Source organism: Argiope bruennichi, chromosome 2 (genome assembly GCF_947563725.1).
Source record: "Argiope bruennichi chromosome 2, qqArgBrue1.1, whole genome shotgun sequence".
Taxonomy (NCBI): Eukaryota; Metazoa; Arthropoda; class Arachnida; order Araneae; family Araneidae; genus Argiope; species Argiope bruennichi.
The window spans coordinates 132,026,790-132,143,636 of record NC_079152.1 but is presented as its reverse complement, the minus strand read 5'-3'; the positions used below and the strand labels follow the sequence as shown (position 1 = coordinate 132,143,636).

At 31.2% G+C, this 116,847-nt stretch overlaps 3 protein-coding genes across 8 annotated transcripts in view; all 3 read left to right on the top strand.

Annotated features, from left to right (window-relative positions):
• Positions 1-3,719: 3,719 nt before the first annotated feature.
• On the top strand, positions 3,720-55,910 carry LOC129961912 (elongation of very long chain fatty acids protein 4-like). 6 transcript variants are annotated; one of them, XM_056075542.1, is made up of 8 exons: positions 3,720-3,815; positions 15,359-15,415; positions 32,774-32,955; positions 34,852-34,926; positions 40,985-41,044; positions 44,931-45,039; positions 49,499-49,635; positions 55,709-55,910. In XM_056075542.1, exons 2-8 carry the CDS (start codon positions 15,376-15,378, stop codon positions 55,868-55,870), a joined length of 765 nt encoding a protein of 254 aa, XP_055931517.1. In that variant the 5' UTR covers positions 3,720-3,815; positions 15,359-15,375; the 3' UTR covers positions 55,871-55,910. The 6 variants fall into 6 exon arrangements, with proteins under 6 accessions (XP_055931517.1, XP_055931520.1, XP_055931521.1 ...); XM_056075543.1 differs by lacking the exon at positions 3,720-3,815 and adding an exon at positions 11,566-11,598; XM_056075544.1 differs by lacking the exon at positions 3,720-3,815 and adding an exon at positions 14,599-14,718.
• A 4,564-nt stretch (positions 55,911-60,474) lies between these two features.
• Positions 60,475-83,052, top strand: LOC129961764 (uncharacterized). The gene is made up of 6 exons (XM_056075325.1): positions 60,475-60,603; positions 70,714-70,776; positions 72,524-72,671; positions 76,959-77,119; positions 80,335-80,482; positions 82,560-83,052. The coding sequence occupies exons 1-6, from the start codon at positions 60,546-60,548 to the stop codon at positions 82,849-82,851; spliced, it is 870 nt and encodes a 289-aa protein (XP_055931300.1). The 5' UTR covers positions 60,475-60,545; the 3' UTR covers positions 82,852-83,052.
• A 10,330-nt stretch (positions 83,053-93,382) lies between these two features.
• The window catches only part of LOC129956472 (uncharacterized protein DDB_G0284459-like), a 212,518-nt gene continuing 189,053 nt past the window's right edge, over positions 93,383-116,847 (top strand). The window contains exon 1 of the mRNA XM_056068377.1: positions 93,383-93,413. Within this exon, the coding sequence (XP_055924352.1) occupies positions 93,393-93,413 (21 nt within the window). The 5' untranslated portion in view covers positions 93,383-93,392. The remainder of the gene's footprint in view (positions 93,414-116,847) is intronic.

Below are 116,847 nucleotides of genomic sequence, written 5' to 3'. Positions count from 1 at the left end.
AAAAAATATATTGAAATATATTTTAACCAAAACGTATTCGTGATGAAAAAATTAAGACATGCCTTTAGACTTTTATCTTCAACAATGGAAGAAGAATCTAAGATTAAATGTTTGTAGCAAAAATAAAAACGAGATGAAATTCTTCGCCTCAGAGAAACGATTGTTTTTTAAATGCGGTTTAATTTTTACTTTACCGTATGCGTAGTATAGAGAAAGTATAGTAATCCTCAAAAAATTCGAAGTTGGTGAATCTTCGCGTCTTAAACCTCCCTGAGTTCGAAAAACACATATTTGAAAATGTCCGTCTTTGACAACGATAGCTATAAAACGCCTTCAGCTAGACGGTTGGTAATTTGGCATACGGCCTTATTACCAAATTTCAAGACTTCTATCAAATTTTGAGTAAATTCTGTTCAGAGGAAGACCGTTTATCTGGTTGTTCAAATATAAGTTAAGACAATAACTACAAACCGAAGAGATTAGATTAGGTTCATAAATAAACAGCTTTTAATGTAGTCACCTGTCAAATTTTGAGCCAAAACAAACAAAGTGTTGACTGTCTGTCGGTCTGTACTTTCAGAAACTTGTCATTCGAAAATGCAAATACTTAAATATATCAAATTAGATATGGGATTCTATGTCTACAAGTGCAGCATTGTGTCAAATCTGTCTTTCAATCGATTGAGAAAAACGTATCTAAAGCACACATTCGAGTTTCGGATGTTATTAATCGAATGCTAGGGATTCATCGCCAAAGAACTCGCTAAGGATAATACGACAGATTAACTAAAAGTGCTAAATCCATGCCTAAAGTTAATATTTCGTAACCCCTACGTCAGTACCATGCAAGGCCTTCTGTGACAATGCACAAGTTTGTTAGGTAGTATGTGGGAAAGGTTTTGGGAGACCAATCCGGCTGGTTTAATAATTAATTAGAAATATATCAAAAAATTTGAACTGCAATTAAATGAGATGATTGAAAAAATAGTATTTTTAATTTTAAATGGATGTAAGAATCATTTTTTTCTCTAGTGATTTTGCAAGTTATGGCAAAAAAAGTCAAAATTTAGTTTATTTGTTAATTAATAATTTTAATTAAAATTGTTAAAATCTCACATATGCACATTTTTTCATCTTCAATCTGTGCCAAATGTGAAATCGTTGTTTCTAACGGTCAATTGCGTACAGTGCCAATGCCCACATACTCACGACATAAAAAAATAGATTTTGAACTAAGTATATTTTAAAAAGTATTTTGCTACTCAAAAAAAAATGTAGTCATATTCTTTAGAAGACAGCAAGGAGGGCAAGTCAGGAGAATCATTGCAGTGATGACGGCAGCAATATAGATCCTTGTTGGATTGGTATTATTAATTAAACTCTTTCCTGCCTCTTATTAAATGACCACCTTGGAACGAAATACACATTTTCGGCCTTTTTTGTCAAATTTCATGCTAAATCTAAGAATATACATTTCCAATAATACTTTAAAAATACATCGCCATGCATTCATAGTAGATATAAATGAAATTGATATAACACATAAAATATAATATATGTATAAGAATAAGTAAATTTCTCATAAAAGTACCCTATTTCTTCTACAAATTCAATTTTCTGTCACAACTTCTAAATTCTAAACCAGCAGAAAATTATTTCTATTAAATAGAGTTCATTGGAAATAAATTTAAAATCTTAAAAGAACATCATTTTCCTATCAGTAGTTTGTAATTTTCAGAGGTATAAAATTTTGATTTACAGCAATTAAAGACAGAACAGAATAATTATTTGATTATGAAATGAATGAAAAAAACGGTATGAAATTAGAAAGAATATAAAATTTTATTAAATGTTTTTTTTTCCGTTAAATAAATAGCTATACTTTCCAAAATTAAAAAAAAAATCTGTCTCTAAATCTCTGAAACTTTTTGCAATCGCCAAATCTAAATACGAAATTTATAAAATTTCATTTGAATCTGCGTGATACTTCAAATATACGGCTTTGAAAAAAAAAACATTTGGCACATTTAGACTTTAGATTAAATTTTTCTATTCATTTTCATAATAACAGGGAGATAAACAATAAACATACAGATAAACAACGATTATAAATGCTTACTTGTATAGAAAATCAACTATTACCGTTATTATCTATTTTCTTGGAATTTAATGCAATAGAATCATCATGAAAAGTATTAAAATGTTGAACTATTATATAACAACTTCATTCTATATATTATTGAGATGGCTATAAAAAAACGCCTGTGATATGTTACAGAACAAATACAGATTTTCAAATTGACGTGTTACCTAATAAGAGTTGGAGGAAGAGGGCTCAAATGGTATCATAATGGTCAATTTTCAATGAAAAGAAGAGGCAGTGGAAATTAAATTCGAAATTAACATTTTATCTAAATTTTTAAGTCTGAATTCATTTTTCGAATGCCGTCATGTATAATTTTATGCAAGCATGCTAAAATATGTATATAAACAAATAAAGGAATAAATTGTGTACTGTCTTCATCAAATTTCTATAGTTTCAAAATTTAAAATTTTTGTTCCATTAGAAGATAGTACATCGTAATCTATCTATTCGTAGGTATTGTAACGAAATCACTCTTAAATGCAAAAGTGAAATATAATTTCTGGTTTCGACTCCTAACGTGTCATCTATCGAATTTTCTATCCAATCAGTCGAAAAGATGAGACTTAAAAAATATAGTGGATTCAACGTTCTAAACGAAGAGATTTAATAGAAGTATATTTTGGTCGAATACTGAAAAATCGTGGATTTTCGAAAGTGGTTTTTAAACTGGTGTGCTATCTATAAATTACGATATGAGAGGTGCAAAAAACCACATATTGAAACAAAAGAATTAATATTATTATACTGTGTGTACTGATGATCACTTTTTTACTGTAAAAAAGACAGAGTATGGACAAAAAAACAGACAAACATTCTGAAAAACAAAAATTGCAAATCTAGCATGCTCTAAAATTTATCAGTTTCCATGCACATGATGTTATATGAAAAACAATTTTCATGAGAGGTAATTTTTCTTCCAGTGCATTCCTAAAACTCTTCTAGTAATAATAATTTCAATAATTGTGCTTCTTTGAAATAGTTCCAAATATGCCTAGAATGATTAAAATAAGGTAAATCTTAAATAAGCATATAAATGTCATCCAGGTTATGTGCGCACACATATATTTGTGTTTTCCATATCTGCTCTTAAGCGAGCAAGTCGATTTCAATTAAATATTGTACATTTATTCTTTAGTACAAGAAAAAATACTATCAACTTTCCAAAGTGCAAAAGTTAATTACGTATTCAATTAATTTTGAATTAACTGAAATTTTTCCTTTACTTATAGGAACTTAGAAACAAATTATTTTACAAGAAATATTTTAATATCCTTTTAAAAGTTTCACTCATACATAATGTATACATTTATTAAAATTAGGTAAAGAGTATTTAATCGAACAAACATTGAAATGAGAGCAAATTTTTAAAGCAAGAATATCTAATATGCTTTTTAGAGAAGGTAATACTTGACGAACATTTCTAAATCCTTTTTTGCATTACATCCTACAAACATGTTTTCGACATGAATTGTTAAAGTGCTTGGTATTTTAGATCTGAAATTTATTCCAAGTAAGTAAACCTGTTCAAACATGTCACTGCATATTGAATCACGCTCCCAATCATTTACTGATCGATTATCATTATATTTCCTCATGAACTGTAGACCAGCATCTTAAAGTAACGTTTGATTTTTAGTTACTACCTCTGCAGTTAATATTTTAATCACAGGTAAGATATTATTACCTATTTTCTTAAAGGAGTTGCCAATGTATGCATGTTTATTATTGATGTATACAAACTAAGAAATTTTATAGTTATTTTGTACTTTCATCTACTCTACATCTTTTATGTACTGTAACTACTGCTATTTTTTGAAATTTTTGTTTCATTTTTTTTGGGAATTGTATATTTGTTTAAAGAAATTGTTTAACGGTGCTGTAAAGAACGGAAAGCTTGGTTTGGTTTGGTTTCATGGTACAAGTATCAGATTTGGCCATTTTGCACCAAACATTTATTAGACATGGTTTTCATGTTGAAAATTACAGCATTAGAAACAGTATAATCAAATCTGATGTAAAATGTGTATATCTTACAAAAAGGAAAAAAAAAACATTTCATTGAGGGCTATCACTTAAAATATCATTTAAATTAACAACAATCGCGTCAAAATGAACTTGCTGTTGTGTACAGAAATCTTGGCATTCATACAAAATATGTTGAACCGTTAAAATACAGTTACATTTATTACAAAATGATGCACGATCAGAACGTAAAAGTTCTTTTGGGTAAATAAGTGTAGCCTATTTTTCTCGTGATAATGACATCTTTCTTGTTAATTAGAATTTTACTTTTGAAATCTCTGACAGATGGCTGTAGTTGAAATAGTTTATTCGAAATTTCTAAATTTTCCAAATTTCTTTTGAATTACTTTTTCTTTTGAATTGAAAAAGCACCATTGTATTTAGAGAGCGCAAATGCAGTTGCTACTGAAACACAGATGAATCAAGATAAGAGTAATAAAAACCAAGTAAATAGGAGAAAAAAAAGTATCAAAATTTGACCAAATCAAATAAGAAACCGGCCTGAAGACTTTCTCAAGGGTCACCCTCAGGAAGGGATTTAAAAAAAAAGGATTTTTTTCTGTGAGGGATTCCAATTAAAATGTTCAACAGTATTGATTCCTCGTGACTCGAAAATCCCCTGAAATTAGGCCTAAGAGACACGACATTTTTACAGAAAAGAAAAGAAAACCATAAATTAGAAGAATACGACCACTAATAAGCAAAAATACAATAACATAAAATAACCATATAATAACACTCAAACCAATTATGCGAACAAAAAGGAAGGAACATACCAACAGCAGGCAAAAAAAAAAAAAAAAAAATGTTAACATAAGCTTGTGTTTTCCGCGACCTAAATTGTTTTAGCTAACGCAATTCAAGGTAAAAAATAATTGGAGGGTCTGAGCGCCATTTATTGAGTTATTTAATATGGAACGGAAGGTCTATTTTTATTTTAGATAAAGGATTAATCCCAAATCATCAGTTTTTTAATTAAAAGTAGTAGTTTATGAGAAATTCATTATTAGTTAAATTTTTAATGAGATTCTTTGTTGCTTCAATATAGGAAATTTTGTTATTACAAACACTTTTAATCCTGTTAAATTGTTAGAAAATTAGATTTTTGAAAATTTTAGAGTTTAGATTAGAATGATAATTACAAAACTTCGTTATTTTAAAGTTGAACTCATCCCTTTTATCGTAGATACTAACTATTGTTTTATCATTAGCAATTTCGATTTTTAAATCCAGAAAGGTGGCCTCAAGTTGATTTTTATTTGTTCTGTTAGAATTAAATCTTTTGGATAGCAATTAGTAACAATATTAGTATTGTCGAAGTTAATCCAAAGCAGGTCATCAATATACCTCCACCCGTTTATTAAATTATATTTAATTATTTTTTTCTCATCGCAATGTAGCAAATATTAGCCAAAGCACTTGAGAAAGCTGTTCCCATTGGAATGCCCTTTACTTGTTTATAAAAATTAATTCCATTAAAAACGTAATTTTCAGTAATATTAAGATTACATAATTCTAGCCAGTTATTTAGGAATAAGATCTTCATTTAAATATTCGTCATATATAAAAGTACAGACATTTATTAATTTTTTATGAGGTAGATTGGTGTATAAATTTTCGAAATCAAAAGTATTAAGTTTATTAATGTTGTCATGTTTAAGAAAATCCAGTTCTTCTTTATTATTATTAATTATGAAGTTATATTCATCTTTGATTTTGTCTAGGACAATTTTTAAGTATTTAAAAAATTGTTTTTCCGTATAGTAATTATAACTGCCAGTGCTACAAGTCGCGAATCTAAAGAACGGATCTAAAGAACGCAGGATTTATTTGAGCAAAACATTAAAATAAGAAATAAAAAATTAAAAGAAAAATTTGTTATTACAATAACAGTAAATTAGCAAATAATTTCTGTTTAATTTGTAAATATTATTATAAAAAACTATTAATTAATGAATATAACTCTAATGAAACTTATATTTTAAAGAACACGGGAAAAAAGGAATTAGATAAAAGAATGCTAGCTTTCACAAAAAAAAAACCTGCTCTTTAAACTATTCTCATTTATTCCCAACAGTTAAATTTCATAAAAATCCAATAAAACAGATTCGGGATTTGTAGCACTGGCAGTTGTAATTACTATACGGGAAGACATTTCTTTAAATATTTAAAAACTTTCCTGGACAAGATAACATTATAATTAGATGAAGATAACTTTATAATTAATAGTAACAAAGAAATACTGGATTTTCTTAAAGATAACAACATTAATTAACTTAATACTGTAGATTTCGAAAATTTATGCAGTAATTTACCTCATGAAAAATTAATAATTGTCTGTACTTTTATATATGACGAATATTTAAATGAACATGTTATTCCTAAAAATAACTGGCTAGAATTATGTCATTTTAATATTACTGAAAATTACATTTTTAGTGGAATTAATTTTTATAAACAAGTAAAGGTCATTCCAATGGGAACAGCTTTCTCAAGTGCTTTGCCTAATACCGGGTGCGGCATAAATTCGTGCAAACTTTAAAAAATCATAATAAAAAAGTAATGGTCGAAAAAAAATTACGGTTTCCGAGAATATGTTCAGAGAGCCTTTGGATTTTGTAATTTCCATTAAAAAAGTGTATTTAGAAAATGACCGATGGATGGCGCTCACACGTCATACCGAGACGGTTAATGCAAATCAGGAAAACAAAGCACAGTAATTTTATAGTACATTTTATTTTAAAGCAAAAGACGCTAAACATGACCGCCAACACAAGATATTGAGCAAGCGAGGCTTGTAAGATCTCGGCATCGATGCCACCAACGACCAATTGAATGGCATCTTTCAGTTTCATCAAAGTGGCAGGAGAGCTCCGGTAGAAACGAGACTTTAGGTATCCCCACAACTAAAAGTCCGCTGGAGTAAGATCTGGAGATCGTGAGGGCCACTCATTTTTACATCCTCGGCTTATCACTCTGTTCTTAGTGAATGTGTCCAGCGGAGAATTTCATTAGTGAATGTGTCCAGCGGAGAATTACTCCAGCGGACTTTTAGTTGTGGGGATACCTAAAGTCTCGTTTCTACCGGAGCTCTCCTGCCACTTTGATGAAACTGAAAGATGCCATTCAATTGGTCGTTGGTGGCATCGATGCCGAGATCTTACAAGCCTCGCTTGCTTAATAGGAGGAACTTCTTAACGGAACTAGCGACGTGGGGCGTGGCACCATCCTGCATGAAGGTGACGGAAGATAATGCACGTCTTTGCTGCAAAGCAGGCATAACGTGGTCACGTAAAAGCCTAAGATAGCGTTCTGCCGTGACGGAACAGGTTTTCCAACCGGATACCGGACAACGCTCTTCAAAAAAGAAAGGGCCTAAACTGAAGGACGCAGTCAAACCGCACGAAACAGTCACATGCTGAGAATGTACTGGTTTGGTCGTGTACGCACGAGGGTTTGATGTCGCCCAGATACGATTGTTTTGCGTATTGACGTCACCATGCAATGAAAAGTGGGATTCATCTGTCCAATGATGTTCAGGAACCACTGAGGGTCACGTTCCATTTGTGCAAGCACCCATGTTGCAAAGGCTTGTCTTTGCTCGCAATCTGCTGGCAATAACTGCTGAAATGCCTCTATCTTGTGCGGATGCAGTTTCAAGATTTCATGCAGAATGCGTCTAATCTACATCGACCTTTCCGGAATTCCTGTTATTTTACCTTCTCCCCGTGCACTGCAACTCCCCGTTGAAGTCTCGGCTGCCGCATTTCTCATGACCCTTTGGATAACAGGGACGCGGTCAGCGCTAACGGGTGGTCTGCCACTTCGTGGACGATCCTCTAGTCTTCCCGTTTCCTCAAAATGGCCAACTGAATTCAATATCCCATTCAATGTAATTGGGTTTTTCTTCGCCTTAATTCCTTTCACCGCCCGTAACTGTCGCAATGCTTTAGTGGCGGATTCACCGTTCTTATAGAACAGATTAACCACTAATGCTCGATCCGGTAGTGATAGCAAGCTACTGGCGTCGAATGATAGATCCATTTCCAGCCTTGTGTTTTATAGCTATGCTGATTTGTATAAACCGTCTCGGTATGACGTGTGAGCGCCATCTATCGGTCATTTTCAAAATACACTTTTTTTAATGGAAATAACAAAATACAAAGGCTCTCTGAACATATTCCCGCAAACCACAATATTTTCCGAGCATTACTTTTTTTATTATGATTTTTTGAAGTCTGCACGAATTGGTATTTTCCTACATTATTATGAGAACAAAATAATTTAATATAATTTAATAAATGGGTGGAGGTATATTGAGGAATTACTTTTGATAAACTTAGATAATGCTAATATTGTGACTAATTGCTATCCAAAAGATTTAATTCTAACAGAAACAAATAAAAATAAACTTGAGGCTACCTTTCTGGATTTAAAAATCGAAATAGCTAATGATAAAAAATAGTTGGTATCTACGATACAAGAGATGAATTCAACTTTAAAATAATGAAACTTTGTAATTATCATTCTAATCTAAACTCTAAAATTTTCAAAAATCTAATTTTCTCATAATTTAACAGGGTTAAAAGTGTTTGTAATAACAAAATTTCCTATAATGAAGTAACAAATAACCTTATTAAAAATTTAACTAATAATGAATTTCCCAGAAACTACTGCAACATTAATTTTTTAATTAAAAAAGGGATGATTTGGGATTAATTCTTTATCTAAAATAAAAATAGACCTTCCGTTGCATATTAAATAACTCAATAGATGGCGCTGAGACCCTCCAATTATCTTTTACCTTAAATGGCGTTAGCTAAATCAATTTAGGGCGCGGAAAACACAAACTTATGTTAACAAATCGTTTTGTCTGCTGTTGGTATGTTCCTTCCTTTTTGTTTGCATAATTTATTTGAGTGTCATTATATGGTTATTTTATGTTATTGTATTTTTTGTAAATAGTGGTCGTATTCTTCTAATTTATTGGGTTTTTTTCTTTTCTTTAAAAATGGCGTATTTCTTGGGCCCTATTTCAAGGGATTTTCGGGTCACGAGGAATGAATACTGTTGGACATTTTAGTCTGTATTCCTCACAGAAAAATCCCTCTTTTTTTAATCCCTGCCTGAGGGTGACCCTTGAGAAATTATATATTTATATGTATACACACACTAGAAATTATGTTCGTTCATAAGCGATTTACAAGAGCAGAAGTCAGCAAAAAGGCGGGAAATATTTAATTGCAGTGTTTATACGCTGTGAGATTCTGATAGTCATTTCTTTACATGTGTCAATTTAGGAAAGGGGAATTTAGGTATCTTTTTAAAAAGAATTTGCTTAATTAGACAGTTTTTTTATCTCTCCTTTATGAGTGAATGAAAGTGCAGATTTAAGCATTTTTAAGCAGCTTCTCCAGCATTAATTAAATAAAAAAAGGTGGAATCGGATGAGGAAATAAGAGAACATTTTAGAATTAAGTTAATATGGAGTTAAATTAAGATAAAAAATTTAGGAAATTAATTAGAATTTAATTTAGGTTTAGCGATATCACTACATATATGTATTTTATATTTAAATATAGAACGATTAATTTAACTAAAATTGAAATGAGATCAAATCTTTAAATCAAAATTATCTCGTCTGTTTGTAATATACCGTATGCTTGTAATATATTATTAAAAAAATATTTTATTCAAACAAAAGAACATTTTAAATTTGAAGTGATTAATCAAATTTTTCTGTAAAATATTAAGTAGTCTGGCAAAAATTAATATGATATAATTCATATTAATTATTCGAAAAATAAAGTCTGGTTAATTTGCCGAAATAGAGACATATGTTTAACATGAAAATATTGAAACGTTTATAATAATTCAGATCTGTAATTAATTTTAAGCAAGAAACCTGTTAAATCATATTAGTGCACATTTAATCCCGTTCTTATCAATTTTCCGACTGAATTTCCATACATTACTCGATGAACGTGAAATCAACATGTTAAAGTATAATCAATACATTTAAGAAATGCAGAATTTTCAAAGGCATTCTTTCAAGGAAAGAAATATATCGAATGATAAATGATATATAAGATAATTAGAGATTTTTTTAAAAATTAGAATTTTTAATAATAAAGAGTAAAATTAGATCCTAAAACCTTTTTCCATTTAAATGATTACATCAAAGTAATATAATATAGCGTTTTCTCCTCTAAGATTGTAATGATTTTTTTAGAAATTGGTTGCATACTTAAGCTATCAAAATGAACATGTTGTAAATGAATGGGATAACAAGAGAAGTCTGCTAATTTAATTTATAGATAAAAATAGAAAAAAAATTAGAAAAAGTAATACAAATGACTTATGTCTGAAATATAATTCTGAATATTAGTAAGAAAAATTTTATTTTATAGGTAAACATTACATGTATGCAATTATTGTTAGTAATTACTATTCCAGCATCATATCTTTCTTATAAATAATGTCAAAGTTTTCATTTAAAATATACAACTTCATTTTAATAATATATTCTTGAAATAAATCCGTATTTCTATACCTAACAGATGCATGTAAAAGAATTTTAATAATAAAGTGCAGGAATCTTACAATGGGAATACGCTGACTAAAAAATTCCATTTTCTCACTGCCTTTGAGAAATATTTTAATTCTGATATTACAATCTTGTGGACGAAAGCAAATCTATAAATTAAATTGCAAAATGACTTTTAGCATTTTTAATGAATAATTATCACTTTTACAGAGGGTGGGAAGTGATTATCTCACGATAAAGAGTCGCTAACCATTAACCATTCCCTTATCAGAATGATAGAGAATAGTTGAAGGTTATGTTGATTAAACATTCGGAACAACTCGGCTCAATATTCGAAATATTTTCATCCTGGAAGTGCCTAAGCTGCTTTCAATCTAAAGTATGAGCGCAAATAAGGCTGAACACACCTGCCATACAATTTGAGATTCCTATTTGATAATCCCACCATATATGTTAAGTCTGAAATTCCCTGCTCTCTTCCACAAAATCTGTATATCACGAATAGGAATTGCAATACCGGAACAAAATTTCAATACCGGTATTCGGTATTTTTAATACCTTAATACTGGGATACCGGTTATAATACCGGTATTAGAAATTTTGGAAAAAGAAAGAAAACACAGATGTTTCTTTTTTTTATTTGCCAGTTTTGTTAGAGAGTGTAAATATCACAAAAAATAATTTGTAACTTATAAATTGGTAATTTTGTGTAAAAATGACCAGCTGCCGAAAACGCTCTTTCGGCATTTACGCTAGTTGGTGGTACTGTTAGCAATGCGCAATATACTTTTTCCAAGTATTTACCTCTAAATCCCTCATCTCCAAATAAATCGATTTCTCGTCGGATGGTTTTGGATATAGCTATTTTCTGTATTGTATTTTGGTTCGTTGAAATTTTTTTATTTATCGCTAATTCTTTGTTCAAGAGACAATTCCTTTTCACTATTGACATTAGTGTCATCATAATCTTCGATAACTGTACCGAATTCTGAATGTGGATAGGTTTGTGGGAAAAATTTTTTAAGAAACTTTACTCTAACTTAATCAGAATTGAATTGATTATTTTCTTTTCTTCTTTTCATTTTTAAAATCATTAGAATTATGTAAATACCATAAGACATTTTCTATTTCCGTATGCCTTTCTTTTGTGCGATTTTTCAATGTAATATATAATTCTTCAGATACTAATCTGTGCTGTTCTTTCAGTAACTGCAACATGAAATTTCTTGTTGCATTAGCTGTTAATAAATTAGAATCTCGCGGACATAATGCCTCAATAGTCAATTTTATTGGTAGTAGAGCTGATATAGTTCTGGATATTAAGTCGAATTCACTATCTGAAAAATTAATTTACAGGTTTAAGTCGATTATTGCTTTTTGGATTGGGTTTCTCAGTTTCAAAAATCGTTCCATCATTAGGAGTAAACTGTTCCAACGCGTTTTAGAATCTAATATTAACATATATTCTGTTTTATTTTCAGTTAGTATATATTTTAGTAATATATCCTTGTTATAGGGGAACGTTTAAATATTTTAACAATTTTTCGAACTTTATAAATTATAGGAAGCAATTCTTGATAGGTTAATATTTCATCCTCATTAGCAATATCTTCTTCAACAATTACATTGTTACTTACTTCATTGTCAATATCACTCTCACTCTTACTCTCTTCAAAGTTGGAATCCGAAATTTTTATATCCACAGTATTTGGATTCTTCTGTTCTTTATTTTTTTGGTATAATACATTTATTACTCGTAATTGAATTACATGCGCATAGCACAACTGCTGATTTGCACCAATCTTCCAACTTTTTTCATAATTGTTGCTCAATCAGTCGTTATGGATACAATATTTTCTTTCAGGGATAATCCGTGTTTCGCTAATTTAGATTTAAGCAATTAATTAAGCCATTAATTAGCTAATTAATTTCGCCCGTTAGGGAGACATAAAAACAAATCGTATACTATATTGCTATGTTCGCGAACCTGAACATATAGTGGAGACCATTTTGAAAAATTTCTAGTAAATACCGGAAAATCGGTATTTAAACTTGTGAATACCGGTATTACAAAATTGTACCAATGGCTCAAAATACCGGTATTCGGTATCCCGGTATACTGGTATTGCAATTCCTAATCACGAATCTCCATCTCGTTTCCCACAGAAAGGTGCTCATGCTGTATTGATTAAAAAACTTTTTGAAATTTTAGAATAAATACCGATATTCCATAATTCATATCTCGGATTTTTAAGCTGTATAGATAATCGCATAACGAAACCTTGAATTGTAAATTAGCTAAACATTCTTGAATTTCCTCCGCATCTGCTTTTTTTTAATAAAACCCACTGAAGTTTAACATAAATTTAAAATTTATAGCCAGTTATGACGATCAACGTGTTCGTCCAGATTATTGATTATTTTTAGGCAATGAAATATTAATATGGAAACACTCGCCTGCTATTTGATGAAACTGAAAAATCAAATCTGACTTTGATTTGGAATTATTGGCCAATTATTACAAATTATTATTATTTAAAAAGTTTATATATATATATATATATATATAAATATGTCGATATAAAAGCGGAATTGAAAATCGTACTTTTCAGTCAATGTTCAAGGAAAGCAACTATCTCATCTTTATTTAATAAAGATTGCATGTACTGGCAAAAAATGTAACTAAGATTCAAGTCGCACGTCCAAAGTACTATGATGGTTTGGTTTAATTTATTGAACTTTATATTTTTAAAATAAAAATATACGATTCTTATTTATGCTTTATGCCGCGATTATAAGATTCACATAAAAATTATATTGAATTCTGTCGCAACAGAATTGAATATCAATGCAATAAATCAAATTTTTAAGAATATTATATTTTTAAAAACATGTGTTGAAAATTATGATATTGAAATAAAATTGATTCCGCTAAAAAACATATTTTCTTTATTTTAAAGTAGTAAAAATTGCTCTCGAAACTTATTAAAAAAGAACTTACAAATTTGGTGGTCTTAGATAATGATGAAAGATGTAATCAAAATTTCAAAAAGCCCATTCATAGCGTGCCTCTAATACTACTCATAGTACAACAATGTTCCAAACTGTAAGTCCTGTGATCGGCCCATTACAGCGTTTCAATCCCCGTTGAGCAATGCAGGCTGTATCACGTTATATACAAATACTGTATCAGCAAAAAATGTTTAAATCTCTAATATAGACGAAATAGTTCAATCAGTTTCTTTTACAAAGTTTAATACATATCCATAATACTCTTGTCAGACCAAAAATTTACATTGAACTGCAATTACAGCTACATGAATGCTAAATTTCATGACTGTAAAGGCGATAGGTTTTGTGCGGACATAAAAGACACACACTCACTCAATTACTGCTTGTCATAAGTATAGATATAAACTTATTACTGGGGTTTTCAGAATAAAATATTCTTAAAATGAGTCTTAAATTAGCAGTCTCAGGAAAGTATCAAGGGAAAAAAAGGATAAAAAGATATCAATAAAAAAAAAACTAAATTAAGGTTTATTTTTAAGGTTTATTATTCATGTCCTACGCTTAGGCTTTTCTTGTAAATATTGTTCATTTCAGTATTCTGAGACGATCAGTTTAGAAACACAAGTGCAGATCACGAGTCAAGATGAGTAGCATCAAAAATTTGATGACCGCACAGAGGACATAAAGGAGAGTCACAAAGGGCAAGCCAATTCAAGTATGCGGGCAAACAGTCATGGCCTGTAGAAGGTGGAAAAGTGCCACAGCTGCACTTCTAGGAGAATCTGAAACCAACTGTGTATCCTCAAGAAGTGAGGCCCATGGCTTACCGGCAGAGTCACACAGTGCTCTCTGCTTTAACCTGGAGGCATATCTTCTTTTTATCAGGAGTTTGACTGAATGAAATGAGAGGCTTTTCAAAGGTTTCTGGAGGACTCTTGCAACCCTTTCGGCCAAAACAAAAATCGGCAGCCTTGTACCTAGGAATTCCGCAGTGAGCTTTATTTATATACCATAATGCCCTTCTTCTCTTCTCACAAGGATTTCTTTGAAAGGAAAACAAAATGACAACTCGGGAAAATACTCTGCTAATTGTTACATACATCATTCTCAAACATTAGAAGAAAACGTCAAACGACTTTCAAACAATCTTGATGCCATTTAATATAGGTTATAATTTACTAATTTTCCTTATATATATATATATATATATATATATATATATATATATATATATATATATATATATATATATATATATATATATATATATATATATATATATATATATATATATATATATATATGCCAAATGTTGCAAGTCATTTTTAAGATAATTCTTCGCTCGTCTTTGGTAAATGCACAAGTTTCTCAGAGTTATTCTGTTATACTTATTTGCTACTTTTCTTTAAATCAATTTTTTTTCATTAAAAACAATTTTAAAGGAGAGAATCAACATCCAAGTTAAATGTATTTCTTGAATCAAATTACAAGGAAATGCTTTCTTCTTATGATGATAACTTTTATGTATTTCCATGTTATTTCATACTTGAAAAATGTTAATAATTCAGTGTGAAGTATTTCATGTAGTTTACTTTTGTTTAGTTTTGAGTTATTATTTTTCTTTTTTGCAGAATTCCTTTTGAGCATCATGTTTATTGGCATCATTCGCGACTTAATCTTATTTAACCGTAAGTTTCAATAATATTTTCAATTTTTTTCATGATTTTCACGTTTTTTTAAACTGTTCTAATACAATATTTTTTTATAAACGTCAAATAATTTATTTTATTTGACAGTTATTTGTTTAGCCATAATTCAAGAAACAAATAAATTATATATTTATATTTTACGTGTTACGTGTTATTTATATTTTACGTGTTCCGTGTTATTTATATTTTACGTGCTATGTGTTAAATATTTAAAATGACATTTCAAGATCTATCTAGAAATTGTTTGACATATCATGATGCATTTTGTAATGAAAATTTTGTTCAAAATTCTTTACAAGATAGACGGTTGGACACACAGCTAACAAATTTGTACGAAATTATTTCTAGAGTAGTAAGTGTTCACTAAAATGATAAATGGAAAAGAATTTAAATTAGAATTTTTTTTATATCAATAACTTCGAAACATTTTATTACAAATAATTCACTTTTGCTAATGTTTACAGTTTAAAAAAATTATCTTTTTCATTCTAACTTCAATTCCGTTAAATTATTTCTACAATTTTAATAAATATTTCAAAATATTTTAGACTTATTTTGCGGTTAATTTATATTTTTTATTGGTATTTAACATACTAATAACGACAAATCGTGAACAACCTACCAGTTGGAGACACTCGATCCGAATCTGCAGTCAATTACAATCTTGCCTCCATCAAATTCGCATAGATCAGCAGCTTTTCCCATCACTCACACTTGCAAGGAAGCTTCCTTGCCTACTTCAGCAGCAGTAAAAGGACATTTTCTCTTAATCACATCTCCTCTAAATCATCCAGACGAATTCAGCAAAGAATTGTGGAGATAATTATAATGTTTTGACTCTTCAGTGTATATTATCACACTGATATTTAATACATTTCTTTTGCACATGTCAACTTTACCATGATTAAGAGCTATGTTTTATTAAAAGTAATCGGACAAACAATAAGGAAAACAAACCGAGGATAATACATTGTCACACTACACTATTTTGAGAAAGAGGTTCGAATCTTCTTTAAATAATTTAAAATCAGAAATGTCAGTAAAGATTGATTTTTAATTCAATATCATTAAGACATCGAACAAAGCGTAAATCATTTTTGATAGTCAGCGATCATTTCTATTTAATTCCTGCATAAAATTAGAATACAATTAAACAGATCAGATTTTCATATTTTAGATTCGAAAACTACCTAATCCAGACATCTTCCTTTTGTTTTCATTAGAAACAAAAAGAATGTAAACATGGTTTCGTGAGTAAAAAGCAATTTAATTACAATACTTCCAGACACACAGAACAAACTACTTAGGGTTTGATGGTTTTCCAAACGCGGTTTTTTTTTATTTTTAAAAAAAGGTTTTTTTTAAAACTAAATTTGTCACATTTAAAAACCGGTTTTTAAATTAAGAAAACCGATGTTCGGGAACGCCTGGCAATTTCTCTTCTTCAAAACAAACAAACAAATGTTTTGAATGTTATCGGTTGGGACCGATTCGTCTAGCAATTGAAAGTTTAGGGCGACGAAATCCATTTTATGAACAAGTAAAGGTATATTTGAATTTCTGTTAAATGGACTAAAAAATTTAAATACTGAAATAAGCTGGAAATTATTATATGCTTTAGAAGAAAGAATTCAAGAAAGAAAAGAAGTATAATTAGCAATTCTTTTACTGTATTTGCAAAATCCACAAAACTGTTCTAGTTCAGCGAGGAAATCTAGTGTACTTTCTTTAGCTTCAAAAACCGAAATTATTAATTTATCTGGAAATATATTGTCTAGAATATTTCCAAATTCTTATTTGGAAACCGATTCTGATGACGAGCAAATCGAAGAAACTACTCATCAGAGTAATGCTTTTTTAAAAGAAACCATGGAAAAATCAATTCATAAGTTTCTTGAAGGCCCTGAAGAAAAACTTACAAATCCAAAGACACTGAAAGCTGGATTTTCATTATTTGAGGCAACGTGTAAAAGAACAAAATCTTAGATTTGTTATTTGATGCCATGAAAATTATAAAACCGAACTCAGTAGTTAGTGGATGAGTATTTTCAATTTCTGGCAATATTGTGTCCAAAATAAAAACAAGATTTAGCCACCGTTCAGTGGATATTTTATGTTTTTTAAAATCTTATTTTCTTAGGAGAAATTAAAAATTAGTGAAAATACTATAAATGTTATTTGAAATTTTTGTTTGAGTTTTCGTTATTTTGTGTAAATAATATGCGTAGAGCTGGTTGTGTGTATTTAAGCCAAGGAAAGATGCTTTCTTGTCTCTTTTCTTATTTATTTTGCACACACACACATATAACAACACATGGACGATGACTTCACATATATAAGGTAACACATAATACTATATAAGATTAAAGTAGAAATTGCCGCTAACAAAGAGCGAACGAATACTTCTTTTTGCCGCTAACAAAAGAGCGAGCGGTGCCTACTTGCACCAGTTTATCACCAACTCTCAGGGAGAAGTGTTTACAAAAACAGCTTAAGTGCGCTTCCCCCACATTCCAAACATACACATGGGTTAGCGCATACTGCGCCATCTATGTTCAGTATTAATCTTTACTGTATGAATACATATACAAAGAAACAAAAATACAAATAAAGTAATTAAATAAAAACAAAATATTATAAATAATAAAATCACATAAACATACTCCCACCCATCAAGAAGTCATTCTTGATGCACAGGTAAAATACACAGTTTAACTATAGGCCTTTTAAAAAGCCCTTTCAAAGTTTTTAATGTTACTACTCTTATGGCCCCATCCTTACCAGGATGTATAGCTACAACCTTACCAAGAGGCCATGTTGCTGGGGGAATATTGTCTTCTTTAATAATTGCAATATCACCGATTTTAATGTTTGGATAACAATTTTTCCATTTTGTCCTATTTTGTAATGAGCTCAAATAATCGATATGCCATCTTTTCCAAAAATTTAATTTCATTTTTTGGACAATATCCCAGCGCTTCCTCAATGAAAGTGTAGACACTTCCAGTGTCTCAGGTGGACTATTAATTACATCTCCAATTATAAAATGAGATGGTGTTAGAACATTTAAGTTATCTACATCATCATTATCTGCACTAACTAGGGGTCTTGAGTTTAATATCGCCTCTATTTGAGTTAATAAAGTATAAAGTTCTTCAAAAGTTAAGTTTGAATTTCCTAAAACTCGCTTTAAGTGAAATTTTACCGATTTTACACCAGCTTCCCAGAGTCCACCAAAATGCGGACTCAAAGGAGGGATAGTGTGCCATTCAATTTCCTGTTGAGAAAGAAAATACGAAACATTTTGATCTAGATTAATTTTAGATAAATGGTTGTATAAATCTTTGAACTTCCCTTTAGCTCCTAAAAAATTAGTCCCATTGTCCGAATGAATATGTTTAGGTGTGCTCCTTCTTGAGCAAAAACGTTTCAATGCAGCAATAAAGGAATCGGACGTGTAATCCGTAACCAATTCTAAATGTAAAGCCTTCGTAGCAAAGCATACAAATACAACCATATAACCTTTCGTTGTTTTGGCTCCTCTGCCTCGGTGTTTCAATATAGAAATTGGACCTGCATAATCAATACCACAGACAAAAAATGGTCTGTTGAGAGTCACTCGTCCCTCAGGAAGATCTCCCATTTTTTGTTTTGACATATTACTTCTAAATCTACAACATACAACACAATTTAATACACATTTTCTAACTATTCTTTTAACATTTAATATCCAAAATGTTTGGCGTAAAATACCCATTAACAAATTACCACATGCATGCAAATTTAAAATATGAAAATATTGTACAATCAGAATACTTAATTTATGCTGGTTAGGTAATATGATAGGATGTTTTGCATTATACTGCAAAGATGCATTTTGAAGACGCCCTCCCACTCTGAGCAACCCGTCCTTATCAATGAATGGACAAAGTGCTGATAGTGGGCTTTTCTTTGGCATTGGTTGGTTTGACCTTATACAATTGATTTCAGCATCAAAAAATACAGTTTGAACATATTTTACAATAATATTACGAGCAAAAATTCTTTCCTTTGAAGTTATAGGTTCAACTATACCTGTAGAATTATTAACTTTACCAGTTTTACAATTATTTATAAATCTAATACAAAAACATAATACATTAATTAACTTAGTATATGACGAGTATTTTTCAATTAATGAATCTATTAAGTCATTTTTCAAAATTGCAGCAAATACACATGCAGTTTTTTTTCTTTTCCTTAAGGACAGAGTCATTGTTTTTGAATACTGGTTGCTTTGGCCAGTCAGCCTCTGATGATGTTAGGAAAGTAGGGCCCTCCCACCATAGACGACAGTCTGGCAGATCCTTAGGAGACAAACCTCTGGATCCTATATCTGCTGGATTTTCCTTTGACGGCACATACCTCCATCTATTTTGAGGGATGAGGTCCAAGATCTCTGAAGTCCTGTTGGCAACAAAGGGCTTCCAATTTCGAGGAGGTGAAGACAACCAGGAAAGAACAACTTGAGAATCTGTCCAAGCATATATATTAATAACATGATCATTAAAAGTTTTAATTAGAACAGATAATAATCGGGCTAACAGGAGAGCTCCATTTAACTCCAGCCGTGGAATGGATACAGGCTTTAGCGGAGCTACCTTGCTTTTAGCTGCTAAAATAGTGACTTTCGTAACACCATTATCAGTTCTTTGAACCGCATAAATTACACAGGCATATGCTGATTCCGATGCATCCGAAAATCCATGAAGAGTAATTTCCTTTTCTGTAGTTAGAAGCCATCTCGGAATAGAAATGTGACATATTTGCTGAAATTCCTTTTTGAATTTACGCCACTTAACTGCAAAATGTTCCGGTAAGGCACTGTCCCAATCAAGTTTCAGCAACCATAACTGCTGATAAAAGATTTTTATTAATATTGTGCAGGGTGAAAGAAAACCCAAAGGATCAAATAGCCTTGCTGATTGTGACAGAAAAGATCTTTTGGTGATTTCATTCTCAAAATTAAAGTCAATTTTAAAAACAAAGCAATCAGTAGAAGAGTTCCAAATAAGTCCCAGAGTTTTAGAACAGTTTTCGGGATGAATTTCCACATTAGATTCATTAGCACTCAGGCATTCAGCTAAATTATTTAAGACATGTGGAGAATTAGAACGCCACTTTCTTAAGTGAAATCCTCGGACATCTAGAATTTCTGACAATTTTTGAATTAACGCGATTGCTTCTTCATTAGATTTTGCTCCAGCTATCAAGTCATCCATATAAAAAGAATTTTGAATTATTTTAGATATTTCAGGATTTATAATTTGAGAATCCAAGCCTATTTGATGTAAACATCTAGTAGCTAAAAATGGAGCGGATGAAGTTCCATAAGTTACAGTAGAAAGTTTGTATTCCTTAATTGTGGAATCAGGTGAATTTCTCCACACTATTTTTTGCAAATTTTGATCTTCTGAATCAATTAAAATTTGTCTATACATTTGCTTTATATCTGAAGTGAAAGCAATTTTATTTAGTCTGAATCTGACAAGAATAGCAAATATATCTGGTTGCAATATTTTTCCTACCCCCAAAACTGAATTCAACGAATTAAAGTTAGGCGGTTTGCAGGATCCATCAAACACAACTCGAAGCTTGGTTGTAATACTGTCTTTCTTTTGCACAGCATGATGAGGAAGAAAGTAATCCGGTTTAGAAGAATCAAAATCTTTATTAGGGGACATATGCCCCAATTCTTCATATTCACTCATAAAACTCTTGTATTCCATTTCAAATTCTGAGTCAAATTTAAATTTCTTTTCCATTGTTAGAAGCCTAGAAATAGCCATTCCCTTTGTATCTCCTAACTGATTAATGTCCTTATAAACAGGTAATCTTACAACAAATCGACCCTTATCGTTTATTCTGTAAGTCGATTTAAAATGATTTTCACAAAATTCTTCTTCATCTGACATAAGAAACTTTTTATCCGGCAACTCTTCCATTTGCCAAAATTTTTGCAAAACAGAATCAATGTTACAATCACTTTCAACGGAAATCAGATGCGATTGTGTGTACGATGATGAAATAGAATCTCTTCGAATCTGACCTGCGACAACCCATCCAAATATTGTGCTTTGCGCAATTGGTTGTACTTCAGACCCACTAATTTTTCCATTACGAAGGATTGAGAAAAAGCAATCAGAACCTAAAATTATATCACATACTGATGGCCTTGAAAAATCTTCATCTGACAGAGTGATGCCCTTCAAATAATCTAATTCTTTAATGTTAATATTCTCAACTGGGATTTGAGAAGTAACCTTATTTAAAATAAAAGCATTAACTGTCACACATTCTTCACTAAATCTTGACCCAATTTTTAAATTAACTGAGCCACGTGTGGTTCCTGCTTGAACCCCACTTATCCCACTTAGAGACACTCTAGCATTCTTTCTTTTTAGTCCTAAAATATTTATTACATTTTCACTGACAAAACTGGACTCCGAACCACTATCTAGTAAAGCTCTGAATAAGAAAGAATCACCCCCACTATTATACAGTAAAACCTTTGCCGTGGGGAGGAAGGTTATAAATTTGGAGTTGTTTAGACATGTGCTAGAACTAACAGGCCTTTGAGGTTCCACTGATTTATTGCGTTGCGTTTCTCCCCCTGGGCGGATGTCGTCTTCGGAGGGGTGTTTTGGGGTTTGATCGTTAGGTTCGGGTTCGGATTCTGAAACACGTGCACTATTTACTACCCTTTTAACATCTTCATGCAAGAGTGAATTATGGTTTCCTTTACATACGATACACTTTAAATGGCAATTAGTGCAATCCTTAATTTTATGAGAATTCAAACATAAAAAGCAAAGATAGTTTCGCTTTACAAAATTCTTCCGAGCATTCAAATCCATATTTCTAAATTTAATACACTTAAACAATTTATGCATTCCCGAACATTTCAAACAATTTTTATCACTTTTATTTCTTTGAATATTTTCACATGCAACAAAATTAGACTTAGTAGGAATTTTAGCATCAGATTCATTATAAACCATTAATTCAAGAGATGAACATCTGGTATTTAAAAATTCCAAGAATTCTTCCCACGTAGGAAATTCTATTTCTGAAGTTTTCACGGACCAAAGTCTTCTTGTTTCAGGATCTAATTTTTGCAATAACAAATTAATCAGCCATGGATCTCTGCTAGATGCCTCTTCTCCTAAAGATTTTAACCCTCTCAAAACCTCATCACTCGTGTCAACTATATTTCTTAAATTCGTTGAATTGGCTTGAGAGATGCCTTTTTGTTCCAAAAATGTTTTGATTAATGCATTAATAATTTTCTTCTTCTTATCATACCTGTCCATTAATTTTCCCCGTGCTTCTTCATAGGAATCATTGGACAACGGTATGTGCTTAATTAAAGAAGCGGGTTCATCAGACAACAAACCCTTTAAATATTGAAATTTTTGGCTATTGCTTAGTGAAAGCTGCGAATGAACTGTGGATACAAATAAATCCTTAAAGTTCATCCAATCTTCAAATTTACCAGAAAACACTGGAATAGTAAGTTTCGGTAAACGAAAATTCGAAATAGATTGCACTGAAGAATTTTGTGTTTGAGCAGAAGTAAATTGAGATCTATTAAAGCCATCAATTTTATTTTGAAACTTTAATTTCAAGGAAAAATATCTATTTTCGAATTCCTCTATTTCAGAATCCTCAATAGTTAATTCTGAATCTAATTTTTCGAATTCTTTCAAAAGTTCTTCTAACCTCTGCAAACGAATCACTACTTCATTTTTTGATTCTAATTCATCTGCAGAATGTTCTAATCTAGTTAAGGAGGCCTTAACCTTGCCTCTTGCGACTTTAATTTGCGTTATGTGTTCCTTATATCTTTTCGGATTGTCCATGTTGAAAAGAAATTATATAACAAATCGTTTGCGAAACGGAACCGAAACTAAAGCAAATTATGTTCGCTCGCAATTCGAGAACTTCTTATTAACTCTTCAGATGTTCTTCTCTTTAAAAACATCAAATTAATAATCAATAATAATAAGAAACAAATGAAAGAAACTTATCTGTTTCTCATGCTGACATCTCGTCGGTGCCTCCAGTTTTATATGTAGAGCTGGTTGTGTGTATTTAAGCCAAGGAAAGATGCTTTCTTGTCTCTTTTCTTATTTATTTTGCACACACACACATATAACAACACATGGACGATGACTTCACATATATAAGGTAACACATAATACTATATAAGATTAAAGTAGAAATTGCCGCTAACAAAGAGCGAACGAATACTTCTTTTTGCCGCTAACAAAAGAGCGAGCGGTGCCTACTTGCACCAGTTTATCACCAACTCTCAGGGAGAAGTGTTTACAAAAACAGCTTAAGTGCGCTTCCCCCACATTCCAAACATACACATGGGTTAGCGCATACTGCGCCATCTATGTTCAGTATTAATCTTTACTGTATGAATACATATACAAAGAAACAAAAATACAAATAAAGTAATTAAATAAAAACAAAATATTATAAATAATAAAATCACATAAACAATATGTGCATGTAATCCTTAATATTTTTTATATATATATTTTGACTTTGACTTTGATATTGATTTCGTTTTTTGTTATTTTATTTAAATTAAATTAAATACTTTTCCCTGTTTTATTTTTTGACAAAAATTTGAAAACCGGCTAAAACCGTGTTTTTTTTTGGAAATATTGAATTTGAAAACCGGTTTCTAAAAAAGTCGGTTTTTGTATAAATTCTAAAACTACTTCAAGTACAGAAAAGACAGTACAGAGGAGGTAAACAAATTATTCAAGTTAAAGAAAATAACTGCAAAAGAACCGAATGCATCAGTTTAAACAGGTATTATAATCATACAAGAAAGTGCACAATCAAAAGAAATAATGTTTGGAAACAAGATAATCAGCGCATTTATAGATAACGATGCCTTTAATATACAGTATACTCCCGAGTATCGAACCTAATTTGGCGGAAGGGCAGACCGGATTTAAAAAGATAGGTCAGAGTTCTATTAACTCATTTCTTTGCCCACCAATATCAGAAGACAAAGTCTTTATATACACGTATTACATAATAAGTATTTTCTCTCTTCTTATTGAGTACTAAGCCCTTCATTTATCTTAAGCCATATAGAACATGAACGCTGCCACGTCCCGGTGAATCATAGAAGCAGTTGTCGACTCAGTACTGGTAGTTTATATATGTTTATATAATGCACGGCGCGTTTCAAGAATTTATTAGAGAAAAAAGTAAGTTAAAGGATATAAACTGTTCACATTTTAACATGAATTCTGTAATGCCCAACTTAAATGCAGGAAACATAAACAAAATGGTAAAGTAAATCGTAGGCCTACTTCTTAAGAAAATTGATTCAAACCGATTTTATTTTTCACTGATAAATTATTTCACAAATATGAAAAGGTAAAAAAGATAAGAATCAAAACTTACAATTTTTAGTTTAAAAAAAAAATCCTTAATAGATGACTTAGTATATGCCTTATCTTCTTCATTTAATTACGAAAAAAGGAAACCAGGCCGGATAATCGTGAACCGGATACTCGGAAGTGTATTTTATTAATAGAAAATGCAAGTAAAATAATGACTGATGCAATATAACTGTTGAATAACGAAATATTGATATATGGAATAGATGAAGATCAGATTCCAACGATGGTATCTTTTCAAAACGAATTCCACGTGGATGAGGAAAAGTATGCATTAAAATGTAATACAGTTCCCACAACAAAACATCAACATTGTCTGATGTTCTCATCAACTCTGATATTTTGGAGCATGCATCAGTTATATTTATGAAGAATGGAGTGGAATTTAAAAAATAAGAAAGCAAGGATTTCTTAACTATATGAAACCATTTAGTATGAGGATTCCGGTACTTCAATACCGGAGGGTAACTTTTAACACACAAATAACTGAGTGGAATAAACCTTCCATATGATTGGCTGGTTGTCAATTACTTTTCACCTCAAGATTTCAGCTAGGCTAAGCAAAATTTCAAGTCAGGGCCTTGTCGATTGAGACGATTTGCGGCGTGTTCGGCCTTATAGGATTAATGCAAATTTCTGATTAAAACATCGAAGGAAAAGTAGATTTGAATGACGTAGAATGAAAGAAATAAAAAGGAATTCAAGAAAATGATTGAAAATTACAATCTTGAGAAAACTGCTAACACCGACTTAACGAAGAGAATTATTTTGAGAAATGAAGTTCTAATTTAGAATCCATTGAAAAGTAAGCAGTAAACAGGAGGGAAATAGGACGTAAAATACGTCTAAGGATACAAGGAGGTAAAATACACTAAAAAAAGGTAAAATACGTCCACACTGCTCAGAGTGTTATTCCATTAGTAAAGAGGAAGAATGGTACTTCTAGAAGGTGTATGGATAGTAGAAAATTAAATCAGAAGCGTGTAAAAGATAAAGTTTCTTTGCTCCAACTTAAAGATGTTTCAGTTGCATTGCAATAAAATAAAGCCTATACTACATTAGATCTTCGAAACTGATTCTTTCATGTTGAAGTAAAAGGTAATTGTAAAAAGCACATTTTTTTTGGTTATTTCCGATTAAAAAAATGGATTAAGCACTAGTCTTGGTGTGTTTCATCAACATTTAACAAATACTTTTAGAAGATTTACACACGAAGGATATTCGATACTATGCGTTGATGATCTGATTATGCTAGCAAATATTAAACCATAATCCACGAGGACATTACCTAGAAAATTTCCTGAATCAGCGACAGAAAAGTAATTCCAGAATGTTGTAGACATGACCGGATATTTCCGTAAGCTCATTCAAAATTATTTCAAACTTGCTAAACCATTAAGCGACTTAACAAGAAAAGGAGATTAATTCGTTTTTGTAATTCAAAAAGTGAAGCATTCAAAGAACTTAAATCAATAATCTCTGAAAGTTCAGCTTTAAGTCATTTTAAACACGGAAGAAAAAGAGAATTGCATACTGATGCAAGTCAGAACGGATGTGCAAGTCAGAACGGGTGAACTAATGCATTTTTACAAGAAGCTGAAGACGAAACGTTGCATCAAGTATAACAAATGCAGATTAAAAAAAACTGGCTCCACCTTAGATAATTTTAAAACTCTGAAGGACATAATGTTAAAAATTGTCAGTTTTTTACCAACTGTTTGAAAGTATTTGGATTTCTATTGTGCTGAAACGAGAATTTCAAGGAAATTTTCTTTAAGTAATGGCTTGTTTCATGTTTAATTGGAAGACAAGTAAACGAGAAGATGAGATGAAAGGTCATTGATTGTGACTAAGGTCCAAATGCCTCGAAGAGGATGTCAGTTTGGTGAATCAGTCAGTGTTATGGACGGACTTAGCTAAAGATAGCAGTCGGCTACAACAAATCCTGTCAATACTGCTTCGTTCGGTGGTGGTGGGGTGGTCGGCTGTACACAAGAAGAAGAAGAAGGCCCCACCGTAGAGAAATTTGATAGTTATGAATTGGAAATATTCGTCATTATTCCAGCATTGAAAAATGTGTAGTTAGAAAAACATTTCAATATAGTTACAGATAATTTGCGCTGCAACTAATTGATAATTTATAGTTCGTAATCTAATTGGAAGAATTCGATTGCGAAACTGAACAACAACTTCATAATTACACACGACATGTAAATGCCCTGAATCGACAAACTGCGATGATAATTAACAACGATATTCTTTAACCCTCGGGGGGGGGCACCTCGAAATGAGGATGAGATGCTTCCGGCATGGTGGTTGGATCTCTCCACCCTGGAGGGTACACTAATAGGTGGGGGATCTGGCTCCTCCCATCGATGACGGGACGTACTTCCTTCGAGGAGGGTTGTACCGTGGCCGGTGACGGCCCTTAGGATTCAACCACAGTTCCCGCCAATTGCTGTTGCGGCGGTCCGGTCATTCAGTTTTATGGTTTAAATCCGTGTGCCTTAGGGCGGGTCGGAGAGTTAGAAGGTTGACTTACCGCAAGATTAAGGAGAGTACAAAGTGAAGATACAAGAAAATTAATTTCGAAACGATAACAATGCAATACATTAATTAAAAGTAATGGATATTTAATAATTGTTAATAATGTAAATTAAAATAATTAAAACTAAATTTTTATTATAAATAATTTAGTTATTAATTACTAAAACTGTTTTTTGTTTTAAAGAGATTTGATTAATTTCGACATAAATTATCAAAACAATAATGCAATTTATACTTTAATTGAGAAACCTATTTTTATTTTAACAATTTCAATTTAACGAAACATATCAATCAAAAAAAATTAAACGACGAAAAAAAGTAATTATTTAAAGTCATTAATTTTTAGAATTACTTTTCTATTTTTTTTTTTTTTTATTTCCTAAAATTGGCTTATCAATTTGTAGTTCCAGAATAAAAAGATCTAATCTGATTAATAATATACTTAAATTAGATTTTTTTCTTTATATTATTAATCCATTGTTTTTAAATGGATTTGTAATGTATTTTTAAAAATTAATCAATTCATTCGTGTTCTAGCAAACATATAACATTTTGATTACGTGAAAATCAAATCCTTATAAACTGAACTAACGTGACTGTTATATGGTGCTATGGTTGTAAGTGAATGAATCATCTCTAAATCACAGTAGACTAAATTTAAGCATTAAATTGCTTAGTTAACATTTTTGTTTTCCTACTCATCTTTGTTTTTAAAAAATAAAACAGTGATGTTAGTTAACACTGAACAGGCATAACACTAAAAACAATTTAGATGTCGAATGATTACGCAATATTCATAACGTTTACCCACGTCATTAGGAGTTCATTTTAGCAGGGAGAAGGCTGAGACAGTCACTAAATGATTCAGCAAATGTTCAATAGTTTTTTAAACACTTGCATACGAGATGTAGAAAGAGAACGAGTTGGAATTAATAAAAAAATGAACAATAATATATTTAAAAAAATCACCACAATTTAAACTTCCCCGACTAAAAAATAAATAAAATAAAGAGGTTGGGAAGGTAGAATATCAGGCCACACTGTTTACTTATGAACTTCGTAACTAAAAAAAGCACGGCGAGCAAACCGAATAATTCTGATATACGATCTTCAATTCAGTATAATACTTTTGTATCAAATTATGGCCAAATTCGTTGAATGGAAATTTCTCTATTCTTTCAAGGGAATATGAATCTGATAACTAAAAAAACTAACTAAACATATGGATTTTGTCCCATGTTTTAATCACAAGAATAGATCTATAACGAACAAGAATTTGACTCTATTGATCTAAAGCCTGTTGTTCCTTTCGCACTTACTATGCTAATGAAACATTCGCATCAATGGGATCCAAACATTAAATACTTAATTCATACGTCTAAAATTATCTTTTCCTCATGAACTCATTGTGTTTAGAGAAAGATAAGAATTGTTTTATTAAAAAAAATTTTGATCTAAATGTAAAATAATGCATTTAATATATAAATATAATGCTTATTTATCAGAAATAAAAAATAAACCAGAATTTAAAAAAACAAATAATTTCCTTTACAATTTTTTGTTTGGACTTTATAATCTTTGAAAATATTCTACATGAAGTTCGTAGATATGTTTTTTAAATGTATAATTCTTGTTTAATATATTTATTATCATTGTTTGAAGGACATAACCTGAAATTTTGTTCCATCCTGTAATATTTTGAATATATTACTCGACTCTTCATTGCTATGGTGATGCTAATTGTTTGATTATTTTTATTTGCCTAATTCTTCTAAAAACATCCTTCCTCTAATCAATTTGTTTTCAGCTCATTTAGTATTAATTATTTGATGTCCAGAGAATAAATGTGCTTCAAGAAAAACTATCACTAAAATATAATATTTGGAAGTGTTTTGTTTTTATTTTACATGTGTACGTAATCCAAAGCTGAAAGTATTCACAACAGTTTAATTGGTATTGTAATCATTTGATTTTGGGATTTGAATGGACTGTTGTTAATTGATTTATCATAATAAATAATATATCGGAAAGCAGTGTAGAAATGAATCTTCGTAATTATTTAGAAAAACATTCATTGATCCAAATCTAAAATATAATTATCTCTAATGGTATTTTTCCAAATGAGAGTAACTATTTCTCGGCAACCAATGGACCATTATAAAAATACCCACTCAGAATATCAACTTGATATAAACGTCATTTAGTAACTGTTCACGCTACACTACTTAGTTCACTTTCGCTTAATATGTAGGGTCGCCATAAAATAACTTTCCTTGTTTGGTGGCATCTGCAGCTAAAACAAATGAACGAAATGAAACCACATTTCATATACAGATTGTGGAAGGCTTGGGAACATGAATTCTGCAAAAAGGAAATTGGCATCGAAAATTGCCGGTAGGGGAAATACTGGCGAAGTGGGAGAGCAGTTATGAATGAATTCATGAAACTCATTGAAAATCATCGTTTATTCATCAAAATCAGTGTCCCCTGGACACCGTGCAACATTTTCAATATTCTGACCTTCCCTGTGTACAGCCTATTGCATACGGTGTATGACATTCTCCACTTCTGCGTGTAAACTGTCGGTTTCGATGCTCATAACGGCCCGTCTTATGATTCTGCACATAAGACATGCAGATTTAATTAAAAGCAGCCATGGCATTACACTGTCTGGTGTAGAACAGTTTTACCAGTAAAGCTTGCTGAAGCAAGGTAGGGCCTATATAAAGAGAACATCAAGAGTCAATCACGAAAAACAGTCAAGAACACTGTTAAGAATTCAGTTAACCACGTGATCTTCCTGGGCGGAACTAGCTGTAATCATGTATCACGTGGTCTCCCTGTTGTTGTTTAGTATATTTTTTCCCAGTAGATGCGAACTGGACTCCTGTACAAGGGGGAGTGTTAACTCGGCTCTCTCTCCCGAGAAATTTTTGTGTAGTTCTCTAGGCCTTCTACACTTTGGCGTAATCATGTGCCTTTTGTTGTTGATGTTATCACTAAACCCCATAAAAGACAACCTGCGTCTTCAAGTCATTTTACCACAGACCACAATCTTGACTATCAAATGAATTATTGTGTAATCAAGAAACGAAACGATAATTTATTTTATATGGTGCCGAAACCCGTGAATTATTATACTGGGTGAAGATTGTGTTTATGCTCTTGAATTTGTGAATAATCATGGTGCTCTTGAAATTCTGCATATATCAAGGATTATAACTCATCGTTGGACATTTAAAAAGGTACTGTAAACCTTATTTTATGCATGAAAATGGAAACTCTTGATAAGTTAAAGGCGAAACGCAAGATATTTCGCACTGCTTGTACAAAATTGATTAACAAGGTTTATTTGTTATTAGAAAGTTGTGATATTAAAAAGAAAAGTGATCAAGAACAACTTTCGGAACATTTATTAAGTTTAGAAGCAAAACAATCAGACCTCAAAAGCCTTAACAGTGAAATTGAGGATTTAATTTCTGATAGTGCATTGTTTGAAATAGAAATTCAAAGCTCTCTTGAATATGAAGAGCAAATAAATGAAGCTAAGTTCAAAATCAAAATTAAGATCAATAAGTTTAAAATTTATCAACAACCTATCGCACCACTTGCTGCTAATGGTTCTAATGTAAGAATTAACTATCCTGCAACAAGCATTAATTTGCCAAAGTTAAGAGTTCCCACATTCAGTGGAGATGCTAGTACTTTTCTAGAATTCATCAATAGCTTCAATAATGCTATTGACTCTAATGATTCATTAAGTAATGTTGATAAATTCATATATTTAAAGTCCTTTTTATCCGGCGAAGCTTCAAAATTGTTTCTGGTTTTTCTCTTACTGAAGAAAATTACAAATCGTGTTTATCTCTGTTAAAGGACAGATATGGGAGGCAAGACCATTTGATTAGTCATTTCATGAATCGTCTATTAGAAACAGAAACCCATGGACAGGAAGTCGTAATTTCTTCCGTTTTAAAAGCAGAAGAGAACCCTGGCAGTTACGCGACTTTACTTCAAACGGCTAAAGTCCAGGCTGAAAATGGTGCCAACAAGATCATGGCTAGACTTTTATTCGATTCAGGATCACAAAAGTCCTTCTTGCGCAGTGATCTGAAACAAGCTTTGAATTTAAAACCAATACGCCAAGAGAAACTTTTAATTTATACTTTCTCGAAACGAGAACCCATCGAGAAAATATTCGAAGTTGTACGTTTAAGAATAAGGAGCAGTTTTACCCCTTATCAATTCCTAAACATTGAGGCTTTGGCTTCAGACGAAATAACTGGCGCGGACATATATTCGAATGTTGACCTCAAACATGTAAACAGAGTAATTCCAGCCACCTGCATCTTCTCTGACTCCCTCGAAAATTCCACCCCTATCCAGATCCTGCTGGGCGCTGACTATCTGTCCAATGTTCTAAGAAGAGAAGCAAGAAAAAAAAAAAAACTTGTTCTTGCAGCCGACATTTTTTGGTGACACGTTCAAGCGTTGTTTGAGAGGTATAATGCTGTTATGCAATAGCAAGTTAACGAAGGTATAATTGTTGATTCTACCAATAAACCCCATAAAAGACAACATGTGTCTTCAAGTCATTTCACCCCAGACCACAAACTTCACTATCAAATGAATTATTGTGTAATCAAGAATCGCAACAGTAATTTATTTACAAACACATCAATAGTTAAGAGCAAACTGCTAACTGGTCTTTTGCTCTTCCCTTTTTACAAGGAATGCATGGCACTGCTGTCACGCACGCACTTGGAATTTTACATAACCCATCTCGATATGCAAATTGCTTCGTATGTGACAGCAGTGCCTATATTTCTCCTATCGGTAACTTTTAGTGCTAACTTTTATTCAGCGGAATTCATCTTCCCATGCCTTCCACAATCTGTATATCAAATGTAGTTTCCTTTCGTTCATTCGTTTCAGCTATAGCGGCAGCTAAACAGGAAATGTTATGTTATGGCAACCCTGTACATGGATTTAAATACATTTGGGTTTTTTTGTAGTGGCGTTTATATTCGATATAAGAGCTGTAGAACAAAACCTTTCTGTATAAAATTGACGCTCTTTGGAGGAAAGAAGTTTCTTTTCCTAGATAAATCAAAGATATTTTTTATTTGGTCTGACTATATGATTAATCCCTTTGAGTTCACGAAAGGAAAAATAAATTTAATGATATTAAAATCATTCGCCAATCGTTGAGGAGAAACATCAAAGAATAGTTTTTGAAAAACCGATAATCTTTTTTATATTAAATTTTACACAATATACAAACAAATTTCTGGTTGGTAACGTGTGAATTCTTTTTCAGCTGTCGGAAAGTTTCTGTACGAAAATGTGTACCATTGTTATTTTATATTGGCTGCATACGTCCTTTTCGTGATGTGGCTCGGCCCTTTCTGGATGAGGACCCGGAAGCCGTTCGACTTAAAAATATCGATGATCGCGTACAATTTTTTCATGTCAGCCTTCAATTTACTTTTGGCGTGTCAAGTGAGTATGAATGCAATGATTCTATTTGATTACAAGTGCGTATGCGGTCAATGTTAATAGGATATATTCATGTTCATGTTAATGCTAATAACGTAATTTAGAATTAAAATTAATGGGATATGTTGGTATTAATGTGACTATTGCTTATTGGATCTGTTCATATTAATGTTAATTGTATTGTATTTAAAATTCATAGCGTATATACAGGTTAATTATTGTAGGATATTTTCATGTTCATGATCATAGTACAGGTTCACAAGACAATGGATTTACCAGTTCCCCTTTATTCTATTTTACATTTCTTTTTTTATATAAGAATGGTTCTGAAATAAAGAATTTAATTACATTCCGTTTCCGATTCAAGCAAGATGTATTGTCAATGCGTCAAAGACTAAAAATGGCATTCGCAATCATTTTACATATGCCTGAAATGTGGATCCAGACCATTTTTTATACCGGTCGTTTAGACTACTAACTCACAAACCCCTCAATAAACTCTTGGAGTATCTTAAGGCCGCCATCCCCTCCTTCATACACACAACATATCTGCATTCGCAGAACGCCCATTACAAATGTATATGATGTAACGGAAACACAGATGTGTTGGATGTGCCATCAACCTCTCAATATAATTCAAGTTTTTATCGATTTCTCTTTTTGGCATTCGATTTTGTGGTGATTGTAAGTCACTGACTTCAAAAGAACTGCATTTCATATTTAGAGTGTGTATTATAATATCTTGATCCAGACGATCAAATAAGAAAAATGGCGTAACAAAACAATTTATTTTATTTATAGTCATACATAACACAACTTGTTCTCATCTAGATTAATATTATTTACAAGAATCACATAACAGTTGAAAGTTTAATCAGGAAATAGTTCCTGGATCAAGTTGAAGAAAAAGTCTCCAAAAAGAACCGCTAACAGACTGTTAGTTCTAAACGGCTACTCCAGGGCAGCTCCAGAAATCCACTGTTCTTTATCGGATGGAACCTAACACAGAAACCCGAATCACGTGGAGCTTCTCAAAAAAAATCAAAAACTTCTTCGGAACCGACGCTTCTCCAAATTCTAATTCGAAGTCTCTCACTGCTGTCCACTCTAACTGAAAACAAATAAAAATACCACATTTTATTTCCGATACATATCCGCCTCCTATTTTCTCATTGGTGAACTTGAATTCCCTATCTCCAATAGCTGCTCAGCAATGCTTCCTCAATGGTCTCCACTCGATCGTGGAAGTGTCTGTTAAGGATCCACCTTTGTAGCTGACCCCTCTCGAACACATTCTAACTATAATTAATTCACAGCTAACACCGGCTGAAGTCCACCTATGTTCGACACTTAATGACAACGGTTGTTGGTCATTGATCCTTTCTTGATGATTTGAGGAATCTCTTCATAAGGCAAAAAAAGTTTAGCATCTGGATGTCTTGACTTTCTTCTCCCTTGAAGACATGATGGGTCTATTTGAAACGACGAAACACTCATTTGTGTCCTCTCGCCTCTATATAATAAATGACCAGACATGATGGCTCTACTAGTGAAAAGGATCCACATCTGGCGGTTCGTATGCACTTAACTATATATGAGGGTGACGTTACATCTGTCGGAATGCCAATTATCACGAGAGGAAAAGAAGACAGTATTTAAGCATACAGGGATTCCGAATAAGCATAAACTATTAGAATAGATTTTAACTACTTTACATTTCTCCGCTGCAGAAATACACGTTTGATTTTGTAAGATAAAAAAGGACAAAGCATTACAGCAATATGCTTGGTGATGTGCAGGTAGATGCTAGAAGATATGAATAGTTGCTCTTGCCATAGGATTGTAACCTATTTAATCGTTTTTAAAACTTCTATGTGTTTTAAATTTCTTTCATTTCAGCTGTACACAAGGATGACAGATAATTGGCATTTGAAATGTCTCAGAGGTACTCCAGAATATTATCAAAAGTTTCAGGTAAGAGTGAGAATATTTATAAAAAAATTTTATTGTCTTTCTTTAAAGCTACAGTATTTTTTTATATTTAATTTTACGTCACTATTTTGGAAGTGTAATAATTTATTTCAGGGAACAGAAATACTTCAGAGGGAAATTATTACTTAAGTCAAAATGCCGAATTTTTTAATCACTTTTAGTGACATGTAAGGAAGATAATTGACTTGATGTTTTAGTTTCATGACAAACGTAATAGGGAGTGTCTTGACATGTAAGGAAGATAATTGACTTGATGTTTTAGTTTCATGACAAACGTAATAGTGAGTGTCTTGACATGTAAAGAAGATAATTGACTTGATGTTTTAGTTTCATGACAAACGTAATAGTGAGTGTCTTGACATGTAAAGAAGATAATTGACTTGATGTTTTAGTTTCATGACAAACGTAATAGTGAGTGTCTTGACATGTAAGGAAGATAATTGACTTGATGTTTTAGTTTCATGACAAACGTAATAGGGAGTGTCTTGACATGTAAGGAAGATAATTGACTTGATGTTTTAGTTTCATGACAAACGTAATAGGGAGTGTTTTGACATGTAAGGAAGATAATTGACTTGATGTTTTAGTTTCATGACAAACGTAATAGTGAGTGTCTTGACATGTAAAGAAGATAATTGACTTGATGTTTTAGTTTCATGACAAACGTAATAGTGAGTGTCTTGACATGTAAAGAAGATAATTGACTTGATGTTTTAGTTTCATGACAAACGTAATAGTGAGTGTCTTGACATGTAAGGAAGATAATTGACTTGATGTTTTAGTTTCATGACAAACGTAATAGGGAGTGTCTTGACATGTAAGGAAGATAATTGACTTGATGTTTTAGTTTCATGACAAACGTAATAGTGAGTGTCTTGACATGTAAGGAAGATAATTGACTTGATGTTTTAGTTTCATGACAAACGTAATAGTGAGTGTCTTGACATGTAAAGAAGATAATTGACTTGATGTTTTAGTTTCATGACAAACGTAATAGTGAGTGTCTTGACATGTAAGGAAGATAATTGACTTGATGTTTTAGTTTCATGACAAACGTAATAGTGAGTGTCTTGACATGTAAGGAAGATAATTGACTTGATGTTTTAGTTTCATGGCAAACGTAATAGTGAGTGTCTTGACATGTAAGGAAGATAATTGACTTGATGTTTTAGTTTCATGACAAACGTAATAGTGAGTGTCTTGACATGTAAAGAGGATAATTGACTTGATGTTTTAGTTTCATGACAAACGTAATAGTGAGTGTCTTGACATGTAAGGAAGATAATTGACTTGATGTTTTAGTTTCATGACAAACGTAATAGGGAGTGTCTTGACATGTAAGGAAGATAATTGACTTGATGTTTTAGTTTCATGACAAACGTAATAGTGAGTGTCTTGACATGTAAAGAAGATAATTGACTTGATGTTTTAGTTTCATGACAAACGTAATAGTGAGTGTCTTGACATGTAAGGAAGATAATTGACTTGATGTTTCAGCTTCATGACAAACGCAACAGTGAGTGCCATTTAATATTTATGTCTTTTTTCTCTTCCTACTTCAGAGATCGCAATATTTGAAGGGAAGAATCCTTGGCTTCTTGTCGGAGCAATACTTAAGATCAGCCATAGCCTTGTTGCTGGCCAATTTTTTTTATATTTATATTGAGTAAAAATTACGAAAAGTGGAATAGTTGTTGACGTATAATATCAGTCATCCAATCACGTTTCAAACTTCGTTTCATTTAACTTGAATAAATTATGAATTTATTTAATTAGTTATTTATCTAACGCCCCTAGAATGCTGTACGTTATCGAGTATTTAAAAGATTTGAAAGGACTTCAATCGATTAAAAATGCATTTAAGAACTGATCCAAAGAATTAATTGAGAATGGAAATCAAGGAATGACGAATGAAGAATTGATTTTGTAATATCAAACAAATTTCTGCGGTAGTGATGTTGTAGAATTTCCTTTTTGCTTACGGCGATACAATGGTTTTACAAGAAGTTTTGCCAGATTTACTGGAAATGTAAAACTGATGTACCAGCAACAAGTTGGAATTTTATTCCTCCTTGAAAACTCTGCAACAGTACTCTGACTACCTTATAAAGTCTTTCAAAAAACATTTCATATTTCTTTAAAAACTTTCATTCTCCAAAGTCAGCAAATGTCAGCCAGTAGATTTTACAATCAACGCTGGCGCTAATGACTTTTGGTGATTTTTATTCAAAAAAAAAAAAAGTCGTAGTATATATCAAACGAGTAAGCTCAGTTTCATCCGTGAATTATAATTAATCGATATGAATATCTTTTTCTATTCATTCTTTAATTTTATATCAGTTTTTCAGCATCAAAATTACTAATCCTTAATGACAAAAGCTGACTTATATCTAGAATTTTAATCAGAGAAAAACTATATGATGGAAAAAATATCTGATAATTATCATTATCATCAGAAATACAGCAAATTGCTTTTAAGCGTAATATGATCGCAACTATAATATCATTCTGCAAGTAATTGTTATAATCAATTTATTGATTATCCCACTTTATAAAGATGAATAAACGAATAAGCGATTATCAATACATGCATACCAAATTCTATGTACATGAAAAATACATCAAATTGTATTTTTTTAAATTACAATTTTTGAGATATAAAAATTATTATCAGGTAAATCTGATAATATTGCTGATAATTATTTAAATCTGATATTTTTTTATTAACCAATTATTTATGAAACTCTTGGATTTTTTTTTAAATGAAACACATGTAATAGTTAGTTGAATATCTCAGTAAATTAATTAACTTCAAAAAATGTGTTCTCATCAATAATAATATAGCGAAAAAGTACTATTATTTATTTATATTACAAAATTTTCGAACTAAGTTAACTATAAAAATATAATCGATTTTATACAGAGCATATTAAGATAAAAACATTCATTCGTTCTTTGTTTTTTTATGGAATAGCAGAATAGTGTAAACTTAGTGTTATGCATGGAAAGAAGTAAATATTTTTAAATAGAAAATATAAGCAACTAGAATATTAAAATACTGAACAGAAATCGGTAATTTGTTATTAAAAAATTTATTTACTAGAAATATATTTAAAAACAAAGTTCACATTGTCATTATATAATCTTTAAAAGAACGAAATTTAGAATACCAACAATAGTGGAAAAATTTATTAAATTTCAGTTAAGTTTGACATTTCAAAATACTTGCAATGTTGGGTTTAATCGTCTTATCTATATAAATAATTACGAAATTTGTAAAGTGTATTAATGCGCCAAATAACTATGAAACAGAAAATTTCATACAATTTATTCAGCATCGTAATATTTATTTTACTATTCTTTCGTAAAATTAGTGAATTACTTTTTAAAGAGAAAAAATGAATTAAAACTGTAACACAAAACCATTTCTAGGATTCAAACAAGATCAAAAATCACAAAAAAGCAACTCATTTACTACTGACGGGCAACGACCCATTAATATCACAAGCTATCGGAATCGATGATGTTGTTTCCAACTAAAATGACTAAAAGAAGATGAAAACACGTTCAAATTTTCAGATTGAGGACCTATCTGCATTTTGAAAAAAATTTCGGAGCTTACTTCACGAAACCTAAAGATAAAGCACCTTTAACTTACAAGAATTTAAACGATTTCTAAAAAGCAATATAGAAATGATCTTATTTTGCAATGCAGTTTTATTCAAAGGAAAGGAAAAGAGGATATATTATGAGTGGCATTAAATGAAACACATTTGAAGAATTAAAGTGCATTACTCAGCAGCTATTTAAAAAAAAAGAAAAAGATTATTGAGTCCCCGATCAACTGAATCATAAGTAATCAAAAATTGCCTGCATTAAGTCTTAATTGATTCATTTCTTTTAATTATAGCAATATTTTGATTTGTTCGAATGATCGGCTCTTCAACTATAACACTTATTTCTATCGAAAAACTTGGCTTATTGCGATAATTTTGCCATGTGCGTAATCGACAAAGATGTAAGCTTCGCGAAGGGCATAGTAGAGTCAATCGAAACCAAGAATGCATTACATTGGATATAAAGGATTGGAAATATTTTTATTGGCGCAGTATACACTATCGTGGTTTTTATACCAGTAAACATCACAAACCAAGTAATCTTTGCTATAAAGTGATATACTCTTAATGAGTGACTTCAAATATATGTAATCTAATACACAAAAAGAATGTTAGTTTGTTCGTATTTTATGCACCACCGTACCGTTCATCCAATAATGATAAAATTTTGGCAACTTATTGCTTGCACTTGCTCGAAAGTCATATGCATAGTACAAATATTATATCTAATATGTGAGAATAAATTTTTGTTTGTTCCTATTTTGTGAGCTTCTGTACCTCTCATCGGATGGCGATAAAATTCGCCAACTTATTGCTTTCAACCTAGAAAATGTATGCTTGGTTATATGGTCGGTTGTATGTTGAATGCTCACAAATCGGGCAATCAAGAGACTTTTGCTGAAGACGGAAAAACAGAAAATATTGTCTATTACTAAAGTATACTTGAATAATAAAGTCAGAAAGAGATTAAATACCATTTATACCTCTCCTATATATACACTGATGGGAAAAAATACCGGTATTACAAAATTGTACAAATGGCTCAAAATACCGGTATTCGGTATCCCGGTATACCGGTATTGCAATCCCTACATACAACAGCGGTATGAGGACGAGCGTTATCCTGTTGGAAAACTCCCTCTTGAATGCTCTTCATAAATGGCAGCCCTACAGGTTGAATTAACAGACTGACGTACAAATTTGCAGTATGTGTTTGGGATAACCACGAGAATGCTCCTGCTGTCGTAGGAAATTGCTCCCCAGAACATGAATCCAGGTGTAGGTCCAATGTGTCTAGGACGCAGACAGTTTGGTTGCAGGCGATCCCCTGGCTTCCTTCTGACCAATACACACCCATCATTGGCACCAAGGTAGAACCTGCTTTCCACAGAGAACACAACAGATCTCCATCTCCACTCCATCCTCCAATGAGCTCTGGCTTAACACCACCGGCGTCGCAAACGGCAATGGCTTGCAATCATTGGAATGCACGCTACAGGACACCTTGCTCTGAGCTGTCCATGAAGTAACTGATTTCTAACAATTCGTTGAGTCACAGTAGTACCAACTGCAGCTCGAATTTCTGCCACAGTCGTAGTAGGATGCGCCACAGCTATATGCCGAATACGGCGGTCTTCCCACTCAGCAGTGCCACATGGCCGCCCAGACCCTGGTCGCCTTGAAGCAGTACCATCCCTAGATCACTGCTCCCAACAACCCTGAACAGTGGATATATTCCGGCCAAGTCTTTCTGCAATATGGCGGAAAGAAAATCCACCTTCTCGTAGCCCTATTACACGTTCAAACTCAGTAAGCTGTTGATAATAGCCTCTTCGTCTTCTTAAAGGCATTTTTGGTTAAGATCAACTCAGCACTTCAAATTTCACAGATAAATAACGCTCAGGAACTTTACAGTACATATTTAAAGCAAACTTGATTTGCAAGTTCTGAGTGGCGCTACTAGCGCCACACTTATGCGCGAAGCCCGAAATTTGAATCGACGTCATCTTTCAAATGTATAAACACGCCTACCAAATTTTGTTTATCTAACACAAGTCTTTCTTGGTGTTGGGATTTTTTTCCCGTCAGTATATCATTCAATTTCAATGAATGCATTCATTGATGATAAGAAAATAAAATTATTCTTTCTATCATTCCTAATTAAACAAGATAGCTATTTCAAATTTCAAAGGATATTTCCAAAATTATTTCTTCTTCGTCAGCAACACGCCGAGTATGTTTTAAATAAAATTTAGTGTTTTATGTATTGTTAAGCATTTCCAACTAATGCAATTAAATTCGTTTATATTATAATAGATGAAATACTACTTTTGTGATCGAGCCCAAGTGAACAGAAGAACGCATTATTTTTATTGAGCAGTTTCTTAAATCAAAACTATTTACAGAAGAATTTTTATTTCCAGGTAAACATGTCATTGATATGGAATCTATTTTTTGAAAAATATATCTCATTGATAGATACGGTAAGTAATAACATGTTTAGAATTAAATTATCAGTATTATAAAATTTTCTTTACGTAGAAATGCCGATTAAAAGAAACTTGGTGATAAGCTTTCAAAGTGAAAGGTGCTTATGCAGGCCGAACATTTTGGAAACAATTCATTTAAGCTATTTTCACGATGAACCAATGACAAACAATAAAGAAGAAAAACTATTGTGAATATCAATCATTATTTGCGTCGGCACTTATACTTACAATTGCGATTTTTGCCGAAGAATATTATTCGATTATTCAGCGTTATCTGTGATACTCTTCTAAAACATAAATGCACAAAGTAATTTATAATCATTTTAAAATTCAAAAGTATATTTTCAGTGATGCCAATTTAATTATGGTATACATTTTTTTCCACTTTCAACAACATTTTTATAAAATGCTTACAAGATTTGTAACATTATATTTTATTGTTGTATTGAACTGTCAAAATAATTTCATTGTTTTATCAAAATTTAATAATGTTAATTTTTTGTTTAAAGCCTGGTTATTTAAGTTTAATGTAACTTATGTGTCAAAGAAATCAATCTTCAAGCCAAGATTTCCGTTACCAGCTGTTTGATATTATATGCTTTTTAAAATATGTTTCTCCACTGAAACTTTTTTAAAGAGCTTCAAATTATTTCTTTTTACAATATAATAAGGAGAGAGAGCTATATATTTTTTATGCTATTATTTTCTTAATTACAAAGTTTAAGCTTCATTCAATTTCACAATCATTATTATTCGAGATTTTAAGTCGGGATAGAATGGTTGATAGGGCATTGGATTCGCATCCCTTGGCTTGTGAGTTCGATTCCCACCGCCCTCAAACCCTCCGTGTACATGTTGGCACACATAAATCTGTCGCAGACATAAAGTCTAGACAATACCACTGAGGGTACTGTATCAGAGGTGATCGTTCTCTGATTCAGGTCTAAATGACGATCTGTAGATGAGTGAATGAAATGTATAAATGAAGTCCGCCTTGTGAAAAAGACAGTGACGCATGAGTAGCTAAGACGTAGTCTTGGCCCTAGATGGCGCTATTGAAACAAGAGATGCTGAAGCTCAGTTTAAAATCGCTGCCTTTACCAGCGGGCTTGTCTATGTCAGACGCCACAAGCAACAACAACAGCATTTGAGATTCTTATTTCAAAAGCATTTTTACTACAAAAAATATCAAATTTCGATCATTTTCTTATATTTATTTCAAGATATTTAAAACAGAAATGCCTTGTTTCAATTGCCAGAATAGAAAAAAATAATTCATTTTGGCATAAATTTCAAATATCATAATTTTTCATTAATCTTATCATTCCACAAATGTGAAATTTAAAATAATTATGCACGCTGAAACGATTACTTAGTATTCTTAGACCAGAATGAACAAGCTATCCAAAGAAGCGACTAGTTGTATGTATAAAATTAAGTTGAAAATCTACAAATTATTTGAAAAAAACTATTATGTTGCATAAAATTCTTATTATCAATAAAATACTAAACCTAGATTAAAATGCGCTGAGTAATGTAAATATATATATATGGGTTTATATGTCGTTTAGTGAATTTATTTTTTCCAGGCCTTTTATATAGCTTGCAAACGGAACGTTTTCTAACTTTAATGGCTGATATGTTCATCTAAGCATTTCCTATAATGTATTTTTTAATTATTTTATTTTTGTAATGCTTCTTAGTTTTAGGATCTCAGAAAAAAGATTTCGTTTTAAAGTGCGTCCCAAAATTAACGAAAGATTTAAATTTAACACCATTCGTGCAGTAAAGTATTGGCAACCCTATTAAAATGGCCTTTTGACAACTGATAGTTTAGTGTTAGTAAAAATGGTGCGTTACACGACAAAACAACGTGTTAACGCAAGATTTGAATTAAATAAACAAAAACAGTTTTTTCCTTTAAATTATTATATTTTTATTAAATCGTAAAGTACAGAGGATATGTTTATGTATAGAATAATACATAGGCCAAATGACTTCCACAGCTCTGCTGGCACATACGCACTCTTTTGTCGAAATTTTCCATGACCAGTTGTCATAAATGTGGCTGAATTTCGTTGATTTCTCCTTCCATGCACGCGTGCTTGTGGGAGACCTTTGACTTAAAATAACCCCATAGAAAAAAATGGTGTTAAATCACACGATCTTGGTCGCCAATTCCCAAATTTTTATTACTATTGAAATATTTTTCATCAATGAATTCAAATTGTTCTATTGTGTAATATTCCATTTTTACTAACCCTTAACTATCAGCTGTCAAATGGTTTTTTTTAATAGGGCTGCCAACACTTTGCTGGACGAATGGTGTCAAATTCAAATCTTGCGTTCATTTTGAGACGCCCTTTATAAATTTCACCCAGTTTGAGTCAATTTTCCTCTGATTACACAATAACTAGAATAAAAATGGCGAAGGAAAGTCAATAAGCATAAACAAAAAAAAAAAAAGCTTCTTGGTTTGCAAAACTTGAATATTACAAGAAAAACGCGGACATTCACGAGTATTTCCGGCGCTAGACAGTGTAATGCCGTGGCTGCTTTTAATTAAATCTGCATGTCTTATGTGCAGAATGATAAGAGGAGCTGTTATGAACATCGAAACTGACAGTTTACACGCAGCAGTGGAAAGCGTCATACACCTTATGCATTAGGTTGTACACATTGAAGTTCAGCATAAGGAAAGGATTCCACGGCGTCCAGGGGACCCTAATATGGAATGAAAAAAGATTATTTTCTGTGAGTTTCGTGAATTTATTCATAACTGTACTCCCATAGCGCCGGTATTTCCTTTATCGGCAACTTTTAGTGCTAATTTTTTTTCTGCAGAATTCATCTTTTCATGCCTTCCACAGTCTGTATATGAAATGTGGTTTCATTTCATTCGTTCGTTTAAGCTTCAGATGCCGCCAAACAGGGAAAGTTATTTTATGGCCATCCTGTATAAAAGGAAAGAACAACTGCATTTAAAAATATACTTACTCTAATCAAATTTTACATTTTACTATTGACTGATTCTGAAATTAAACCTTAATTGTGAGTACGACAAAATTTCAGAAAACGCTCAACTACTGAGGCTGGAAAGTTTAGAGATGGTAATTTGGCCCCTTGTCCGTTTTCCTTTTTTGATGAGGATTCAAATTCTGGAGATACACTACAAATTAATCTTCCTGATACTTCAAAACTGGTGGGGTACATAAATAAGCTAAATTAAAAGTCTTTTATTGCATTAGGAAAGTTCAGTTTTGGTCAGCAGTTACTATTTATCATCCTGAAATTCTTAAAACTGAATCATTAATTGTTCGCAGATTTTTTTTTTTTTTTTTTTGCTCAATTTAGAGCTACTGACGTTTAAATCATATAAAGCCAAAAGTATGATTGGAAATGGATATTATCAAAAATAGACGGATATTTTTGCCCTAAGCCCTCACATTGCAAATTGAAATTAATTAAGTAATCAGATTTCTGATTATTGGTCAAATAGAATGAATAAATTCATTTTTTCATGTTTAATAATTGTACAGTATAAAATATGTAAAGAAGCTATTCAGAACACTCTCTTTAAAAAAAAATGAGATCTCTAGACTTTTCCTAAAAGCATTTTTAATTTTATTATAATTTTAAATATAGTTACGTTCCATCCGAAACGCTTTTTTTATTTCTTCTTTTTTATATTAACAATGCGTTTTGCAACAAATGAATTTTAAAAATTCAATTATTACGAGGCCAGTATTTTTCTCACGAAATTGACTCGGTGCTGAAAATAAATATGGCTGTTCTAGTTACGCTTGCCTTTATTTTTTTCACTAGCTGAAGAAATTCATTGAAGCTATTCATGAAATAATTTAAATTTTCTATTTTTCAGATATTCTTCGTACTACGCAAGAAGCAACATCAGATATCATTTCTTCATGTTTTCCATCATACCTCTATGTGTTTATTCAGTATCTCGTTTATGACAATTCCTGATCCAGGTACATTTTAATGCATATATATATGTGGCCAAAATTGTGGATACTTTTGAAATTTTTAATGTTTTCTAATTTTGTATGCTTATAGAAAATGTAATGTTTCACAAAATGGAAACACTTTATCATTTTAAAGGGAATTTAATGCTGATTTCAATACCAAAAGCAAAATTCAAATATTTGCAATACAAAAAAAGTTTAGAGGCAATAATTATCGAGAATACATTAGATGCTGATGACTCCAGTGAGTTATCAGTGCTTAGTAAGGTAGCCTTTATTTTTTATTACAGCTTCACAATGATGTTTCATTGAGTTGACGACAGTTTTAAGCTCTTCCTTCGTTATTGCTTGATGCCAGGAAACAATTATAGACTCAATGAATCCTCTTTTATTTGATGAACGCTTCTTATATATCAGAGTTTTCAAACGGTCCCATAAATTCTCAATGATTTTGAGTTTAGGACTGTTTCCTGGCCATGATAACAATTCAGTTCTCTTTGTACTAAACCACGCTTTCGATATTTTTGCTGTGTGGCAAGTAGCTGAATCCTGCTGAAAAATAAATAATGCATTGTTGGGAAAGAGATCACTGAAGAAAGGCGAAAGTTTTGTCTCTAGAATAGTGTCAATATATTTTCTTGCATTTAATGTCCCATCAATAACATGAACAATTTTCCCCTTGCCTAAATCGACATGTAAAGAAATCCCTGTCAGAATCTCATATTATATAACTACTAGAGAAAATCATTTCGCCCTCTTTCGCAGTTCTGCCCTTGTATCGCTTGTGAACGCAAATTTTAGTCTGGATTCCTCATAGAAAAAATCCTTTATTTTGAATCCCTGCCTGAGGGTGACCCTTGAGAAAATCTTCAGGCCAGTTTCTTATTTTATTTGGTTTAATTTTTGTACTTTTTTCTAAATTTGCTGTATCGACTAAAAGCCGACACGTTCTCACACTCCAAGTGAAGGGATAAAAAATTTCTCATATAAACAAATTCCATGCCTATGTTTCCTTTACTTGTGATAAACACGTGTTATAAATCCCTATTAAAATCTCTCAGTATATATTCACAGGTATAAAATTTTCATTAGCTTTTCGTTTTGTGCCGTTGTGTGTTGTGCTGGTAGCTTCTGCTTGTGCAAAAAATCATGGCTCCCGGGACGAAAATAAAACAAAATTTAAAAAATCGAAAGTCTCTTCACTGTCTTCGAAACTGCCATCTGCTTTCAAAAATAATGTTTACATATTTAATTAGTCGATAGGATAGTGCAAAAGTTTCAAATTAATTAAAAGAATTAAATTCCCGGAAAGAGAGGACTTGACTCGCCGTTGTTCTGATGATGTTCTGTGCTGTCTCGGCCACGCTGTCTCCTGTTGCGTAGATTCTTCGGATTCGAGCACGCCGTTTCACGTCACTGAAGTTCCACGATTGCCGATTCTTCCATTTTCTATTACCTCATCGCCGATGGTACCATCCGTAACCTTATACCTCATCCGACACTCCGGCTCTGCTGCTCAGTACCCATGTGTTTGTGCTCCTTATCACTTCTTCAAGAAGTTCCTGCTCCTATTCTGTGCCAAATTGAATCACTCAGATCCCTTTCGTGTTATATTATCACCACAATATAATAATCGCCTGATTTACTCTCCAAAGTCAGTCCAGTGCTCAATATTGCCTTTCAGTGAATCATCAAAATGTGATTAGTGTTTGTAAAAAAAATGTTCCTGATCCAACGGATGAAAATCCAGATTTATAATTTGTACTTATGATTTTTTTATTTGCATTTTTCAATTTCGATAAATTGCAAATAATCTTTTTATATTAATATTTAAAATATTATGAAGTTTTTGATTTTTTTTTTTCAAATCTATTATTTAAAATTTAGGCACAATATTAAAATGTGTTGTATTTGAAATTTATTTATATGCTAATAAAGTCAAGAAAGATGATTTCTTCAAATAAATTAAATTTATTTTTAAATTAAAAAATAACAAAATAAATAAAAGCTATGACATATGATATCAGAGAAAATTAGTGAATTCCTCAGATGAAATTTGTTACACCTCTGGTAGTAAATAAACTGTACTCTGTTATTTATTGTGTCAAAATGCTTTTATGTTTTAATATGTATACAAACTTTGTGAAAGAAAAAATAGCCGACCAAGCTTCTTATATACTTCATAATTAATAGCATGTGATGGTTAGAATAATGTAGCAAATACCCCAGGAGAAATTTTTACACCTCTGACAGTCATTAAACTACCCTCTATTATCACTTGTGCCAAAATACTTGTTTGTTACAAAATACAAATATTTTTTTTCAATTACCCAAATATTTTTTTATACTATATATTTTATTTTCCACATATTTCTCATAAGAGTATTACATTCATTTACAAGTGTTTTGTATGAAATCTTTGAATCTTGTAATTATTTTTAGTTCCATGTATTTCATATGAAACCAATTATTTTTATCTTTAAATTTTGCATTTGATATTTATGAAATCCTGCATTTATTATTTTCAGCTTCAAGTGTTTAATATGAAATATTTCAATCTTACATTTATTTTCATTTCCAAACTTTTCATTTGAGATTTTTAAAATTCTGTTTATTATTTTCAGTTCCAAATACTTTATTACAAATCATAATTATATTGATATTTCATTTGGGTGAAATCATAACAATATTGATATTTTATTGAACAACTTAATATTTTAATTTCTTACTACTAATTTTTTACTTACTTTAATCTTACTTTACTTACTACTATTATTATTTACTTACTACTATATATCTTTTCTTACTACTATTTTTTTAAAAACTTACTTTAATTTTTTACTACTACTTCCACTTTTAACTTCTACTTCTTTAATATTTTTACTTCTAATTTAATAATCTTGTTGACTCAGACTTCCTAGCATTTAAGAATAATATAGGCAAACATATCATAGACTGTCCTTATAAAATTAAATTCATCAATTGAGTTTTTACAGAAAAATAACTTTGAACATAATATTATTTAAATTTTTAATATTTTGTTGTTGATGATTATTTAGGTTTACATGGGATTGTCACAAATATAATTCTCAGTTTTTTTGTTTTTTTTTTATATATATTTTTAAAATAAAATGATGAATGGGATTTCTGTATTAATGTAAAAGTAAGGGAAACTTTAGAATCTCTAATATTAACTTCTTACTCAGACACTGTAGGGTATGGTTGTGTGTCAAAGGGTCTTGACGCACTTCCACGTATTGCGGTGGGGAGAGGGGGAAATTGTAATGATATTTTAAAATCTAATTTAAACTTAATTAACTTACTAATTTTTTAGCTTACTTTAGCCCATATTAACTTCATTCTAAAATATTCTCTTATTTCCTGATTCCATTCCACTTTTTTTATTTAATTAATTCAACATGAGTTCTAAAACTGCTGAATCGGCTAAAAGCCGACACGTTTCCACACTCCTAGTGAAGAGATAAAATATTGCTGATATAAATAAATTCCACTTAAAGATCACTGTGTTTCTCTTACTTGTGATTGACACGTGTTATAAATCCCTATTAAAATCTCACAATATATATTCACAGGTATAAAATTTTCATTAGCTTTTCTTCATTTCGTTTTGTGTCGTTGAGTCCCGTGCTGGTCGCTTCTGCTTGTGCAAAAAATCCTGGTTCCCGGGACGAAAATAATACAAAATTAAAAAATCGAAAGTTTCTTTACTGTCTGCGAAACTGTCATCGTAATATATATATATATATATATATATATATATATATGCTAATGTTAATATTTAAAAATAAAAATAAAAAATAATGTATAAAATAATGTTGTAAAAATAATGTATGTGCAATAATTTGCTTCGAAATCATTTTGTAAAAAATATTAAAATTTTGATTACATTTTAAATCACTTAATTATAGTTAAAATAAGTCTTATAAAAAACTATAAAAAATTCTTTCACAATAAAGAAACTGCTATCCACGAAGTGATTATGTATCAAATTTGATAACTGTAAATCAAAAGATATGCTCTGTAAAGCACGTTGTGAATCGCACAATTCGTATGTTTCAATTTACAACTTATACATCCAAATATAAACCTTATGTTAAAAATAGCTCCTCCTTGATATGTGCATAATAATCATTAAATTTGCAGTAATATATTGAGAAACCTTATGTTGGTATGGAATAGGAGTATTGTTAATATCAATTTTAGGACCCTATTTTGAGACTTTTGAATTATAAGTTTAATATATTCAATGCGTTTGTTATCGTTTACACATGTCTGGATTGCCAATACGGTCTCTGAAGTAAATGGTTCTTGACCAACGATTGGGCTAATATTCAAAAAACAGAAATGAGAATAAGAAAAATATAAAATGAAAAATACATAAAGAAAAAAATACATAAAATAAAAATTTTGCAAGATGGAGTGACTTTTTTTTTTGTCATTTCAGCTTTTTTTCTTGTCTTCGCTATGTGCCTGAATACCTTTGTGCACTTCGTCATGTACTTTTATTATGGCTTATCAGCTTTCGGGAAGTCAATACAGAAATATTTGTGGTGGAAACATTATCTCACACTTTTGCAAATTGTAAGTATATACCCCAAAGCTCAGTTTTGCTACATTCATAAATATTGTTACGAATTTCCTGCGACGTGCTTAGAGTAAATTCAATAAGCAGAATCCTTTTAAAAAAATAAATAAAGCTATTTATTTAACGAAGACTACAAGAATAACACTGCTCATTCAATAGCTCAGTCACCAGCCTACAGCTTGCTTGCTGTCTAAGGCTCCAATACAACTCCTAGCTTGATGGTTGGGTTGACGGGGCGCCTAGCCCCGGCAGGGGCTTATCCCCGGTAAGGAGAGACTTCACAGTGCTTTGCTGTCTATACTTTGCCGTGGCCGTCTTCGACGAAATTTGGAGATGACGAGTGTCAGGACTCATTGTGATTGTCTGATATTAGGGTGAAGGGGGGGGGGGATACGCTGCCGTTGGGCTTAGTAAGTTTTTACTGCTCGTGAGCTAGAATTGGCTATTGAGATACAGTATAATTTGAGTTTGAAAAAATAAAAGTTAGGAAGAAAAACTAAGGGGCTGAGATAAATTAAAGTAGTATATTACGGGGTCTTCTAGAGTTTGTAGATGGTTTATATTTAGGGATTTTAGCTATTGCTTCATTTTCATTCTTATCCATGTTTTTAAAGAAGTTAGTGGCTAGATTTTTAATGAATTTTTTAAGAGGGGGATAGTCTAGGCATAAGTACATATTTGTATTGGGCATGTAGTATTTCATATTGCAGAAATTTCTAATTAAGTTATTTTGCTGGCGTTCAATAAGTCTAAGATTAGTCTTGGCAGCATATCCCCACACAGGGCAGGCATAAGTTAATACTGGACGCAAGTAGGCAGAGTAAATAAGCATTTTATTTTGTCTACTCATTTTGGAGTTTCGAGAAATTAAGGGATAAAATTTACGAGTTAGGTCTCGAAACTTTTTAGCTGTGTAAATAAAGTGGGGTTTCCAAGTTAATTTACTATCTAGAATAACACCTAAATATTTGCATTCCTTAGACCACGGGACAGTTTGATTTTTAATTTTAACTGGGGAGAAATTCTTTTTACAGTTATTTTTATTAAAAACTATAGCTTCAGTTTTACTAGCATTTATTTCAATTTTCCATTCGACGAACCAGTCCTCAAGAGATTTAATATGTCGGTTCAAAGCTATGGTAATGAAATTTTGATTTTTGTTTCTAGCTAGTATTGCAGTGTCATCAGCGTACATGCACAACATAGTGTTAAATTGCTTGGGGATATCATTAATAAACAAGGAAAATAAAATTGGCCCTAGTTTAGATCCTTGAGGTACACCTGCAAGAATAGGTTTTACTTCCGAAAATTCATTGTTTATCTTGATTTTAAAGGATCTGTAACTGAGGTAAGAAATTATAATTTTGATAAGGTGTGGGGGTATGTTGTAATTAATTAGCTTGTATATAAGACCATCTTGCCAAACTCTGTCAAAAGCTTTCTGAATGTCAAGGAAAACCGCTGCAGTTTTTTGTTTATTTTCAAAACCTTCTTCAATGAATTCTACTGCTCTAATTAATTGGTGGGTTGTAGATAGGTTACGGCGAAATCCAAATTGTTCAGGTGTTAGTATATTATGTTCTTCTAGGTAATTATTTAATCTATTGAGAATTATCTGTTCAGCAATTTTGCTGACAGAAGAGAGTAGGGATATGGGTCTATAACTGCAGGGATCAGTTGGGTCTTTTCCTGGTTTTAATATGGGGATAACTGCAGCTGTTTTCCATGACATGGGAAAATATCCTAATTTGAGAATGCTATGAATTATATTAATTAAAAATTTTAGGTAATTGTCCGGAAGTGTTTTTAACATTTTGTTGTTAATACTGTCAAGGCCAGGGGCTTTTTTGATATTAAGTTTTTTAATATGATCCTTTAATTCATCAGTTGAGGGAGGGGGAATATCAATAAATTTTTGTGGCAATGAGTCGAGAAAGCCTTTGACTGTATTATTTACATTATGTTCTGTGGTGAAATTGCTCAATTCATTAAGTTGAAATTGTTTCTCAAGGCTAGCCGCCAGGCAGTTTGCTTTTTCTTTATCAGTTATTGCAATACTAGCAGGGCCTTTAAGGACCGGAATTTTTTGTTTTTTACTTTTAAAAGTTTTGACAAGTTTCCAGATTGATCCGTCTTCTGTGTTAACACTAATTAATTTGTGTATAAATTCATTGCTTTGAATTTTATTGTTAAGTTTTTCAATTTCCTTATTAATTTGGTTCATTAGTCTCTTGAAGACTGGGTCTCTGGTTTTTTGAAAATTTTTCCTGGCAAAGTTCCTGTCCCTGATTAGGTCTCTAATTTTAGGGTCAATAAAATTTTGACTATTTATAATGGGGGTGGAGGCTAGATTTTTTGCATTAATAATTTGCGATTCGAAGATGTTTACAAAATGGTCAAGTTTATCTGGGTTTGTAAATTCATCAATGTTTGGGGTTTCTGATTGACTGAGGGTTAATTTAAAATTATTCCAGTTTGTTTTAAATTTATTAAGATTATTGGGCAGGGAATATTTAAAGAAAAAATTTAATAAGATGGGATTATGGTCAGAGCTAAGTTCAGGTAAGGAGTGAATTTCATATGGGTACAGGAAGTCTTTAATTAAGGTGAGGTCTATTGTATTGGCTGACTGAGGCCCAAATCTAGTGGGGGTGGACGGTGCTATAATGTCTAATCCGGCCTGAAGGGCGAATGATTTTAGGGAATTACCTTTTGGGCAGTTACGCTTACAATCCCAGCTAACGTGGTGAGCGTTAAAGTCTCCGCAAATTATTTGATTAGGTCCTGTTTGCATCAGGTTTTCGATGTCGAAAATAAAATTGGAATTATCTGCACTAGGGGGGATATAAATAGAGATTAAGGTTATTGGATCTTGATTTTTAAAATTTAATTTTACTACATTAGCTTCTACATGTTGTAGTAAAGGTGGGGGGACCTCACTGTGAGGTAAACCATTTTTAATTAAAATTGCAGTACCGCCGCCAGCCTGGTTAACTCTGTAACTGTAATATGAGAAATAGTTTGCCAGGAAAATTTTTCTTTGTGGTCTAAGGTGGGTTTCTTGCAGTAGGATTACATCGGGGTTATACTTATTTACAAAATTACGAAGGTCAATTATTTTATTGTTAATGCCATTTGCGTTCCAATAGACTATGCGAAGGCTATTGCAGGAGAAAACTAGTTAGTGACAGGTAGACTTGGGTTATCGAATGCCTTCATGAGTATATCCAGTTTTTCCATAACAGTGTTTGCGGTTTTTAGTTTTTTAAGCTGTGAAAAGAGTAAAGGGTACTCGGTCGTTAGCTTTTTCAGTTCTTTCATTGCTTCTATAATGTCAGCGAAATCATTGCCTTCTAAAACGGTGTTGTTGGCTTGTTTGTGACCATAGGTTTGTGGCGCCAGCTCTGGTGGGCTTGTGTGGTAAGAGTGTAATGGAGGCGCCATCTCATGATGGCTTGTGTTTTTAAAAAGACCTGCAAAACTGACATTTGGCCTGATCAGAGCTTGGTTTTTGTGAAAATAGTTGTCCCTATTTTTTCTCGCAGACTGAATTTTTGGGAAGGCCTCGCAGCCGCGGTAAGATGCTATGTGCCCTTGTTTGCCGCAATTGATGCAAGTTGGCGTTTCAATTTTTTCTTTTATCACGCAAGCATTTGTTTCGTGGCTTTCGCCACACTTCAGACATCTGGGCTTTATGTTGCAGTTATTCGCTGCATGGTGAAAAAAGTTGCAACGATAACATTGCGAGACTAGGTTGCGACCTCTGTAGGGCTCTACTGTGATACTAAGGTAATCCAGATGTTCTATTTTAAAGATTTCCTCGGCTTTTTCAGTTTTATTAAGTTCAACCATATAAAATGGAAGAGGTCTCTTAGTTCTTAGCTGGGTAAGTTGAACAACCCTAGTCACTGGGAAACCACTATCAACTAGGTTTTGAGCTATTATTTTTGTGTCGTATTCATGGGGGAGCCCTTTGATGACTGCTTTTAATGGTCTTTTGTTTTGGGGGGTTATGATATAATAATCATAACCCTGCTGCCTGCAGAAATTTTGAATGGCTTTGTGTTGATCAGCCGATTCTGGGAATATTTTAATGAACCCTTTATTCAGTTTGTTGACAGTTTTGCCGCAGGTTTTGGCAATTTGGGATAAAATTTCATTAAAGTTATCTGCATATTTCAACATTATTGGTGGTATTTTATGTTCTGCAGTGTTGGGAGTTTCATTTTCAACTGGAATATTATTGAGGACTTGAAATTTATTGCTTAAGTTAATTACATTTTTAGGGGGTTCCGGTTTATTTCTGGCAAGTTTCCTCTTTGTTGGAGAGACGAAATTATCATTATTCAGGTTCAGGGAGGGTTCCTTAGAGTGTTCACATTTCGAGTCCTGACAAGAACTAACAAGGTTCATCTTACCCAGAAGGGTCTCCATCTCCTGAATCGCTTGTTTTCTTCTAGACTCCATGGCTGCAAGATGCGGGTGAGCATAATCAATCTGCTCCCTCTTGGCATGCCTTGTGGCTTGGTTGATACCTTCAATTTCAAGTCTTAGGACTTTTACCGCATCTCGGATCATCAATCTTTCCTTGCAATGGATGCAAGTGTATTTCTCTTTAGTTTGAGGCAGATCACTATGATTGCCATCAATGATCATTTCTTCATTCGTCTCCGCGCATCTGCGCTTTCCACCTTCTTCGCAAACGCTACCGTTCATGACGGAAGCTAACACGAACGAACAACAACAACGAACAACCAACAACCCCAATACAACTCCTAATCTTTCGCGCTTGTTTTTATATGCTCTCTGCCGGAAGTGACGTCACTAACAGGAAGTTATGTCATATTAGAAAAATCCAGAACCTTGGAGAGAATTCAAGAAATCAGGATCCCTCTAGAAAATCCTCTCTGTCGCCAAGGTTTCCAACTTCCGTCGCCAATCTTGGCGAAATGTCGCCAAATTTGGCGACAAAAATTAGTTGCCTAAAACATCGCCAATGAGCCAATATCTCGCCAATTTGGCGACTTGCTATTGAAATACAATGGGATACATATAACATTCATTATCATAAGACAAATTACACCAATTTACAGAATTCGTAACAATATATTTAATCATTCACGAAAAAATTTGAACTTGATTATTGAAAAAGTATTCACCATTAATGTTACTTTATCCATTAATATTGAGATTTATTGAACTCTTTTTATTATTTTTTTTATTATACAGGATGGTTATAATTAAAGTTCCACTTTGAAATGGCCATAAAAGGAAAATTACAGGACCAAATGTTATCAAACTTGGTAATAATTTAAAGGAGGTTCATCAAAATTTTTTTCTGCCAAAAAAGTTCAAACACTTACCACCAGGAGTGAAATGTCGCTATATGTAAAATAGGACATGAAGACACCGCTTTCAAATGAGTTTAACCGTTTCTAAAACGTTTTACAAAGCATGTTCAATGTGTATTATCTCAAAAGCACTGGTTATGGTGAAAATCAAACAAATTGGCGGAACTGAAAGATGCGATGCACCGACATGTGTGTAACATTCTTCCTGCTATGCTAAGAGCTACTTTTGACAATGCAGCAATGCGATTTTAGAAAATGATGGATGCCACATTGGACATGCTTTGTAACACGTTTCAGAAACGATTAAAGGAATTTTAAATCATTGTCTTCACGTTCTGTTTTGCTTAACATTATTTCAGACAGCGCCAATTCTTCCTTGGTGTTATGATTTTTTTTTTTTTTTTTTTTTTGTGGAAAAGAAATTTCCATGATCCTCTTTAAATTATTACCATCTCTCCAAACCGAAAGAGAACTTTTTGGCCGTAGATGCGGAGATGGTGGTGTAGTGTATTGAAAGAACAAACGTAACAACAAAACTAGCTCAAAAAGATATAAACTTATCAAAAAATAAAATACTTTTGCATGTTTGAATTATAGATTGCAATTAAACTTGAAAGATAAATAATTTGTTTCTGTATTACAGTTATTTGATATTATAAATGAATAAAAAGCAAAAAAGATATTTGATGCTATTTAAATAGTATCAATTTTTTTACAGGCTCAATTTCTGCTAATATTGTTATTTATGGTTATATCGTTTGGAAGCGGCTGCGAGAAGATGGAGCCTCTACAAGCTCTTGTTGCAGTTTTTATCGTCAGCATGATTGTGCTATTCCTCAAGTTTTATCAAAAATCAATCAAGAAATCTAAGATGCAATGAAGCCAATAACGCGTTGATGTTAAAATCAAGTACTAATAAAACCTTATCAACATATTTAAATAAATTTCTTATAAATATGTTCATGTGTTTTATTACGAGTTTTATGCTATTCACAAACACTCTGGGCCGCGGTGGCCTGGTGGTAAGGTCTCCGTTTCGGAACCGGAGAGTTTGAAGTTCGAGACCCGATACGAACGAAGAACCATCGTGTAAGCGGATCTGGTGCACGTTAAATCCATCAGAGCCAAACGTCCTCCCACTGGTGTGGTGTGGAAGTTTAGAGAGGGGTGTTCCAGCTCAGGTGTTCTTCTCGTCATTTGACCGCGATTCAAAATTACGAGGTCCGTCCTAAAATAGCCCTAGTGTTGCTTTATAGCAGGATGTTAATATAACTAGATTAAATTCAACAAGCATTTATAATTCGCTTAGAATTCTTCGGTAAGAGTATTGATGTATACACTTTTCAATATATAAACTTTTCTTAGGTATGCAATTGCATACTTATAACAACGTTAACAATCAGTAGGCTGGATCTCTTGACCATAACTGCATACTTCATGCATACATATTTAGGAGGGTGGAAATATGCATCTAGACACTACTTTTGGGGGTTTTTTAATTCTAGTTTAAATTAATTAAAAATTTTCCAGATTTCGACGTTCTCTCCTATAATTTCCTAAAATATTTCTGCATAAAAATTACTTTTACGCTAATTTAAAATGAAATAATTATCTTTCCAATGATGTCACTTTAATTGCTGTAAAATTCTTCAGACTATAATTCTTTTAATTTTAACCTTAATTCTAACTTGTGACAAGTAATATTTTCATTGTCGTGAATAAAACAGAAATCTCCTTACTTTTTTCAAATATTTGATTCCAGGATTTTCTTCTATTGTTGAAAATTAAAGAAGGAGCCTTTTAATATCTATGTAGGTTACAGGTCAAACAAAAAATTGAAGGTAAAATACCACTAAATTTTTTTTAAAAATGTATCGAGCATAAAAGAGCTATGATGTCAGGAAAATGGTCTCCATTAGAAATGCTCATATGTAAATGAATAGAACATAGAAAAAAACTATTAAAACTTTTAAATCAATTAAATCATCAATTAAAACTATTAAAATAGCATGGCTTTAAAGCACAACAATTTGAGAGAATCATGGACAAAGTTTTAGCTAAACGGTTTAATTGATGTCAAATATAATTAATATCTCCAGTGAATCAGCTTGTCTCCAAGGCGAATAATAAGCAGAATAAAATTTTAGTTTTAATAAAAATGAGCGCTAAAAAATGAAACAAATTGTCATGAATTAAACGGGTTTCAATGCAAATTTTTAAATAATAGCATAAGCTTATTTAAGTAATATTCTGAAGAGAATATACACTATGCCTCATTTACTCAAAAATCACACCAAATGATACTTAACTGATCTCAACTCTGTTATTTGCAAATTATCTTTTATTTTCATACGTCTAAATGGAATTTCTAATCGCTTTGTAGTTTTCCGAAGATAACAAATTCAACACATACCAATAAAATACAATTATTTCTAGTGCAAGATTCTACTTCACAATCCATTTTCATGCTAAGGTTTATTAAAATTTGATTTAATTAGAAGTTCCGCTGCCTGTCAGTTTGGTTTAGAGTGATTATGAACTGGATAAAAATATAAAGAACGAATGTAGAATATGTAGATAATATTCTTATAAAGCATAAAAACATAAATTTTGCATCCTTACTTCGTACATGCGGGAACATCATGGTTTCCGTACAAATACGCTCCTTTCACATCAGTTTGAACATGCTCCACCTTAAAGTCCATGCTAGCAAAGCAAATAGAAATTTTATTTTCTCAACATTTTCAAGTTTTGGAAAGAGGTATGTAAATTCAACACCAAATCTTTGTCTAAACCCTTGGTGCTATTCATCTAGTAAACTTAAAATTTTCATATGGAAACTAGAATTTAAAATTTTCATATTCGAATTTTGTTTGACCAGATTCCATATCTTTCTATTATGCATTCATTTAATTTTCTCTGACATAGTTTTATACCATTTCTAAATAGAGAAATTTTCTTTAAACTTTCTTGGTATTTTAGTAATATACAAGGTGGTCGAAATTAAAACACCTCTACTCTGAAGTCTCTATACAGCAAACTACTCAGTGTAAAGGCTCCAAAATTGTTGAACGTACTATTCAAGACACGGGGAAACGGATTACACGAAAAAAGAATTAGTTCCAGAAACACCGAGAGATAGCGATATTCATATAGATAAGGGATAGGAAACCCTTTCAATTGTTTTATAGGAATCGTTGCCAATTTCTGTATATGTTCTTAATTACCCAGAGGTGGTTTTAAGTATTTTGCGTAGATAAACAAAGTGCATTATGAGGCCCTTTTAATCAGCTGAACATTTTAGTTAAAACCAACAAACTAAATGTAATTTATTTTTATATTTCAACACTTTATTTTAACTTAATTAATTTATTAATAATTTAGATAAGATAATTTTTTTATTCTTTTAATAATTTAGTGAAAATCTGTTTCTATTTATTCATTTATGAAATGAATCATAACTACACGACATATATGTTAGTGCATAATGAATCAAACGTTTTTGATGATAAATTTTTATAAGTAATAGTATGACTAACTATCTGTAATAATTAGGTTCACGTTATGATGTTTTTGTTGTTTCTGATTCCGCCTCCATGAAGTCAAAGATCTCTAAAAAGTCTAAAAACAAAAGCGGATCCCTTAAAATCTCAAAAATAGTAAAATTTAAACATTTAAGAATATGATTGGGAGAGGCTTAATCTGCCTTGCACCAAAGACATTCAGTAAAGATCTTCCGGTCATGTTAGATGGAACAAACCTTTGAACCTTTTTTTAACGTAGTGAAATAAATAAGAATTATCTAATCATATTTAGCATTAAATATTATTCTAATATTTTATCTTTCAAAGAATTTATATGTTTTTATAATTTAATTTATATGGCATTCAGGTGAATAACATTGTCTTAATAGCTAAGTGAATAAAATTTAACAACCAGGCGAATCACATTTTTCTTCGTCCTGCCTGCAGGTCCCTGTAAGTTCAGCGGCCAGAGGAGTTGCCTAGTTGGAGATCCGCCAATAGTACTGTTCCAAAAAACAATTTTGTAATTTAATCTCACGATAGTTCCATTAATGGGATTTCTTCAACTGTCGGCATTTCCACTTTCTTAATATATTCTTCAAAGGAATCTCTGATTCCATTGGATTTCGTCTTCATTTTTAGAACAGCGGCGAGTGAAAACAAATGTAAACAGAGAAAGTGGTATCCCCCAAACATTCTCGCGTAGCTTCTAATATAGATGAAGTTGTGTTTTGTTCCGACCACCGATTGACAATATTTGACGCAGAACTACGACTGCAGTGACAAAATAATATACCAAATTTGATATATTTATGTCCTGCGTTTTTAAGTTATCGTGTTATCATGCTTTTGAAAGTACAGACCGACAGACTTTCAGCCGCTTATCGGATTCGGCTCAAAATTTGATAGGCGTCTGTCTACACTATAGATGTTCAGTCCGTGTATTCAGTTTTATCCATTTAGATCTCTCCGTTTTATAGCTATCGTATTAAATTATATTCAGACAGCCGGAAAGACAGATTTCCTCCGAACGGATTGTGCCGAAAATTAGGCAGAACTCCACAAATTTAGTGTAAACACCACACACAAAATTTCGCTCACCTCTTTCAAAGCATTTTTAAATCATCATCGTCACAAACAAATACACTCAGACGGACAGGCAGACACTTTCCAAAAATATGTTCTTCGAACTCAGGGACATCAAAAACGTAGATTCGTCAAAATATCGACTTCGAATTTTTTGACGATTACAGAATTTTTTCTAAACACTATGTACTAGAAAGTGAAAAGGCCGCTCCGTTGTTCCCCACTGAGAGAGATAACCGCTGAACGAGACGATAGAATATGCACCGTCATTTGATTTTCAACATTAATAATGCTCCAAGGTTAAGAGTCATCGATTTCACGCATTTCGTTTAAATCACGTCACTGAGCTATTCATAATATGCACATGTTCTTAACTTCATCAAATATTATTTATGAAGTGATAAAAGAAATTATCACTGTCGTAAATTCTATTGGCCTAATATCTTAAATAACATCACTAATTATGATGGGTAATCTGCTTTTATTACCGACAGTAGACGCAACAAATCTGAAAAATAATTTCCAAACCAGAATCAGATGATGACTGAAGAGATTTATTTGGCATATAAAAAAAGAAAGCATTTTGCTAATTAATTAAATGCTATGATTACGCCTGAGTCACCCATATTCTAAAAACAGAAGACATAATCGGTATTTTATCTTCATCAGTCAAGAAAAAAATTAGCAGAATATCTCATCAACCACCGATTCGTTGAGATATAAAAATATTTACTAGAAATTATGAATCACTTTGATGAGCCGCTGCATTTCTCTAGCTCGTTATTATTGTGCAGACGATTCCGAGTATAAATAATGACGTCATTGGAAGAGAAAGCATACCATTGGATACGAGCGCGCATTTTCGAACGTGGGACGTAGTCTCGTATTGTCTCATTTTCGGAGTGAAAAGTAGTGGATTTGTGTTGTTTTCCATGTTTCGTTACAATGGGATGCACGACAGGCAAAATATATGTCGGATATTTATCTTTAATAACGTGTTTCGGTAAGTCAATCTTTCCACGCTTTTATATTAAGATTTATTATCGGAGGATACTGGAAAAAAGAAAAGTAGTTTCATTTGGTAAAACCTCACTAACTAAATTAGAACATAACTAGTATTAGTTCAAAATTATTGAAACTTGCATTTTTTTTTCTGTTTGTTTTTAGTACCTTTTTTTCGATTGTACTCTGCACTTCGATTGTACTAATGAATATTTTCAAACTTTTAGCATACATAATATGCCCTTTTAGTGAAAAAAGAAAAAATAATAATATCATTACAAAAGAGAATACCTTTCAGTAATAAATCATAAACCAACGGTTGTAGTCCTCCCAAAATTTTCCCGCATTATTACTTAATTTTTCGTACCTTCCTTGGCGATTCATCCCCGGCATGCAGTTAATAGTATCTGAAAGTCGAATTTGTGTTTCAGACGCGTTTTACCAACAGAATGAAACAAAAATTTAACACAAAACTGCACTTGTAATCATAAACTCCCAAAGTAATGATGTTTTTAGTCACTGCGTTTTTGAGTTACCACGTTTACATGTTACTGGAAGTACACATTGTTGTTGATTATGTGCATTATGTGATTATGAGCATTATGATAAAACCTTGTTGGTTTTAGCTGAAAATATGTTAAGCATCTACACTGTAGATGTTAAATTTGTGTACCGAATTTATTTTATTGATTTTGATCAATGTGAATCCATCTAGCTCTCTTCGTTTAGTAGTTATCGCGTCAATTTATATTCGAACAGCTGGACAGACCGAAATTTACTCAAAAGTTGATAAAAATCTACAAATTTAATGTCAATATTGACTACCAAATTTCATCCTTCTAGCTTAAAATTTTTCTGACTTATCTTTGCCACAGACAAGCAGATGGACATTTTCCAAAAATGTGTTGTTGTTTTTTTTATCTCAGAGAAATCTAAAACATGGGGATTCCTCAAATCTCAAGTTCGAATTTTTTGACGATTACAATGCTTTCTTTATATCACGTATAGGAGAAAGTGAAAAAAAAATGATGAAAATCAAATTCAAATGCATAATAAACATGTTTATTAATTTAAAAGCGTGTACTTTGTAAAATTAAAATAGTCAAGAAAAAAACCTACCAAGTAAGGGTCGCACAATGCCTGAATCTTCTTATGTGTGTATCATAGTGAATCAATGCGTTCGAAATCTCGTGATTTTAATTAAAAAAATAAAGCATTTTAACTATGATAAAATTTAAATATTCTGTTTATCGTAATAAATACTGGGCAATAATGTATCATTGCAGATATTAATATTATTAATGATGATGATGAATGATACGAAAGAGCTTTTGTCATTGTAGTCAGTTTCGATACGACCGGCTTTATTTTCATTTATTTCAAGCGAAAATCAGGCTCAAATCGCAACTATATCTGAACCTAGTCATTTTTAATTTACACAGGTTGAAAATCAGGTTTGTAAAGATATAGTGAGTTGAAATATATTAAAAAGTTAATCCTTTTTCTTGTGAATATACTTGTATCATTTCTTTTGCAAATGTTATCTGTATTTGGACATATTTATAATGTATATATTATATGAAAGGTACAGTTCTAGAGACGGGTACCATTTGGCAATTTCCCGCCAAATTTTTCTCGCCAAACCCAGCGGACGCAGCAATCTTCAAAATTGTATTTCTCAATATTATGACTATTTTGAAGAGATTTTTTTCTGAAGATTACAGCGTCCATGGTGCTATGGCAGGAGAAAAATTTGGCATGAAGTATACAAAAAGAAGAAAATCAAGAATTAAAAATAGCACAATTTGAACAATGTTAAATTTAAAAAAAATGCACAAAAATAACAATACAATTTTTTTTTTAACTCACCCGATTTAACGATGTGAATTTCGTCGGTATGGCAGCTATTACTCTTTTTCGATTCCTTTGTCAGGCTGGTACACTTTTATTATGGATTCAAAACACTGCCGGGTGATCGATTTATCCCCGGAGCGGTGACACCGCCTCCAAATATATTCTGCTAAATAGCCGTCCATACCGTCTTTCACTTTTCTCGTTCCTTTTAGAGATCGCTTGCATGCTCCCCAAGTCCCCTCGATTGAATTCGTGTGGGCACTTGTATCCGGGTCCTTGAATGTAAGACTATGATTAACTGTCAGGTGCACAAATGCCTCGGATGAAAGACAATCGCACGTCTTCCAGCAGTCAGACATTACTGTGGAACCCGGAAGAACCCATTCTTTCAGTACCGAAATCAAAGTTTCACTTGTTCGATCCGGTACCACAGCCATAAAACATTTGTTCCAATCCCTTTCAACACCCCCAAAAACCCATGCACCCTCAACCCTCTTTCCCTTATTATATTACAAAAAGTGGATCTCTTTCATAAACTAAAATATTATCTAGCAGAGTAACTAACAACAGCGGAAGTGTCTTTCCTAGACTTTCTGACATACTTTCTGCAACTTTTTTGAATTACAGAGTTTACATGATTCTGAAAGTACAAACCGACAGATATTCAACTTTTATTGGATTTGACTCAAAATTTGATAGGTGTTTTCTGTATAGAGTTAAATCTGCATATTAAATTTTATCCATTTAGTATTTTCTCTTTGTAATTATGGTGCTAATTTACATTCGAATATCAGACAGACAGACTTCCACTGACTGAATTTCGTCCATAATTTCATAGATATCTACAAATTTATAGACCGTATACCAAATTTTATCTGTCGAGCTGAAAGTACTTGTGAGTTATCTTTGCCACAGACAGACAATCGGACAGATAGAGAGTTATAATACCGAAAATGTGTTTTATGGAACACAGAGAGGTCTGAAACATGGATATTTATCAAAATTTCGAATTCGAATTTTTTGACAATTACAATACTATTTCTGTATTTCGTATACGAGAAAATAAAAATGACTAATATTCTTAGTCATTTTCTTTGTGGATTCGGATAAATTTTTTCCTCAACATTCTAAGTTTAGTGAAATGCTTCAGAAAATTGAAATCTTTCTAACTGTTATTTATTGTCAAGAAGTGAATTTGAATAGATTTATTACATTAATCACATAAAATATGTTTTTTAAATCAAGATACCAACCGGAGAAATTTACATTATTTTAGCTTCCGTCATTGAATTAAGAAATATTAAAATTATTTTCACCTACCTATCCAAAATGAAATTCTGAAAAAAAAAACCAAACAAAAAACAAAAGAAAATTTTCGAACATTATTGAGTTGCATTCTTTACAACATACATAAAACATCTTTTCAACAGAAAACAATGAAATAATGCTATATAAAACTCATGTAATTGCGTTTCCCTTAAGATTTTTGCGTAAGTTGTTTTTAAATTTTCTGCAGTAGCAAGCAGAACTTTTTAAAATTACAGAATTTCTTTTCAGAACAAAGGCTTTTGTTTTAATCGTAAATGTTTTATCATTATTATATTTCTATCTTTAAATTTTAATATATATCTGCAAAAAAGTGCGTTTTGTGTTAATATTGCGGTATATTGACAAGAAATTGGAATGAATATCGGAACTTCTTGCTGAATTAATTGGTCCAAATGAACAATTTTTATGCCATTCGTTATCTTTTTCGTTACGTTTTCGAGTCATCGTATTCACATATATGCAAGCAGACAGTCTATCCTTTAACGTATTTTGTCTAAGACTTGACACAGATCAACAATCTGGTATGCAGATACCATATATTGAAATCTGTAACTGTAGTTCCCTGTTTTATGAGTCAATGTATTCATAGACATAACATAACGCCATCCTGTGCCTCCGGTTCCTATAACACTGTGTTATTTAACCAATTGGATGATAACAAGATGGAAGGGGGAGGAGGATAAAAAACAGAAAGAGACGACAAACCATCCAAGGACCTCCAGAAAGAATCCTATCGGTTTCAAATTCCATACGACTGTACTAAAAAAAGTTTTGGCGAAGTAATAACTAAATGGAGGGAACAAGAATACCTAAAAACAAATTTTGACAATGGGTTGAACTTACAGAGAAATGAGATTACTAACTGAAAAGGAGATAAATTACATTGTAAACATCTATATGACATGTATAAACATGTAAACAAACGTTAAATCAAAAATCTGTAGCGTCCGTCTGGGTCCTGTAGTTTTGATTTCCTTCGTGAGAACGTGGTTCGTTGGTTCTGTAGGGTATTGCATTTATGAGGGAATAATTTCGGCTGATTTTGACGAATGACATTTTGATCAAACAAAGTAGACTTTTTTTTTTAATTTGGCCTCAGAGAGGTAGGTCTGGTAAAAGAAATTTCGAGATCAAATTTTTTGTCAGCTTGTTTAAGACGCAGTCCACAACAAAAACAGCGTCAATATCAAATGAATATAAAGTATGATATGGATGAAAATAAGGAAAATCATTTTTGAGTTAATTTATTGAAAAATTCCACCAAAAGATATATAGAGAGATATTTAATATATATAAAAATATACTCCTCCAATATATATATATATATATATATATATAATGTATATTTCTATACAAATATATCCTGTATAGGGTGTCGATAATTAAACATTGATTTGATAGGTATACATTATAAACCTGAACAATAATTGCATATTTCTATTGTTTTTTACTTTCTTGCATGCGAAATATACAAAGAGAAAATACTGTAATCATAAAAAAAAAAGAATTTGATGACCGGATTTTGACAAACTCCACTTTTCAGACTGATAAACACATTTTTGGAATTTTATTTCTTTCTGAACTCAATAAATCAAAAATACTTCGAGCTGGATAGATATAGAAATTTAGTACACTGTCTTTACAGAAAAGTTGTACATATCTATTACATTTAGAGCGAAATACATTCTGAGGAAGTCTGCATATCAAATAAACACGATAATTACGATGAATAAAGAGCTAGATAAATATCCTTTAGGAAACATATTTAGCATTTTAATTGCAGATCTATATCAAATTTGGAACCGCATCTGTCAAGAGATTGGCCGTGTATCTGTCTGTGTGTACTTTCTCGGTTATAATACAAAAACGTGAGAACTAAAGTAAAATGTAATTTGGTAAGCAATTTTGAACTTCAGTTGTAGTTCTGCATATCAATTTTGGTTTCAGTCGGTCAAAAAAAAAAAAAAAAAAAAAAGATTTCCAAATTATATCTTCGATTTTCTAGCACTTGTGTATTAACCGCATGTCTTAGATTAATCTCTCACCTAAAAAATCCTCAAAGGATGCATGTTATATTCAACAGAAGCGATATTAGTATTCATCAGTGGCTTGCAGATAATACACAAGTGCCAGTTTTCTTTACTATGTTATTCAGCACAAAACTGTCATGTAGGAAACTAAAAATCTGAGCACTCGTGAGTTTACGCTTTACCCCAATTTTATGCTGAAGAAGGGGGATAACACATTTACTACATAATATGTGCGAAAGTTTCGAGGAGACTACTCTCGTTGGTTGACTAAAAAAGATGAGACTAAAAAATCTTTCTTTACATACATGCGTGAGGTACATTATAAAACACATAAATAATTTACACATTCCTTTTAGTTTTTATCTTTAATGTTTACTGTTGGAATTAACATTTTCATACAGAATTTAAATTAATTTTTAGATAGATATTTAAATTTAGGATAATTAAAGAATAAATTTGAATACAAAGTGAATTGGCTTTTAACGAAAATAAAAGGAAACAATATTGAAATATTTGCTAAAAGTATCTCTACAACTTACAAATGAAGAATAATTTGTGTCAAGTGTTTAGCGTCGCTTTCTGTTTTCAAAATCACATTCAAAAGATTTGGCAATGAAAGAGAAGAAATCGAAATTTCTCATTTTCTGTATTCTTTAAAGTCCATTTCGAATTTAATAAAGAAAAGTAAATCATTACAATTTTGACAGTTTCATGCATTCCCTCCCCACTTCATTCTCCCAAGTATGTCAAGGTGATAAAATTATCGGCACCTTCTTTGTTTGGAAGACTGCAAACACCTCATAAAGTCTCTGATTTACATATATTTCTGCAAATTGAATCTGGATTTATACGTTTCGGATTGGCTGGCATTGTATGTTGATTTCTGCAGACTTATTGCACTTATGGATCATTGCGCTTGCTAGAAGAAAGAGATCGTGGTTTAAAGCGTAGTTATATACATTCTGTGAATATGTATCTGTGCAACTTTTCCTAAACATCTTCTCAAAATTCGAGGAGAAACCTAATTCCTTTGTAAGCGTTGAATCTTGATTTAAAGAACAGGAAACAGAATCCTACCCCCTTTTTCGGAAATTTATTTAGTCACTCATTATTTCACCTCTAGATATTTCGAAATTTATTCAGTCTGTAATGCATTTCAGTATATAGTATCCATAGATAATTTTGAAAAAAGTAAACAGACGTCCAGGAAAACTATTTATTTATTTTGCCGGATTCAAAAATTATTCGAATATCCATGATATTTAAATGAGAAAAAAATTACTTTCTCAAGGTTTCCATTTTTCATTATATACGAAATATGGGTATCTGTTTTTCTTTTTTTTTAATGATGATAGTTTGGTATCTTTAATTTATTGAATAAAAAATAATAGACGTTCCCGGAGTAATCAAAACGTGCAATCCAGATTCTTCTAACTTGACACATCTTTCGCCACTTTAACTAGAGCTTCCTCATGAAACCGAATCACTATTTCAAACAAGGCAACTAAGCATGAAAAGCAAGGAATAGAATGAGTCTAATCAAACTGAAAGCAAATTTTAAGAACTTTCATTGGAAGCAGCAATGTTATAGCAAATCAGTTTTAAAAATGAGTTTTCTTACGGCTCAGTTGCTAAAATTTACATATAAATTATAATTCTATTTTTTTAAACTAATAACTGCCTTTTGAGTAGTCCTTAATGTTTGTATTCACATCATTACAAATGGCGGCATCTTCGCATCTACTGGAATGCATATTGCATTGGATTCTTAGGATAAAATCTTGAAAAGAGGTGAAAGATAATATGACAAAGCCATTGATAATGAAAAGGTGAATTACTTACAACTGTATCACTGCGCCTAATTGCGATTACTAATGGAATTGTATTGAGAATGTGTGAAATTCTGTTTTAAAGTTATTGTGAAGATTGGGCATACAACGAAATTCAGTTGAACTAATCAAAAGGTTTACTGTAGGATTGAAGGAAACAAATTTATTAATTAAATAGTCGAAACAAATATAAAATATTTATGTATAAACATCGCAAAATGTAAGGCACTCAGTTTGCAATATTTAAAATCAGTATATCATTGATCCCGGATATGCACATACCGGAAATACATGAGAAATACATTCGCAACAATTGCTGTATAAATTTAGTATTTACTAATTGCCTTCGGCTGTTTCCTGTTGCTGTTAAAATTTATGTATTTAAAACAAATGATAAAATTAAAAAGCCAATTATTCAGCCTAATCCACTTTGGTGATTTTACTTTTTTTCTTTTGAAAGTTAATGACCACTAGATATATCTTCACTAGTTCCCTACTAGACATCATCATCCATTTTCGAGAAAACTTTTTGCTTTTGGAAGTAGTTGTGGCTGCCCGAAAAGAACTTACTATTTCACTGTGCATTATATTAAGGAAAAAAAGTTGACAGACAGCCACAACCATTGAAAAAAATATCTAATTCACCAATTTCATCATTTTTTAAATTTCATATGAAAAGTTATAATTCCCCCTATACGTCATCAACGGGCATCTGCTCTCTCTACCTCCATTTTAGAGAGACACTGCAAAATAGATATAGACCCTAACCTCAGCAACTGGATCGGTTTCGCCCATTTTCTACAACGATTGGCAAGTATAATTAATCTATCAGAATGCTCTATCATCATATGAAATCATAATTTAAAATCACCCATTCTTTTGATTTGATAAGATGTATTTCATCAAAATGGGTCGACACGACTATATTAACAACATTAATATGGTAACCTAAGGGGGCTGGTATTAATAAGATAAAGATCAGCAAAATTTGATAAACTATATCTAATCATAACAGGAATGCAATGAAAATTTAATTACATTAATTTAAACAAAAAGTAGACAAAAGTATTATTTTTAATTTATTATTAAAATTATTTAATTTGTTATTTAATTTATTTTTATTATTAAAAGTATTGTTTTTAATTTTTCTGGCTGGTTAATTATATTTCAAAATGGCGACGAAAATTATCGAAATCCACCCAGATGCTGAATTTGAGGGATCTGTTGAAATTTTATTTAGCAGTGTCTCTTGCAATGTAAAAGTAGGGTGCAGACGGTCATTGGATCTAAGATTCATGAGCATCCGTATGAAAAAATATAAATTTCGGAATCGGTCTTATCGTTGTGGCTGAGGAACTTTGTCGAGGTTTTTCTCCACAGAAAATAGGCTGTGTAATACAATGTTTTTCAATTTTCTCTCGAAAATGTAAAGTTTGTAGGAGGGCAGAAAACCTTTCATGAAAATATTTAGAGATCATGAATTTTCATTTAAAATAGTTGAAAGTTGGCGAAATCATGCAGAGATATTGGTTTATTGATTCATTGGTGTTTTTTTTCTTATTATTTTAAATTTATAGATGGAACATCTGACTACTGTCTCATTAGAGGTATTATTTACATACCGGAAAAATTAAGGCATTGTAAGCTGAAGTAATTAGCTGATATATAAATCTGGAAATGAAAAATAATTTTCAAATTTTACACATTTTTTCATATATCAAAGGTTGATAGCTCGTTTATTTTAAAATAATTTATCTAATACTCCAGTAAAATCTAAATATTTCGGAATTCAATTATAGTTTCAATAAATATAGTTTTTTTAAATACTAGTTTCACGCCTGAACAATTTCTGTATAGAAATGTATAAATTTTTACGGTTTCATAAAAATTTATCTGAAATGTTTTTCTCTTTTACTTATACGGAGATATAGAGTGAAATTCAAAATAACTCCCAATCACAACTACGTAATATTATAATGAAATGAAATGTGATATTGAATGAAATGGAATTATAATGAAATGGATTGGGATATTGAATGAAATGGAATTATAATGAAATGAAATAGAATTATAATGAAATGAATGGAATTATTCTTCCTTCATTCATTTATTTTTTATGTTTCACTTTAAACAAATTAGGAAACTCTAGACTCAATACATCTTTGTCCTTCGAGTATTTTTGTCGCAGTAGCTCACTATAGCGATAAAATGCGCTATGCGAAACAAAATGCGCTCACTATTGCGAACTATGTCTAGAATTTGATTATATCATCAAATTGCGTCACTCTTCATATATTTTGTTATTTAATGAATTCCACGTGAGAAGTATTGTATTCTTCAGCAATTACTACAAGATTTTGATAAATGTCCATGTTTCAGTATTGTCTGGGGGCGTGGGGGGGAGACATAAGTGGAAATATTGTTTGTCTGAGAATTTATGAATGAAATAAGCACAGCAAATGAAATTGGGTATGCGATGTTTACAGAAGTCAATCAGTCTATCTATTCATAAACATTTAAACGTAATAATTCAACCATAGGAATTGGCCTTCTAAAATCTTTCTCGTACATTCTCTAATAAAGGTTTATTCATTATCCTCAGATAAAATTATGAAGCTTTTGTAAGATCGTGACTGCATTACATGACATTGGCGAATACTGATTATGAAATGTAGATCTTTGGCTTGAGTCAAAAAATGGATCGATTAATCGATCGCTGCAAAAGATGCCTCGTTTTTACATTCTCTTATGCAAATACAGAAAAGGCTTTGTAATAGTCGAAAAAAATCGAACTTGAGACTTTGACGAATCTGCACATTTTAAAAACATACGTTTGGCATTACGTTTGTCTGACTGTTCGTCCTTCTGTTTCTATGCCTATCTGTGACAAAGATAATTCTAAAACCCTTTGAGCTTAACTGATGAAATTTGGTATACCGTTTCTGTATTAAGTTTCTTAAATACCTTATATTATAATCGAAATAATCAATGCATCTAAAAATTGTACTCACTGTTTATATATATATATATATATATATATATATATATATATATAATATTTCATTCTAGGATTGTTTCCTCTTTGCATGGCAATCGCACACGTTGTTCCACAATTCATCGCTCTTGCACCAGGTAAGTTTTTTTTTCCAGCATGCTATTTTTTTCGTTGCGAGTCCATGGCTAGAGCTGTTGTTAACTCTTACTAAAGTTGGGTAAAATTACGAACAAATTTTAATGGGTGAATATTTGTAGAAATATCTGATTATTAATCTTTTAAAATGGTATTGAATAAAATTTATATCTTCGAATTTTTAAAAAGTTTCCTTTTAATATCACGAATACTAAAAGCATGTCAAGATAGCTGTTCAACTATAAAAAATTCTCTTAAGAAAATTCGTATTTGATTTCAATAGAAGTACATTTTTTTTAACTAATCGAGGATACAAAAAAATGAAGAGTTTTTCCGAGAAAATGGACGGTATGACTGGCGGTCAAACATGAACTTTAGGTTTTCAATTCGTGTCTTCGATTTTGTTCTCTTTTGAAAAAAAAATGAAAGATAGGAATAAATGCTTTGTTGTTGTTTCAGATTTATTTTATTTCAACTTGAGCAAAGTAATTTATAGAAAGTTCTTCGAACACATATTATATTTTGCGTATTGGTGAAATTTCATTTGGATCAATTAAGAATTTTGAGGTGGAAAACAGTATTTACTGAATCCTTCAAGGTTAGGTTTGAATATATTGTGAGTATGTGAAAAATTGTTAAGGATAAGAAGCAAAAATAAGAGTGAAATAAGAGTGAAAATAAGAGACACTTTCTTGTGATATGAAATGGATTGGTGCTTAATAAATTATTCTTAAAGTCAAATCATTAAACAGCTCTTAGATGGATGGTATACATTCTGTCTTGATATGACCCATATAAGAAAGTTATGGAAATTATAAATGAGCGCATGTTCTCGATACTAAATATTTTAATCGGACTATTAAAATTCTGCCTTAAATCCAAATCATAATTATCACTTGAAGTATACGCATACATTTTTTTAATCATCGTTTTTCTTGTTAATAAAATAGCATATTATAACAATACAGTTGCAGTATATTATATATTATAATGTAGTTGCCAGAGACAACTAGTAGTCTTTGGCAACCGTGTGTTTTACAGGGAATATTGGTTATATTTAATTCCAGGTAAATCGGTTAGATATAAATTAATGATTCCTCAAAACTGACAGATATTAAACCCTTTTATTTAAATTATGTATATTGCGGAGACTAATCTCATAACATCATAGCGCTATTAAAAGCAAAGCCACTCGATTCATCTGTTTCTTAAATTCAGCCGAACGTAACTTCAATTTGTAATTTGTCTTGTTAACTGCACATATTTTATAACAAAATCCTTCTTTAATAACTTTCAGCAGTGAAAAGAAAATCATGCAATCAACTATTTAGTGAAAAAATGAAAACGGTTTGAATTTTAAGAAAACAAAGTAATCTGTTGTTGGAATTAAGCAAAAAATAATTTTTCAAATATTTCCCTAGTTCAGAAAAAAAAAATTGCACGATTATATTATTGTTATCGTTAAAAAGATTTTTTTTTTCATTTTGAAATGATATGAAATATTTTTTGTTCTCATCGTAATATCTTCGAAAGTTATCAAGGAAAAAAAATCCAAAATTGATCTTAATTTTTAATTAATTAAATTTAAAAAATCACTCCGAGGTGCACATTTCTACTCTTCTACGTGCCAAATTTGGTAGATGTTTATATCAAGAGCGCCAAAGTACATATACACATTCAACTTTATTATTAGTAAAGATAACATTGTTATATCAGAGATTTCCAATAAATTCTCCGACTGTCTTCCAGGTCCCGTGATAGTGGGTTCACCACAACCCCCAACTGAGGATTGCAGCAAGATATCTGCAGATGACTGCCTGGATGACCTGCAGACCTTCATGAGACTCACAGCTCTTCCCTTCACTGATGACGCGAATGTACTGAACGGACTTTGCAAGTGAGTTGTAACATATCTTGGATTATGGGCATAGTTGTGTTGATTATCTACAGCTCAGTGGTTCAGCGCTCGTGCCAACACATAGCCGAAAGGATGAAAATTTCATTAGCATAGAAACTGTATTGTAAATAAGAAATAAAACAGCTTGATCTCTAATTTATTATGCAACTCGTCATTTTCTAATAGTCACAATGTCAGAAAAAAAACGTACGATCAAGATTTAAATTTTTTTAAAAAGTCTCAATGGAATTTTTGATTTTGTATGTCTGCTCGAGATAGTCAATATCTGCATTAAACCTTGATAGTTTTGATTTCAAGTCATTTTATACATTCATTTTATTTCTGTATTTAGGCTTCAGTGTAAATTTTATAATTTCTGAATATATAACTCTCTAATATAAATATTCAAGTCTTTTGAATAAACATCGAGCAGATTATCACTTGAATTATGAGAATAGAGTCCAAATTGTCATCATCAATAGAAGATACAAGGAGTTATCAAAACAATGGAAACATCTGTGAATAAAAGTTACAGTTAAGAATGCGCTTCGTAAGCATTGAAATATAATCCTAGCTACCAGTTATTTAATATAAGAAGTATTATCATGGTAGTATGAGATAGCTATAATAAAGTTGTATACGTTTTGAAATTTTGCCATAAGCTTAAAATATTAGACCCCACATACTTTCAAAGAGGCGAAAGAGCACGACTAGCTGGAGTAACTATGACCATAACATCCCAACATTCAGGCGTTTCTAGAGGAATGGTGTTTAAAGTCTTGACAGCGTACACATTAACGTGACTAAACTAGCTCGACAAAGCAATATAGTGGACGAAAGGAAAACCTGAAACCGGCGGATATTGAAGCGCGTTGCAATCTTTAAAAAGAAGACAATGGCAGTCAAATTTACCGCAGAACTCTATCAACATCTGTATTCTCCAATATCAATAATTACAGATGGAAGGCGTTTTCATAAACAAAACCTTTATGGCAGAGCAGAAATTCCCAAATTACTCATCATAGATGTTAATATCAAACGTCGACAACATACGTTGATGACGTTTGATGACAACACAGATGTTATTGTCAAACATCGTGACATAACCACGAAACCTGGTCGATTGATAAGTAGAAGACATTTATATAGTCAGATGAATCAACTTTCGCTCTTTTATCCACAACAGAATGGATACACGTTTGGAAAACACATGCAAAGCATATAATCGTGATTGTCTGCTTCCGACTATCAGGCATAGGGGTGGACCTATGATGGTATAGGCAGCCTTGTAGTTTTCTATTTTCTCAATCGTAACCAGGAAAAGAAGGATTGCTAGAGAGAAGTACAGAGAAGTTTCAGCTGACCAGGAATGTCCTTTGATGCAAATTTTGTTTCCTGCGGGAGGTGAAATTTTCCAAGATATTAATGCTCTTATTCATGCAACAGAACTTGTCCAATCATGGTTTGATGAACACCAGGATCAAGTGAATCATCTACCTTGGTCCACACACTTCCCCGGCCTTAGTATAATCAAATCATTATGGTCTAGTTTAGAGCATTCATTCCGGAATCGATATCCTCCACTGACATCTCTCCCGCAACATTCACAATATCCTCTGAAGATAATGAAGAATGGTACAATATCCCTCTAAACACTATTCAGCAATTGTATGATTCTATTCCCATGCTAATCTAAGTTGTATTGCATGCCAAAAGTGGCCCTACGCTTTATTTATAAAGATTCTTGCATTCATTTGTGATGGTACCATTATTTTGACGACCACCTGTATTCCCAAGTATTAATTGACAACTGTGGATTCCATTTCTTAAATCTTTCTTTCAGAGTGGTCCTTCGAATATTAAATCATAATCATACTTTTTATTGAAGTCATGAAACTATTTGCTTTGTACCTACTTTAAATTCGTTATTTTTCCATTTTTGGTTTTTCAGTAGTATTTTCTTATCAGAGGCATCTGAAAAGTTAATTAAAATGATATTTGAGATGAATAAATTTATTCAGTTGTGTTTCTACTTCGGTTGTATGACCCCAATTACAATGACGCTAATTGTCGATTGAACAATATGACGAAATTCTTGATTCACAACTAGTAAAGACGCTCATTAATAAAAATTATTATAAAAATATAAATGAATAATAGTAGAATGTCTGGCACTTACCAATTATGGCTGTAAATTAAAATCAAAAGACATTTATCTCAATTAATGAAATAATGCATTATCCAGAAATTATAAGGAAACAATAATAAACAGTATTTTCCGCTATAACGAACACACTTCTCTAAAGGATGATATGAGACTATTTCTCCAATTGCTCGTTAAATTGCAAACCGTCTAGAATCTCTCTACCTGTTAATTAACCGCGCACATATTCTGGCGGCAATATCCCGGATGGCACCGTCCCTCTCACACACACATCTACTCTGCGTTCACTTTCTTCATGTAGTCTTCTTCAAAAGAATCTCTGATTTGCTTCTTTTCGTCTTCAATTTTAAGAAGCGACTTTTAAAAACAAATGTGTTAAGCCCATAGGATGGAAACTACTGATTTATAGGAAACGTGGTTAGATTATCCTCATTTATTTAATTTCCAGGGTTTCCAATTTATGTTTGACATTTTTTGGGCAGAATAGAATCGAACAGAAATTTAATCTCATTTCTAGCGAGTACTGTTCTTTCTAATGTGATATAAGGAGAGCTAATTTGTGAAAAATGTACAGAGTTAATATTTTTTTATAATTGAATTATTGTAATTACAAGAGACTTTACATTAATAAATAAAAATAATTTTTAATCACTTATTGATCCGTCAGAATTTCCATAAATATAAAATTTTCGAAAATAAATTTTAAAGATACTTTGCCTTCAAAGTGCGTTTAGTTCGATTTTCAAAATTAAATTTGTTGTAGATGTATAGCATGGGGGGGGGGTCAGTTAAATTCTTAAATGTTTGCAAGAAGCTTTGAAAAATTTAAATGAAATTATAAAGGTGGAGATAAAACTTCAGAATACTAATGATCTTATTCCAAGTTTCCATTCAAAAATTGAATTTCATAAAATTATTAATAAAAGAAAGTGATCCTAGAATATTTTATGTTTCAGAACTAAAAATTCATTAAGGGCAAAAAATTATTCTAAGGTTAAATAAAGAATGGCAAAAGCGCCCCGCCAATTTAATTTTGGGATTCATTGCACATTTTTTAAGAGGAAAGAGATGTGACATAATATTACAACATAAAACAACGAATGTTTAAATGACATTCACAATTATGCTTGCCACATTCATTGTTTACGCAGAAAACAAAAGATGCAAGTAAAAGTTTGAAATGTTGCCGATATACCGCGATAAAATAGAAAAGAAATAATAAAGAATAATAATAATAAATAAAGATAAAATAGAGAATTTTAACGATAAAATTGCATACAAATAAGGAAGATTTCCTATTAATAATAAGTAATTCGGTTATGGGTATGTATATGAATACTCTAATCTTCTATTAAAACATCAAATACCGTGTAGTACAAATCATTGGGTGTTCATTAATTATCGCGATCGATCAACCAAGACATTTTGGGGTGACCGCCTTTAGTAAGAAGGGCATTCTAAAAGAAATACATTTATGGAACATTATCTTCTCTTTATATCTTGAAGAAAACGAAGTTTTTCTCTTTCAAAATGACAATTTTAAAAGACTTAGTTCAGAACCGAAAAATAACTCTTGGAATCTAATGTCGAAGTAAAGTTTCTTCATCTAAAAAAAAAATTCATATCATTTAGTACCGTGCTTTGGCTCTACCCAAATGTGTGAATTTGCATTTTCAACGGTGAATATAGTTAAGACAACATATCATTCCCGTCTCACAGACGACCACTTAGAATTTAGTGCAAGATTAGCAGTTAGTAATTATATGCTGAGATATTCAAGATTGGCGGACAGTGTGTAGCTTAAATCTTCTACTAACTATAACTGCAAGAACTAACTTTAGATGAAAATAATTTATATTTTAAAAATATTTTGAATTGTTCAATATTAAATGCATTATTTGATATTATACCTGTGGCTATTATTATTTTGATTGCAATTATGTAGGTAAGTACATATTCCATATTTATTATTAAGTTATAATAAATATTGCAGACCTTTTTTTAGCTCACCACACCCATTCCATTGGGTGGACTGCAACACCTTGAAAAAATTAGAAGTAGATCGTACGCTGGAAAAATCTGCCCAACTCTGTTTTTAACCATTTTTCCTATTTCTATCCTAGACAAGCCCTGCACGGCTACAACTGCTCGTCGCACCTGTACCGGGGCAACTGCCTGCCGGCCCGTCAGTTGGAAATGATGCCCATCTTTATCTCCGAAGCCGAAATCATGTTCTTCACGATTTGCGGAGACGGCCGCGACACGCCAGGATATATGAGTGACGGTAATCATTGGAAATGATGAAGTTTCTCAGTGAAAGTGTGCTGTTGAATCATCCTTATCCTCTTCATAATGCTTGAAGCTACTTTCTTTCTTTCTGTTTTTATCTGTGAAATAATTTGTCTTCCAATTCATTCTGTATTACTACTTCAGTATATAATTTCGTTATAATAGTCTCGTATAGTCTGGGACAAAATCTATGTATATACTAGCCGCCTTTGGCGACCAGCCGGTTCGCCAATCTTAATGTTCGTTAAAATTTTAATAATTAAATATTTTATGCAATTTCTACTTTAATAGCTTCTTCATCAAAATATTTTAAAACTTCAAATTTTGATTATCATATAATTCATTCATAATATTATAAAGACCTTCAGTCATAACGTCATATGTATCTCTCTCATTTTCTGTTAGCACCCGTAGAATTTATGCTTTAAATTAAAGTGGAAAGAATTTATCTTCAATTAATATAATAATATTTTTTACTGAAACAAAGCATTTTTTTATAATCTGATTACTGAAAATAGATTCACTCAGCGTTTAAACTTTATGGGCACTAAAGAATATCTTTTTAAATTTATGTAATATCTCAAGAGTTGGTCAACAAAATTTTCTTAGATTCATTATGAGCAGATCGATTAATTAACAATGTTTAAATTTAAATGCATCAAACACTAAGAAAATAAAACGAATCGTTTAAAATAAACGGTTGAAAACAGGTTTTAAAAAAGCTACTTAAAAAACGATGTACTTAAAACTATAAGCATATGCAAAAAATATATAACTAACATAAATACAATTTACTTACAAAAGCATGCAACTAACCCAAAAATAATTTAAATCATCCATTGATAACGTTGTCATGGCAACAATCAGAACAGAATGCGCATGCGTGAATTTTTTTCGCCGGTTAAGTAACGCAAATACGTGATTTTTTCTACGCCAGTTGGGGTAACGCTATGCGGATTAGAAATTTTTAATTTCCTTTATTCTGTTTTATTTTAATTCAAAAGTACTTCAGAATGAATCTGAAAGATTGATTCATTAACAATGTTTAATTTTAAATGCACCAAACATTAAGAAAATAAACAGAACCGATTGAAATAATCCGCCGAAAAATTTTAACCCTAGCCTCATTACTGTTGGGAGAAAAAAAAACTGAAGCCTTTCTCGTTTGGCGCTGGGGATAATGGAAGATTTTTTTGGCGGAAAAGTTGGCGGTGGGGAAAATGGAAGATTTTTTTGGCGGGAAAGTTAGTTTTTAATTAATAATTAAAATTCTAATTAAAAATTCGAAAAAAGAAACCCCAGGTGCACATTCCCAACCACCAAGGTATACATGTACCAAATTTGGTAGCTGTATGTCAAACGGTCTGGCCTGTAGAGCGCCAAGACACATACACACACATTGAGCTTTATTATAAGTATAGATATACGCAAAAAAAGCTTTAGAGAATATTTTCAAAATGAATTAGAATTTTTAATTGATTTAAATGAATATATATTTTATTTACTGATGAATTATTTTTTGAGATATTATATCGGTTAGATGAGTATCAGAAACAATCAGACATTTACGATTTTTTGCTTCTATTTTTTTTCTCCTGCATATTATTAATAGATGTTTTCGTTAAAGAGAAAAAGAAAAACATTCAGTTCTAGTCATGAAGAGTATTTTTAAAATTCAAGATGAAGGATATATGTAATGAATTAGTTTTTAGCATAGTTTTGAAACTAATTATTTAAATGCTCCTTCATTCTTATCTTTTGCGTTATATAAACGATGGTAATTCATTTTTATGCGACACTACAATAACATATACTCAAGTTAAAAGAAAGGTTAACAGCCTTTTCTTATAGACTTAATATATTTTATATAAAGATTTTAAGCACATTTCTGGTATATGAATGTTTTGAATGATCAATTAATGCATTTTCATGCGGAGCAAGCGCTGTTGCGCTATTCAAAGAATCCCCATTCTGTTATTTTATCCCTAATTTCCTATCAAAGAGGAAATTGTTGCACGATTCTTAGCGGTCAAGAAGAACTTCGTTGTGTATCGTGTGTGTGTTATTCTTTCGAAGTATTGTGTTGTTTTAGAAAAGTAATCCCCGAGCTTACTAATAGTAAAGATACATTTTCGACGTAACGCTTAGTTAAATACAATTTTGTGTTGCAAATATGTGAGTTAAAAGAAAATGCTGTTAAGAGAATAAATAAATAAATTCCATCCTTAGGGAGTCATCCCGTTTATGTGTTTTTAATGAAACATGCGGCTTTTGATCAGCAAATTATAATTAATTTTTTGCTTAATGCATTTCATATATATTTATGAATAAATTACAATTTTCATCTATTATGAGGTGGATTTAATCTTCTTAGATTTTAAATCTAAATTATTTCTTAATGAGGATAAAAATAAAATGAGGAAACTCTTTTGTGATTTTGTATTAAGCTTATTCATAATGTAAGTTTCTGCATTAATGTACAGATTAAATATGTTTTTCACTTTATCTCAAAAAGTAATACTGTCAACGTATTTTATTAAAAATTAAATTAAAATATTGCTATACATTGCTTAATTCAAGACAATTTTCGGAATTCAGATGTATTAATCTAATATAATTTTTATTTTAACTTATTTATTTTTACATTGCGTGTATATATATTATAGTATTAGTTATATTAAAGGCCTCGATGTTAAGTTACATAAGATTTAATTCTCAACAATTCACTAAAATTATAGGTTTCTTAAATTACTTCTTTGGGACGCTTTGTATTTGTCCGAGAGTGGGCATGAAAAAAAAAATTGAGATTCAGTAAGTTAACAAACAAATAAACGAAAATGCTGCACTTCTACGCTATGCAAATTAGTTTTTTTTTAATTTTTGTCATATTGCATTCTTTCTTATTGCGCTTTTATTCTCCGCTATTCTTACGTTATTCTTTTATGTCTTTTATTTCTTATTGTTTTCCCTATTCTTTTGTGCAATAAAAATTGCGAGACAGATAGAATGTTTAATCTTCAAAAACTCGAAGTTAGAAATGAATTTTGGCAAATATTTGTTTAAATCTTTGTTAATGTACATCTGTTCGAATGCGATTTATATGTTAGAGTTTTGAGTGAGGAAAAACAAAGTGTTGAAGAAATTATTATTATCTTACATCTGCGGCAATTAAAATAACTAATTAATGTGTTTTTATTCTTCATGTTTTAGCTTTTCTTAGTATATCAACTTGCATAATGGAAAACAAGGCGAAGATGGATTGTTGTGCTGAGGAGTCTGGAGTGTCCTTGATGCCAGTTTTGCATATTTTGGAAAAATCGAGCAAAAGTTTGACGGAAAGAGAGATAATTACTTGTTGGTAAGTCTCGAAACAACGCTTCGTGCAACTGGCTGGAATTAAAAGTACTTCTTGTGTTGGCTTTGATTTCTCCGATTTCCTAATGTATATGTCCAAATGATTTCTCTTTCTTACGGCTGTGAAAGAGACTGAGAATGCAGAATTATTCTTGTTTTCCCGATCTATAAATATGTTTTATCGCTTATATGTTATGTGTTTTATCATTTAACCACAAGGATATATCAGGAACCAATAAGCAATATCCTATCAGTGACGTGAGACATAGCATAATATATCATGACTGAATGAATATTTGGCATCAGAAGAAATAGAGTTGTGGATCTTTTTGTTGTTTTTGTTTCCCTCTTGACCAAAATTATTATACATTTTTGCTCAAAACAACAAACAATTTAAAACCCGAGGCAGGAATTTATATAGGAAATAACTATATTAGAATTCATTAAGTTTTTTTTTTTTAAAAAATTCGAACCGCATTGCTGAGTTTACAAATTGGATGGTATCACAAAAAAGAAATAATAGTTATCATTTTCTCTTAATAAATTATTTTATCATATTAAGATCAGCTTGTAGGATTCTTATGTAGACAAAGAATAGAATGCCCTAATCTTTCAAAAATAAAAAGGCATTTTCCATTCAACAATTTGTTTGTGTATGGTAGAAATTTGGTTATGTTCCTTTGCTTTAAGTTTCAAATAAAACTTTTTATAATATATCATTTATTAATATGTCGCGGAAGTTTTGAGATGTATACTGCCTACTTAAAATATAATAATTATTATCTGATTGCGATTAAAATTTATAATGTTTGTTTCGGTTTCGAGGCCATAAAACTCACGGCTCGAGACCCGATTCCACCAAAGATCCGTCGTGTATGAAGGTCTGGTGCATATTAAATCGAGATCAATTAGTTCAATTCAAATGATTGGTGATGTATAAATTGGCCTAGGTGTCATCGCCAACATCCGATCAAGAATCGAAATTACGAGTTTAAATTAGCTCCAAGCGGATACAACTTCAATATTAGTTTTCCTTATTTGAATCAGTAGAATTGTTCTTCCCTCAACTTTTTCATACGCCTGTTATCCTTGTAAACATATGTGTTGTCCTTACACCCTGACTATCTCGTATTATTGTTATCTTTGTAACAACTTACTTGGTGTCCCTTTATTCCGACTTTCTCCTACACTTGCCCTTGTACCTTGAAATTCTTGTTGTCCTTACATCCTGACTATCTCGAATGATTGTTGTCTCTGTAACAATTTACTTGTTGTCCCTTTATTCCGACTTTCTCCTACACTTGCCCTTGTACCTTGAAATTCTTGTTGTCCTTACACCCTGACTATCTCGAATGATTGTTGTCTCTGTAACAACTTACTTGTTGTCTCTTTATTCCGACTTTCTCCTACACTTGCCCTTGTACCTAGAAATTCTTGTTGTCCTTATACCCTGATTATCTCGCATACATGTTCTTATACCCCGACTTTCTCGTATACGTGTTGTCTTTGTGCCTTGTACCTTGACTTTCTCTTATACTTGTTGTCCTTTTACCTCGATTGTCTTATGTACTGGTGGTTTTTATAAGCATACTTGTAGTCCTTATACATGGTATACTTGTTATCTTTGTATACTGACTTCCTCATATAATACTTGTTGTCCTTATAAACATATCTTTACTTATACCCCGATTTTCCCGTATACTTGTGCAGTATGGCAGGTTTTTATTTGATAGAAAGCAGAATTTTAAATATGATCTTAAATTATCCAAAAATAATCGATATATATATATATATATATATATATATATATATATATATATATGTGCAGAATTTAATTTTAAACGTCCATGATGGGTGTTCTGCGCTCATAAAATAATGCAGTTAAAACAAAAATTCAATTTTAAGAAACATTCTATAACTCTAAATATTGAAGGAATATCTATCATATGATTCATAGCTTTCACATTCTTTATTTACTTTCAGCATAAATTACGATTCACTCGGGAAAATTTTTAACAGTTTCATTTAAAATTTTCTCAACCAAATGTGACTAACATCGTTTTTTTTTTTTTTTCTTACAGTCCTTTATCACGCTATCTGCAATGCACATCAAATGTGATATCGGCGAGTTGCGGAGAATTTGCCGCCAACGTCACATATGCTTATATTTGGCGAGCAGCTGGCGACCAGGTACAAGCTGTTTGCGAAAAAATGCCCAACTACCCGGACCCAGACGCTACAACATGCTCTAGTCCTGTGCCCCAGTGTTCTGGGAGCCAGGAGATGAAACCGTCTAATAATTTATTTATTATTATAGCGCTGTTCTTATTTTTGAAGATGGTTTTCAACACTGAAGGTCTTAGAACAAGTTAAACTGTGAAATTTTATTCCACAATGACATTGTTAATCTTTGGAATTAAATGTTATTATATTGCAGTACGTCTCATTTAATCTGCAAAAAATAAATTATTTCAAATATTTGTTATATTGAAAATAATGGCTTTTAATTTTAAAAGAAAGTTTTGGATATTATGCAATGCATTTTTAAAATCTACCTGGATTCGTTCTCAGCTGTACTGTTTGTAGTAAAATGAAAAATATAAAGATGTTTATGTAGTATTATATAAGAAGCTTATCTATTGAAAAGTTAAAGTATAGAATTGATAACGTTTGCATTATTACAAACTCCACTATTTCTCAAAAATAATTTGAGCGCTGGTCTTTAAATTTATTTATTGTCTGGCAAGTTGTTGTAGCAATTTATAAAGCTTTATGATACTATATGATTGATATCTTTGTTACCTGATAGCATAGGTATCTTTATCGTAAAAGCATTTTGTTATTTAATTTTTAATTTCGATAACAAGCCTAATTTGATTTTTTAAAGTTTTTAAAAAGATTTTTAAACTTATGCTCAAAAGGAAGTTTATCATTTTACCTTTGGGTTCTTTATTTTAATTTTTAATTTTATTATTATTATTATTATTTTGGTTGTGAGGGAGAGGAGGAAATCCAGAATATACATTTTAATAGCACTCAATGCGCGAACACAAGACCAATCAAAAGTTGGGTCACTCGTGATTACACAGTTTTAAGCGTTTTGCTACTGCCATCTGGACGAGGCATCAAATATTCAAATGGTACTCGTTGAAATTTTGAATATCCGTCGCAGAAAAGGTGTCGAAACGCTCTTGTGTTGCGTACAAGAAGAGCCCTAGTTATTAGTTCCGATATCTTTTTTTTTTTTTTTTTTTTTTTTTTTTTTTACAAATGTTAAATTTTAATCCTTAGAAACACCCTTCTAATATGTGAACTCGTTTTTCTTAATTATCAATCCACGTTAAATCCAAAGCATACTATTTGGTGCATGTATACGTGAAAAAAGAAGGGAGAACTCGGCCTTTGACTAAAAATTGATATATGTGCCATCGAATACCTATGCTATGGAAATATGTGTCAATGTGCGCGTCGTAGAAAACGAAGCTAACAAACAAAAGCCGTCATTATTCAGTTGCCATGGCAATGCACCATTCAGGGTATCTTTCAATGATCGTGATGAAGTTTTCTGTGTGAAATCGAATTTACAGATGAAAGGATTTTCATCTTAAAATGTGATCGCTGTTTCTATTGAATATGAAAGTCTTCTGACACGTTTGTAAAATAATAAAGATTACCTTTGTGTGTGAAAATAAATCGCCTATTTCTTCTAAAGCAATGCGTAGATATCGGGTATCGTGCATCAGATTTTCATATAATGAGGAGGAAAAGAAAGCCGTTTACAGATAGACTTTTCGTTTTATCATACATTTTTTAAATGCATTTTTTAACATTAGCATGATCTACTAAAAAAATGGTTGATCGCCATGGTTGAGTTTTATTTATTGTGTACATAAATCTTTTTTATTGAAATAATACCATATCATCTTAACGCTGTTAAAAATGTAAATATTTGGTTCATCCATCATCCAAATTTAAAGATATTATAACTTCACTTTCTTATTTGGTTTATAAACTACACAGATATTAAAAAGAATCCTTTTTCTTTAGCTTTTAATAACGAAAAAAGAAATAACACAATTAATATTGAATGAAACAAAGAAAACGAGTTCAAGAACATAATCTGTTGTTAGAAATTAAGAAAAAAAATTAAATAAGTGCCAAAAGGCAGGAACTATTGACATGACTATTAAATTGACTTTAATAAAAAGACATTTTTTTATATATTGAAATGATATAAAATTCACGATTGTACAGTTATTAAAATTCATTACCTAAAAAGAAATAATTGAATATGGTAAAATAATATATTAGCTTTTTAATGATTGGCGTGTTCCTGATTGATTACCAGTGGAATTAAAAATTAATAAGTTATGAATTTTTCTTTATAAAACTTGTAGTGCATCATTAGAATTAGAACTTGAAAGACGTAGAATATTGGGATTTATAGCAACAATGGCTGTTATCCCCTAATTAGAACTTATTGGCAAATAATTATAATACTGAATGTTGCCAACAAAAGAATTTTAAAAAATGATGTGTCGATATTTAATTGTCTCCAGCCGCACGACAAACCATGATATCTAGATGACTAATGTTTAGATTCTTGCAATTTTCTTGTAGTATATCAGTTTACTTATTTTCACCTTTACAAATAACTAATAATATGAATTATAACTTTTGCGTTATTTTGAACTTATAATTTTGTATATAAAGAATGAAACTAAAGAATTTTCAAATTTTACATGTTTAAATTTAAAATATTACAGAGTATTGACATCAAAACTAAAGTAAAAAATTTGAATCATGTCATAAAATTTATTAATTTTGTAAATAGATGGCAGCACGATAACCAAGTTCATGGAGGGATTTTAATTTCTACATATTAATAATTTGAAAACTGTTTTAAATTTTTAAAAAAATTCATAATTCCTGCATTATTTCGATAAATACATTCAATAAACAATTGCACATAATTATATGTTTTCATTTTCATACTGTATCAAATTAATTTTTAAATTAACATTTGTCGTTCTGCTTCTTTTCTGTCTCGGAAAATATGCGCTTCCAATTACTATGCAAAGAATTTATGCAATCTGCACAGACTTGAATTAAAAAATGCGCATACATGTAAAATATGCTTAAACATAGTTTTAAACCATTAAATTATATAATTAAAAAATAGAAATATGAAAATTTCTTTCATTGAATTTACAAATGTTTTTAAATAAACTTCGGTTTCTCGTAGATCTTTCTGTTGGAAAAACAGAAATTCGTTATTGAAAAAAAAAGAAAAGAAAAAGATCACAAAATCTCAATCATATTGCAAAAAATGCTTGAACTAGCTTTTTACTATTATTATCCATTTTATCCGTCACACATTTGTTCTAAAATGCCTGAAATGAACGAGTAATACATTAATTAAAACTGTTTGTAATGTGTAATTTGAACAAAATAATTTTGAAAAAAAAATGAAATTAAAAATATCTGTGCTTATAATTTTTTCTTTGTTTAAAAGTTAAATGATAATTCACTTATTAGGGGAATAAAAAATGAGAACCATTTTAATAAAACTAATTGTAAATTGTTAATTTAATTTAAATATTTTTAGAAAAAAAAATTAAAAGGACGCATTGACAGTCCATCATTGGAACCAAATACATTTACGATCATGAAGTTCACCCGTTCAACGATGGTCAAAGGTTTGAAGATTATTGCACTTTAATATTTTTTTTTATTAATGAAAATCTTAAAAGCATTCTACAATTAAACTAAATCTCATCCTGAACTTGAATTTCTAGCCTGTGCCCTCAACCTGTATGATGGTAAGCGCGATCACTCAAAAACGCACTGACTCAAATATATGAAATTTTGTATACGGATTTATGACTACATTAATAGTTTCTTCCTCGAATGTTAGTTTTAATCGGTTGGAAAAAAAGATATACAAAATACATACTCTGTTTTTAAGTACTTTTGTACAAATAGGATTCCAATGATTAATTGGGGGAAAAAAAGGGAAAAAAAACCGGCAAAAACATCGCTAATGGGCTTTTTCTCGATTACTGTTGCCGATAGCATGCTGTTAATTAGGGTTTGACGGTTTTCAAACCCGGTTTTAAAAAACAGGTTTTTTAAAGTAAATTTGTCACATTTGAAAACCGTTTTTTAAATTAAAAAACCGGTTTTAAGAATTCCTATTATTATGTAAAAATTAATTTTGATCTTATTTGATTTCCTATTCCTTCTATGCAACAGACACATTTTTTCAACGTTGCAAGTTGCGTTGGCCAGTGCTTGTGCACTGCGCAGTTGCGCCTCGAATTAGTCAATTTATGTTTTTCATGAACATCCCTTTTCACTTTTTTTGCTAGGTGAAACAAAAGTTTGATAAAGTTCATCTCTTGCTTCTCGTCGGATGTTTTGTCTATCGGTATGAAGTCGGTGCTAATAGAAATGTCAGCAATTTGACTGGCTCGTTTCGAAGAACGTGTGAAAGGAATAAATAATTCTTCGTTTTCTGCTTCTTGATCACAGTATTTAATGATATCATATAAAATTTTCTTCCTACCACTCCTGAAAGCTTTTTTACAGCACTTGAACCAGCCATATCTATATGAAATATTCAGTTAAAATAAAATGCTGTCAGAAATGACATAACACTTTCATACACTTGGGGGGAAAAAATAGAACTAAAAAAATATCTAATGCGAGAAATCCAAGGTCAAATGTGCTCATCGTTCCGCGTCTCACTTTAAAATTTAAATTTTATTATATAAATTTCTTCTATCAAAAATTAGTGTAAAATAAGAAGTTCTGGCTTCTGTTTAATGGAATTTTAACTAAAACACAGGGTGTTAAAATATTCCATATTTTCTTTCGCAACGCTTTAACATAAATTATGTCTTTAGAAAGCATCGGAATTAGATTAAGAAGTGTTTTTTTTTTTTTTCAAAATTCCTAGAAAATGTGTAGATTAGGTTATTTTAAATTGCACTAATATTAATAGTTAAAATAATAAAATTGTAAAATAAACGTCCAAAATATTTATTCAATAACTTTAATTTGATTTTTAGATAAAAATGAATAAGTCGGAAGTTTGAGATAGTTTCAAAAAGTTCGGGATAGACAAGGCAATCTGAAATCATTGTAATAAAATGTTGAGCTGCAAAGGATCATCTACGAGCAATCTACATAATCATTTGAAAGCAGTTCATAAAATAACTGTCGAAAATAATATAATTGTTTAGTTTCTTGAAGACCCTGAAGAAAAACTTACAAATCCAAAGACACTGAAAGCTGAATTTTCATTATTTGAACAAACGAATAAAAGAACAAAAAACTTAGATTTGTAATTTGATGCCAAACTCAGTAACTAGTGAAAGAGTATTTTCAATTTCAGGCAATATTGTATCCAAAATAAGAACGAGACTTAGCCACCATTCAGTGGGTATTTTATGTTTTTTAAAATCCTATTTTCTTAGGAGAAATTAAAATTAGTGAAAATAATATAAATATATTATTTGAAATTTTTGTTTGAGTTTTCGTTATTTTGTGTAAGTAATATGTATATGTAATCTTTAATTTAGTTTCTTATATTTTGACTTTGATATTGATTTCTTCTTTTGTTATTTTATATAAATTAAAATTAAGAAAAATAGAATAGGGAGAAATAAAATACTTTTCCCCATTCAATTTTTTTTTTCACAAAAATTCGAAAACTGGCTAAATTTTTTTTTTTTTTTTTTTTTTTTGGAAATATCGAATTCGAAAATCGGTTTTTCAAAAAGTCGACTTTTGTATAAACCCTACTGTTAATAATACACAAATATATTTATTAGTGAACTGCGAAAAAGTTTCAAGGAGATCACTTCCTCGGTTTTAGTGAGCAGAACTTTAAAATGTCTTTTTTAATAATAATTATCTTAGTTTAGATTCATTGAATAAAAATTTATTTCATTCATTAAGTAAGTGAGTTTTATTATCGCACCGGCTTCAAAGTAAAGTTTTTAAACTCCATCAATGATTAATTTCTTTCTTATTTGACAAAATAAAGGCTTGCCACTTCATAATCTGGAAGTATCTAGAGTTCGGGCTGTCCATTACTGGCCTTCTTTATTGTCCATTACTGGCCTATCATTAAGGCTAAAAATTCAAACAATAGATCAAGTCTTTCAAATTCGTATTCGCGGAAGTGGGGACTGCAAATTCTATACGAAACCTAATTTATTAATATTATTAATTTATTTTAATATATATATATATATATATATATATATATATATATATATATATATATAATCGTAAATTATTGAAAACGAAAAAGTAGTTTAGAATCCTTATCTGCAAATATATTAAAACTTTAAGAAAAATAAAAGCTTGCAAATATAAGGAATTTTATACTCTTTAATTTGATATAAGTCTGTAGTGCAAAAACTGAGGAGGTTTTAAGATATTCAAGAAAAACTAAAATTTTTGCCAGGAAACATCGCTGCAACATCGGTACCGATGTTTACAAAGGGTGTTGCCAAATTCGAAAGGTAAATTTAGAGAAGTGATAGTAGGCATTAAGGAGATGAAAAATTTTCATAAAACATAGGGTCGCAGGAGACGTTTATTCTATGAAAATCGCAAAAACAGACATCGAAGAGACAATTAGCCTGGAGAAGAAAATGGCCCTAAGAATGTAAGGATTTGGAACAAGGTAGTCTAGAAGAAGAAGCTTTCTCGTACCTGAATTTTCCATGCTTTCGAGGAATATAAAAGCAGCGAGCATTGCAGAATTGATGGTTCGAGGAATATAAAAGCAGCTTATATTCATTAAAGAGCAGTGCAGAATTGATTGTCGATAAGTTTCATTCGCAAACAACATGTCAGATTTCACGAATGACGAATATGCGGATATGCATTTAATTTACGACCGAGCGGATGATAATGGACGGCTAGCACACAGAATATACCAATAGCAATATCCAAGTAGGCGTTGTCCACACCACAGCACCTTTCCAAATATTAATAGATGGTTGCTGGAGACAGGATCCTTCAAAATAACAAGGCCAAGTGCAGGGCCCGAACGCCTCTGGGGCGCAAAGTACCTTGTTTTCTTGCTGCACGTCCTTCCGAATTTACTGCAGGAAATAACGGCCATTTCACGCCAGAACATGTGGTTAATGCATGTTGGTGCACCGGCGCATTTTTTGAATTCTGTGCATAACTACCTAGATGATACATATCCTGGGACGTTGATAGAACGTGGCGGACCTGTTGATTGGCCTCCACGTTCCCCGGACCGCAATCCTTTGGATTTCTTCTTCTGTGGTCATATGAAATCTCTTGTTTATCAGACACCTTTGGATACATTGAAAGATCTCGTAGCACGGATCGTCGAAGCTGCTGGAGAATTCGCAAGCACATATGGTATGTTTGAGCGGGTCCTGTGGTCCTTTAAACGTAGGTGACGGTTGTGTAATGACCTTCGCGGCCGCAACACTGAGTAATTTTTATAAAAGTTTCCCATCGTCTCCTTTCTTATGTTAAAATGCCTGTGCTGTAAATGTATGCTGTATTTGTATTCCAGCAAATAAATTTAGCCGTCGTTTGCGACTTTATATTTTTTTGAAAATTCTTCTTATCTCCTTGATGCCTACTATTACTCCTCAGAATTTTTCGATAGAATTTTGCAATATCTTCTGTAAACATTGGTGCCGATGTTGCAGCGATGTTTTCAGGCAAACATTTTAGTTTTTCTTGGATATCTTAAAAACCTCCTCAGTTTTCAAAATTCCTTATATTTTCCAAGCTTTTATTTTTCTTAAAATTTTAATATTTTTGCAGATAAGGATTCTAAACTACTTTTTCGTTTTCAATAATTTACGATCCCCTGGTTCACCAAATCAGCATTTACTTACATGAAAAATTGCCTTTAAGAATGTGCTTTCACTTAAAAAAAATTCATAGTTAAAACACCTTTTGTTATTTTTTTATTAATTTGTTACAGTTTCCAAAAGTTTGCCGACTCCCTATATTTTTGCGATTTTCACCCCCTAAACGACGTTTGGGACCCCATGTTGTATGGTAATTCTTTATCCTCTTGATGCCTCCTATCACCCCTCTGAATTTGTCGGTCGAATTCGGCAATACCCTGTATATTAAAATATGGTTATTTTCATTTCATTGACATTGTTTTAAATATGGAGTCTTTTTTCCATAAATTTATTTGACAATTATCTGAATTTTAATAGCATTAATATTAAGATTGTATGTGTTATTATCATTACATAAAGTATTGAAATAAGAAAGTAAAACTTATCATAGACCAAAGGATCTCAAAGACATCTTTTCTTAAAATTGTTAAGTTTAAATTTAAGATCTTAAAGTTTCTACTATCAATCTAAATATTTCATGTACCTTCCACAACTAAATATATGATACTAAGTTTTTTAGGTGGAATTCTATGCACTTTTGCAAATATGTTTTAAGCGTGAGACTAAGACCAATGCCTATCTCAGAATCATAACCAACCCTCTTCAGGTAAAATGACGAGAATAGCTCTTCATTGGTTTTTCATGCCATTCAACAGAATGACGAGCTATACTTGTCATTCGATTGAAGTTACTGTAGAATATGATAATAAGTTTGGTATAAAATTTCTAGTGCACTGAATCCGACAGTTCTAAACAGGATGGTTCAGAACTTATCTTTAAAATTTCATGGGGTGGAAGGGATTACGTCAGGAAACCGATTTCACATGGGGAAGTATGTCCGCAAACGTCATCAGCATGGACAAAGTGGACAAGTCAGGTGAACACAAGTAAACAGTAAAGTTAAGTGGTGATGAATGACCTTTATTCCAAGAAGGTCAAGTGCATTTGTTACCAGTAGGTGCTAAAAATTTTGACCATTTACACGAATACGGGATTCAGAGCACCGTTGCATTGACGGCCGAACATTTTCAAAAACGCCGGACAATGCTTGCGGCGGCCACTATTCGTGCATCAAGGTCCATTTTATTGTCGATAAGAGTCTTGTACGCATGGTGTTTCATAGCGCAGCACAAAAAGAAATCCATGGGAGATAAATCAGATGACCTGGGTGGCAAAGCGATAGGTCCACCTCTGCCGATCCATTGACCTCCGGATGTTCGGTTCAGGTAATCATGCGCAACAATTGGGGTATGGTCTGAAGCTCCGTCATGTTGATACCACGTATCTCGGCGTTATGCCGCAGGCATTGTCCGTAATATGCCAGGAGTTTCTCGAAATGTTCGTGGTCGATGCAATGGCGTTGTGAATCCTGTGTTCGTGTAAATGGTCGCAATTTTGAGCATCCATTGTTAACGAATGTACTTTACTTTGTTGGAATAAAGGTCACATTCGTTACCACTTAACTTTACTGTTTCCTTGTGTTCATCTCACTTGTCCATTTAGTCCATACAGATGAAGTCCTTTTGTCCATGCAGATCCTATGTGAAATCGATTTCCTGAGATATTCCTTACCTCCCCACGGAATTTGAACCATAAGTTTTGAACCATTCTTTATATGTTGATATAATATATCACTATCACATATTGTTAATCGTCCGAATATCATGGTACAAGTCACAGCCAAATTTTTGTTAGTCAATGGGATTTAATTCTTATAAACATTTAGTGTGAACATCGGTGGAATCAATATAAAGTTTTACTAAAAATATATTATAAGGAAAAACTTGTGAAATAAAGACCGTAATGAATAAAAGCAGTGCAAACTATGAAGATCAAAGTGATTAGAGGGATTCTAAAGAATCAGAAGAAATAACGATACTCTTGATTGATACATTTATTGATACTGATTAGAAATTACTGGTAATGAATCTGATACTGATTTACATTTTCCTGATACAAATAATGAAATTAACGAAAGTGAAATATTACCAAAAAGACGAAAACGAGCTAGAGCGACTAATAAATGATTCTAGTGAATGCTCTGGAGTCGTAGACACATCATCAGGAGAATAGATTTGAAAGGAAACAGATAATGAGCTTGAAATAAAGTAATAAATAAAGTAAGTGAATGACGTAAACGCTTTCATTTTGCGAAAACTATGTGCTAATCTGTAGTCATCAGAGGGTTTTGAAAAATATGAATTAATGTGTTGAATATGAACTTACGACTGTATCGAAATCAATAATATAATTTTAATTAACAATATATAAAAATTATAAATTGAAATATGTTTTTTAAATAAAAATTAAGTGATTATTCATGCAGAATTTTTCACTATTAAATCTTACCAAAAGTGGTTAAGAAATGATTATAAATATGTTTGAGGACTTCAAAACCTCTTAAATGGCTGAATATAAAAAAATCGGAAACTGTTCGACGTAAAAGTATATGTATTTTCCCTTTTTTCATTCATGTATATAGAACAAAAAAATACAGGTGTAGCAGCGATTAAAGTGATTCGTAATTACAATATATATATATATATTGAAGGATTGATTCATTAAAAAGCTATAAAAATTTGAGACAGAATCATCATCTGTATCAAACCACTAAAGGGTTTTTCTTCAAAACCAGTTACTTTGCACACTTAAATAACATTAAAAAAGAAACGACATACCGCGACTGCAAATATTCCCAACATATCTATTAAGATCAGCATCGATCAGCAGCTTGCAGCAAAAACATGAAGAAAAAAAAAGATAAAATAAATATGCCGTAGTGACATCACGACTCAATAGCAAGGCCTTACCCAAGGAGGAAGAAGCAAAACAACGTCCAGGAGAAAGTTCGAAATAAACAAGCAACAAATCACCGTTAAAGTTTGCAGATAACCGGGAGGGGTCTGGCAGCAAGGTTAGTAACCTCGTCGGCTGGTACTTCTGAACTGCCCCTGGTATGGTACGCAGCAGACATTCGAATAAATCCAGACTGTCATGTGGTGCTTTGGAACCAAGGTTAATGTCGAGATCTTCATAGGGAACATTCGTTTACTTTCCTGTTTTGAGTGATTTTTTTATAACTATAAAGTTGATTTGTGCAAGATAAACATATCATGAATGTGTTAAAATTATCAGGAAGTAAACTAAATTTGATCTTTCAAATACAAGCTGATTTTTTTTAATAACAAAATCATTGTATTAAATTGGATCGAAAAAGCTATATTTATAAGAACGAACTGACAGTTGTTGACTTTTAAAAGCTCAAATATTTAATTTTAAGTTACACTAAGAAATCTTATGTAAACTGCAATTTAAAACAGACTACTGCCTTTAAAATTATACATTTAATACTGTATATTCATATGATTTAATTTTGATAAAAAGTATGTTTTTTATTTCTTCAGCTGATTCAAATATTTCCGTTAAATCTATCTCAAATCAGTCTTCCTTCTGCAATTGTGGTATGAAAGTTTGGAGAATGGATGTCAGGCACAGATTCCATCCTTGCATCTGACCACAATTCAGAATTACAGTGTTCGAATATAATCATCGCCTAGCTCCAAATCAGTAGCTTTAAAAAGGGTAACTTAACTAAGTTATCCTAGTTCAAATAAATTCTCAGATAAAAATGTGACTTTCATGTAAAGCGGGGCGGGGTTAAGAGGGGGATACATCTCTAATTATTTTAGTGTATTACCGTAATATTTAACTTATTTAATTAAATCTATTAACTATCTAGAGTGAATTTTCTTTTAAATGTTTCCAATCTGCTTGGGAAAGTTAAAGGGGAAAATGATTTATTTTTATTTATTTATATATTTTGCTTCATGAACGAAAAGGAAGGGGGGAAGAATCACTTCCGTCAAGGACTGAACTTTTTTTCAGTCTTGACGTCTTTCTACTGCGCATGAGAAGCATTAAGACATAGTTTCGTTTTGATACATAATTTAATGGGAACAGATAATACAAGAAAATTGCATAGCCAAAGATATTAGAAAATGAATTTAAATATTTAAACCGAAAAATTTTTGGAAACACAAAAGTTTTCGAATGAAAAATGAAGATAAATAATTAAAATTTAAAAAAAAAGGAAAAACATTTAAAAAATAATTTAAAACATAAAAATTCAACGTTAAAAATGTAAACATTTATAAAATCAAATTAATTATAAAATAGATGCTTCATTTTCTTCGTTAGAAACCTAATAATATCAAATCAATTTTTTTATTTCTTTATAAACATTTTAATCAATTGTACTGTGGGATTGTTAAGGAGTTCAGTAAAAAGTCCGAGTTATTAGTGTAACAGTTATTTATTTAACAGGTTACGTTACATACAGACAATTTGCATACAAAATTTTAGAATAATTTTAAGATATACAAACAAGAGCAGGGATCAAAGCATGCAGCACATACCATCACCTGACCTGAACTGAGTCATAGCTCCACAAAATATCAGAGGGCCCTGTCTCTGACTTCATCAGTCAGTTATGGTTAGTATTACAAGAGCGGTTACAATAACAAATTAATTGAAAGATGTAAAATTTATGTTTAGCAAGTATACGTAGCTGCGCATCTTAGTATCATTGGCTACTGCACTCAACAACAGCACTGCACAAGATTCCAGTGATGATAAATAATGGCTGCAATTTTTACTTGGTAATATATGTTTTATATTCGAACATCACATTTATTATTAGTATTATTATTATTGCATAAATAATTGCACATGAAAGAGTTTTAAAAATTATGGAGTAGTACATAAAAATGTTTACGAAAGCCATTTTTATGTAGAGTTGTTTTAGCATTTTGAAAGCAATCAATGGCAATCATCTCTTCAAAATTCCGTAATACACTCCTCTTCCCAATAAATATAGAAATAGTAAATGGTGAGCAAATCTGTGAATCGAATGAGTGCTCAGATTTTTATTTTCAGAATCCATTCATAAACATTTTGTACTTCGTAGTGCAATGAAAAAAAAAAAAAAAAAAGAAAGAAAGAAACGAGCATGCATTTGGACGTTCTTTTATCTACTCGCTGAAACCAAAGCATTTGTCACAGGACTAAATGACAATTATTGCATAGATAATTGCACATGAAAGAGTTTTAAAAATTATGGAGTAGTACATAAAAATGTTTACGAGAGCCATTTTTATGTACAGTTGTTTTAGCATTTTGAAAGCAATCAATGGCAATCATCTCTTCAAAATTCCGTAATACATTCCTCTTCCCAATATAGAAATAGTAAATGGTGAGCAAATCTGTGAATCCCATGAGTGCTCAGATTTTTATTTTCAGAATCCCATTCATAAACATTTTGTACTTCGTAGTGCAATGAAAAAAAAAAAAAGAAAGAAAGAAAGAAAGAAACGAGCATGCATTTGGACGTTCTTTTATCTACTCGCTGAAACCAAAGCATTTGTCACGGGACTAAAGGACAATTATTGCATAGATAATTGCACATGAAAGAGTTTTTAAAATTATGGAGTAGTACATAAAAATGTTTACGAGAGCCATTTTTATGTAGAGTTGTTTTAGCATTTTGAAAGCAATCAATGGCAATCATCTCTTCAAAATTCCGTAATACATTCCTCTTCCCAATATAGAAATAGTAAATGGTGAGCAAATCTGTGAATCCCATGAGTGCTCAGATTTTTATTTTCAGAATCCCATTCATAAACATTTTGTACTTCGTAGTAAAATAAATAATAATAATAATAATAAAAACAAGCATGCATTTGGACGTTCTTTAATCTAAATCGCTGAAACCGAAACATTTGTCACAGGTCTAAAGTTTTAGTAATTGGGTTCTACACCAAATTTCTTCTATTTATGTATTTCATTTATAAATTATCGCGCATTTATAAATTGCATGCACCCTGATTTACAGTCTGAAAAAAAGGTCAACACGTTGTACAACACTTTTTGTTCGAAACCTGATATGAAACTAGAATTAAAATTTGAAAACCAAATTTTACCCATATAATATTTTCTAGCTTTTCCTCAAGTTTTTGTAGTTTTTTTTCCACATTTTTTCTCAGACAGACAGACAAAATTTCTGTGAAAGGATTTCGCCTAAAATTTTACATAAATTTACATATTTGGTGATGGCCATATACCAATTTTTATCTGTCTTGCTCAAAGAAAGGAATTATGTCTCTCTCTAAAGAAAGAGACATAATTCTAAGAATGCATTAATTACTCCAATTCAAGGAAATCTAAAGAGCCGAAATTTGTCAAGATTTTGTGATTGAATTTTTCTGAAATGACCGAATTTTCACTTTGAATTCTCTCTTTATGAGAGTGTAAAAAAAAAAAAGAGGTGAAAAATGTCTTAGTCTAAGTAGTTTTATTAAAAACTAGCCGCCTTTGGCGACCAGCCGGTTCGCCAATCTTAATGTTCGTTAAAATTTTAATAATTAAATATTTTATGCAATTCCAACTTTAATAGATTCTTCAGCAAAATATTTTAAAACTTCAAATTTTGATAGTCATATAATTCACTCATAATATTATAAAGGCCTTCAGTCATAACGTCATATGTATCTCTCTAATTTTCTGTTACCCCTCGTAGAATTTATGCTTTAAATTAAAGTGTAAAGGATTAATCTGCAATTAATATAATAATATTTTTTACTGAAACAAAGCATTTTTTTTAATAATATGATTACTGATAAGAGTCACTGAGCGTTTAAACTTTATGGGCACTAAAGAATATCTTTCTTAATTTATGTAATATCTCAAGAATTTGTCAACAAAATTTTCTCAGATTCATCATGAACGGATCGATTCATTAACAATGTTTCATTTTAAATGCATCAAACACTAAGAAAATAAAATGAATCGTTTAAAATAATCGGTCGAAAACAGGTTTAAAAAAACTACTTAAAAAACGATGTACTTAAAACTATAAGCATATATAAAAAAATATATAACTAACATAAATACAATTTAATTACAAAAGCATGCAACTAACCTAAAAATAATTTAAATCATTGAAAACAGGTTAAAAAAAACTATTTAAAAAACGATGTACTTAAAAGTATAAGCATATACAAAAAATATATAACTAACATAAATACAATTTACTTACAAAAGCATACAACTAACCTAAAAGTAATTTAAATCGTCCGTTGATAATGGTTGCCATGCCAAGAATCAGAACACAGTGCGCATGCGTGAATTTTTCTACGCCAGTTGGGGTAACGCTATGCGGATTATACATTTTTAATTTCCTTTATTCTGTGTTATTTTAATTCAAAAGTACTTCAGAATGAATCTGAAACATGGATTAATTAACAATGTTTAATTTTAAATGCATAAAACATTAAGAAAATAAACAGAATCGTTTGAAATAATCCGCCGAAAAATCTTAACCCTAGCCTCATTACTGTTGGGAGAAAAAAAGAACTAAAGCCTAAATCATTTGGCGTTGGGGAAAATGGAAGATTATTTTGGCGGAAAAGTTGGCGGTGGGGAAAATGGAAGATTTTTTTTGGCGGGAAAGTTAGTTTTTAATTAATAATTAAAATTCTAATTAAAATTTCAAAAAAAGGGACCCCAGGTGCACATTCCCGACCTCTAAGGTATACATGTACCAAATTTGGTAGCTGTATGTCAAATGACCTGGCCTGTAGAGCGCCAACACACACACACACACACATTGAGCTTTATTATAAGTATAGATTTCAAAAATATCTACTTTTACTCTCATTTAATTTCATTCATCATTAAATACAATTAATTAATTCTTCATTCTATTTGTTATCAAGCACTGCAATCGCGGCAAGACTTTTGACTGAAGCGAGGTCACATTTTTATTTCTCCCCAAAAAGGTTTGTAAGAGGATAAAATGCCCATATATTGAAAGTGTTTTTCTTGTTCTAAATGGCACTTTTTATCGCAAATTTATACTATCGATTATCTGTTGATGATGATGTCGTGTCCGCGTTACCACGGAAAGGGGGTGCAGTAGCTTCTGAGGGTAAAGATCCCTGAGCATCCGAGAACAGAAGACTTACTTCTAGCTCATATGAAGATGAAACTCACACATTCGCTTGCACAACCCCTTTTTACAGGGGGGGCACATTCACACACCTCACAGATAGAACACAGACGAAGAACAACCATGCCCGAATCAGGATTCGAACATGGGAAGCCCACATCACGGGGAACATGCGCTACCCCTATGCAAGGACGCCGGCATCGGTTATCTGTTTTCACTTCTTAAAGGATATATATGTTTTTTATTTTCGCTTAATTTTTGGGGGAGGTTGGGTGGAGGGAATTATATCCCTGAGTATAATTTTTTGTGTACTTGGAACAGAAGGTGATAATATGAACTGCAAAAAATAATTTTGACATTTTGATGAATACAGTACACTCTCTAATCCTGACATGGGAGACCGAACACCTGTAGAATTATAAAAAGTCCGGATTGCATAGAATCACTGAATGATGCAATGATACATTTTTCTACATGTAAGTAATGGGTCAATATTAGGCACGTAGTAAAGTACTGCGATAAGGCGTTGAGTAGGAACACGTTAAAAAGGCAAATTTGAACTGAAAGGATGTGGACAGTTTCATATTTTAATAGGAAAGAATGGCTCATCATCAAATAGCATGTTCTAATAGTTATTTCATAATTCTTAAAGGAACAGGGAAACACAGTTTCACATCAGTTCTCAACTTTCTCGTATAAAAAGGCGTATAAAGAAAAAATACAGTATAAAGAAAAAATACAGTAATCGTCAAACCATTCGCATTCGAAGTTTTGACGAATCTGCACATTTCAAACCTGCCTGATTCTGAAAACCACATTTTTGAAACAATGTCTGCCTGTTTTTGATAACGATAACTCTAACACCCTTGGAGCTAGACGGATGAAGTTTGCCAGATGAATTTAGCGCCAAATTTATAGATTTATATTAAATTATAAACGAAATTCTTCTCATATGAGTGCAAGTAAACACGATAATTACAAAACATAAAAATCTAGACATTTAAAGTTTGTATTCAGATTTAGGATTTAAAATGTTGAACTCGCATCAAATGTGGAACCAAATTGGTCTCGTAATTGACCGTCTTTTGGTCTGCACTTTTGTGTGCATGTAAACGCGATAATTAAAAAAGCAATGACTTAAATAAATGATAATAAAAGATGTCCAAAATACATTTAAGATTGTCTTGGCTTGTGCATTCATCGCATGTCAGTGATTGATCGGTAAACAAATGTAGCCAAAAGAGGCTAGTATTTTGGAAAGATGCTAGAAACAATTTTGGTAATTTGTCGATCATCTCTCTCTATAATATGCAACTAAATGAAAATAAAAAGAAATAAATGATATAAGTATAAAAAAAAGAAAACTCAAACGCTTACATTTAAATGCCAAAAGTACAAAGCGTTATATGATGGTAAATATGAAAAGGGCTTTATAGTCCTCAAAATTTGCGTGTATATAGCGTGTGAAGAAGTCACTGGTATGAATACTTCGTACCGATTATACAAAATTTTCTTTTCTGCAAGTATAATATTTAAAACTTTTTAGTCGCGAGAATAGTCATTAAATCACAATTTTTTCTATGTATTCAATAACTATATTTCGTTCTTCACTTCATTTCTTTAACTTTATTTGTTTTGTTAAATCGGTATCACACAACAGAAATTGTCAAAAAATGTAACCTTACGCACTGGTCGAGACAGTGCCACGATTCTGTTCTTGGTGTCGACTCATTTCGAAGGTCATCAACAAAAACACAGATGATTTTGATAAAAGAAAGTTTGGAATTGCAAAAGTAATTGCTCTAATGACAGTTTCAGATTAGTTTAAATGAAAACTAAAAGGCATTCATTACGATTATCTACGTAGATGGTGAAAGTTGTGCCTTTTACATTTGACAGTCTACCCTTTAATTTTATTTTGACCTTCCAGGACACAATTAAATTTCCATGTATAAAACAATTATTCCTTAAATATCATATCCATGAAAGCGGTGATTAATTTTTAAATATAATAAAATAATAAATAAATGAATAAGCAATAACTTTAATAATAATAAATAACAATAATAGAAAATAGAAATATAACGGCGAGGATGGTCACCTTAAAACTTTTCCTGCGTACTCCATAACAAAGGCGTCAAAAACTGCAGACCTTGAGCAAGGCGTACACAAATTTTCATTTTTTGAATCCTTTACATGAGAATTTTGGTTTCACAGTGTAATAAAAGAAACTAAATTTGCATTCTCGGCAACTTTTGTTTCGACAGATTAAAATTACAATTTTAAAGAAAACTGTAATTTTGGTTACAAGAGCACATACAAATTCCCTTTGATTTGCGTTTTTGAATGATCTGGTTTACAAACATGTGAAAATGCAGACAGAAAAATGCTCAATCCGGGATGGACTAGCTTCAAAATTTAATATACAGATCTACATTTTAGATGCTAAATCCACTGAATATAAATATTTTATAGATTCGTACATGGTTCAGTGAAATTAAAAAATTGTACTTTGCAAAATTTCTTAAAATGGCTGAAACTGGTTGAACTAATGAAGACAGAACAAATCAATGTCAATTGTCCGATAGAAATAACCTGAAATCAATGATTTTATTTCACACCTAAATAATCTGTTGGTTGTAATAGCAATAAAAAAAGAGAAATTTTCAAAAATGCTACAAAGCTCTCAGTGACATTCGCTGTAGTTCAGGCGTGAAAATTTTGATGTAAAAGTGCTTTTCATTCTTGATTTACTATCCGCGTATATTTGCATTAACGGGATTTTGCTTTCAAGCCTCGCATGTGCAATAAAACAATTTTCTATAGCAGCGCCAGTTTTGCATTTGCAAATGCAAAATAGTTCGTCTTTACAATTAGATCGTACAAAGCGCTGGCATATATGGGTGTCTGGTGAGCATTAAATCTGACATTACAAACCGTATTTCATCACGTTGGTATATGAAGAAAATTAAAAACAATGTATAATTTTTTTTTGTAAAAATTTTGTTATAATTGATGAATATTTTTATTCAGGATGTGTAGCAATATTTTTAGTATTATCGTGGAATAATACCAAAATTTAGCTTGATTTTTAATAAATTATTTTTTTTTAAATTTTTTCGTGTTTCACATTTTTACTCAGCAGAAAAAAAAAAGAAGCTAAATTTGATAACTGTTGGACACTAACAAATATATTATATATATATATATATTTTATCGATAAATGTTTACAAAAAATAAATATTTTAATTGTTAAAATTTATTTAATTTTCAAACATTAAAAAACAAAAGTTCCGAAGCTTGCCACAAAAGATTCTTTTTTGTTTATATATAAAAGTCAAAATAATTTTTTTCTCCCTAATTTTCTTTTAAAATTATTTGCAGTAGTATTTTAACTCAAAAACATGCAATAAGTCTTTGATTAAATAAGAAAAGAACAATAAATTGGAACTAAAAAAGGTAAATTTAAAATTATTTTGTATCATTGGACATGGTAATTTCAATATAACAAAAATAAGATGTTTATGGGAAACAACAAACATTGATTGTACGTTCTTCGATTGACGATCAAATTAAAACAGGGAATTGAAGTTATTGCAAGGTTTCCCAACCATATAAATATGAAAAAAAAAAGTCTTCACTAAGCAAAACAAATTGAAATTTGGCATTTGATTTTTTAAAAAACAATAAGCTACCGAAATTTGCGATCATTCCAAGCAGTGGATCTCTATCATTTAACTGACAAAGGTCATTTCAACTGACTCGAAAGTGCCATGAAAAGAAAAAGAAATCTATATAATTCTAATGAACGAATCTTCTTTTCATGGAATTTTTTTAACTTCAATATTAAATATTTTCTTTCGTTTAAAGGAAAAATTGTATGCGTTTTAGATAATTTTTTTTAATTGGTACTATTAAAGCACTTTTCTTGCAATTTTTTTAAAGATTTCCTCATTTTTTAATGACAAAAATTATTTTGATATTCTCAGATCAGAAGAGCACAAAACAGAATTTATTCATTCAAAAATGCTTTTTCTTTATTTAAATGAAATTGTGGGAATTAAGACCGATTATAATATATCTTCTCAGAATTTTGCAAGAGGAAATGGTAGTTGAAGTTATGTGATACATGAATCTTCCTAAAGCAAATCAAGAGAATTCATCCATTAGTAATTTTAATTAGATTCTTAAAGTACTATTTTTAAGTGAAAATATCTGTTGAAATACTTAAAAGTATTCCTGAATAATTATGTTCTAACTTGTAAAAAGAATAACAATTTTTTTTCTTTTGACTGGAAACGAAGACAAAACGTGTCACGATCTTTTATCTACACTGACCTAACATCGGAAGGACTAAATCTTAAAACTGACGTTCACCTCTTCGTTTGTATGCATTTAGGACGAGCGAGTATTACGTTCAGCACACACTTCGGCCACCTGATAATTTATGATTCTGCCGCTGCTGCACTCTTCCAAATTCCGGATCCTCTCTAAACAATAATTATTCGCAAAAAGAATGCCATATTTATCATTGGAAAGGCGTTCCTTGTATCGTCTGCAGTAAATTTTCTAATATTACCAAACGATTTTTTTTTTATTTTAATTTTCTTTTTTCATAAGTACGCAGATGTTCTTTTGCAGTTTGTTTTTATCGCAATGCCGCAATGTCACGTGTGAGTCCTACTTCACGTAACACGGGAATTCGAACGTTCGAAATTCTAACTTTCGCTACGTTCTTCAAATCATTCCGGTGCCAATCCTGTCCAAGGCAACTAACTCTTAAGAGGGGAGGGTGAGCCGAGGTGAAGTGAAGAGGTGGAAGCAGGGGGGGAGGGAGGAGAGTTGAGCTCAGCAGAGAACTTAGGGTCGACCAAGAATCTCGTATGCCCTGAGCAAAAACCGCTATTCCGGACTGCCTACTCTTGTTCAAGACCTTCACATTAATATCGCCTTTCATGATCAACATATGCTGCCTCGCTTCCCACAGGGAAAGTGCACTCGCTTTAACCCGCTTCCGCAAATTTTCCAAAGCTCGTTTTTTAATCTTCCTGGTGAACCTGTGAAAAAAATAAACACTCGGTTTGGTTTCGCAGCAGAGCGATATCAAGTTTGCGTTTGTTTCGATTTATAGTGACCGCTGCTCTTTTGCTTGTTTGGTAAGTTGGCGATTTGTTTATGTTTTCACTCATTCATAACTTTTCGCTTTTGAATGAATGAAATGTATTTGTTATTATTTAAATTAATTATATGTATCTGTTACCTCTAAAATAACCAATGCTTTGCTATGTCATCAAATAACAAATGGAATCGTAAAACATTTTTCTTTCCTGTAGTTTAATTATGTGGTTATTTCCTCAAATATATATACTGACATGCATTCTATTAAAATATAAAGTAACAAGAAAAAAAGATCAAATAACAATTTAGTTCTATATTCGAAGATCAACAATTGGGGCCTTTCTAGGGCCGTGGGAAGTATGCTTCCCACCAAATTTATCAATCTTTGTATGAAATTATGTAGGTTGGCATAAGTTCTGACAAAATTTTTTAGTAAGTCAGAAACTTAGATGCTTCAGTTCTTTATCTCAGACAAAATGATGTGCCTTGATTTGTTACTTAATTATTAATTAACCAAATTAATTAATTAATCAAATTAAATTTATCTAATAAGCTAAATGAATCCCTTTTCTTATTCTAATTTCAAGCCTAAAAATATTTTAAATAATATAAGTAGAAAAAAATGGCCCTTTAAAGGGTTAATTAATAAGATTTTTAAATTCAGGCACGGAATTAAATGTCAAATAATATAATTTTAATTAAATATTTTACATTAATATTTGAAATATTGAGTTGGCTTGAGCTATAACTTTTTAAAGGGATGTGAATAAAAATGAATTGATGGAAGAATGTGTTCCCTGTCTTGCAAGTTTTTCAAAAATGTTAATTAGTTTTACGTTGGAAAGTAGTATTTTTATGTAGTTTTGAAACATTGAGAGTGAATCTTGGTCAGATGACGAGGACGACACTGGTGCCGATAACTTCCTATTCAAATTTCCACGACATAACCTGCAAAAGAAGCGTTATTGTTCGTATTTAATAAATTTCATTTTGAAACAATACCTCAAACTTTGAATAATAATAGGAAAGAAGAGCCAAAGTAATTGTCCTTATATAATTTAAATAAAAGACATTTTAATTTTTTTCTTATAATCCTTTATGAAATGAAAAGCATTAAAACAATTCTTATTTGAAGCAGCAAAATGAATATTGGCCACGATGCAGAAATACTTTGGAATATTATTTTAAATTATTTTTTATGAAGAATCATAAAAGCAAACAATTCCTTACAAATAATTCCTTTTTTCTTTAAATCTTAATTGTTCATTCCTATCTTCGTATTATAATACTGTCCTCTTTGCATGTACCCCGTGATGTACCGCTTTTTTACATTTCATCTGAACGAGCAATTGCTCTGAATAAAATGTGCATTCCCTTGTGTTTGCTATAATTAGAAAAGCCGATTGCTAGCTGGTATTCGCCTTGATGTTGTACGATGTCAAAATCCGGTTGATACGGAACACTCAAGAGGCCATAGTGTTCTGTTTAATTTCCAATACAATTAAACCATTGTGATAATAAGGTCGTGGTTACTCTTCCTTTCTTTGCTTCCAATTGGCGCTCAGTAGTCTGCTGTGTTTGTAAGATTGTTGCCAATCTTTCTGTACTTATTTTGTGTGCTCATTTTTTGCATTTTAATCAGTCGGAATTTTATTCTTGCATTTCCATGTGAAGGCTTCATTATGATGATTTAAAAGAAAATTCATTTTGATATGTAGGAAGCAATTTATTATCACATTAAAAAAATTACTACAAGACGATTTGTCTTTAAAGATTCGCCTTAATGCTACTTTATTTGTGTAAGTTTATTTTATTATTATTTTGTAGATGCATTCAAAAAACTAGTTTGTTTCTTATATTACTATACTAGCCGCCTTTGGCCACCAGCCGGTTCGCCAATCTTAATGCTCGTTAAAATTTTAATAATTAAATATTTTATGCAATTCCTACTTTAATAGCTTCTTCATCAAATATTTTAAAGCCTCAAATTTTGATAGTCATGTAATTTACTCATAATAATATAAAGTCCTTCAGCCATAACATAATATGTATCTCTCTAATTTTCTGTTAGTTCCGGTAGAATTTATGCTTAAAATTAAAATGGAAATGACTAAACTGCAAATAATATAATAATATTTTTTACTGAAACAAAGCATTTTTTTTAATATGATTGCTGATAATAGAGTCACTGAGCGTTTAAACTTTATGGGCACTAAAGAATATCTTTCTTAAGTTATGTAATATCTCAAGAATTTGTCAACAAAATTTTCTCAGATTCATCATGAACAGATCGATTCATTAACAATGTTTCATTTTAAATGCGTCAAACTTTAAGAAAATAAAATGAATCGTTTAAAATAATCGGTCGAAAACAGGTTTAAAAAACTACTTAAAAAACGATGTACTTAAAACTATAAGCATATACAAAAAATATATAACTAACATAAATACAATTTACTTACAAAAGCATGCAACTAACCTAAAAATAATTTAAATCATCCGTTGATAACGGTTGTCATGGCAACAATCAGAATGCGCATGCGTGAATTTTCTTCGCCAGATCCGGTAACGCAAATGGGTGAATTTTTCTACGCCAGTTGGGGTAACGCTATGCAGATTATACATTTTTAATTTCCTTTATTCTGTGTTATTTTAATTCAAAAGTACTTCAGAATGAATCTGAAACATGGATTAATTAACAATGTTTCATTTTAAATGCATAAAACATTAAGAAAATAAACAGAATCGTTTGAAATAATCCGCCAAAAAATGTTAACCCTAGCCTCATTACTGTTGGGAGAAAAAAAATTGAAGCCTTACTCATTTGGCGGTGGGGAAAATGGAAGATTTTTTTGGCGGAAAAGTTGGCGGTGGGGGGGAAATGGAAGATTTTTTTGGCGGGAAAGTTAGTTTTTAATTAATAATTAAAATTTCAAAAAAAGGGACCTCAGGTGCACATTCCCGACCTCTAAGGTATACATGTACCAAATTTGATAGCTGTATGTCAAATGACCTGGCCTGTAGAGCGCCAACACACACACACACACACATTGAGCTTTATTATAAGTATAGATTAGTAATCTTGATATTGAATTATATTGAATATTATATGCTATTAATATTGATATTAATATTGAATATTTTTATACTATGTTATTGTATTTCCCATACAAAACAAAGTTTTTTTTCCCTACTAGCCACCTTATGGCAGCTAGCTAATTCGCCGAGAATATTAATTGTTTTTAATTTCAATTATATCTCTTCCGCGTAACTTCAATGAAGTAATGCCAATGACACACATTAAAACCTTGATGGTTTAATAGCCTTATGTCTCTTCTGTTTATTGTTTACATAAACATTTCTTATGAAGTCACCGGAATTTCTAAGTCAATATATTCGAGATTCCGATTCTCATGCATGACACAGTTTTAAGGTTAAGACCCTCAAGATAAGAAGTAGGTAAGTAAAATCCTCACGGTTTTCTAAATATGTTTGATAATACCGTGGAACTGTACAAAAAATTAGATTTCATAAATTTTTACTTTCTCTTATACGAATTTAAAGAAAGTATTCCGGTTTTCGAATATACTTCAGCACGATTATTACAAAATGAATAGAGCTAGATAGATTAAATTCGGTAAGTGCAATCTATAGTGTAGACACTTATCAACTTTTGAGCCCAGTCCAACAAGGAGTTGACCGTCTGTCGGTCTGTATTTTCAGAAAAACGCGATTATTCAAAACGCGATGACTCCAAAAATGCAGTAATTTAAATACATCAAATTTGGTGCGTAATTTTCTGATTACAATGGCAGTTTTGTGTCAATCGATTGAAAAAAAAAAAAACGCGTCTGAAACGCAAATTCGATTTTTGGATACACTTAGCGCATTCTAGGGACTAGTCGCTTAAAAACTCGCCAAGGATCACATCATAGCTTTAATAAAAGAGCAAAATTCACGCCAATGGTTAATATTTCGTAACTATAGTACGTTTTCTGGGAAATACCATTATTAAAGAGTATACGAGAAAGTTTTGGATAGATCACCCATTGGTTTAGAAACATTTTTATTGACTCAAACAAAATAAAATCATTTAAATCATTTTTCCAATTGAATTTATCTGCATATCTCTAATGGTTTAAAAATTAATGATTGGGCTGCAATAGGAATGGATACTCTATATAATATGAATATGTTTAAAATATCGGGAGCTTATAAGTTAACTTCTAAAATAAAAGTGTAAACAAATAGAAACATGTTTGCATTTTTCTCTTCTTTTCCTTTCAAATTTCTGTACTCATGCGAAAATTTATTTTATTCAATCTGATCGAAATGACATACAATAATATTTATAAACATTACGAATGTGTTAAGCCGAATTTTTATTTATTTCTGTTTAGTAAAATATTTCTGTTATCTATACTTATATATAAAGCTCAATGTGTGTGTGTGTGTGTGTGTGTGTGTGTTGGCGCTCTACAGTAAAGACCATTTGAGCTACAGCTACCAAATTCGGTACGTGTATACCTTGGAGGTCCAGAATATGCACCTGTTGTCACTTTTTTTGAAATTTTAACTAGAATTTTAATTAATAATTAAAAACCAACTTTCCCGCCGAATGAGTAAGGCTTCAGTTTTTTTTTTTTTTTTTTTTTTTTCCAACAGCAATGAGGCTAGGGTTAACATTTTTCGGCCAATTATTTCAAACGATTCTGTTTATTTTCTTAATGTTTGATGCATTAAAAATTAAACATTGTTTATGAGTCGATCTTTCAGATTCATTCTGTAGTACTTTTGAATTAAAAAAAAACAGATTAAAGGAAATTAAAAATTTCTAATCTACATAGTGTTACCCCAACTGGCGTAGAAAAATTCACGCATTTGCGTTACGTAACTGGCGTTGAAAATTCACATATGCCCATTGTAGTCTGATTGTTTACATTTCAACGATTAAAATTATTTTTAGGTTAGTTGTATGCTTTTGTAATTAAACTGTATTTATGTTAGTTTAAGTTCATCGCTTTTTAAGTATTTTTTTAAAACCTGTTTTCGTCCGATTATTTTAAACGATTCTGTTTATTTTCTTAGTGCTTGATGCATTTAAAATTAAACATTGTTAATTAATATACCTGCTCAAGATGAATCTGAGAAAATTTTGTTGACAAATTCTTGAGATATTACAGAAATGAAGAAAGGTATTCTTTAGTGCCCATAAGGTTTAAATGCTTAGTGACTCTGTTTTCTGTAATCATATTACAAAAAAAAATGCTTTGTTTCAGTAAAAAATATTATTATATTAATTGCAGATTAATTCTTTCCACTTTAATTTAAAGCTTAAATTTTACGGGAGATAATAGAAAATTGGAGAGATACAGATTATGTTATGATTGAAGGCCTTTATAATATTCTGAGTGAATTGAAATTTGAAGTTTTAAAATATTTTAATGAAGAAGCTATTAAAGTAGGAATTACATAAAATAGTTAATTATTAAAATTTTTAACGAGCATTAAGATTGGCGAACCGGCTGGTCGCCAAAGACGGCTAGTTTATAATAAAACATATCTTGAATTTTTCAGATTTGATTTGATTGCATTAAAAGACAGGTAAAATTTTTTTTAACCCCTTAAGCTAAGGGTACAATGATCGGGCCAAACATAAATATTACAGGCATCGCCCGTGATACAACCGTCAGCATTTGTAATTTGCTCCATCATAAATCATACCATTAAAGATTATTAATTTTTTTCTTATTGATTTTTGTATAAATGTTTATTGAATAGTTTATTTATTCAGGAACTACAAATAAATGTTATTGTTTTATGTTATATTTTAGATACTGTAGTTAATAATTCTTCCGTATATCTACCACAATTATTACATCAGGTTGTAATTACCTGTCAAATATCCCACAAAATCAAACCAGTTGTGTCTTATACACAGTATTTACATTTCGGAAGTCGTGCGCGTGCAACTTAGAACCGATGAATGGCTCGAAGTCAGCGCGACCTTGTTTACGTTTTTGGCCTGAACTTGTAGAAAGTAAATAGTAGGTTAAAAATCGTTTTATAAACTCAAATAGATTTAAAATTTCAGAGTCGAATTTTTCGACGTTGCCCTCAATTTCTTTTCTTATTGTAAACTTACTCCGTATATAAGAAAATAACAGTAAAAGTAGATCTCAAATTCTTTAATTCAGTTTTTCCCTTTTTTGTGATAGCTTTCTGTATTCGTGACTTGCCTGTTTCCCCTCTCTATAATTACGAAAGTAGATATAACTCTGACACGGGGTATTGTTAAGAACAGTGGGTCCAATCAAGAGTTAACAGAGCGAAAGACTGGTTTTAATGATCTAACAGCAACCTGAAACATTAGCAATGACACTTTTAAACAGACTTCTCATAAACAGTGACCGGTTTTTTTTTTTTTCTAATAACGCAATTTTCTGAAAAATGCGTGAAAAACTATTTTTTTAAAAATTGAACATTTTATTTCATATATAAAAATAAATGCAATATTTAAGTGCAAATATACTGGCAAGTAACAAAAAGTAGCACATAAATTAATAAAGAATTTAAAATATGAATTTCGCTTTCCAGAAATGGAATGTTTTGTAATTAAAAATGTTTATTATAAAATTCTTTCACCTATTACAAAAATACGCAAGGTCTAATAGCTAATTTCTAAACGTTTAACGTCTATACGTTTAATTCCTATTTAAAAAATAAACAAGTAGAAGAATTATATTTTATATTGTTTGAATAAATAAATATATTTTTTAAGAAGTTATACGAATTCTACCATTTTATACGGTCCTCATCATAATTAATAATGATTCTCTAAAACATAAAATAGAAAAATCCATCATTTTTGACTAAAATGAATCGAGCTGTAACAGTTGTGTAATTTAGATAGGAATGGTAAGCAAATTTTTTTCGAGGAACAATTTGAGGAAGTCGATCCATTTTAGTCGTAAAAGAATAGAATTCTCGTTTTCTCTTTTGCTTAAAATGTGTCAAAAATATTTTAATAAAGATGAATGATAGGATAGGGGGACTATATAAAATATTATATTTCGTAACTTTTTGAGAAAAACATTTATTAACTCAAACAGCATAAAATACAATTCTTTCGCCGCTTAAAATATTTTTTTTTCAACTGGAATTATCTGTATTTCTTTAATGGTCTTAAATTTAGCATTTGGGCCACGATAATAATGAATATTCTAATATTTGCACATTTAAAAAGTAAAAAGCTTATAACTTAACTTATATTTATATTTTGATATATGGAAATATTTTTTTCATTTTTTTCTCAAAATTCATTACTCATTTAAAAAGAATTATTTTATTGAATACAATACGTAATGCTTATAAAATAACATTTATAAATATTACATATCTGTCAAGTTTTTTTTATTTATTCCAAAGTAGTAAAATATATAAGTTATTTATAATGATAAATATTTTGAAACTGAGATTTTTGAGTATGGAATTTTTAATATTTTTTTTAGATTTTAATTCGATTATATTGAAATGTAAATGAATTCAATATAATTATTGAATTAATAGAAAATCATATGCTAATTATGACGAGTCGCTATTTAGAATTATTTTTCTGTCCAACTTTTTTTATGGGTTTAAAGACTTTCACTATTTCCAAGATATTTTCGATTTGTTATTTTAAAAAATTGTTTCAATTAAACCCTTTATTATTATTTAACGTATATTAAATTTTACATCTGTTGTAACAATTCCTCGAAATATTATTTATAGCTCGCTTTTCGAGGGTTTTTCTTGCCGTGAATGTTCCATTTTTCTTAATTGTTAAACTGGTAAGATTTTCTGAATTTTACTTAAGGCTTTCTACATATTCGGGAGCTGGAGGCAACTTTTTGTTTTAACCCTACCCTCTGATTGCAACAAACATCTGATTATTTACCATCATCCACTCAATTTGTATCAGGCAACATTTTTTCTAATAATAATGAAGTAAATTTATGATGTCGATTTGAATTGGAAATTATTACTTATCCTTCCGTAGAGTGAAAGATAGAAGTTCCATCACTTAGAGAAACTTAACGTGCGCTTGCATTTTAAATGCCAAAATACAGATATATTTGCTCTGTGACTGTGACCTCCCGTGAATAAAATCTATGCTTCCATCACCAAAAAAAGAGAAGTATTCTAGCACTCTTCTTACTTTCTGATTTCGATATTTATACAAAGAGTACATTATTCTAATCGTCAAAAATGTTAAACTCTAGATATCAATGAATCTCCATGCCTTAAACCTTTCTGAGTCCGAAAAATACATTTTTGGAATTATGTCTATCTATCTGTAAGCACAATAATTTAATAACTCTTTGAGCTAGATTGATAAAATTTGGTACATAGCTTTTAAACAAAATTTGTAGATTTACATCAATTTTGGACGAAATCGTTCAAATGAAGTCTATCCATCTGGCCGTTTGAATAGAAGGGAACACAATAATTACAAAAAATTGAAGAACTCGAAAGAAAAACACCTAAAACATAGATGCGAATCAAAGTCTGAATCGAATCTAATCGTCTGTAGCTCTGAAATTTAGCTGCGTGTGAATGCCATAACTCAAAAACATAAACAATTTAAATAAATGAAATTTGGTGCAGTTTTAGCTCCTAAAGTGTATAATCCTTATTAAATTTTGAGTCAAATACATCAAAGGGCTGACAGTCTTTCTTTCAATATATTTTTATGCATGTAAACACGATAATTCAAAAACACAACAACTTAAATAAATAAAATTTGGTGCGTGATCCTCTTGTTAAAATTTTGTGTTGATTCGGTCGAAAAAAATCATCCAATTTCATTGCATCATCCATTTAATCCCACATCATTGTTATATCCAACAGAAAACTGATAACTTATACATTTATTCATTTTGTGTTCACTTATGCATTTATTCATACATTTATTTATTCACTTATTCATTTATTCATACATTATTTCATTCGTGAAATTACACGAGAAGCCTTCAATTATATCAGCGAATACGGCTTCTACAACCATATTTGTTTAAATTTTCACCAACAATTCATTTATAATTATAGCATTGTGAGAATTCGCATTAGCATGGTGATCTGTTCACCATTATCTCATCATCTGTGCTTTAGATCGCCATAAACCAAATGGTTTTAGATACAAGAAAATTTGTTTAGTATTGTTTCTAATTGCTAAAATACATTTACTTAGCTTTAATTCTGTGATCATTTTCGACATATGGATAATTAGTTGGATGGACTCCCAGGTAGTGATTTATCAATATCAATTCTATTCCCTTTTTAACATTTCGCACCACTCAAATATGCTTGTTTTGTATAATAATTTCAAATTATTCTCTTGAAAAAACAAAACTGAATGTATTTTTTTTTCTTTGATCAATCAATCACATTCGTCGATTCGAAAAATTAAAATTCTCACCTCATTAAAAAAATTATTTTCATACTATAATAAGATGTAAATCTTAAAAACTGATGAAAGTTAGCAAACGATTCCTAGTATATATATATATATATATATATATATATATATATATATATATATATATATATATATATATATATATATATATATATATATAATATTTCAGATGCTTTGTAAGCATATTTTATAAATAAGTGAGTCATGCATTGAGGTTTACAATACGTTCAACCGAACATTGTTTAAAGGTCATTAGTATGGTATGGCAGAATATCATTTGTTTATTTACTTTAGCTTACTCCTCTCAATAGCCAGTTTTCAAGAAACACGAGTTTTGTGAATAGGAATTGTAAATAACTGTGACTAAAAATGGAACACGAATGTATCATATAGAATTTTTCTTGCAGATTTAACAGTTTCTTTTTGAGAAGTAACAATCCTTTATTAGCAGATTTTATTCTCTGCTTACGGTGCTGGGTGGTAGGATAGCGGTATCTCAAAGAGATTTCATTTCCAAAAGAAACTATGCCTTGCATGCTGTCAAGAAATTTCAGATATTTTTTTTTATTTTACTAACCTGATGCATCCCACCGTGTGTTATGATTAGATTTAATGCTGACTTGAAAGAAAAACATTTCATTCCAGTGAAATTCAAAATGAAAGTACTTTCCTTTTTGTTCCTCTAAATTAATATTGCAAAAGATTTTGTGCCCTCCAATAATCTAAAGTTTAACATAAGAAATTGTAAGTGTTGCTCTTATACGCCGCATCATTTAGAAATGTACCCGTTTTGCGAGGTTTTAAAAATCCAAATATGACTCAGCTTCCACGAAATAAAAAGAGTTCTCAAGAAAGTGTTTGCTGTCTGACTTGTCAACCTTGCCACTGTTTTTAATCGTCAACCAACTATATATATATAGTCCATATATGGACATGGTACACGTTGAATTTAGACCAGGAAACCAGAAGCCTTTGAAAGCTGTTGCGTGAAAAATCAGAATCGAATGATGTCTGCAAAGTCTTCATCAAGAGTGGCAGCACAAGTCCCAAAAAAATTAGGTATAAGTTTGTGCCGATTGAAAAGAAAAAGAAAACATTAATTTTTTTAGAAATGTAGATTTTTTTTCGAAAACGTAATAATACAAAAACGAAGAGTAGAATATTAATGCTTTCTTCAACATTCAGTATCTCTTTTCTGCTAACTATTTTCCTATTCCATTTCCACAATGAAATCATAGTCTGAATTTCTATATAGTTCTGATTTCAGTGAGTTGGCTATTTCTTAATAATTTCAAAACTTCTTTTGAATAATTTCAAAACTCAATAAAAGTCATTGTTAATCATTTTGGGTCTCACAGGAGGCTCCTTATGGAAGTGAAAATGATAGCTCGGACGGATACGCATTTCCAAATACAGAGAACTAATACTACTTAGTATTGTTGCAGGGTTTTCATACATGATTGGTAAATGTTTGTATAAGTCGAGCATCCCGGTTTTACTGAATTTTGCTTGGAAATTCGAATAGCATTGGAGCTCAGTTGCGTTGATCAAGATAAAGTGGTTAAAATCGGTGAGTGGTGGATGCTCTGTTCGTTATTAATAATTATGTATAATTTAGGAATTTTAAAAGTTAATAAAAATTTTATTATATGCTCTCATGTTTACTGAACCACGAATCTGAAGCCCTTGATTTTCATTTTTATCATTTAATCAACGCGCAGTAGCCTTCCTTGAGGGAATATCAAACCTAATTTCCGCCATTGAATAATTCTACTAGATTTCTTTGCACCGAACCGTTTTTATATATTTATCATATAGTGTATGTGCTTTTTCAAATAACTATACAGTATTTAGAATCACCGATTTCAAAATACTATTCGTGATGATAAGAAAATGACTCCTCTTTCCTTTAATGCCGTGGATAAGTCAGATATTCAGGAATGATAAATATGCCAAAAATTCGGTCACTCTGTCTGCGGTTTTGATCCGCTGACTTATCAATGGATCACTGTCCGATTTATCCCCGCAGGGAACTCAGTTTATTGGCATTTCGGGAACTGAGACTCAGCCGATGATCCTTTATGTTAACTCATTGCACTCTGAAAAGTAATTCGAGGCATAATTATACACTAAATGCCCCAACTTGTTTATTGGTCTGAAAAAATAAGAATATTTCATCGCTTTAGATTCTTCGGACAAATTAATTTATATCTTCTCTTTGCTCTGTAGGTATTTTTGACAACAAAATTTTTTTGAAAAAAAAAATGGTGCAATGTTTAATTGATGACTGAAAGAAAACATTGGGCTGCAAAGCCTAACCAGCCCAACCTAAACCTGTGAGTCCTCGCCACGAAACTTTCTTGCTTATTCTTTGTTGTTGATGATGTTGTCTTCCCTCCCCTTACAAGAAATTATGGATAATGAGCGAGACAATGAGCTCCAAGAATATTCATAGTTCCTCAAATGAGAGTAGTATGCTTTGATGTATTCAGAAAAAAAATGAATTATGCAATTTGGACATTCTTTTGGTCGATTGAAATTACTTCTCGACACGGAAATATATTTTTAGTAAAAAGATCGAATACTAAATTTTATTTATTTAAAAGTTGTTACATTTTTCAGTTATCGCATTTACAAGCATCGATAAGAACGGGTCAAGGTCTGGTGGATTTGATTCAAAATTTGATAAGGATCCAAGCTTCAGATGCTAAAGCTATCAACCAAATTTCATTTATCAAATCGTCGTGTATTTGAATTACTGCGTTTACAAGCATGAGAAGATATAAATCGAAATATGGTTAATCTTTAGATGAATCTGTTTCAAATTTTAACACGGATATGCATTTTAAATGCTAAAACTTTTTTACTAAATGTTTCTTAACTTTAAGTTTTATAGCTATAGTATTCAGTTGTACAGCCAGATAGAGAGATTCCTCTAAACGGATTTCTTTCAAAATTTGATAGAAAGCTACATATTTGATGTTGAGACCATATATCCGTCTGGCTCTTAAAGCATTTTTAATTTATCATGTAGTTTGTATACTAGAAAGAAAAGACTTAGGATTGTTATTGAAAGACTTAGACTTTAAGAAAAAAAAAGACTTAGTTTATAACATTGCAATTACTAAGAAGTTCAAAAAAATCTTCTTTTGGAAAATTTAGGGACTTTGTTTCAATTTTATCAAAAATAAACATTATTAAAACGGGAAGTAATAAGTTATATTTAATTCCATTTCAAAAGAATTCATTGTTTATTTTGGAATGGACCTCGTTATTTAGAGCCATAGTCAGATAACGAGGACAGCTTTCAGTGGCATTCCCCTTTCCAAACCTCCACATCACATCACAATTGCATTCATACCTATCTTTACAGTGGTTCTATGATCGAATCTCTTTTCGAACCTCGCTGTCAGAGACTGGGAACTTTCCACCTGACGGAATGGATGTTTTGTTTTTATTCGTTGATATAATTAAAGTCCAAAAATAAGAATTTTATTTTGATAACAAATTTAAATTACCTTAATGATTTTTCTCACTACTATTTTCAATAAAATAATCATCTTTTTTGTGTTAGACGTTTCTTCCAATCCTACTCATTATGGTTCGTATCCAATCAATTCCATCAGTCAACAATGCATTATAAAGAAACTAGTATCTTCTGTTCGTCAAGACATGATCTGGATAGCACCTAAAATAAAATCACTGAAATAGGATAGATTGACTTTCTCAAGGTATTTCAGAGTGAACTGGTCTGTATTGCGCTTTATTCGGAGGCAAACAGATCGCAGCGAGTAATTAACTATTAAAGAGTACATCAGTCTTTTGATTTTTGAATAAATAGATTAATCTGAAAATAAGAGGATTAA

Excerpts from the sequence above, each read along its gene's own strand:
- LOC129961912 (XM_056075542.1), top strand. The coding sequence starts at position 15,376 with ATGTTTATTGGCATCATTCGCGACTTAATCTTATTTAACC. Across the intron at positions 15,416-32,773 it reads CGACTTAATCTTATTTAACC|CTGTCGGAAAGTTTCTGTAC; the intron begins GTAAGTTTCAAT and ends ATTCTTTTTCAG. Across the intron at positions 34,927-40,984 it reads AATATTATCAAAAGTTTCAG|GTAAACATGTCATTGATATG; the intron begins GTAAGAGTGAGA and ends TTTTATTTCCAG.
- LOC129961764 (XM_056075325.1), top strand. The coding sequence starts at position 60,546 with ATGGGATGCACGACAGGCAAAATATATGTCGGATATTTATCTTTAATA. Across the intron at positions 60,604-70,713 it reads ATCTTTAATAACGTGTTTCG|GATTGTTTCCTCTTTGCATG; the intron begins GTAAGTCAATCT and ends ATTTCATTCTAG. Across the intron at positions 77,120-80,334 it reads GCCAGGATATATGAGTGACG|CTTTTCTTAGTATATCAACT; the intron begins GTAATCATTGGA and ends TTCATGTTTTAG.